This window comes from Mytilus californianus, unplaced genomic scaffold, assembly GCF_021869535.1.
Source record: "Mytilus californianus isolate M0D057914Y unplaced genomic scaffold, xbMytCali1.0.p SCAF_4, whole genome shotgun sequence".
NCBI lineage: Eukaryota > Metazoa > Mollusca > Bivalvia > Mytilida > Mytilidae > Mytilus > Mytilus californianus.
Genome location: NW_026262690.1, coordinates 67912227 through 68034882, shown reverse-complemented (window position 1 = coordinate 68034882; position 122656 = coordinate 67912227). Strand labels below are relative to the sequence as shown.

The window sequence follows — 122656 nt, the reverse complement described above, 5'->3', positions numbered from 1 at the left end:
TAATATGACAAATCATTATAAAAGGAGATAGTTTAAAGGAGCATTAGCTATGGGATATAAAAACAATTAAAGTATATTTTTTTCCTAATCCTAAATGAAAGTGAAATAGTGAAATAACATTTGGCTTTTAGCAGCCAGTTTAGTTCAATTTTGTCAAAATAAGCAAAAAGTGAATAATTCGATCTCATTGAATCTATATTCATGTAAACTTCAATATAACTCATTAACTAGAGATTGGGTACGCGTATATTAGTCGTGTTCAGCCATTAAAAGGAAAAGAATGTCAACATTAAAAGTGAAACTAAAGTGAACCATTTCGTTGAATGATTCAATCAATAAAAAAAAATCATTCTTTTACAGGTAAAAACGACGATTAACTTATTTTGTTTAACCTAAAACATGAAATCAAACAGACCTAGAAAAGTCCAAATGCACGAGGTTGCTATCCATTCATATTCATGTTTATGCTTATTTCGGATTATATGACCATCGACAGCCTTCTGAGGTCATCTCGATGGTTAATTAGTTGGCGTCTAGACTAAAAAACACACGAAATGCTGATACATTTTATCGAGTGCATACATTGTTAATTGTTTATTTCAGACTTATTGTAATTTGGATATAAGCTTTAGTATGTTATTAATCAAATATGAGAATTTGAGTCAATTCGGTGGACATGGATTTGACAGCAAATGCCCTTTTAACATTGGTATTACAAAATGCTTTACAATGAGATAATAACATTAAAGAAATTGAAAACAGTGAACATTTTTATGATATATGTTATTAAAAAGTGAGATATTTTAACTTGAATAATAACTCAAGTTAGTATAAAAGATGACCTAAATATAACACATCTTTGCTTTAAATCAAAACAATATAATTATACTATTTATAACAAAGTTAGAGAAAAATATACTCTAAAACTAGTCAAAAAACCAAAGAATTTGTCTTAGTATATAGGCAAAGATTAAGCTTTTGGTTACATTTCTGTTAGGACGTATTTAACATTAAAATGATAAATTGTTATAAAAGGGGGGATTTAACAATGGTATTGTAAATTGATTTACAATGAGATAGTTTAAAATTAAGGAAATGGAAAAACAGTTCTCATCTTTATGATATATTTTGGTACAAAGTGATGTTATTTAACTTTAACCATATCTCAAATCAGTATAAAAGATGACATAAAAAATCCATGCATTACATCAAAACAATATGCTTATAAACTTAACATTTCTTAACCTCAACAATATTTATACTTAAAAAAACATAAATCGATATGAAATGCTGATACATTTTATCGAGTCCATGCATTGCTAATTGTTTATTTCAGACTTATTGTAATTTGGATAAGGTTTTAGTATGTTATAAATCAAATATGAGAATTTGAGTCAATTCGGTGAACATGGATTTGACAGCAAATGCCCTTTTAACATTGGTATTATAAATTGATTTACAATGAGATAGTATAACATTAAAGAAATTGAAAACAGTGAACATTTTTATGATATATGTTGTGATAATGTGAGATATTTTAACTTTAATAATAACTCAAGTCAGTATAAAAGATGACCTTAAAATAAAAAATCCTTGCTTTAAATCAAAACAATATAATTATACTATTTATAACAAAGAAAGAAAAAAGTCTACTCTCAAATTAGTAAAAAATTCAAAGAATTTGTCCTATAATATAGGCAAAGGATAAGCTTTTGATTACATTTCTGTAAGGAAGAAATTTAACATTAAAATGATAAATTGCTATAAAAGGGGAAAGTTTAACATTGATATTATAAATTGCTTTACAATGAGATAGTTTAACATTAAGGAAATGGAAAAACAGTTATCATTTTTATGATATATGTTGGTACAAAGTGATTTTATTTAACTTTAACCATATCTCAAATCAGTATAAAAGATGACAAAAAAAATCCATGCATTACGTCAAAACAATATGCCTATAAACATAACATATCTAAAACTCAACAATATCTAAACTTTAAAAATAAACATATATCGATATGAAATGCTGATACATTTTATCGAGTCCATGCATTGTTAATTGTTTATTTCAGACTTATTGTAATTTGGATAAGGTTTTAGTATGTTATAAATCAAATATGAGAATTTGAGTCAATTCGGTGAACATGGATTTGACAGCAAATGCCCTTTTAACATTGATATTATAAATTGATTTACAATGAGATAGTATAACATTAGAGAAATTGTAAACAGTGAACATTTTTATGATATACGTTGGTAAAATGTGAGATATGTTAACTTTAATAATAACTCAAGTCAGTATAAAAGATGACCTTAAAATAAAAAATCCTTGCTTTAAATCAAAACAATATAATTATACTATTTATAACAAAGAAAGAAAAAAGTCTACTCTCAAATTAGGAAAAAATTCAAAGAATTTGTCCTTTAATATAGGCAAAGGATAAGCTTTTGATTACATTTCTGTAAGGAAGAAATTTAACATTAAAATGATAAATTGCTATAAAAGGGGAAAGTTTAACATTGATATTATAAATTGCTTTACAATGAGATAGTTTAACATTAAGGAAATGGAAAAACAGTTATCATTTTTATGATATATGTTGGTACAAAGTGATTTTATTTAACTTTAACCATATCTCAAATCAGTATAAAAGATGACAGAAAAAATCCATGCATTACATCAAAACAATATGCTTATAAACATAACATTTCTTAAACTTAACAATATCTAAACTAAAAAAAAAAATCTAACTAAAAAGCTACTAAAATTATTGTCATATTATATCATCAATGTATAAAATTATGTTTGGATTTCTGTATGATACTATTATGAATAAAATGTATTAGTTTAACCTATTGTTATAAAAACTGGAAGTTTAACATCGGTTTTATAAAATTGCATTGAAAAGAGGTAAAGTAACAGTCGAACTATGTACGGAGAGTGCTAAACATGTTTTTATTCTTTTAATAAGTTTAAAACAGTTAACATTAACAATATCATAATTAGGTACATAGTCTTTTAAAATAAAATTTTGTCAATAGATATTGATGGTTATGCTCCAGTAATCTAGGGATTGGTCAACTTTTTGTTTTGGTAATAGAAATGAATAGATTTCTAAGGTCTAGTAATTTAGAATACATTAATTGTGTAATAATGATGAAACCTTTTATGATAGAAGATTTAAACTTTGACAAGTAAAAATCATTTGGGGTTATTGGATGGTCATGTCACTCAGGGGTTTAAGGATTAATAAATGGAGGTGCCAATTTCAGTTTCATAGGGAACTTTAATTGATTAATGAAATAACACACTTAAATAACTTTTTGGGTAAATCAAAATGTACATAAAAAACATATGAAACTTGAAAAAATATATATAATTTTGGTCATGGTATAAGAAAAGGAATGGTTCTTAAATGTTTAACAAATACCATATAGTTTAGTGTTTTGCTTAATAAAGTTGTAAAAATTCTCGCTTATACTGAACGTCTGTGTTACCGTAGGGTAAGAAATGGATTAGGATCATAAAGGAACTATCTAAACTTTAAAGTGTATAAATTTTATTTTGTGACTTGAATGGTGATTTGTCTCATCTTTATATCATGTGTACTATAATATTATACAGAATAAACTAGGATATTTTAATTGGATCTTTTTTTTTAAATTAATAACATGTGTTTAATGAGAATAAAGTATATATCAATTTCATTACATATCCTTTTTATTTTTTGTTGTTGTTGATACTATTGTATTTTTCATTTGTTTTGTTGAGAGGTTAATCATTCTGTTATGCTAGTTGGTGATATTTTATACAATTGTCAGTTTAGATATTGTAACAAAAAACACCCACATCCATAGGTTCACATTTTTCTTTCGAAGCCCATCAGATAATGTATGGAAACTTTGTATGATAAATGTTTATAATGTTGATTGATAATTATAAGTTTTTTCAGTTCATGGTGTGTGGTTTCTTAAAGGTATTTAATAGATATATATTTAATTTATGTATGACCACCATCTTATGTAATTCAGGTGTTATAAAGATATAATAATATAATTTGGGGGTCATATTCAATTAAGTTTGTTATGACCCCCATCTTATGACATTAAGTTTTACATATTATGAGGTTTTAATTCATATAATTTATTTATGACCCCCATCTTCTCTTTATGACCCCTATATTATATCATTTTATGTCATATTATGTCATATTATGTCATATTATGTCATTTGAGATTATGTAAGATGATATAACTTGGGGGTCTTAAATTTTTTTTGGGGGTCCAAGAACCCCCTATAGTAGTGCTCTTTACATTAAATACTACTTAATTAACTAAATTTTGAATTTTGAAAGGAATTGCTTTTTATAGGAAATTCAAAAGTAAATTCAATTTCCTGTATGTAACGGTATTTTGGAAATGACTATTCTTACTAACTGCGAATACAGTTATCTGACTTTTGATAAGCGTAATACATGTAGCTAAAGATTTAGGTTATAATTGATTTTAAAAGTTTATTTCTTTTTCTTAATTCTTGATATTGCTTATTTTTTTTTGTAATTTGAAAGTTCTAAGTATTCACATAATAACACAAACGGTATCAAGTGTACTGCACAAGTAAACTTCAAACTTATTTTGATCATTTTTGTTTGTTTCAAAATTCAACTTTAAATCAATAATCCTAATAAATGTGCTTCAGGCAGTTGTAACTCATTTATACAAATTCTTTGTTTTGAACTGTAAATAGGCCTAAACAAAAGGATAATCCCTTACTAAGAACATGATTTACATTCATTCTTCACAATTAAGGAACACCAAATTCTACACTTTCATTGGTCAAGAGCACTTTGCTATATTCTAATAACTGGCACGCGTACTGTTTTTACACCTTCTTAATCACTCAAGGGAGAACAAAACTCACTGTAATTACATGAAATTGTAATTAACCAAATACCCAGCGATTTCACAGTAACGGCTTGGATCGATATGTGTATAACACTATAACTGGCGTTTTTATGTCCCTTTTAAATTAGATTATAATTCTTATGTAATTATAAGACAGTGCAGTGACATAAAGAAACCTCTGTTTTTTTTTCAAATTTTACTCCAAATCTTTTTTTTAGAAATATGTATAATTTATTTTTACAAATTGTGACTTGGATGGAGAGTTGTCTCATTGGCACTCATACCACATCTGCTTATATCTATTATAAAAACTTTGTATCTGTTTGATGTGACCATTTAATATAATTATTCTTTTAATTGGTGAATCCACTAAATATAGATTCCACCACTGCAACAAGTGTGTTACGATATTTCTCCACTCGAGACAGTTAGCTTTTAATATTTAAAGCGCGAGGCTTGCCGAGCTTTTTGAATAATTAAAATTTAACTGTTGAGAGTGGAGAAATATCGTAATACACGAGTTATAGTGGTGGAATCTGTTTCTCTAATGATTTTTATGATCGGCTTTTATCCTTCCTTTTCAAAGATTTTCAGAAAGTTGTGCTCTTTATATGTGACGCCATCAGGCATGGTCGCCTTTTTTCATGACGTCATAACAGGAAAATTCAGTGTAGTGATAAGTGAACACAACAGGGGTCCAGTTTAAGTTTGTGTTAGGTGTCAAGTAGCGGCTTTTACGTGTCTAGTGGGGGTTACACTAATGACTGGACCGAATGACAGGACCGAATGACAGGACCAAATGAAAAATGCTAATAACTTTTTCATTTCTCAAAGGATTTATCTCAAATTTGAAATATAATAAGATTTCATCATTTAATATATAGATTAAAGAAAAAAAAAATAGATTTGTTTTTAGAAGCTTTTGAAAACGTGACCTGACCAACGCTGATAATGACAGGACCACCATCGACAATGACAGGACCAAATAAAAATGCTAATAACTTTTTTATTTTTCAAAGGAATTATCTCAGATTTGAAATATAAGATAGGATGTCATCCTATAATATATATTTTTTTTTTAAATTATAGATTTTTTTTTCAAAAACTTGCGAAAACGTGACATGACCATCGCTGACTGACAGGACCAACCTCGACAATGACAGGACCAAATGAAATTGCTAATTACTTTTTTATTTCTTATAATATTTCTCTGAAATTTGAGATATAATAAGATTAGACCATTTTATACATAAATATAGGAATAATATAGAAAAAAATATTATAAACTTGAGGTAATTTGACCTGACCAACGCTGACAATGACAGGACAATTAAACCTCGACAATGACAGGACCAAATAAAAGTGCTATTAACTTTTTTTATTTTTCAATGGAATTATCTCAGATTTAATATATAATAAGATCTCATCTTTTAATACATAATTTAAAGAATAAATATAGATTTTTTTTTTAATTGCGAAAACGTGACATGACCATCGCTGACTGACAGGACCAACCTCGACAATGACAGGACCAAATGAAACTGCTAATTACTTTTTTATTTCTCAATAAGATTACACCATTTCATACATAATTAAAGAAAAATATAGAAAAAAGGTATAAAAAGCTTGCGGTAATGTGACCTGACCAACGCTGACAATGACAGGACCAACCTCGACAATGACAGGACCAAATAAAAGTGCTATTAACTTTTTTTATTTTTCAATGGAATTATCTGATTTAAAATATAATAAGATCTCATCTTTTAATACATAAATTAAAGAATAAATATAGATTTTTTTTTTAATTGCGAAAACCTAAAATGACCATCGCTGACTGACAGGACCAACCTCGACAATGACAGGACCAACCTCGACAATGACAGGACCAAATGAAACTGCTTATTACTTTTTTTATTTCTCAATAAGATTACACCATTTTATACATAATTAAAGAAAAATATAGAAAAAAGGTATAAAAAGCTTGCGGGAATGTGACCTGACCAACGCTGACAATGACAGGACCAACCTCGACAATGACAGGACCAAATGAAAATGCTAATAACTTTTTTATTTCTCTAAGGATTAATGTCAAATTTGAAATATAATAAGATTTCAATATTTAGTACATAAATATAGGAAAATATTAAAATAAAATATCAGAAAATTCTGTAAACGTGACCTGACCGAAGTTGGCAATGACTGACCGATGATAAGTCCTAATTTCTTTGTGATTTTACTTACAAAAGTTGATCTATGATTAATTAGATAATATAAAAAACATACGAAAAATATATTTATTAGGGTAAAAAACTTGACCTAACCAGCGTTGACTGTGTCCGGATCGTTGTACGTACTACTTTCAAATGTTATAGGATTTGCTTAAAATTAATAAAAAAAAATCATTAAGATTGAATGGTTAAGTTTTTATCAAATAAGAAAAAAAAACTTGGGGAAAAAACCGTTAGGTCTGCGGACGCCCACCGCGTTATTTGAACTTTTTATGGTATTGAGTAGTATATTGTATTTAACTGTGTTAATTGTAGATTATGTTTTGTATATTAATTACCGATCATTATTTGACACGTTTGATCACAATTATAAGGTGACAAACAAAAGGTGTGAAATAAGCCATAAATAAGTTGATAAATCCAATATAGTTTGTGATGACAGTAATTAAAATCACATATTGTTGTTTTTTTATTATTTTCAGAACAGTAAATAATTATTTCCACGTATTACTTGAGGAAAGCTCGAGCCTTGTGCAGGATATATCTTGATAGTTATATTTTTTTCATAAAAAACAAATAAACATTTCTTGAAGTATGCCCGACCCTTGCATGCATGATATCTTTGTAGTTTTAAATATTTTCATAAAATAATAGTTTTTTTATATTTGATAAAATGAATAATTAAATCCTTATGTTTCTTTAAATTTGAAGCAAATCCAATTACATATAAAAAGGTATATGATATTCATTTTCCTGGGTCACTGACAATATAGGACAGAAAGTCACAGACATAAGGATAAAATAAAACAAAATGTCAAAGTGGCTTGGTACTTAAACGACCTCATGGTGTCAAATGTCAAGAAATATAATGATTAAAATTCAATAAATCTTAATTTATCTAGTTTAATGAACTATTTCCTAAACTGTAAAATGAATATATGCAATATCAAGTAAATATTTCAAGTCTTAGATCGCTCAATTAAATATTCAAACAATTGTTTTTTACTCACCAAAACATTTATTTTTCATAAGTTATTTTAGTAATATCTTATTAGTTATGGATCAAAATTTAACAATTTAGGTAAAATAAGAAAGAAATTAGGACTTTTTATCGGCCAGGTCATTGCCGATGTTGGTCAGGTCACATATAACTGCAAGCTTTTAATACCTTTTTTCTATATTTTTCTTATATTTATGTACGAAATGGTCTAATCTTATAATAATTCAAATTTGAGAGGAATATTCTGAGAAATAAAAAGGTAATTAGCATTTTCATTTGGTCCTGTCATTGTCGAGGTTGGTCCTGTCATTGTCAGCGTTGGTCAGGTCACATTACCGCAAGCTTTTTATACTTTTTTTCTACATTTTTCTTTAATTATGTATAAAATGGTGTAATCTTATTGAGAAATAAAAAAGTAATTAGCAGTTTCATTTGGTCCTGTCATTGTCGAGGTTGGTCCTGTCAGTCAGCGATGGTCATGTCACGTTTTCGCAATTAAAAAAAAAATCTATATTTATTCTTTAATTTATGTATTAAAAGATGAGATCTTATTATATATTAAATCTGAGATAATTCCATTGAAAAAATAAAAAAAGTTAATAGCACTTTTATTTGGTCCTGTCATTGTCGAGGTTTGTCCTGTCATTGTCAGCGTTGGTCAGGTCAAATTACCGCAAGTTTATAATATTTTTTTCTATATTATTCCTATATTTATGTATAAAATGGTCTAATCTTATTATATCTCAAATTTCAGAGAAATATTATAAGAAATAAAAAAGTAATTAGCAATTTCATTTGGTCCTGTCATTGTCGAGGTTGGTCCTGTCAGTCAGCGATGGTCATGTCACGTTTTCGCAAGTTTTTGAAAAAAAAATCTATAATTTAAAAAAAATATATATATTATAGGATGACATCCTATCTTATATTTCAAATCTGAGATAATTCCTTTGAAAAATAAAAAAGTTATTAGCATTTTTATTTGGTCCTGTCATTGTCGATGGTGGTCCTGTCATTATCAGCGTTGGTCAGGTCACGTTTTCAAAAGCTTCTAAAAACAAATCTATTTTTTTTTTCTTTAATCTATATATAAAATGATGAAATCTTATTATATTTCAAATTTGAGATACATCCCTTGAGAAATGAAAAAGTTATTAGCATTTTTCATTTGGTCCTGTCATTCGGTCCTGTCATTCGGTCCAGTCATTAGTGTAACCCGTCTAGTGGTTGATTGTTTTGAGATCTTCCCCATATACAGATGAGCAGTAAATTTACTTCATTTTACAAATATACATTTTATCAATTAAATTCATTGCCATAGTACTAACGCTTATTGTTAGTATAACATATACGGGAAGACAACAGAATTGTTTATCAAAATAAATATTTTTGGCAAATGAAAATGACCCACATCATACCCGAACCTGTAATATGGCGCTGTCCATGAAGGTAACGTAAACGAAAAAATGTTTTATTGTTTGTCCACAGAAATCAATTAAAAAGAAAGATTTAAAAAAAATTAAACACCATTTTATTTCGGACATTATTGTCCATTGATTACAAATAGACAAAATAGATGACAATGACAAATGTGAAAGTATATCTCAGTAGATTTGCCGGTTTCCCCATCTTTTTGAGTTTCATTGTCAGTTTCATTGTCAGTATCATGAGTATAGCCATGATTTTGCAATATGTTAAATTTGTAAACCAACTCTTTAATAATTAAGAAATGTTCAGATGTTTATATTTAAACTAGTACAATTGTAATACGAGGCAGGTGCTAAATGGTGATCTCTCACATGTTATTGTTTTTTAAGGTTCATCCAGATCTATAGGCCCTTTGGATAAAATGTCTGTATTTACACTACAAAATTTACTCTTGAGTGCAAAGAAAATATTGCTAAGTTGACCACAGTGACCTGAATGACTTTTTTCTACAACCAAAGAGCTTCCCTTTATTGTATCATTTTATTCAATTTAATTTTTGCTCTCATGACACATTACTGACGTTAAGCAGTATGATTTCATAAAATGGGTATTTACTATAACATGGACTTGTTGAAATAGCTTGGATCTGGAATACAGGGCATATAATCTATATCTTGCTCACAAAGAACCAGAAGCCATTCAAGAACCAGTTACCATAGGCATACATGATCCATGCCATAGTTGTATAAGTATAATAACAAAAATACCGAACTCCAAGGAAAATTCAAAGCGGAAAGTCCCTTGTCAAATTGCAAAAAAAAAAAGCTCAAACACATCAAACGAATAGAAAACAACTGTCATATTCCTGACTTGGTACAGGCATTTCCTATGTAGAAATGGTGGATTATAGCTAGCTATAGCTAAACCTCTCACTTTTATGACAGTCACATAAAATTCCATATTGACAACAATGTGTGAACAAAACAAACAGAGGCTGCATTGAAGACCCATTGGTGGCCTTCGGCTGTTGTCTGCTCTATGGTCGGGTTGTTTCTCTTGGACACATTCCCCATTTCCATTCTCAATTTTATAATATGTAAAAATGTCAAAATAATCAAAACAATCCAAACCCAAACAATAATTTTAATGAAATTTTCCATGCCTTACAGATAGTTAAAGTAGATCTTTTTGCTTAAGGAAAATAAGGGAAAAAAGGTTTTATTTTTTAACCATGTTTACAAATGGAATGTGGCTGATATTCAACTTTCAATCGTGGGTAGATTACATGCCCTGCAGTCTGAACAAATAGCAGTGCCATTTTTCTTTTTCGTAATCAGATATATACACATTTGCCGGAAACTTATACATGTTTACTCCTTTACGAATGTGACTTACCGAATAAGACTATTTACCGGATTTGTAACACGACGGGAGCCACATGTGGAGCAGGATCTGGTTACCCTTCCAGAGCACCTGAGATCACCCCCAGTTTTTGGTGGGTTTCATGTTGCTTAGTCTTTAGTTTTCTATGTTGTGTCATCTGTACTATTTTTTGTCTGTTTTTTTATTTTTGGCCAGAGCGTTGTCAGTTTGTTTTCGATCTATGAGTTTGACTGTCCCTCTGGTATCTTTCGTCCCTCTTTTATGACAATGTATGATGTTCCCCAAAAACAAAAACAAGAAAGGATTATTATGCATATTCAAAAAGAGAAAATAGCAAGTTAATGATTTTGAATTCACTAGTATAATGATTTTCTACCTTTTAATTTTTTTTTTATTCACAAGTTTATTAACTACTACAATAGTTCAAAAAATATTATAAACAAGGAATTGTTTAAATCTGGAATAATTTTGAATTCTGGAAAATTGATAAGAAATGTATAATGAAAACTAACCTAAATAAAGAGGGTAAGCCATGCGTGCATGCGTGCATGGCTAAGGTTACTTTTACTTTCACTGATATTTCAGTATGAACTTACTAACCCCCCTTAGCCATGCATGCCTGGCTAACCCTCCTAAATTGGGTTAGTTTTCATCATACATTTCTTATCGATTTACATGAATACAAAATTATTCCAGATTTAAATAATTCCTTGTTTATAGGTAACTCAGTTATGTTGAGGATTAAATCTTTTCATTTCATTTTTTCAATTTGAGGCAATTTTTCACATGTCATGCACTTAGTATCTCAAGTATGCTTTGATAAATTTACTCCAACTTTATATTTGTCATGTATAAAGAACTTTAACAAAGCAATTCAAAATATTCTCTGGGAGAATATGAACAGTTGTATGCTTTAACAAGACCATATTCCAATGAAAATGAAATTAATTGTGTTAACTTAAAAAGACATTGTTTTGAGGTGTCTGCTTTAAGAGACAAATCTACAAAATGTATGTCTTGATATGAAATCTTTACACTAATTTGTTCAAAATATATTCAGATTATGTAACTTAGTTTAACAATCTGCCATTTTTTTTTACCTGTTCACCCATGATATATGACATACAATGCTCAGAAAACAAGACTTGGTTTTGGGTAACAAAAAATGGAACGGAAGTTGTATTGTGCATTACATGAAGTCTGTTCCTAAAACTGGAATACAATGAATGAAAAAATATGAAATATAAATGCTATATAATGGAATGACTTGTAAACAGGCACCTAAAAGAAATAGATATGAAATGGTACATAAACTTGTTTGAAAACGCCTTCCCTATGTGAAAAGGAAAGGTATAAGACTTGAGAGTGATAGTGATGATTTACTGGTTGTATGAAATTTGTGCATTTTGAATATTTTAATAAGTTTCATGCTGTAAAGTGCATGTAATGTAAGGATGCATAGTGTGTTTCACTGGAAAAAAATTATTAATCATTAGTTCAATATTAAAATAATATACTTTATTTATCATGTTTTTATAATCTTTTTTCAGGTTGTGAAGATGCTGGTTATAGGATTGTTATTATTTTGTATTATTTCAACAGTGCAGGGAAGACCTAAATCTGTATCTGTGACACTTGATGCTAAATGGGGTTCAACACCTTTATTGTTAGAAGCTAGGTACATTGTTTTTTTTAAACTATTTAATGGAAAGTACAAAAATATCTTTATTTATTAAAAAAATGGATTTAAAAATAAAAGTTACTTCAGTAAACAAAAGTGACACTGCATATTAGATAAATGAGATATGGGCATACATCAATGAGACAGTAACCCATCAACACAAAAACCAAATTATCTGAAGGTCAGCTTATGATCTTCCACAGAAGCAAGTGTCTATACAATATTTCAAGCTGTCAAAGCTCTAAATCACTCAAGAATAGAGAAAAGTAGTGAACAAATTTAACAAACTTGCAATGTATTACATTGTGAATCATAGAAATTGAAAATAAATGAGGGTAATTTGAGTAAACAATCTTAAAATATACAGAGAAATAACCAATGTATAAAAAACAAACAACAAAAAACACAAAACAAAAGGACATTGCTAATGAAAAAGGTTGGCAAAAATGTTTTCTAAATATAAAATATATTAAATATATCCTAAGCTTTGAAGCTTTGGAGCCTTTCAGATAACACACTTAATACAATTGTCAGAATATTAGGTAAACTGTTATAGGTGATTAATTTTCTATTACAGTGAATACCTTGCAAAAGAAAATATAGAATATTTTTGGAGATATATAAGTGATGTTTCACTACTTAAACCTGAGGAAATGGAAAGTGGTAAGAATGTACTGAAATCTGTTTCTATGAAAACATGAATTTTCATTGCTTTACAATAAAACAAGGGTAATTGAGTTGAAGCTAAAAAGTTATCCTTCGATGTTATTTTTTATAAACACAGTTTATAGTTATTTTGAAACCATTGCAGATTTTATTTCAATTCAAATTACCCCTATGTAATAAACATAAAAATCAGCGCTGATCAATTTTTATATGACCGCAAAAAATTTTCAATACGCAACAGCATAGTGTATTGCACAAAAGCAAAAACAAAGGGGGGGTAAAATTTTTTTTTTTTTTGTGGGGGAGGGGGGTCAATTCGCAACAGCAAAGTATATTGCTCAAAAGCAAAAAAATTGAATATAAATTCAAATCATATAACCAATTCTAAGTTCTTTGACCTCAGTTATTCTGTGTCAGAAACCTATTATGTGTCAAATATTTAATTACAATCCAAATTCAGACCTGTATCAAGCGCGAATATTGTGTCCATTTTTTTATTTAAAAAGAGTAATGCCCCTTGGAAATTTTAATTATATCTTATAATTGCATTGCATTTGCTCTCAATCCCTCATTTCTCTTTAAGACATTTATAAAAAAGTTTTTAGTTATTGCCCTTGGGCAGATAAAATATGTGCAACGTGGGGGGCATTGGAACTCTGCTCATTTGTTGATCAATGACTTTTTTTTATCAATTCTAAATTGAAAGTTAAACATATAGATAAATTGATTTATAATTATTTTACAGTGAAAGATCTACCCTACTATTCCATGATACTTACGTATGCAGAGAAGTCACTATCTAAATTACAGATGAGCTTACTGAAGTTGTCAATGTCTCTAAGAATTTATTCTCCTGCTATTGAAAATTTTAATCAGGTATGAACTATTTGCTAATGATGTGTGTCAGGATTTGATTGAAAAATCTGTTCTGTTAAGAAAATTTGAAGATTTCTAATGTTCTGAAAGTTTGCCTGTATAAACTTTTTTTAAATTTTATCTTCTAATAAAGATGTAATAGATAGTAATGAACCATAGATGTTCAAGGTGCCTGATGGTGAAATAACCCATTTATGAATGCACTTGAAGGTGTGTATTTTCATGTTTAAATATAACACATAGAAGCTGTCAGAGATATGTTGCAATTATTTTTACTAGTCAGAAATATCTATTTTAGATGGCGTTGCATGAACCACCACCTGAAAAGAAAAACTGTGATGTTTTTGTTAGCTTGAATGGACTTCAGGTCTGTAGTCCCAAAAAAATTGAAAAAAGCCTTGAAGAAGCCAAGAAAAGGTGATTTTTCTTTTAAATTGGTAACAAGTTTCCTCATTGTTTCTTGATTGTCGACAGCTGGGTGGCTTCAGATATTGAAGACAACTTCCTTACTTTGCATGCATTTTTCAATAACTATTACTAAGATAAAAAATGTATATGAACAATAGGAGATGTGGGGTAGATATAAACAAAACATCAACCCAACAATACCATGTAATAAAAGTAGACCTCTAGATAAAGCCATGAAGTGTTTTACTATTGTCATGAGCTTTGAGTCTTGAAAAGTTGGGAAGAACAACCAAATATCTGAAACTTAATACCAAATCATCAAAAGACAAATTACTGAAATTTAGAAATTTTTGTGTACTTTTGTTATTTCGATTGTTGAACGATTGACAAAAATTGTAAAGTGATTATTGTGATTTCAGGAAATGATGCTATCAAAATGTTTAATGTGAGCTTATATTTTTGCAAATTTTTCTCGGTACAATTTTCGCAATAATAAAATCATCTGCATTTACAGTAACTAAACGAATAGGGACAACCACGGAGATTTGGAAAAAGCATTTAAAACATATGGCATAGCAACTAATTATTGAAGTATCTAACACTCCTTCATTTTTTTCAGTGGAAGACCAAAAGATTCAATTCATTAAAATCAAACCAGAAAAAGCACTTGATTCATGTTATTAGCAACAGAATAATAACAATGCAAGCTCATATTACCAAATCTTTTTACTATAAAATCATTTATGTCTATTTAATAAAGTCTATTCATATGATCCTTTCTTGTTTTACATTCAATGATTTATAGTATTGCTGTTTTGTATTGAAAAGTAAGTGTAATTGATTTAAAGGCAATTATTTAACTTTTACACTTTATAATCTTCAGGAAAAAGTCTGCTATATACAAGTTTGACCATGTTTACCCAGGATCAGATGAATCTGATGTACCGGTAGTGGCTGTTTTGTATGGAGAACTTGGAAAGCCAAATTTCAGGGACTTCCATGTTGAACTTAGAAATTTGGCCATGAGTCATGAAGTTACTTATTTACTGCGGCACTTTGTTAAGGTAGAAAATGGCTAAAGGCATACACCTTATATTTATTGACAAGTCATTAATACTTATTTTATTAAAAAGATGAATAAAAGGAAGATGTGGGGTATACACCAATGAGACAGCAACCCAAAACACTATGTCCAGGATGCATATTTATTTTTTTCATTGTATATTGTGTTGTATTATTTTGAATAAATAATGTTCTCTTCTTTTGTTTTTAACTTTCCCCCAGATGAATTGTAACCCTCTGGTGTTTCCAGGGAATTTATGAAAGATTGAAAGTGGGAAAAAGATTTTTTTCAAGGAAAATTAAAAAAAAAAGAATTAAATTAAAATCCCAATATCTTATATAAGAAAAAATATTTGATCTTTCATACTATTTAAATTCAAATGTGAAACAACTTATTTTTTGTGGTGTTTTACTGGTCGCAAAATGATATTTAACAAAAAAATAAACTATATAGTAAGATAAATTTTTTATGAAATTGATTTCCTTCTTTACAGAATCCGTCTGAACAGAAGACCAGATTATCAGGTTATGGGGTAGAACTGGCAATTAAAAGTCAAGAATATAAAGCCAAAGATGATACAAAGATTGAAGGTATATTTTTTAACAGAGCAATGCTTATAAACAGATATTTAAAATTAAGAATGGAAATGGGGAATGCGTCAAAGAGACAACAACACCACCAAAGAGCAGAAAACAGCCCAAGGCCACCAATAGGTCAAACACTGAGAAAATCCTGCACCAGGAGGCGGGCTTCAGCTGGCCCCTAAACAATAATGTATACTAGTTCAGTGAAAATGAACATCACACTAATTTGTATGTTATTTAAGAAACTTGTTTTAATAGATATTCAAACATATTTGTTTTTATTATGTTAGCCCTTAGATAAAAGTTCATGCAAATTAAGGAATTTATGATTGTAAGACAGCATCGATTCTTTACTAGAACAAGTTGTATGATATATAGGTACATATGATATATGAAATATGTATTTTTTTTCCATTTTGCATTGTTTTTGATTTTTAAGAAAAAATCTGAATCTTTAATAACAGATTGTAAATATATGCTTATGGTTTAACTATTTCAAACTAGGTGATGGGACGAAAGAAGAAGATGAAGTGATAGAAGGAGAAGATGAAATTCAAGGATTTATTTTCTCAAAACTTAAGTAAGCTGATATCAAAAATAAAAGTAGCAAGATAACATTTCATTAAGTAATCAGTTGAAACATAGAAAATCTCTAGATTATGTAGATCTTCTCTTCTTAAGACACTTCTCACAGAATAATGTATAATTATATAGGGATTGTACTCGTGAAGCAAGTTATTTTTCTAAGTGATTAGCCATCTAGGTGTCTAGAATAATGTTAACATGGTTAATAAATTGCGCAGAGACTAAGATCTCCCATCAACACCAAATCCCATTGATGACAAAAAAAATATAAGATATAACTAAATCCACTTTTGATTTTGCTGTCTTGGTACAGGCACATGATCAGGCGACAGGGTCAAACTGGGTTTTTGAGATCTCACCTGGCTGTTTTTTTTGTATCTGACACTGAAATAACAGAAGGTACTTAAAAGAGCATAAATAATATTTAGTGTAAAATAACTTCTTATAACAGAGTACTACCATACCAATAATGAAATTACTGTATCATACAATGCTGACTTATTGACAGATTTGAGCATGTATTATATTTATACATTTTTAGAGATTTGTATCCAGAAAAACAGGATGATTTGAAACAATTTAGAAAGCATCTTAGAGAATCTTCTACAGAACTGACAGCATTGAAAGTATGGCAGTTACAAGGTATGAATAAAAGTGTCATATTACCTACATTATAATTTAAAAGTCAGAAATGTAATTTTGTAGCTCCTCAAAAGAAAATTCTCTTCAAATATTATGTTTTTTGGAGGGGGGGTCAATTTTTTTCCTCAAGATTTAAGAAAAAAATTGGGGGTCACTATTTATTTTGCTAATTCTTTATATATAGTCTGAAAACAGAGTTACTAAGTATTGCGCAACAGCACAGTGTATTGCACAACAGCAAGAAATCTTCAATTGAATATAAATTCAAATCATACAACCAATTTCAAGTTCTTTGAGTACATTTATTCTGTGTCAGAAACCTATAATGTGTCAAATATTTAATATCAATCCAAATTCAGACCAGTATCAAGCTTGAATATTGTGTCCATTTTTGCCCCAACTGTTCAGGGTTGGACCTCTGCGGTCGTATCCAGCTGCGCTCGGCAAAGCAGTTTATTATTTATTGTATTTCCCTGTACCTATTTCACCCTGCTCAGTTTCTCCATAATTCTTGTATCATGGCTTTGACACAAAAACAAAAACAAGCGTAAAAATGTCTAAGGGAGACTAGAAATTTTACGATGTCAATCTGCCGTAAACCCAATTATCTATATTTATACATACTTTGGATAAAGATCATTTTAATGCCCCGGCCGTAGCAGTGGGGGCATTAAGTTTTACCCTTGTCCGTCTGTACGTACGTACGTATGTCCCAAAATTGGTTTCCATTCTCTAACTTGTCTGTTTAAATAGTTTGAACTTGCAGTATTAAATGACACTGTTATAAATATAAATGATTCTGTGTGTGTTTATGTAATTTGTAACAAAGGTTAACAATTATGTATTCATTTTTTTTGACAGATTTGAGTTTGCAAGCTGCACAAACTGTATTGTTATCTGAAGGTCCAGAAGCTCTTAAAAAATTACAGGATATCAGTCAAAACTTTCCATCTGTTGCCAGGTATATGTTGATTTGGTATTTTTTAAATTAATTGTAATTACAATTTGTGTGGTATAAACCGGACCATGTGTCTTGAAAGTTGATGCTTTATTCAAAACTTTGTTATGTTACAATGATATCACAAGTAATGTTAGTTGTGTATTGAAATTTTCAGTCATTGATTTGATATCAAATTTTGTAGTAATAATGGTGGAATGTAATACTGTAATTTCAGAAATTTTTGCAATGTTTTTATTAATGCGAATAATGCGACTGGGTGAATATCACAATAATAAATAAGAACTCGCATTCTGATATCTGATTTTCCTGAAATCGAAATAATCTCGCATTTTTGTCCATTTTTAAAAAATCGCAATTATAAATGCACACAATAATTTCTGAATTACAGTAATAAGTAACAGATGAATTTTTAGATTCTATGTTTCAAATATATTTATAGAAGGTTTATTTTTTTATGCAGTGCTATCATTCTTCATGTAAAATGTATTATTAGTAATGTTTTCAAAAAACAGTTAAAGTACAGACAGATGCATTCATTTCTTAAGTAAAAATATAATGTATATTGATTGAGACTGAAATTTGCACAGTTTTGTATATACATAAGATAAATAGCAATAGCTCATCCTTGAAAAGATGCTTATATTTGTCTAATTTTTAAAAAATTGTGTAAATAATGCTATCTTTGAACTTAATACTAGCATGGATTGTTTTTCAGGACTTTGGTTAAAGTACCAGTGAAGAATGAAATGAAAAAAGAAATTGAGAAAAATCAGCAGGTATAAGTTATTACAAATTCCAATAGAATATGTTGTTCTCATGATGATTTCAGATAAATTATCATTCAAACAATTGAAATCATTGTTAAATGTACAGTATCAGTTGTCATGTTTTTTTTTTATATCCTACTTGAAAAAATCTTGAATAATTGCTTGAATTCAGGGACAGTTCAAGTGCACGTTAAGTTTGATTTTTGCAGATCTAATGTTTTTATTTGGAAAGCTATGCCCTTTTGTACTAGCAGAAATTCTGCTACTTCAGATAATACTTTATCATCAGCTATTGTTAGTGGAATCAGAATACCAGTGATCAATTTCACAAAAAATCTTACATAAAAAATACTTGTAAGCAGTCTGCGACATTAAGCGGTAGCCTGAAACTCTGCCTAGTAAAAATCTCATCGGACTTCTGCAGAAGCACTGGTGTTTGCCCGATCGGTCTAGTGAACATCTGAAATCGTTTGCGAAATTGTAGCCGGTATTTTGTTGAATGTATGAGAACAAGTTACAAATTTGTCGCCGACCTTGTTTTCATCCGTTTACTGGTATACCTATTTTTATTATATATGGGTTTTGTTACTTCTAATCAAAGGCAACCAGTTGTCAACGCGATATACCTAATTACCAACGAAATCAAGAACAAGGCTCGACCATGTGCTTGCAATAAATACAATTTATAAATTACACTCAATGTAAACCCTAATTTCCAACGAAATCGAGAACGAGGCTCGACCATGTGCTTGCAATGAACACAATCTATATATACCACTCAATGTAAACAAACAATCAAGGATTCAATCTCATTCGATGCTGAAATAGAAACAGGGGGCTATCCAAGGTAAAACATTGAAAAGTTGAAAAGGCCTACACTAATACCGGGAGAACTTTTGAGTTGAAAAAAGCTCTAGTCATTTTTAAATAACATAAATGACAGTTACAATGAAGGAGGGTGTGGATGGGGGGTTTACAGAATAGAGGATAATGGGCAAAAAACATAAAGAATATTTTTTAGAAAGAAATGAACCAATAAAATAAAGAATAGAGAAAAATGAGGTGTTTTAAAATATAAAGAATAGAGAAAAATGGCATAAAAAATTAAAGAATACAGAAATGAAGGACCCACATCCAGACCCTAATGAAGTGCCAGAGAATTAACTTTTAATATAATTTAAGACTAAAAAAAATATGAAAGAATATGAGGAATAAACAGGTTGGGGCCTACCACCAATTAGGGAATTTCTCCCCAAAAAAGTAACAATCCCTCAGTTGAGTAATAGTTTACTAGTGCTAAAAATGTGGATTTTTTAGTCGAGTCTTTTTACTTGAAATGGTACAAGTTTTTCATGTTTATAGAAAAAGGATTTTTTTTGCAAAAGAACTATATTAATTTTTTATTGGTGGAAAGGAGAATTTATCATCTGACCTGGAGAAAAAAACTACATTTTTTGATAAGTTATATTCACTTCCAGATACAAAATGTAACCTCAGAATGCAGGATTTTATGTCTAATTTTCTGAAATTTTCTTGGGGGGGGGGGGGGGACCCTCCTCGCATGTTCAGATCACTTAGTGATCCTCAACAGTCAGTGACACAAATTAGTTTAGGTCTAATACACATTGCTTTGGCTATTTTTTTTTTATTCCACTAGCCCTATGGGCAAGTGCTTCAAAAAGTTTTTAGCACAGACTGTATAAGTTATGAACATTCTGGTGTAACTTGTGATTAATTTTAGTTGTTAGTCTTTTTGTGAAAAGAGCTACAGATGACTTAACTCAGTTAAGAAGAAAGATAGAAAATTTATATTACACATTGATTTGTTAAAAACAAAAATCTACAGAATTTTTTTAGTATGATAAAATGAACTTATTTTAAAGACATATTATCTTTTCCCAGTTTTCCATGTTGTTTGGTAGCTTACTATAAATCAGATTTGCATTCAATGTGAATCAGTTGTTTATTACCTCTAATTAAATATAGCCTCAGTAGAAATATTATGTATTAGAAATTTATTTTTTTTGTTATGTTTTCAGTATTTTGAGAATTACCATGGTATATCTCCAGGAGACGCTGCCCTTTATGTTAATGGTCTACCAATAGATATAGATGTATATGATATGTTTACATTCTTAGATGTAATGAGATCAGAGGCCAAACTGATGCAAGGATTATTTTCTTTAGGTTTCAAGGTATTGAATTTCTCTAATGATTTATTACCTAAAAAACTGTTAGAAACAGATGTATTGTTTTTGTAGTAACTATTTACATACAATATATTACTAAGATGACTCTACTGATGATAGACAGACTATTAATTTGTTTAAATTTGTCATTCCGTAGTAGAAAAATTATAAATTTCATGTGATGTATTTATGAATCAGTTATGATTTTTACACAGTAGTTCAGAAATTTATCTGCTTTACTTGAAATCTAAATATGCGTACTTGTGTGATATCATTTGCATTGGAAAGTTAAGGTGTACATTTTATGCATGAAAATTGTATAAATAATCTGTTGTTGTATGAATTTAGGTATTTTTTGCTCTCTTCTCAGGGTAATGATTTATCCCAGTTGATGAAGTTAGATTTGTCAGGAGAAACAGAAAATTTTGCACTGGATATTAGACATACTGCCATTCAAGTAAGTCAAAAAGTGTCCTTTAATATACTAGGTAATGTTTTTTTAACAGAATTTGATTTATGTTTGAAGTGTTCCTTTTTGTTCTGTGGTTATGAATTCTTATGTTCATTTTTATATTAATTGTTGTAGTTTCATAATTAATCTTGAAAAATAACATTCAAACTGAAAAAAACCATTGATTTGTGACTCCTTGGAAGCTTGTGAATAAGTACATATTTGAACTGTAACTTAGAATTTGAATTGCTTCCCCTTTTCCAAAATGGTCTGATTTCAAAACATGAGTTTAGATTTGACCTGTGTTTGGCAAGTCCATAACATAGCGTAGTGAGGTGAACATTCTTTAGATCCTATCTTTGCCCATTGAATCAATTTATTCATAATGTACGTTTATACTCAGATATTCAATTTACAATATGATGTGTATGTGTATTACCATACATGTCAAGAAAAATCATTTTACTAAAATTTACAGTAGTAGCAGAAAGAAGTGCAGTTTGTAAGAATCTATCTGTATAAAATGGAATGTTTGAATTAATGATGAAATCACAATGCTAAACTCCCTTAGTGCTCACAAGCACTTTGATTTTTCATTGCATTGTCTGAGAACTTTATGATTTATTTCAAGTAAATGATATATCATTTATATTTTTTTTTCAGTACATAAATGATTTAGAAAAAGACAAGAAGTATAGTAACTGGCCAAGCAGTATACAAGATTTACTGAGACCTACTTTTCCAGGGATGTTACGACATGTTGCTAGAAATATATTTCATTTGGTAAGTAAAAGGCAGATACAATTTAGTTTACTGTTTCTCAGATATAAGAAACTTAGTTATTTTTTATGCCCTTAGCGGAGGGGGCATTAAGTTTTACCCTTGTCCGTCTGTACGTACTTACGTACATATGTACATCATCTGTGTCCCATGGACACATTCCCCATTTATTCATATATGTATTAGCAGGGACTTCACCATAGAAGGAAGCTTAGTCTTCATTTGTAGATTACAGTTCAGTTCAGTCTTTATTTTATTCCTATTGTATTTAGAGATTGAAACTATAACATCAAATATAGTTCTTATTTATAGTTTTATGAAAGTAGATTACATTTTCTGCTTTATAGGTTTTCATTGTTGATCCATTGGATAAAGAGAGTAGAGAGCTCGTTAAAATGGCTGAAGCATTCATTGTTCACAGTGCACCAATCAGAGTAGCCGTTGTATTTGTAACAAATGATGATATGAAGATAACTGGATATGATGATGCAGGTGTAGCCCTGTCTAGGGCATATGATATACTTAGTCAAGAAGAGAATCCTGGGAAGGCTTTGTCATTTGTCACTGATGTAAGTTAAGTCACAATTGTATGAATTTATGTAGTATGTGAAGATATCAGCATTAAGTTTCATTATAAATACCTGTATCAATGGAAGACAGTTTAAAGGCATTTTACAGCCGTCCAGTAACAATTGTACAGTTGGTTAACATGCAAAATATTTTATATGGTGGTTTAACTTATTTGAAGAGTTCAGCTTTAATGTTCAGTGAGATCAGTCTTCTATTAAATGTTGCCAATAAAAAGATGTTTTGAAGCTATGAACTTTTATCATGCCATGCTCATATTGAAATTACTCTTGAAAAAATTTAGATTGAAGAATTTATTCCATCACAGAATCAGATATAGAATTTGTTCTTTTATTGCACTTTTAAATCATTGATATTTTTGTAATAATGTATTTTTTTTTTTTTAAATGCAGGTGTATGAAAAAGTGAAGTCAGGACCCATTGCACCAGAACAAGTTGTTGAAATGTTTCAAAAGAAGTATAAAGATCATGACTTTGAAATGATATTTGGTTCTGATGATGAATATGATACAAGCAGAAAGGTCAGTTATTATAGATGTATTTATTGGAAAAGATAGAATTATGAGTTTATAACACTACTACCAGGGACCTTTTACCAATCTATTCATGTTAGTAAATTCTACAAAGACTGTTAGCCAATACACTTTAGACCATCAAGTCTGGTTTTTGGTCCTCAAAAATGTTTGATAGATGGATAAAATTCCAGAAATTTCCAGATCCTTGATATATCAATAAATATTACTGTTGAACTGAACGTGTCAAAAGAAACTGCATGCATGAAAGTCAATCTTGCAATTGATTGTATTTTTGAAATGAAAATTTTAATTTCTTTTATAGGCAGCTTTAGATTATGTAAAAAGAGCAGGATTAAAAGATTTCCCCCAGGTATTGTTGAATGGTGTTCCACTGAAAGATAAATATTTAACAGAGAATACATTTGAAGAGGGAGTTGTATCAGAGATTATGGCACAGACACCAGATATACAGAAAGCTGTTTATAATGTAAGATATCGTTTCAATATTATAAAACATGGCTATGTCAGTGTCCTGTGGAACTGCAAATTTTGTGTAGTTTATAAAGTTTTTTCAGTAGATTGCTAAGAATGTTCACAGTGCATTCTTAGATTTATTGCAGAGTAAAAAGGTTTATTTATATAAACATTAGGTTAGTTATATTGCATTATATTTTTTGATTGTGCTAGTTTTTAACTTCTCAGAAAGTTGTAGTTTCCTAAAATGAAGGGAAAAAATGAAAAAAAATTGAGTAGATAAAAACCCATTGATAAAAAGTATCATAAAGCTTAAACATCTGTTTGTTCCAAATGTTATTTTTTATAGTATAAAATCAGTTGTTTAATGGTCTTTTTGACATGGAGAATCAAGGAAAGAACAAGATGTTTTATAATCAGTAATTTAGTTGTTATTGACTATATTCTACAGGGGAACCTACACGATGGCAACAATATTCATGAATGGTTGATGGAGAAAAGTAATGTGTTGCCCAGATTAAACTCTCGAGTTCTGTCTCCACCAGTAAAAACACTAGACCTTACGGTTAATATTGGTAAGACGCTTATATTGGAGTATTTTTTAAAGAGACATTTACAAAACAAACTCTTTGCTCAATAATGTTTGAGACATCAAGAACTAATGAATTAAAATTAACAGGGCTATGTTTTGTCCAGAAGAAGAAATACAATCAGTGTGCTTAATAGATAGATAAGATTGATTGATTGATTGATTGTTGGTGTTACATGCTACTTTCAGGACATTTGGGCATTACCTTGGAAGATAGAGGTGAAGGAAACCAAAGTTCCCAGAGAGAACAGCAACCTTTGACAGGAAAACAGGCAATTCAAGTTGATTAAGATCAATGTCTACGGCTCCCTCTATAATTATACTTTTGCTTAGTTTATATGTATTAGTTTGTGTTTACCTCAGTTTAAGGGGAACCATTAGTGGTAGGTCAGTGATATTTGGTATACAGATGTATTAGCATTAGCACATTTCATTTCCATGATGATTATTTGGTCCAGCCCCCTTAGTCATGGTCTATTGATTTTGAATGATATGCATAGTTTACATGTTTAAATATTGCCTTTTTAATTTTAACATTTGCATTACCGGTATACTATCAAAATAACAAAATGCAAGACATATCTCTGTGTCAAATGTTTATTATACTTCTGCTTGCTGTGATATATATTTTATAATCAATGATAGTAAATAACAAAACTTGAAGTTTGTGGTTTACTTTTTAATATTGGAAGAGTCAAGCTATCAAAATTATGCCTGAATAAGTGATAAATAGTTTTGAGAAAAAGTTTTTTGTACATCAAATATTTCAGATGGTGGATCGTTTGATGATCTAGATACATTTGGACTACTGAATTCAGATGACATGACAGCCGTTATGGCAGAAAATATGAAATACATGCAGAGAAGAGGTAAAACATTATTTCTATGTACCCAGTAAAGCTTTGGATGTATATGGTCTTGATAGTACAATTTCTTTTACATGGCTGGATTGAATACTTTGAAATATACACAGTTGAAGTACAATGCATGATAATGTTCACAAGGAATATAATTTTGATAGTAAATCTTGAGATGGGTATGTTGTTGAGGTCTCTGAATTATCCTGCAATCATTGTTTTAAAATTTAAAAATCCTGGTAATCTGCTTTTAATGATATTAAACATTTATTATACCTTAATTCTAGGAGTGGAGGTATATTGCATTCACAATGTCCGTCCCTCTTTTCGTCCAATATATTTGTCACATTTTTCTCAGGTACTACCGAACATAATAACTTCATATTTAGATGGCAGCTTGACAATGAATAGTTGTAACATGTGAGCAATTTTCAGATCTGTTAGACTTTTACTTCCTGTTTGCATTTCAATATATTGAATGAACATTATATTTCCGTTACACATTTCTCAAGTACTACTGAACAGATTGATTTCATGTTTGCTCAGTAGCTTGACAGTGATAACTTTTCAGAGCCCTTTTCAGATCTGTTGGGCACCTACTTCCTGTTTTCCAATACTTTTAATGACAATTGGTGGTATGCTAAGCATGCCAATGTGTGCAACTTCTTGTTCTGTATGTCATGTATGTAGTCATGTAAACAAAATCCATACTAGGAATTGTAAAATCATGTGAACTTTTCTCAAAGGGAAGTAATTAAGAACTCTCAGTTAAGATTAATATTAAAAGTAATTTCTTATTTCAGATAACATTGTATTAAGAGCAGTGACTATGTGGGTGGTTTGTGATGTAGAAACAACAGAAGGGAGACAACTCCTTTATAATGCTATTAAGCAATTGGTAGGTTGCTCATCATTGCACATATTTCTAGTAGTCTGTCCTCTACTTTTTTAAACACATAAGTGATTTTGCCACTCTTATTGCCAGCTTTTGTTTAATATAAACATCCTGGTACAAAAATTTGCATAAAAATTTCCCTTGCAAGTTTCTGTTAGAAATGATCTATGTAACATTATCTCAGATATCAGGGCATTATTAAATAAAAACATATTATATCTTGTTAAAATTTATGGTCTCTTTTTATTTTTGCATGCAAAGTACCCAATACACACAAAAAACAATATACTTTGAATCTCGGCTTTGATATACAAGACTTAGATCGGATTTTGATTAAATTGGTTTATTTCAGAATTAAGGGCATTCTGTGAAGAAATTTACTTATTTATCTTTGTATAAAATTGGAGTCTTAATTTTGTATAAGCAAATATGATTATCTGCAGTTGTTCAAAATCAACAAGTTTAGAAGAGTAACACTTTGATTTACTTGATAAATGTTTATGAGTTAATACTTGCTTGTGGAAATAATACAAATGTATGTAAATTATTGTTGACATTTTATTGTTTATAGAAACATTCCCATGATTTGAGGGTTGGTGTGGTATTTAATACTGAAGTAGAGGAAGGCAAAGATTATATGATCAGTAAGGCTATTTACTTAGCTCTCAAAACATTAGACACTTCAGAAGCCAAGAATTTCATCACCAAGCTGGTAAAGGAAGAAAATGTCAAAGATTTGGTTGAAGCTAAGAAAACACTAAGAGATTTTGAAGTCAGTGTAAGTATGACAATCCGTTATATAGAAATGTATTTAAGAAATAATTTATGGGAGCATTTTGGAGATTTTACCACATCTAAGTGGTATTTATGAAAAAGGCTTACCCCTAACAAATTTTTTATATTTATAACTTTTTTTTTATTTAAATAAGACTTTATGATATCTTATGATCTTTGTGTTACCTTGTTTGTAATTAAAAATATAATCAAGTTATATTGTTGACTTGGGGAAACAAACTGAACTTCTTTGATATTATGTGCAAAGCAAATCTGAATATGGAGAAATTTATAATAAAAAAAACATATGATGTATTTATGCACTGCATGCATTTATATGTTAAATATGAGTAGCTTTTTTTATACCAGGGAATGGATATTGATAATTTCTTGTCTCAGCTTGACAAATTAACAACTAATTTTCTGAGAGTCCATAGATTGTTTGTAAGATCTGTCCTAGGATGGAGAACCGAGGCAAGAGGACTGGTGACAAATGGCAAGGTAATTACAGTATAAGGTACAATTAATGTGGCATACATTTTTCCAATATAAAAAATGCTTTTGATAAATTTTCATTTGCTATATAAATTAATGGGTATTACTTTTTAGCTCACCTGACCTGAAAGGTCAAGTGAGCTTTTCTCATCACTTTGCGTCCGTCGTCCGTCGTCCGTAAACTTTTACAAAAATCTTCTCCTCTGAAACTACTGGGCCAAATTTGACCAAACTTGGCCACAATCATCATTGGGGTATCTAGTTTAAAAAATGTGTCCGGTGACCCGGCCAACCAACCAAGATGGCCGCCATGGCTAAAAATAGAACATAGGGGTAAAATGTAGAATTTGGCTTATATCTCTGAAACCAAAGCATTTAGAGCAAATCTGACATGGGGTAAAATTGTTTATTAGGTCAAGATCTATCTGCCCTGAAATTTTCAGATGAATCTGACAACCCGTTGTTGGGTTGCTGCCCCTGAATTGGTAATTTTAAGGAAATTTTGCCTTTTTGGTTATTATCTTGAATATTATTATAGATAGAGATAAACTGTAAACAGCAATAATGTTCAGCAAAGTAAGATCTACAAATAAGTCAACTTGACCAAAATGGTCAGTTGACCTCTTAAGGAGTTATTGCCCTTTATAGTCAGTTTTTAACCATTTTTCGTAAATTTTTGTAATCCTTTACAAAAATCTTCTCCTCTGAAACTACTAAGACAAATTTAACCAAACTTGTCCCCAATCGTCATTAGGGTATCTAGTTTAAAAAATGTGTCCGATGACCCCGCCCGCGAACCAAGATGGCCGACATGGCTAAAAAATAATACATAGGGTAAAATGCAGTTTTTGGCTCATATCTCTGAAACCAAAGCATTTAGAGCAAATCTGATGAGGATAAAATTGTTCATTAGGTCAAGATCTATTTGCCCTGAAATTTTCAGACCAATTAGGCAACACGTTGTTGGGTTGCTGCCCCTGAATTGGTAATTTTAAGAAAATTTTGCCGTTTTTGGTTATTATCTTGAATATTATTATAGATAGAGATAAACTGTAAACAGCAATAATGTACAGCAAAGTTAGATCTACAAATAAGTCAACATGACCAAAATTGTCAATTGACCCCTTAAGGAGTTATTGCCCTTTATAGTCAATTTTTTACCTTTTTCATAAATTTTGTAAATTTTTGTAAATTTTTACAATATATTTTCCACTGTAACTACCGGGCCAAGTTCATTATAGATAGAGATAATAGTAAGGAGAAAGAATGTTCAGTAAAGTAAGATCTACAAACACATCACCATCACCAAAACACAATTTTGTCATGAATCCATCTGTGTCCTTTGTTTAATATGCACTTAGACCAAGGTGAGCGACACAGGCTCTTTAGAGCCTCTAGTTTTATGCCCCTGCGGTCACCTGAGGGGACATTAAGTGTTGCCCTTGTCTCTCTGTACGTTCCAAAATTCGGTTTCCGTTCTCTTACTTTAGTTTGCCTCATCCAAATGTGATGAAATTTATACACAATGCTTATTACCACAAAACACAGATCAAGATTGAATTTGGGTGGCATCACTTTTACCGTTCTAGAGTTATGTCCTTTTATAACGTTATATGCAAGCTGGGCATCATCTGTGTCCCATGGACACATACTCCATTTATTTAATTTTCAAATACAATTATTTAATAATAATAGTTTCTGTATTTTCTTATGAAAGTTATTGAGGACAAATTTCAGGTGATTATGGTCCTCATTCTTGATTAAAGTAAAGTTTAACACTTCATTTACCAAATTTCATATATATATGTAATTCTGGCAATAATGTTTGGTCTTTTTTCATGAAAGATATGCATCTCACAGCAACCTTATGGGCTTGAAAGTAAGTAAAAATGGCAAAATGCTTGCTTTTCGGGGGAACGGGGGTAACACTGATTTATGGAAAAAGTAGACAATTTAGGTATAGGATAAAATATGACTTCATCCTTTGAATGTGAACTTTTAAAGGCAAAATGTACAGAGATTTCTTGACCCTTTTCTATTCAATAATGTTACTGTATAAGATTACATCAATGATAGTTGCGGTCATTGCACTTCTTTCAATATAATTGCTTTGATTTCCATGATAGGTAATAGGAGCATTTGATGATGTTGAAGAATTTACAGAAGAAGATATTGCATTGCAAGAGAAATTTGTTTTTGAGAAAGGAGCAAAGAAAATAAAAGAAAGAGTAATGAAGATGGGTATTTTAGATGAAAGGTATAAATACATTATCCTTTTATATCCCCTCTCAAAAGGAGAGTGTATACTTATTAATTTTTGTCAGATTTACCTTAGGAACTACAAATCAGATCTTCATGAAATTTGGTATCAAGCTTCATGTTAGCATGTTATACCATGTGATGCATTTTCATGTTCATCGCTCGTCATGTCACCTTGACCTATTACTTATATGGTCAAGAATTAACTTTTCGTTGCATTTTTAATAGGAACTTTGAATTACAACTTTCTGAAATTTAGTATCAAGCTTTAAATGAACATGCTATACCATGTGATGCTTCAATTCAATCACTAAACAACTTCATATTTACAGAACATTTATAGGGAGGTATCACTGCTCACAGTTCAACTTGATTTTCTTGAAGTTTTATTAGGGTGAAAAAGTGTTGCCTCAAGTACTTTATTGTTGTTGTTTTCTTGTATGAAGCCTGGAAGAGGTTCATACTAAAAATATATGCATGGTTAAAGCTTTTACAATCCTGCAAACTACAAAAATAAGATTATTGAATTTGTATGAATAAATTTTAATGCTAAACTGGGAATCTAATACTTAAAATAAGCTTTTAAAACATCCCATTAAGACATGTCATGATTGTTAACTGCCAATCATTAAGAAGGAATCCATATAAAACATCTATGTTATTAGGGCCCCCGCCTAGTGGCGGGTCGCCCTATAGTGATCAGTCTGTCCGTCCGTCCGTAACAAATTGTGTCGGCTCTATATCTAGAGAACCGTTATAATTTCATACTTTATACTTGACATGTATATTAACCAACACCAGAGGGTGTGTCATAATGTTTGTACAACTTCCTAGGTCAAAGTTCAAGGTCAGCGGGGCCCACAGAGATGGCTCCCATCTCAAAGATGTCTAGTTATCGTTGAAAACATCATAAAAAATGTAGAATAACATAAAGAATAACAATACCTTTTATTTTCTGAAGCCATTTTAAGTATGAATTAATTTTTACAGGGGTAGTGACATGGTGATGAAAGTTTCTGCATTATTGTCATCTAAAACTTCCACTACTGAAAGAAAAGAAATCAGTTACCATGCAGATCAACACAGGTAAATGCTTCAATGAGGTTTGGTATAGACAAAATTTTAACTATATTTTAAATTTACAGAACTTGACAATGTTTTTCAAAGGTTGTTTTTCTTACAAGGACTATTTAGAATTTATGTGGATATTTTATTGTCTGTATGATATTGCTTTGTTTTTTAAATGTTGCAATTTAATTCTAATATATCAGACTAATTAATTGAACATAGAATTATAGAAATATGTTTTTTGGTTTTAGTGTTTTGAAGATTCTAGGTGACGCCAATGAACCTGCCTTCCAGATAGAGGCTATTGTAGATCCTGTTTCTAGTGAAGCCCAGAAATTAGCACCCATTCTTTTGGTTAGTAAATTTCATTTCCTAAAAATTCATAGTTCCATGCGATTATTTGAACTAAAAAAATGCTACAGAAGAATGTGTAAAAAAGCAACAGCCTGAAGGTTAATAATTACTTCAAAATTTATCTTAGTATCTATTGCTTTGCCTTTGGTTGTTCAAATTTATAAGGATTGTTACAATAGTATTTTGGGGTCCTTGGTGGTCAAGTGGTTTAAGTAGTGGAACTACTGTATCCCTAGCTTGTCAACACTGAGGTTTTGGGTTAGAATCTGGCACATGGCAGGTGCGTTTGACTCCAATTTTAATTGACTAGGATTGTGAGTTTTCCTACCGAAGGTTGGTGGTTCACTATGGGCATTATGGCTTCCTCTACCAATAAAAACTGACCGCCACGAAATAGTGCAATAGTGATGAAAGTGGTGTTAAACACCAATCAATCAATGCAATAGTATATTAAGATTTTTGTAACCATTTTTAAATCTGATTATTGAAGTGGAACCTAGTTAATATTACTAGTCTGACTATTCTTGCTGATCAATACACCTGATCATTATTTGACTGACGTTACAGGACTTCACAGACATTCCCGTTAAATTTGATGTGTTTTATTGTAGGTTCTGAAAAGAGCAGTGAATGTTGATATAAAAATCTTTATGAACAGCAGGGATAAATTATCAGAGATGCCATTAACTACGTAAGTTCAAACTTATCAGTATCAATTGAATGTTGAAAGGATATCTAAGTGATTACAGTAAAAAGGTTGCTAAAAACCATTATGTTCAATATGCATGGCAGGACAATTGAATTTTGTTAAAGTTGTTGAAATACATTAACATAAAACATGATCTAACAATTGAAATAAAGTGTTTCCCCCATGTTACTTCCACACTTAGTCCAACTATATAGTAGTTACCTCTTTGATGGCTTCATGTACACATTCCCAGATTTTTAAAAAGTACACTTTGACAGGATCAAAAATACTAGACTATACATGATTGCTTAAACTAAAAAGAAATCCAAGACAGGTGAACAAATGAACAGCACTGAATCTACAGATGAATAAAAGACATGTGGTGTATACATCAATGAGACAGCAATCCAACAAGACAAAAAACAAAGTGGTTGGCTATGTAAGTGCATGTTTTCCATTAAAATTCATTCTGGTCAAATCCTTTAAAAAGCAAGGATGAAAAACTATTCCTTCCACTGAAGTTTTGAAGGAAATCTTTATGGTTTTGAAATGATCATGTTGGTACTGTTTTAGAATTAAGATAGAATGACTATGTAGTAATAACTTGTTATGTATTTTTATTAACCAAGAAATTTCCATGTATTTTAAATCTTAATTTTCAGTTTGGAATAAACATAATTTGCACACACATTAGACTATTTTTTATCATATGATTATTATTCTTAATTATACAGATATTACCGCTATGTTTTGAGCCCAGATGTAGAATTTGAGCCAAATGCAATGTTTAAGTCTGGACAGAAGGCAGTATTTACAGGACTTCCACATAAATCTGTACTGACTTTAGGAATGAAGTGTCCAGAAAGTTGGATGGTGGAAAGTGTCAAGGCATTATATGATCTGGATAATATTCTGTTAGAGGAGGTATGTCTATCTTAATCATTTCGTAACTGTCAGTATGAATTATTTACAAAGTTGGATTCTAATATCTTAATCTGTATTTGTGCGAATACGAATACAAATTTTTTATTTTTATACGGTTTACATATAACAGTACAAACACAAGCTCTTGAGAGCTTTTTACTAAATATAAATAACATATACCTAACATAAAAACAGAGAGCATGTAGATAAGATATACAAGCAGCATATATTACTATGCACAAAAAACAGCACAGGCATATTGAAATACATGCAAAGCTATACTAAAACAATTTAAAAATATCTAAACATGCAAAAACTGAAGCATAATTAAAATTAAGGCTCAACTAATAATTAAGCAAAACTAATTTAAAGCACAACTAAAAATTAAAGCACACTATGAAAAATTTAAAGGCATACTGCAAAATTAAGCATATCAGTTTAAAATGAAAATCACTATAACTTAAAAAAAATAATACCATGAAAAGATTATCTACATGCAGAACAACGACATTCCGATCCATTCTAGGACTGTTTAAGAATCTAGAATTGTGAAAAACTAGGCGATATGTATGGAGTAATTACAAACTATTTGTGCAACTCTAAAACAGCTGTTATGCTTGATTTACAAGTACTGCCCTTTAGCATCTTAATCTATTTGTACTTTTAGTTAGAAACTTAGATCACTAAAAAACAAGATGAAAATTTAGTTGAGCAATCTTTAACAACAGTGATTACATCTGTCTCTAAGATCTTTTTGATATTGCTGTTCAGTCATACCAGAATATTTTTCATTTCAGACATTATTACACTAGAGTATCTTTGCTTTCTTCTTATAGGAGTTATAATACTTCCCATGTGAACTTTGTTATTAGTTAATGTGCATTTTGCTCTTATGTACATTAATTATATCTGTGGCAGTGATTTTAATAAATTGTATAACAAGAGTTTAATTTGAAGTATAATATTGTCTGTTATTTTATTATAGGTAGACAGTGTTGTACATGCAGAATTTGATTTGGAATATCTTTTATTGGAGGGTAAGACCTTATCAGATTAATGAATCTGCTTAGACAGTAGCAATATTTTGTCAGATTTTTTCTTTTCAAATGTAATTACCGCCACAACTTTTTTGGAAATCTGAAAATGACCAAATGCTACTAGTTTCACTGACAAAGTTAATTGTATTTATGCATCACGTAGAAATCATAGTTGTCTTGCAAATAAAAATAGATGCAGGGTATATGAGACAGCAATCCAACACCATAAAAAAAAAAGACCTCTAGAGATCAACATGCTTTCTTTAATTTCAGTATCCATGCTAACTGTCTAGCTTTAAATGTAGTTGCGAATCCACTCAATCCAGGTATAGAAGAAATACAGTAGTACCTACCCAAACACTGGTCGCCTTCATCTTATAGTCCATTTGAATTAGGCCAAAATATTTTCTCTCTATTTTTAACTTGTTTCATCAGTCTCCCTCTTCAACCACAAATAACTAAAATAGTTGCATCTGAAAAGTAGATAATAGGGGAGTACTATATTTTTATGCCCTGGCCGCTAGGAATCCGAGGCATTAAGTGTTACACATGTCCGTCGGTCCCGAACGTCCCCAAAAATTGGTTTCCGTTCTCTAACTTTAGTTTGCCTCAACCAAATGTTATGAAACTTATACACAATGCTTATTACCACAAAGCGCAGATCAAGTTCGAAATTGGGTAGCGTCATTTTTACCGTTCATGAGTTATGCCCCTTTATAATCATAAAAGTTGCTGAATTTTTCGTTTCTGTTCTTTAACTTTAGTTTGCCTCAACCAAATGTTATTAAACTTATACACAATGCTTATTACCACAAAAAAACAGATCAAGTTCGACATTGGGTGGCGTCACTTTTATTGTTCATGAGTTATGCCCCTTTATAAATGGAAAAATTGCTAAATCTGTCGTTTCCGTTCTCTAACTTTAGTTTGCCTCAACCAAATGTTATGAAACTTATACACAATGCTTATAAATCACAAAATAGTCTTAACTACATGAATCCTGCATCTGTATGTGGAAGTTGACTCATGCATATTTACAAGCATGGGCATCTGAGGCCCATAGCCACATTCTCCATTTATTTCTTTTCATTTATTTTAAATAATATTATATATTTTATTGACTACATCTGCAGATTCATTTGACCTTATCATAGTATTTCTTTTAAAGTTATTAATTCACCATTCCAAATATATTTCAAATATTTACCTTCTGTATCTTTTCTGATTTCTCAGGAGCTGCACTTGTAAACAGTGGTAAAACTAATGTTTTTATTATAAGTTTTTTTTCCCCAGATATAGGCAAATTATGATTTCCCCATAAATTATATAGTTTATGCATTTTCTCAATTTTACTTCCCAGTTTAATATATCACATTCTTCTCTGTTCTAGACATAGTAAATTCCCAATAATTTTACAATTTTTTTTGTCCAATTAATCCCAGCTATCTTATGTTTACTATTTACAGTTTCATTTATTTTCAAACTTAATCCAAAAAAGGATAAATATTTCAATGCAATAAATTTTTCATCTAATTTGAATCTCGACCCTCTAATTTCTATATCTTCAGTATCTTCAATTAGGTTAACTATGATTTTTTATGTGTCTCTTTATTTCTAAACCTTGAAAGTAGTGATTGTTTTGCCAATAACCCTCCCACTATTCTGTGCTCTTCTTGCTTTTTGTTTGTATATCTTGCCTATTTCTGCCTTTTATTTTCTCTTTTAATTTTTATCATCATAAGGTAAATTATCTCTTAACATAGTTCTCTCTTCCAGTTGCTTCTCCAATTCATGAACTATATAAAATAAGGAGATGTGGAATGCTTGTCAATGAGACAACTATCTTGTTCTTTGTTTGTTTTTGCATTATTTTTGTCTCGCCTTGACAGAGTCAAAAAGCGAGACATAGGTATGCTGTTTGCGGCAGCGGCGGCACCAACAATGTATTAGTTTGTGATTAGGTCAGTTTATGGGGAACCACTAGTGGTAGGTCAATGATATTTGGTATGCAGTTGTATAAGCATTGGCACATCTCATTTCCATGGAGATTATGTGGTCCCAACCCCTCAGTCATGGTCTATTGACTTTGAAACTTTTGCTTAGTTTACATGTATTAGTTTGTGATTAGGTCAGTTTATGGGGAACCACTAGTGGTAGGTCAATGATATTTAGTATGCAGTTTTCTATACTTACTTCCTTATTTCTACTTTTAAAACACTGTTTTTTAGCTAGTTTACTTATCAATAAGATGGCTGTCAGATTAAATTTTGGTAGTTTTCATCTTTTAGAATAGAGGAAAAAAAAAATTATCTTCCAATATTCTTTTCCTCTGTCAGACACACCTGTTCTAAATTAAATAATATGAAGACAAAGTCCTCAATAATAGTAAGAAAATCAATAAAAAGAAAATTCTATATATACTAATGAATTCGAAATTGATAACTTTTTTTACTAAATCTGCACTTGCTCATTACCAGCTGCCATGAAAGCATACAATTTCCTGCAAATTTGTATATCTGATTACCAAAAAGTATCTTGAAATAATAAGGGTTTCCTCTTTCACAGGCAACACCTTTCTCATATTATTCTTAATGTCACTTCACAAGAATGCACTTTGAATATTATTTATAATCTATAGGTCATGGATCAGATGGTTCATCAGGACAGCCACCGCGAGGTCTACAGTTCACTCTAGGGTCTAATTCTACACCTATGGTGGACACCATTGTTATGGCTAATCTAGTAAGCATCTTAGGACTTTGATTATTGATAGAAATCATCACGATTCAAGTCCAGTTTTGAGAAGGTATAAGTCAGTAAAACAGCAGTCAAACAATACCATGCAGGCAAAAACACAAACTTGTTCAATGTATCTGTAAATGTATCTATCTTTCCATCTGTCCACCTTGCATACATATGTTCAATGATCTAATTATAATCGATACTTTTAAAAATGATTCAAATAGTCATACCAGGTGTTGATAATTGAAGAATATATCAGTGACTTAAAAGCAGTTTACAAAGGTTAAAACTTCAACAGTCTTTCAGAATATACATTTATTCTTTTTTTTTTCCTTTTCAACCTATTTTGGGTAATTTTATGGTTGAGGGGGAGTAATGGTTTCTGGTTCTTGTGTTTGTGTTTGTCCATACCTTACAGTATTTAGGAGAATGGTAGATATTATATATTTTCATAAATCTCTGTATTCACCTAAAATTGAATTATTTTTTATGTTCTGATTACAGGGATATTTCCAGCTAAAGGCTACACCTGGACTTTGGTATCTTAGACTCAGAGAAGGAAGGTCCAGAGAAATATATGATATTACAAGGTATATTCTTCAGTGTTTCCTAAAAATAGAATTATTATGAAAAGGACACCTCCAGGTGCGGGAGTTTCTCGCTGCATTGAAGACCCATTGGTGGCCTTCGGCTGTTGTCTGCTCTATGGTCGGGTTGTTGTCTCTTTGACACATTCCCCATTTCCATTCTTAATTTTATTGTTTACATCGAATCATCAAGAAAATAGAATTGTAAATTGTATTGTTTTCAAACTATTTACAATGAAACCATATTTGTATTAACCAGTTTTTTGCAGCTGGTGTGTTCAATTTAAATTTTATCTAAAGCTATTTGATAATAAAGGTATTAAACATGATATTGTTCAGTTGAAACAGCTTTCTTATGGTGACTTTACATAAGACCCTTGGATCCATTAAAGCTGTTTTGGTTTCAATACCTGACACAGCTCTTCATAAAATTAAAATAGAATTGACCATTTATATATTTATATGTCTAGTTTTGGTTGTTATGATTGTTATAGTTGTTAAATTTAAAGGCCTTGATGATTGCAAAATAAAATGGAAATATGTTATTTTAGTAAGACAAAATGTTTAACCAAAAATTAATGTTTGAAAAAATATTTGCAATTTTTGTGTGATGTAAAGTAAACATTGTTAAATGTTAATTGTCTTCCTAATGATATGATAAGTAAAGATCCAAGATTGATTTTTCCTTCACAGATATTGATGTGCTATCTTGAAATATACAAAGGAAATTGCAATTTCATAACTAACTTTTTGGAGCTACTTTAGTTTGATCTTCACATGTTTAAATTTAAAAAAAAAACTGAAATCTTAAATCTGAAGGCTTATTTATACTTGAAGGTAGTGATTACCATTGAATTTTTACCTTACATTGCCAGTATTAGATATGCTTAAGATTCAGTAAAAATATTGGTTTATTGAAGTATATATATTTTACCTTAGTGACTTATCAAATGAGTTATGCTCTGCTCATAACTCATCCTGAATATGGATGAAATATTTTTCACTAGACATTTTACATTTAACAATATCTCAGTCATCTTTAACAGATGTTTATTTCTGGTTATTTTTTCTTTCAGCCATGAACATACAGACACACCTTCAGATTCAGATGATGTTGTCATTTCTATGAATAGTTTTAAGAGTAAAATTATAAGAGTCAAAGTAAGTTTACCTGAAATCAAGTAAAACACAATATAAGCTTACTACGGTATACTTTTTTTGGTGAATTCCAAATTTCATTTCTTTATACTTTCTTTCTTTTTTTAAGACCTTTCAAGTAGTAATGCAATGTACTTTTATTGTACATTGTTCATATGAAGATGGATAATGCTGTGAGATCTTTAATATTGTTAACTTTGAATAGCAATGATTAAGCAGCATAATAGTAGACTCCCATTTATATACTGGAAAGTCATTTATTCAGGCCCTAATTTTAACTAGTAATCATTTAATATTTAAGATAGCTGCTTCTCATCATAAGATTATGATTTGAGGAGTACTATCAAAAACTGATTTGTCTAAACTGGATTATATGCCTTCCTTTGAGTATTCCTAAGCACGTTACTTCAGTACAAACCAGAGATCATGACCAAATCTGATAAACTTGTATTGTCTGAAATATTGTTGATAAAAAACTGAGAAGTTTGTGGTATTCCTTTTATATATTTGTTAAAGGCTCTTTACAATCTTAATTGCCAGGAACATGACAATCAAATAGATCTTGTAAGTAACTTGTGTTGCTGCCTATATGTATTACCAGTGGAATTTGACTGGTTTTTGAAAGAACCATGAAGTTTTGAATATTTGTTAATCCGTAGTTTTATAGATTTCACATTTGTATGTAATACAAATAAGAGTAAGCCACTTTTAAAATCAGTTGCACAGAAAAAAGAAATGAGAATTCTGAACAAAAATTTGCATACAAGAAAGAAAGATGTCTGTATATAATACTGTGTTAAATGATAGGTTGAAAAGAAAGAAGATAAGAAAAATGAAGACTTATTAAAAGAACCACAGGATGAAGAAAAAGGTTTATGGGATTCAATTTCAAGGTAAGTTCCCTTAAGAGTTCATTCTTTGTATATACCAGTGATTCATTTTCTAGATGAATAAAATATTGGTCATATCCCCATCTCTGTTAAAAGTGGATGTCACATGCAAAAACATTAGTAATCTCTGACCAAGAAAACCCAGTTTGCTGTCTTTCAGACATCTTCCCCTTGTTTCCCCAAACTCAAATATATACATGTACTATTGTCATTTACTGATATTGGGTAGCTTGTTGTCGAACAAAATACCTGAAGCCATGTTTCTCAATTTTGTCTAGAAAACTTAAATCAAGATTCAGAAGCATACCTTCTCAGTAAGTTAAAGGAGGGGTAGTAAATGATGATATGACAGAAGAGTGTGCTATATTTTTTCTATGAATATTATAACTGAGGTTTTCTAATATTTGGCTGTTTATACCGGGACTTAAATACTTTAACTTACATTGATATACTAATACCGTTATATTTGATTATGGTAGTCTCTCTGTATATGTATTATAAGTTAGCAGTTCTTTTCATTACCAAAGCAAATTTGTTTAATGAACAAAGCTGCAAGTGCAGAGATGGACATTTGGAAAATTCTGATTGCTTTTAAATGCTCTGGTGGTGTAAAAGAATAATGTAAATTCCAATATTTTGGCTCTGATTTGAAATTTCTTAATTCAAATGCATCATCAATAGAGATTTAAATAACTTTTCCTGACTTTTTCTTCACACATTGGTTAAGTATGAGCTTGCTGTTCTCCCTAAAAGTATGCATTTTCTGCATGATCAGTCAGGTCAAGTTCCTAGATGTACAGTTTTGTTGATACTTTATTAGTTTGCATTTGGCTTGTATGACAGTAAGCACGAAAACTTTAATCTGAAAAACCTGGCATTTATTTAGCCATGCTGTTAACCTGGAAGAGTAGATGTGGATTATAAAATTTCCATTGATCTATTATTGTAAATATAAGTGAAGCCTTCTCCCCATGAAATAGTATTACAGAATTCCTCATTCAAAACTTAAGGATATATTAAAATAATTAGTCCATCTTTGTTTCATAAAAAAGAATAGCCAACAAAGATACAAATCTGTTCTTGTAGGAAGGGCTATTAAAATCATACTTAGTAATAAACCACTCTGATTGTTACAAAAAGTTGTTTGAAAAGGACAAATTGAAGATTGTTGAACTTTTATTGAAAACTTATTTGTTATGTTTGATGGAAATGTTGATCAACTGACAGTCTGTGTTTACTTTGGAATTACCTGTGCTCCTCTTGACATCAATTTGTTCTATTAATATGAGGCAGACATCATAAAGCATCCTTCAAAAAGAAACTAACAATACCCTTTAACTACACATTCTACTATATTGGTGATGTCGTTTCACTAATAATTCAGTTAGTTATTAGTTTTAAAATATTGTATTATTTAAATTGACGAATGGATCAGACACAAGTTTTACAATTTAGTAATGTCTTCACAGTTTGGTGACTTTGTTGATCATGTCTATCCTATTAACTTTATTTTTGGCCATGGCGTTGTCAGTTTGTTTTCGATCTATGAGTTTGACTGTCCCTCTGGTATCTTTCGTCCCTCTTTTATGACAAAGAATACCACAGATACAGTATGGTATGGAAAAATAATTACACTGGATAGTGTTTAGAAAGTGCTAAATTATTCTCAGTCCTCATATCTTATTTTTGTGTTCATACAGGCAGACTGTGCATACTATGTGAGTAGTATTGACGTATTACAGCATTTTTATTATTGGCTTTATTTTTTCGTTGTTATTTTATTTGTTTATTTTTTGTTGAAATATGATGATGGTTGATCCAAATATTTACATAAAATTCTAGAGATGGATAATTTTGTTAGAATTAAAATGTGCTGTCCCATTTGCATCATGTGAAAGGGATAAAGTAATGGTCTGTGTTCATATGTTCACATTATGAAAGCAACTGCTCTTCAGATATTTTTTTACATTTCATGTTTATAACATAAAGATTTTTTATTATAAAATGATTTCTGTAGGGGTAATTGCCTTTAAATGTTATTCCTTTAATATGCAGTTATTCGAGGCATTGGTATCCATTGCAATACATTTGGTATGGTTTGGTAATTAGTCAGTCAAGGTATTATTGATGATGTTTTAGGAGTTATGGCCCTTTAACATTGTGTTAAGTATGAAAGCAATACATACACAGTGAATGAAAATAGCCTAATATCTGTAAATTAGACTTGGATTTTGAACACTGGGTTATGTCATAATAACAGAAGTGGACCTCAGTGAAATAAGGGAACACCACATTGTAACAAGAAGCATTGTTATCAAATTTTAAATTTTGTCAGCATTGACTTGCTGTATAATTGTTTTTTTTTAAAGGTGGATGAGCATAGCAATAGCATAGCACTGTTTATGTGTTTTCTAAGCTAAATAACTTTCCTAAGAATTGTATCTAGTATGATAGCCATATATATTTTCCCTTTTGTAAACCAATCTCTGATACAAAACTAAAAAAAGGAGTACTACCCTGTGGGTTTATTTTAAGAAAAATACACTGTTTAGATTATCTGATAATTTATGGTTTATACATACAGAATGTTTGTCAGTGAAAAGATATTTAAACACACATGTCTATTTATGATTCTATGGATGACATGTATAGTTTAGACTTTGTTTAGTGAAAAGGTTAATTGTTAATGTTCAAAAAATGCATTACTTAGAATGGGGACCACTCTACATATCATATTTCTGAAGAAGCCATACATTTAAATGTGAGCTCATTGTTTTGTCATGTGAAAGATCAAAGAAAAATGTTTTGACCCCACCACATTTTGTACCTGTACCAAGTGAGGCTATCTGGCCAATGTGTTGTGGGATGTTATCAGACTTTATTTTCTTGGAGGAGGAGTGTTGTTGCTTGTTGGTGGTCTGTTGTTGATATTTGTTGTGGTTTGCTGTTGGTTGATGGTGTGGTATGTTGTTGATTGTTGGTGTGGTCTGTTGTTGATTTTTGGAGGAGACTGTTGTTGATTGTTGGTGTGGTCTGTTGTTGATTGTTGGTGTGGTCTGTTGTTGATTGTGTGAGGAGTCTGTTGTTGATTGTTGGTGTGGTCTGTTGTTGATTGTGTGAGGAGTCTGTTGTTGATTGTTAGTGTGGTCTGTTGTTGATTGTGTGAGGAGTCTGTTGTTGATTGTTGGTGTGGTTTGTTGTTGATTTTTGGTGTGGTCTGTTGTTGATTGTTGGTGTGGTTTGTTGTTGATTGTTAATGTGGTCTGTTGTTGATTGTTGGTATGGTCTTATTGATTGTTGGTGTGGTCTGTGATTGTTGGAGTGGTCTGTTGTTGATTGTTGATGTGGTCTGTTGTTGGTTGATAGTGTGGTCTTGTTGATTGTTGATGTGGTATGTTGTTGATTGTTGGTGTGGTCTGTTGTTGGTTGATGGTGTGGTCTGTTGTTGGTTGTTGGTGTGGTCTGTTGTTGATTGTTGGTATGGTCTTATTGATTATTGGTGTGGTCTGTGATTGTTGGTGTGGTCTATTGTTGATGTGGTCTGTTGTTGGTGTGGTGTGTTGTTGGTTGATGTTGTGGTCTGTTGTTAATTGTTGGTGTGTTCTGTGGTTGGTTGATGTTGTGGTCTGTTGTTAATTGTTGGTGTGCTCTGTTGTTGGTTGATGTTGTGCTCTGTTGTTAATTGTTGGTGTGGTCTGTTGTACTAGCCAGTATTTTGGATAATTCCTGTTATCCTTTTTATACGACCGCAAAAAAAATTTTGTGGTCGTATATTGGTATGACGTTGGCGTCGTCGTTGTTGTCGTTGTCGTCCGGCGTCGTCTGGCGTCGTCCTAAGACACATTGGTTTTCGCACTCTAACTTTAGTTTAAGTGAATGGATCTCTATGAAATTTTACCACAAGGTTCAATACCACAAAAGGAAGGTTGGGATTGATTTTGGGGGTTATGGTACCAACAGTAAAGGAATTAGGGGCCAAAAATAAGCATTTTTGTAACTTCCAGACATAACTTGTGTGTTAGTGTATGGATCTCTCTGACATTGTACCACATGGTTCCATATCACAAAAGGAATGCTGGGATTGATTTCGGGGGTAATTGCCACAAAATTTTAGGAATTAGGGGCCAAAAAAGGGGCAGAAAACAAGCATTTTTCTAGTTTCATGACAATAACTTGTGTGTAAGTGTATGGATCTTTCTGAAATTGTACTACAAGGTTCCATATCACAAAGGGAAAGCTGGAATTGAGTTTGGGGGTAATTGCCGAAATGTTTAGGAATTGGGGGCCAAAAAGGGGCCAAAAATAAGCATTTTTCTAGTTTCCAGACAATAACTTGTGTTCAAGTGTATGGATCTCTCTGAAAATGTACTGCAAGGTACCATACCACAAAGGGAAGGCTGGGATTGATGATGGGGGTAATTGCCTCAATATTTTAGGAATTAGGGGCCAAAAAGGGGCAAAAAACAAGCATTTTTCTAGTTTCAGGACAATAACTTGTGTGTAAGTGTATGGATCTTTCTGAAATTGTACTACAAGGTTCCATATCACAAAGGGAAAGCTGGGTTTGAGTTTGGGGGTAATTGCCCTAAACGTTTAGGAATTTGGGGCCAAAAAACACATTTTTCTAGTTTCCAGACAATAACTTGTGTTCAAGTGTATGGATCTCTCTGAAATTGTACTGCAAGTTACCATACCACAAAGGAAAGGATGGGATTGAGTTTGGTGGTGATGAATCATAAGGGGTTCAAAAAATTTGGGGGGGGGGGGGATTTTTTTTTTTTCCCTTTTTTTTCTTTTTTTCCTTTTTTTTTTCTTTTAAAATTTTCCGTTTTAAGTTGGTTATTTCTGATTTATATTTAAAAGCAAATAATAATGATATGGTAGGAGATACACACCAAACAGGATGTGTAAATTATTATATAATAAGTATGGTGCAATAGCAAGAAATTTTCAATTGCACAGTATTGCACAATAGCAAGAAATCTTCAATTGCACAGTATTGCGCAATAGCAAGAAATCTTCAATTGCACAGTATTGCGCAATAGCAAGAAATATCCAATAGCACAATATTGTGCAATAGCAAGAAATTGTCAATTGTACAGTATTGCGCAATAGCAAGAAATATTTAATTGCACAGTATTGTGCAAAAGAAGATACTTCGTATAAATTGCTTATTTCTTGACCAATTTCAATGGGGTTTTATTCTTGAATTCTTGGGGTTCTTTAATATGCTGAATCTAACCGTGTATTTAGTTTTTGGATTTTGGGCCCCGTTTTTAAATTGGTCCACATTTAGGTCCAAAGGGTCCAAAATTAAACTTTGTTTGATTTCATCAAAAATTGAATTATTGGGGTTCTTTGATATGCCGAATCTAACCGTGTATTTAGATTCTTAATTTTTGGTTCCGTTTTCAAATTGGTCTACATTAAGGTCCAAAGGGTCCAAAATTAAACTTAGTTTGATTTTAACAAAAATTGAATTCTTAGGGTTCTTTGATATGCTGAATTTAAACATGTATTTAGATTTTTGATTATGGGCCCAGTTTTCAAGTTGTTCCAAATCGGGGTCCAAAATTAAACTTTGTATGATTTCAACAAAAATTGAATGTATGGGGTTCTTTGATATGCTGAATCTAACCATGTATTTAGATTTTTCATTTATGGGCCCCGTTATCAACTTTGTCCACATTGAGGTCAAAAGGGTCCAAAATTAAACTTTGTTTGATTTCATCAAGAATTGAATTCTTGGGGTTCTTTGATATGCTGAATCTAACCATGTATTTAGATTTTGGATATTGGACCATAATAGGTGAATGTCCAATTTAAAATTTTTAAGTTCTTAGACCACATTCATTCTGTGTCAGAAACCTATGCTGTGTCAAATATTTAATCACAATCCAAATGCAAAGCTGTATCAAGCTTGAATGTTGTGTCCATACTTGCCCCAACTGTTCAGGGTTCGACCTCTGCGGTCGTACCAAGCTGCGCCCTGCAGAGCATTTTATTATGTATTATCTAGGTATAGCAAACAACCTACTAGATTATCCTGTCAATAAATGAAAAATGAGACTGACTTGGATCGGAAATTTTATGTGACAGAGAAGTTGGAGTACATGCCATGGATATATTTACATCTTGCATTTTCTTTTTCAGAAAACAGTAGAGTGACTCATATATGTTTTATTTTTCTCATGACAAAAAAAATAACATGAAAAATGGTTCTTTTACAGCACATTAACAGGAGACAAAGGGGGTACCAAAGATGTTGATCAGACATTAAATATCTTCTCCCTCGCATCAGGTCTTATGTATGAAAGATTAATGAGGTAAGAGTGGTCAAATGGTCATTATACCAAGTTGGTGTTAATTATAACACTGCTAGGGAATGTGAAAGAAATTATAGATTTAGTCGTCTTTCCAAAGAAAGAGCAGAAAATACCAGAGAGAGTATCAAAACTCATAAGTCTAAGAGACACTGGCAAATTGTGGAAAAAAGAAAAACAATGAAAAGACAACAGTCTACAAAACACCACAAGTACTTAAAAAACAAAAGACTGAGCAAGAAGAACCCCTTAAAAAAGAAATGTATATTTGATTTGCTATCTAAGATACAAGTAATTATGAAAATATATATATTTCATATATGCTTTATGTACTCACCATATCCATTCTTTTCTGATTAAGATTTAAGAAATGGACTCCTGGTTTTATAAGAATTACAAATGTCGAACATGCTTTCCTTTAATCAAGTTTTTCTGAAGAAAAAAAATAATATGTACAGGTAGTGAATACTAATGATACTAATTAATATGATTAATTTGATTTAAAAAATCTGGAAATGGAAATAGAGGAGACAATATAGTCCTATGGAATACAGATACTAGGGAATAACAAGTGAATGTTTACTGAATTGCATTTATTACATTGGTTACAATGAATTCCGTGATTTCCCAGTGAAATAAAAACCGAAAATTTCACATGTGAAATAAACTCGATTATTTCACTCCTCTGACGCCATACAACAATAGGTGTTGTCGATGACGTTGCATCAAAGCAAATTGTGAATACGTAGAAAAAAGATATAGTTCCTTATATTTCTACTTTAATTCCATTAAAAAGCTCATTGTCAATGTAATAAAAGAAAAATTAATCAAAGAATTCAAATATCGAAAAATATTTCAACTCGTGACCAAACATTACTGATAATTAACTCCTGTGCTACGCATTTTCAATGCTAATTAAAAACTCAAGTATGTATATTTAGTATCGGATACTATTCCCTCTCGTAGATAACATTGACATTTTACTTATTTCAGAATTATGATGATGAGTGTTTTGAAACATACAAAGTCAAAAGTAAAATTTTGGTTTTTGAAAAATTACTTATCTCCATCTTTTAAGGTAAGTATTTATGTGAGAATGACTACTTTATATAGAAATAAAAATGTTATAGTTAGTGACATTTGAAGAAATTGGTCTTCAGACTAATTTACAGCAATTTTTCATGTATAAGTGATATTTCACATTATGCTCCTTCTAAGTTCACATATATATACAAATTATTTAAAGGTAGATTGATAATAATACTTGCAGTAGTTACATTTTGCTTTAATCTTTATAAAGACATGATTTCAAAAACAAATTGGTTTACGGTGTTAGTTTAAAAGAAACAAAGCAGGGTACTTTGGAAATGTACCATAGTTGACAATATTATTTCTTTAAAGACCAGGACATATATTCTGGACAAATGTTCCTAAGCAAATTTCAACTAAATACAAAAAGACTGCAGAACTTATACTATTAGTTGATTGTAGTATGATGTCAAAATATATGAAAAGAATTCATTATATTATTTTGATATTTAACATACAGGATATTCTGCACAATGAGAATTAGACAACCCTTATATACATGGTAATAGCCCTGCCATGATAGCTATTGGATCTAATGTTTATTTTATTGGTGAAAGTATTATTAAATGTTAAAAGATGATAAAAATGTCATTTGTTACAGGATTTCATACCAAAAATGGCTGAAAATTATGGATTTGAATATGAATTAGTACAGTACAAGTGGCCGAGATGGTTGAATCAACAGAAAGAAAAACAGAGAATTATGTGGGGGTGAGTGTAGTAAACAATAGGTAAATCTAAACTTACATCCTTGACACATGAAATATATATTATTCTCATTTTGTAAATGATATTCTTGTGAAATTTCTTACCAGTTTTATTATTACCAGCAATACATTTTGTTAAAATTGTCATGTTAATTATATTCAATAATTTTACAAATTCATTCTACAATATTTTATATGATGTTACACATATATCCTGAATTTTTGCCATTCTGATTTTGTAGATATAAGATCCTATTCCTTGATGTATTGTTCCCATTGGACGTAAAGAAATTTATATTTGTTGATGCTGATCAGGTAAATATTGCAATCTTTATTCAGTGATAAATGTTTCTCCAATTTTTGAATGCATGTATACCACCTATTTCTTCAGTAATGTATGTTTGATTAGCGATGGCTTACTCATTTGTCGATGCAACTTCAGTTGTCTGATGTTAGGGTGCTTGCATTATTAAGAGTTCATTGGTTTGATGCTTAGTAGGTTCAAGGCATAGATTTTGAATTTGGTATCTTTTTAATTTTTTGCCTCCTTGCCAAGTAAGTGGTATTTTAAAAATGATATGAGCAAAGATTGGTTGGCTCAGAATTTAAATGTCAACAGTTGGGTTTTGAATTTTGAACCATGCTCCTGGAAAGGTGCAGTCGATTCCTGTCTTAACTGACTAGGATTGCTAGTTTCCATGTAAGGTCATTGTTTTTTCTGGGGACTCCGGCTACCTCCACCTATGAAAACTTGTCGCCATGAAATAGCCAAGAGTGCTAAAAGTGGTGTTAAACACCAGAAATCAAAATTGAAAGATGTGTCTTGGTTGGATGACTTCATGAAGACTGCAATTTAAACTCGCAAAAGCAAAACTCAAACACAACATATATATTATGTAACATTGAACAGATTATAACATTATCAATAAAAATTTCAGATTGTAAGGGCAGATTTGCAAGAGTTACATGATTTAGATTTGAATGGGGCTCCATATGGGTACACTCCTTTCTGTAGTGATAGGAAAGAAATGGATGGATTCAGGTTAGTTATACGTATTTATATATATTTATATTAAATCTACTTTTCGTTTTTTTTATTGGATGACACATATACCATATGGTGTTTTTGCACACTTTTATAATGTATGAAAAATTGATATTATGAAGCATGTGCCCCCATCGATAACATGGTAAACAACACATAAATTTGGTGAAATAATAGTCATTATATGTTATAATAATTACCCTGTATATTTTTATACCGCTGCTAGGCGAAGGGGGCATTAAGTGTTAACCTTGACTGTCCTTCTGTCCATCCCATTTTTTTCCCGCACTTTAACAAGTTTTACTCACCCAAATTTTATGAAATTCATTCACGATGCTAAGAACCAAAACTCGCAGACAGAGTCTGATATTGGGCAGTGAGTCACTTACCGTTCTAGAGTTATGCCCCTTTATAACTTGGAAATTATAAAGTTGAATGTCCCTTTTGTATTTTTCGTCTCTCTTTTGGAAAATTGCTAATTTTTAGCTCACCTGACCTGAAAGGTCAAGTGAGCTTTTCTCATCACTTTGCGTCCGTCGTCCGTCGACCTGCGTCCGTCGTCCGTCGTCCGTCGTCCGTAAACTTTTACAAAAATCTTCTCCTCTGAAACTACTGGGCCAAATTTAACCAAACTTGGCCACAATCATCATTGGGGTATCTAGTTTTAAAAATGTGTGGCGTGACCCGGTCAACCAACCAAGATGGCCGCCACGGTTAAAAATAGAACATAGGGGTAAAATGCAGTTTTTAGCTTATAACTCAAAAACCAAAGCATTAAGAGCAAATCTGACATGGGGTAAAATTGTTCATCAGGTCAAGATCTATCTGCCCTGAAATTTTCAGATGAATCGGACAACCTGTTATTGGGTTGCTGCCCCTGAATTGGTAATTTTAAGGAAATTTTGCTGTTTTTGGTTATTATCTTGAATATTATTATAGATAGAGATAAACTGTAAACAGCAATAATGTTCAGCAAAGTAAGATTTACAAATAAGTCAATATAACCGAAATGGTCAGTTGACCCCTTTAGGAGTAATTGCCCTTTATAGTCAATTTTTAACCATTTTTCGTAAATCTTAGTCATCTTTTACAAAAATCTTCTCCTCTGAAACAACTGGGCCACAATCATCATTGGGGTATCTAGTTTAAAAAATGTGTGGCGTGACCCGGCCAACCAACCAAGATGGCCGCCACAGCTAAAAATAAAACATAGGGGTAAAATGCAGTTTTTGGCTTGTAACTCAAAAACCAAAGCATTTAGAGCAAATCTGACATGAAGTAAAATTGTTTATCAGGTCAAGATCTATCTGCCCTGAAATTTTCAGATGAATCGGACAACCCGTTGTTGGGTTGCTGCCCCTGAATTGGTAATTTTAAGGTAATTTTGCTGTTTTTATACGACCGCAAAAAAATTTTGTGGTCGTATATTGGTATGACGTTGTCGTCGTCGTCGTCGTCGTCGTCGTCGTCGTCGTCGTCGTCGTCGTCCGAATACACAATGGTTTTCGCACTCTAACTTTAGTTTAAGTGAATGGATCTCTATGAAATTTTACCATAAGGTTCAATACCACAATAGGAAGGTGGGGATTGATTTTGGGGGTTATGGTACCAACAGTTAAATAATTAGGGGCCAAAAAGGGGCCGAAAATAAGCATTTTTGTAACTTCCAGACATAACTTGTGTGTTATTGTATGGATCTCTTTGACATTGTACTACAAGATTCCATATCACAAAGGGTCGATGATGGGATTGATTTTAGGGTTAATTTCCTCGAAATTTTAGGAATAAGGGGCCAAAAGGGGGCAAAAAACAAGCATTTTTCTAGTTTCATGACAATAACTTGTGTGTAAGTGTATGGATCATTCTGAAATTTTACTACAAGGTTCCATTTCGCAAGGGGAAAGCTGGAATTGAGTTTTGTGGTAATTGCCCAAACCGTTTAGTAATAAGGGGCCTAAAAAGGGGTGAAAAATAAGCATTTTTTAGTTTCTAGACAATAACTTGTGTTCAAGTGTATGGATCTCTCTAAAATTGTATTACAAGGTACCATACCACAAAGGCAAGGCTGTTATTGAGCTTGGTTTGGGGGGGAAGGGGGGGGGGGGTTGATGAATCATAGGGGGGTGGGGGGTCAAAAAAGGGGTAATTATTTTTTTTCGTTTAAGGAATAAGGGGAAAAAAGGTTAAAAAACTAGGGTTTCCATTTTAATAGACAAATAATTGAGTAAAGAACATTATTTAAAAGCAGTGTAAGGTTGGTAATTCAAACTCATTTAAATATCTCACCTGCACTATGTTTGAATTATGTAAATTGGAAATTTGCCAATTATTTTAGTATAATAAACTTCATTGGAAATTTGCCAATATAAAATTTTGCTGATGAAGGTTTTTTGTTTACCTTTAGTCTGACTATGATGTCATTTTCTATTTTAATAGCCTTATGATGTAGTTAAATTTTTTTTAATACTTTTATGATGTATTTTAATGCGCTTTTATGGTTGCAAATTTATTGTTTTAATATAATAAACTCCATTGGAAATTTACCAATAGTTTGTTTATTTTTAGCTATGACTATGATGTCATTTTCTATTTAATTTTAAGGTTACAAATTAATTTCAGTTTTAAATATTATTGTAAAATGTTTGCCCAAAACATTTATTAATAAGTGGCCAAAAAAGGGGGCAAAAATAAGCATTTTTTTAGTTTCCAGACATTAACTTGTGTTCAAGTGTATGGATTTCTCTGAAATTGTACTTAAAGGTACCATACCACAAAGGGAAGTGGGTCAAAAAATTTTTGGGGGGGGGGGGATTTTTTTTCCTTTTTTTTTTCTTTAAAATTTTCCATTTTAAGTTGGTTAATTCTGATCACAAAGAGAAAGTTGGAATTGAGTTTGGGGGATAATTGCTCAAATGTTTAGGAATAAGGGGCTAAAAAAGGGGTTAAAAATAAGCATTTTTTTTTAGTTTCCAACAATTAATTGTGTTTAAGTAATTGGATCTCTGTGATATTGTACTGCAAGGTACCATACCACAAACTGAAGGCTGGGATTGAGTTTGGGGGGGCGTGATGTGTGAAAATTTTCCACTTAAAGTTGGTTAATTATTTCTGATTTAGATATAAAAGCAAATAATAATGATGTGGTTTGATTTTATTAAAAACTTAAATTGAAGTTATGTATATTGTAAATTTAGGTTACATTGGAATTTAAGAATTGGCTTTGGGGTAGGGTTATGGCTCAAACCTTTAAATAATAAGGGAAAAAAAGGTGAAAAAACAAGGGTTTCCAGGTTAATAGACAAATAAGTACAAAACATTATTTAAAAGCAGTGTAAGGTTGGTAATTCAAACTCATTTAAATATCTCACTTACACTGCTTTTAAATTATGTAAATTGGAAATTTGCCAATAACTTTATTGTTAATAAATGCATTGGAAATTTGCCAACAATTTTAGTATAATAAACTTCATTGGAAATTTGCCAATATAAAATTTTGCTGATGAAGGTTTTTTGTTTACCTTTAGCCTTGACTATGAAGTCATTTTCTATTTTTATAGCCTTATGATGTAGTTGAATTATTTAATACTTTTATGATGTGTTTAAATGGGGTTTTATGGTTGCAAATTTATTGTTTTAGTTTAATAAACTCCATTTAAAATTTGGTAATAAAAAAAATTTTTGTTTATTTTTAGCTATGATTATGATGTCATTTTCTATTTTACTTTTATGGTTGCAAAGAAATTTTTATTTTTAGATATTACTGTTAAATGATGCTGATTAAGGTTTTTGCTATGTTTAGCCATGACTATGATGTCATTTTCTATTTTAATATCTGTCATGATGTATTTAAATGGGCTTTTATGGTTACAAAGGAATTTTATTTTTAGATATTACTGTAAAATGTTGCTGATTAAGGATTTTGTTTATTTTTAGCCATGACTATGATGTTATTTTCTATTTTAATACCTTTATTATGTAATTTCCATTTTTAGATATTACTGTTAAATGATGCTGATTGAGGGTTTGAATGCTGGGATTGATTTTGGGGGTAATTGCCTCCAAATTTTAGGAATTAGGGGGCAAAAAACAAGCATTTTTCTAGTTTCATGACAATAACTTGTGTGTAAGTGTATGGATATTTATGAAATTGTACTACAAGGTTCCATATCACAAAGGGAAAGCTGGAATTGAGTTTGGGGGTACTTGCCCAAAACGTTTAGGAATAAGGGGCCAAAAATAAGCATTTTTCTAGTTTCCAGACAATAACTTGTGTTCAAGTGTATGGATCTCTCTGAAATTGTACTGCAAGGTACCATACCACAAAGGGAAGGCTGGGATTGTTTTTGGGGGTAATTGTCTCAAAATGTTAGGAATAAGGGGCCATAAAGGGGCAAAAAAACAAGCATTTTTCTAGTTTCATGACAATAACTTGTGTGTAAGTGTATGGATCTTTATGACATTGTACTGCAAGGTTCCATATCACAAAGGGAAAGCTGGGTTTGAGTTTGGGGGTAATTGCCCTAAACTTTTAGGAATTTGGGGCCAAAAAGGTGCAAAAAACCCAAGCATTTTTCTAGTTTCCAGACAATAATTTGTGTTCAAGTGTATGGATCTCTCTGAAATTGTACTGCAAGGTACCATACCACAAAGGGAAGGCTGGGATTGAGTTTGGGGGTGATGAATCATAAGGGGGTTTCAAAAAATTTGGGGGGGGGATTTTTTTTTCCTTTTTTTTCTTTAAAATTTTCCATTTTAAATTGGTTATTTCTGATTTATATATAAAAGCAAATAATAATGATATGGTTTGAATAGGTAAATTAAAAAATTTTAAGTTCTTAGACTACTTTCATTCTGTGTGAGAAACCTATGCTGTGTCAAATATTTAATTACAATCCAAATTCAGTGCTGTATCAAGCTTGAATGTTGTGTCTATACTTGCCCCAACTGTTCAGGGTTCGACCTCTGCGGTCGTATCAAGCTGCGCCCCAGCAGAGCATTTTATTGGTTATTATCTTGAATATTATTATAGATAGAGATAAACTGTAAACAGCAATAATGTTCAGCAAAGTAAGATTAACAAATAAGTCAACATGACTGAAATGGTCAGTTGACCCCTTTAGGAGTAATTGCCCTTTATAGTCAATTTTTAACCATTTTTCGTAAATCTTAGTCATCTTTTACAAAAATCTTCTCCTCTGAAACAACTGGGCCAAATTAAACCAAACTTGGCCACAATCATCATTTGGTTATCTAGTTTTAAAAATGTGTGGCGTGACCTGGTCAACCAACCAAGATGGCTGCCACGGCTAAAAATAGAACATAGGGGTAAAATTCAGTTTTTGGCTTTTAATTCAAAAACCAAAGCATTTAAAGCAAATCTGACATGAAGTAAAATTGTTTATCAGGTCAAGATCTATCTGCCCTGAAATTTTCAGATGAATCGAACAACCTGTTGTTGGGTTGCTGCCCCTGAATTGGTACTTTTAAGGAAATTTTGCTGTTTTTGGTTATTATCTTGAATATTATTATAGATAGAGATAAACTGTAAACAGCAATAATGTTCAGCAAAGTAAGATTAACAAATAAGTCAACATGACTGAAATGGTCAGTTGACCCCTTTAGGAGTAATTGCCCTTTATAGTCAATTTTTAACCATTTTTCGTAAATCTTAGTCATCTTTTACAAAAATCTTCTCCTCTGAAACAACTGGGCCAAATTAAACCAAACTTGGCCACAATCATCATTTGGTTATCTAGTTTTAAAAATGTGTGGCGTGACCTGGTCAACCAACCAAGATGGCCGCCACGGCTAAAAATAGAACATAGGGGTAAAATTCAGTTTTTGGCTTTTAATTCAAAAACCAAAGCATTTAAAGCAAATCTGACATGAAGTAAAATTGTTTATCAGGTCAAGATCTATCTGCCCTGAAATTTTCAGATGAATCGGACAACCCGTTGTTGGGTTGCTGCCCCTGAATTGGTAATTTTAAGGTAATTTTGCTGTTTTTGGTTATTATCTTGAATATTATTATAGATAGAGATAAACTGTAAAAAACAATAAATGTCGGCAAAGTAAGATCTACAAATAAGTCAACATGACCGAAATTGTCAGTTGACCCCTTTAGGAGTTATTGCCCTTTATAGTCAATTTTTAACCATTTTTTCGTAAATCTTAGTAATCTTTTACAAAAATCTTCTCCTCTGAAACTACTGGGCCAAGTTAATTATAGATAGAGATAATTGTAAGCAGGAAAAATGTTCAGTAAATTAAGATGTACAAACACATCACCATCACCAAAACACAATTTTGTCATGAATCCATCTGCGTCCTTTGTTTAATATTCACATAGACCAAGGTGAGCGACACAGGCTCTTAAGAGCCTCTAGTTTTGTTTACACACTCTAACTTAAGTCTGCATATGCAAATTTTATGAAACTAACACACAATGCTAAGAACCAAAACTTGCAGACAGAGTTCGAATTTGGGCTAGTGAGTCACTGTTCTAGATTTATGTCCCTTTATGACTTGGAAAATTGCAATTTTTTTCATTTCTGCTCTCTAACTTAAGTTTCCCTCATTTAAAGTTTAAAACAGAGAAAGTATGAAAATAACACTCAGAAAAAAAATACTCAAGATTAGAACAATAGAACTCTTTAAAAAGTAGCAGTGTCATCAAATGCTCTCAGGAATTTTTCCATGTATTATAAGAAAGCTTGAGAGGGGCACTCATGTCTTCAGACACATTTTTCCCACATATAATGTAACTATAAAAAATCATTGTCAATATTGGAAAGATTTAAGCAATAAGAAAGGATGTTATGTAGTTCATATTTAAGCAAAAATCATATATTTATACAATTCAGCAAAATAAAAGTAAAATGAAAAATATGGCAATGCACTTGCTTAAGGAAATGAATTCATCCATGTAATTTATTCATACAAAGTAAATTGCTATTATTCCTGCAGTTCAATTGCTAAGTTATTTTAAATTGGTTTATATTGATAATAACTCTGGAAATAATATTTTTTTCATTGTAGATTTTGGAAATCAGGTTATTGGGCCAGTCATTTAGCTGGAAGAAAATATCATATCAGGTAGTTTGTTGGAATTTTTGAATATTAAAATGAAAATAATCAAATCAGAATTTTATCAGATGCCATTTTGTACGGTTTTTACTTTTATATGTCATTTAAACATTTCTGAAATTTGATATTATTTTAACATATCTGATAAGCAGTAACAAATTGTTGCGGCAAATTTGTCTGCAATGAGATAATAAAATATTAGTTTTCATTTTTCAGTGCTTTATATGTAGTAGACTTGAAAAAATTCCGAAAGATAGCAGCTGGTGACAGATTACGTGGACAATATCAAGGATTGAGTCAGGATCCTAACAGTTTATCTAATTTAGATCAAGATTTACCTAACAATATGATACACCAAGTTAGCATTAAATCATTGCCACAGGAGTGGCTGTGGTGTGCCACTTGGTGTAGTGATGAATCTAAAGCTAAGGCTAAAACTATAGATCTGGTAAGTGATATTATATAACTAGTGACATATGAATTATTACCACAGAATGGCTGTTGTAAAGTGATGAAAATAATGTTTAAACATACAACCATTGGTAGAGCTAATAAGACAGATGGTTAAGCTTGTGGTTTGAATCATGAAATGATGTCCTCTACTTATTTTATTATCAATTAAGCTTTAAATTAGATTACATTTTGGTCTGAGACCAATGCATTCAAAGAAACGTCAACATAACAGCACAACAAATTGAAAAAAAAAACAGGAGGTCAATATACAGTTGTAAACAATAGTAAGCTGTCTATGCAATATGTCAAGCTATAAATCATAAAAAGGTATAGAAAAGTAGTAAATAAATTTATCTGAGACTATCAAAAATCTGCTTAAACCCTTAATTTCCTAAAATGACAAAATGTTAAAGTCTTGTCTAACTCAGGAATTTTGAATGCCTTAAAGGATGTTAATGATACTTAATATTATTGTTGACCATCACCAGAGGATGCTTAGGAATGAGGTTGTAATGTCTGTCTGCAAAGTCAAGGTCAATTCTTTGTATATTAAGATAAATACAAGGGAGGGGTAATCATTTTGTGAATTTTGATCTCAATACCACTTGTTTTATTTTTAGCTCACCTGACCTGAAAGGTCAAGTGAGCTTTTCTCATCACTTTGCGTCCGTCGTCCGTCGTCCTGCGTCCGTCGTCCTGCGTCTGTCGTCCGTCGTCCGTCGTCCGTAAACTTTTACAAAAATCTTCTCCTCTGAAACTACTGGGCCAAATTTAACCAAACTTGGCCACAATCATCATTGGGGTATCTAGTTTTAAAAATGTGTGGCGTGACCCGGTCAACCAACCAAGATGGCCGCCACGGCTAAAAATAGAACATAGGGGTAAAATGCAGTTTTTAGCTTATAACTCAAAAACCAAAGCATTAAGAGCAAATCTGACATGGGGTAAAATTGTTCATCAGGTCAAGATCTATCTGCCCTGAAATTTTCAGATGAATCGGACAACCTGTTATTGGGTTGCTGCCCCTGAATTGGTAATTTTAAGGAAATTTTGCTGTTTTTGGTTATTATCTTGAATATTATTATAGATAGAGATAAACTGTAAACAGCAATAATGTTCAGCAAAGTAAGATTTACAAATAAGTCAATATAACCGAAATGGTCAGTTGACCCCTTTAGGAGTAATTGCCCTTTATAGTCAATTTTTAACCATTTTTCGTAAATCTTAGTCATCTTTTACAAAAATCTTCTCCTCTGAAACAACTGGGCCAAATTAAACCAAACTTGGCCACAATCATCATTGGGGTATCTAGTTTAAAAAATGTGTGGCGTGACCCGGCCAACCAACCAAGATGGCCGCCACAGCTAAAAATAAAACATAGGGGTAAAATGCAGTTTTTGGCTTGTAACTCAAAAACCAAAGCATTTAGAGCAAATCTGACACGAAGTAAAATTGTTTATCAGGTCAAGATCTATCTGCCCTGAAATTTTCAGATGAATCGAACAACCTGTTGTTGGGTTGCTGCCCCTGAATTGGTAATTTTAAGGAAATTTTGCTGTTTTTGGTTATTATCTTGAATATTATTATAGATAGAGATAAACTGTAAACAGCAATAATGTTCAGCAAAGTAAGATTAACAAATAAGTCAACATGACTGAAATGGTCAGTTGACCCCTTTAGGTGTAATTGCCCTTTATAGTCAATTTTTAACCATTTTTCGTAAATCTTAGTCATCTTTTACAAAAATCTTCTCCTCTGAAACAACTGGGCCAAATTAAACCAAACTTGGCCACAATCATCATTTGGTTATCTAGTTTTAAAAATGTGTGGCGTGACCTGGTCAACCAACCAAGATGGCCGCCACGGCTAAAAATAGAACATAGGGGTAAAATTCAGTTTTTGGCTTTTAATTCAAAAACCAAAGCATTTAAAGCAAATCTGACAAAAAGTTAAATTGTTTATCAGGTCAAGATCTATCTGCCCTGAAATTTTCAGATGAATCGGACAACCCGTTGTTGGGTTGCTGCCCCTGAATTGGTAATTTTAAGGTAATTTTGCTGTTTTTGGTTATTATCTTGAATATTATTATAGATAGAGATAAACTGTAAAAAACAATAAATGTCGGCAAAGTAAGATCTACAAATAAGTCAACATGACCGAAATTGTCAGTTGACCCCTTTAGGAGTTATTGCCCTTTATAGTCAATTTTTAACCATTTTTTCGTAAATCTTAGTAATCTTTTACAAAAATCTTCTCCTCTGAAACTACTGGGCCAAGTTAATTATAGATAGAGATAATTGTAAGCAGGAAAAATGTTCAGTAAATTAAGATGTACAAACACATCACCATCACCAAAACACAATTTTGTCATGAATCCATCTGCGTCCTTTGTTTAATATTCACATAGACCAAGGTGAGCGACACAGGCTCTTTAGAGCCTCTAGTTATTTCAGTGCAATAATCCATTAACAAAAGAGCCAAAATTAAAAGCAGCATTACGAATAGCACCTGAATGGAAAGAATATGATTATGAAATAAAAGTTTTATGGGATAAAATATATGGTACAAATACAAGGAGTCAACTAGAGTATGAAGCACCAAAAATAGATACTAAAGAAATAGGTAAGAGCAATACAAGTTTAACTGGAGAGGGGGAAAAAGGCTGATATAAACTAAGAAATATTTATTGTCTTTGAAATTTTATTGATTTAGAATTGTAAAGAACATATAAAGATAACACTTCAAGTTATCATTTGGTTTAGGGTGTTTTATGTTGACCAGTTTCACTTCAAAGAGTGATGTCTTCTCACATGACATGACATCATATCAAAAATGCATCAAGTATACAAAAATGCAGTTGTATTGTTCAAATACTAAAGTTGAATTTCATTTTATTTTTGTTTTGACCTTTACTCTCACTTAAAAAACTTTCTGATAAACGCTGTGTAATACTACAGCCATATTTTTATGCCCCTGGCCATAGGCAATGGGGTGTTAAGTGTTACCCTTGACTGTCCTTCCGTCTGTCAAATTTTCATTTCCGCACTTTAACTTACGTTTTCATCCAAATTTTATGAAACTCATACACAATGCTAAGAACTAAAACTTGCAGACACAGTTTGAATTTGGGCAGTGAGTCACTTGCTGTTCTAGAGTTATACCCCTTTATAACTTTGAAAATTGCAAATGTTTCAGTTTATGCACTCTAATCTAAGTTTGTCTCATCCACATTTTATGAAACTCGTACACAAGGCTAAGAATTGCAATATGCAGACAGAGTTTGAATTTGGGCAGTAAGTCTTGTACCGTTCTAGAGTTATGCCCCTTTTTAACTTGGAAAATTGCAAAGCTGGAGCGGGTCATTTGTGTCCTCACACACATTCTTTTATTTGTAGACTGTGGTATATTTTTATTATCTATTGAAATGCAACCATACCAAACTATATATGTATTCACTCTAGGTCACCTTACCTTATTGTTCCAAAGAAAGTGTTGGTTCATCAAACCTTTATATATGTCACCAAAACATTCAATTGTAAATGCTTTGAGTAAATTAATCTTCAGAAAAGTGGGGAGGGGTGTTGCCTATACCAGACCCTTTTACTTTGCCTTCAGTATGAAAGTGAATAATGTATTTTTTTATATTTACAGGTATGGATATCATAAATAAGTATTTGTTTAAACTTGGGCAGAATATTGACATTATTGTCAAACATTTTGGTAAAATTTGTTATCCATTTATTGGTTTATTTAACTTTTGTCCTTTTTTCTTTTTCAGGTGCAAAATTAGGTTACCATGACGAGTTATAACGACTACTTAATAACTAGTTTTAAATTTGACAGTTGAATCTTCAGATTTTAGTTATACATATATGTAAATCTATACTAATTTATCATTCTTGAATTTTTATTGTTAACATTTACTCTTTGTTCTAAACAGTAAAAATGATTTATAAAACATTTTTTTAGGTCAACAAGGGACCATATGACCAATATTTAAGATTAATCATGTGCTTAAGTTGTTATTTGAGTTGTATAACTTTGTTAGTATTTTTTTTTGAATGAGCTGGACTTGCATAAATTTAATGGTATATTTTACACAATAGTAGTGTAAAAATGGATGCTTTCTTATGATATTATACCCTGTTAACAGAATTAGTATTTTGCAAATCATGATGTTCCTCAACAAAATATGCATCAATATCTTTAACAATTACTTAATTTAGTATCAGATTAAAATTCTGGGTTTAGTTCGTTGGATATCAAAAGTAAGAACCTAAACCTGTGGAAACTTAAGATTCTTGTATATCTACTGATAATAACAAATGAATTTCCTGTTTGAAAATTAAATCATGGAAAAATCCTGTCAAATTTTTTGATTAAAAGTGCATGATTATTTGTGCTGAATCATTTATCTATAAGAAACACAAAATCTTTGTTTGTTTTCCAAATGAGAAATAAAACCTCTTAAATTCTTTTTGTGTAAATATTTGTTTATCGTTATGATAACACTATTAAAGTACAAAAATTGATTGTAAGTTGTACTGAAATGTTTTGAACTTTTTCCTGTTTGTTCTTGAAGGATTTGAAGAAAACATCACATGTCTAGTTAACTGAAATTCACTCAGTTTTTATCACTTATAAAGTATTTACAAGACTTTTATTTGGTTGCTAAATAATGCAAGTGTTTTAGAGACTTTTAGTATTTACGATTCTTATCATTTCAATTCTACATTAAGACAACAATATGCAGAACCAGAAATTTGAACTGATTTATTAGACAATCGTAATGTTAATGATATTAATAAAATTTATCAATGACATATTTTTTCAATACCTTTCATTACCGAACAATACTTTCAAGACTCAGGTTTACGATTCATATGCAACCAAGAAAAAGAATAAGTGTAAGATATTGTGACAAGTCAAGATTAAAACCTAGATATACATAGAATACCGGTACTTTCAGATCTCAGAATTGCTGTTCATAATTAGAACATTGTGGAAATGTGGATAGGTAATGGGTAGTCCTTTTTTTTCTCATATATATAATGTAAACTAAGTATAAATGATTTAGATGAAAGATGTAATGTGAAGTGAATCATTGTTTATATGTGTCTATTGTCTGACTTTCAAAGTATTCATATATGATTGTTTTAGCTACTTAATTTCTGTCACATTAACCTTTCAGGTATTGAAACATGTTTTTTTTTTGTTTGCTTACTTAGATTAAAAAAAAGACATATAATTATACTTTTGTTATAGTGATAATTTTGCAGCACATGGGAATTTTTTATGTATGTTTTCAGTAAGTATTGTCTTCCAGTAGGTTACTTTAATTAACTCTAACTTATTTTATTATTGCATTTATTTTACTTGTTCAAGTGAATTAAAATTAGTACTGCCAGGAAAGAAGCAGAATGCCAGAATTTTTGGGGAAAATTATAAACATGAAAATGTCAGCTCTGGTAAAAATAAAACACTATTCAGAGGGACCCATGTTTGATTTTTCAAGATAACTGAATCTTACATGCAAGTCAATAATGGACAATTTCAATGCTGTACACTTCAAAGTATAAACATGATGTGGTATTCACAGAGCAATTTGTTTTTTCTGTAAAATTTGACATTATTTTTTGTTAAATGAAATTCTATTTTAATTGTTTACAATATTTATTTTGTATTGTAATCAGAAAGATAAAGTTAAGTTATTTGTACACTCTGAATGATAAGAAAACAGTGATAGGGAATATATTTAGTATCCACTATCTTTTATATCACTTCAAATTTACATATGAAACTGCATTAAACTTCTTTTTTTAAATTTGACTGACCTCCAGCTACTTTAATGATGGAATTTAGAAAAGATATAAAGTGCAATATCGGTAGTCATTGGAATTCCATTTATTTTATTGTATAGGATAAGAATAAAAACATCAGTGTGATAAAAAAAATAAACATTCTCAAGTCTTTTTTGGGAGGGTTTGAGGGGTAAAAAATAACATGTCACTTTTAATTTTACCTGTTTACATTGGTTGTAAAACCTAAGATTTGTTTATCTTCAAGTTGCGTACTGTCATTTTCATAATTTAGTAAAGTAATGTATCTGAGGTTTCTGTTAATTTGTATGAGAGAGTGAAATGATTGCCACTTATTCTGTATGGATGACCAATGAGTCAGTGTTATTGTATGATATTTCAGAAATCATGATAGTTGTTGTATTGTTATAATTGATCTCCATTCCAAAGTTTCATACATATATCCATACAGTTTGTTTCTACATAAAATTTACTTATTAGCCAGTAAATTTGTCATTTGCAAAACTAGAGTTTCTTTTCTATAAATCACAAAAAGAGATACTCAACAAATTTTTATATGTTCCCAAACCATGAAAATGAGTTAACAAATATTTGGTTTATGCTTAAATATATCTTGCAAGGAAGTCAAAATTTTCTGTTAACCATTAAAGAGATATGTGTAAGTATATGTATGAACTAACATTAGTATGGTCAGGAACATATGAAAAAAGAAAAATAGCATGAGAGTTTGTTTTCAACTTTGAAAGTACATGTAGTATAATTATATATACATGTATTGAAATATGACTGAGTCATTGTTAGATCATTTTCAATTAAAAAATTAAAATATCAATATATGTTGTGTTTTGTTATATGGTATTGTCTCACCTTGACAAGAGTCAAAAGGCAAGACTTAGGTATGTTGTTTCCGACAGTGTCGTCGGCGGCAGTGGCAGCGTCAACAACGTATTAGTTAGTGATTAGGTCAGTTTATTGGGAACCACTAGTGGTAGGTCAATGATATATGGTATGCAGTGTATTATCATTGGCTCATCTCATTTCCATGGAGATCATTAGGCCCTGCCCCCTCAGTCATTATCTATTGACTTTGAAACTTTTGCTTAGTTTATATATATTAGTTTGTGATTAGGTCAGTTTATAGGGAACCACTGGTAGGTCAATGATATTTGGTATACAGCTATGTTAGCATTAGCTCATTTCATTTACATGGATATTATTTGGCCCAACCCCCTCAGTTATGGTTGACTTTGAAACTTTTGCATAGTTTACATACATTGGTTTATGATTAGGTCAGTTTAAGGGAAACCCCTTATGATATTTGGAATGCAGTTGTATAAGCATTGGCACATCTCATTTCCAAGGAGATTGTTTGGCCCTGTACCTTGAGTCGTGGTTCATTGACTAAATATTAATATTTTGCATAACTTACATGTTAAGGTATTGCTATTTTATATCAACATTAGCATTTTACTATTAAAATAACAAAAAGGCGAGACATATCTCTGTGTTAACAGTTTATATTATTTATGAATAATTTACTGTGGGTTATTTTTAATCATTAGACCTAACCCACTGAGGCAGGTCATATAGTGTCTCTTCATCTATTCATATGACTGTGTGCAGTTTTTCTACACTCTCAGAAAATCTGTAGTCAGAAATTGCATTGTGGTCCTATTTTTGCACATAGCACATGGCACATCTTATTTTCATAGAGATTTTTTATACCCATTCCCCATAAAACATATTTTTTAGATTGGGTTATTTTAAGGGTATTAAAGTCAATGATATTTGATGTGCAAGTGCATTGGCATTAGCAAATCTCAATTCAATGAAGATTATTATGGCCACTTTACTTTTAAACTTTTGCATAATTTACATGTACAAGTTTGTGACTAGGTCAATTTATATACTTTTATTTCTTAAAAGTTATCTTCATACCTATAAAAAGGGGGGGGATACCAAAGGGAGAATCATAACTCAAAAGTCAGAGACACGAAAAAATTTATGGCAAAAACAAAATACAATAAAAAAGACAGTCAACAGTCTACAAAACACTACACAATAAAATGCTTGGCTGAGCGCAGCTGGATACGACTGCAGAGGCCCAACCCTGAACAGTTTTCGCTTTTGTGCAATACACAATGCTGTTGCGAATTCACACACCCCCCCTCCCCCCCCCCAAACAAAAAAAAAAATGTTACCCCCCTTTTTTTTTGCTTTTGTGAAATACACTATGCTGTTGCATATTGACCCCCCCCCCCCCCCCCCCCCCAAAAAAAAAAAAAAAATTCTTTTTAATTTCTGAAATCTGAAATGAAATAAAAATGTTCCCCCCCACAATTTCTTTTTTACCCAACCCCCATTTTCCACCAAAAAAAATTCCTTCTGTCAAAATATGGTCATAATCTCAATTCAAATTTCCCATGGAGTTTGCAACCATAATTACGAATTTAAATACATCATAAAAGTCTTAAATAGATAATTTAAAAGCAGTGTAAGGGAGGTAATCCAACATTGTACAACATTGTACAATTTTGTTTTTGGATTACCTCCCTTACACTGCTTTTAAATTGTCCATTAACCAGGAAACCCTTGTTTTTTTCCCTTTTTTTGCCCCTAATTCCTAAACGGTTTGAGCCATAACCCCCCCAAAGCCAATCCTAACCATCCCTTTGTGGTATGGAAACTTGTGGTATAATATCAGAGAGATCCATACACTTAAACACATGTTATTGTCTGGAAGTTACAAAAATGCTTATTTTTGGCCCCTAATTCCTTAACTGTTGGTACCATAACCCCCAAAATCAATCCCAACCTTCCTTTTGTGGTATTGAACCTTATGGTAAAATTTCATAGAGATCCATTCACTTAAACTAAAGTTATTGTGCGAAAACCAATGTGTCTTCGGACGACGACGATGATGACGACGCCAACGTCATACCAATATACGACCACAAAAACTTTTTGCGGTCGCATAAAAACTAATGACTGAGTAATACAAGCTCCACCGAAAATCATATCATGTGCCTCAGAAGCAATCTCTGCTTTAGATGTGGCACCTATGGTGTTGATCATGGTACATTCAAACTCAGTAATAAGTCATTTGGTGATGTAACAATCGAGAAGAAAAGGACAGGAAAATTACTACAACATATAGAACATATCTCAGGTCAATGTGTGATTTAAGATATTCCATAACAGTCAACCAACTCATGATGGCGTCTGTAGATCTTGTCATGCCGATCATTTTCACATTTTACACTTTTAACCTAGCTCCTAAAGTTTTAAAACTAACAGAAAAACAGTGAAAATAGTAATAAATAAAGAGCAGATTAACTTGATCAAAGAAAAAGACTTTGTTTGAGCCACTATCTAAATAAAAATAAGCAGATGTGGTATGATTGCCAATGAGTCAAAACCTCCAAAGTTCAAATGAAGTGGATGTGAGGAATTAAAGGCAACCATACAGCCTTCAACAATAAGAATAAATTGCTTCGCCAAGCACAGCCTGATACGACCACAGAGATCAAACCCTGAACAGTTGGGGCAAGTTTAGACACAATATTCAAGCTTGATACTGTCTGAAATTGGATTGTGGTCGAATTTTTGACATAGTATAGGTTTCTGACACAAAATAAATGTGGTCAAAGATCATAAAAATTTGAAGTATCGTCTGATATAATCAATGTAAAAATTAAAAAATTAAAAAAAAAAAAAATCCTCCCCCCCCCAACTTTTTGACCCCCCCCCCCCCTTGGAGTAAAGACCCCCGAACTCAATCCCAGCCTTCCCTTTGTTGTATGGTCCCTTGTACAAATTCAGATAGATCCATACACTTAAACACAAGCTATTGTCTGGAAATTAGAAAATTGCTTGTTTTTGGCCCCTTTTTTGCCCCTAATTCCTGAACGTTTGGTGCAAATACCCCCAAACTCAATCCAAGCCTTCCTTTTGAGATATGAAACCTTGTGGTACAATTTCAGAGAGATCCATACACTTACACACAAGTTATTGTCGGGAAACAACAAAAATGCTTATTTTTGCCCCTTTTTGGCCCCTAATTCCTAAACTGTTTGTACCATAACCCCCAAAATCAATCCCAACCTTCCTTTTGTGGCATTGAACCTTCTGATAAAATTTCCTAGAGATCCATTCACTTAAACTAAAGTTATTGTCTGGAAACAAAATGTGTCTTCAGACAACGACGATGACGCAGACGACAACGACGATGACATGATACCATTATACGAACCCCAAAAAATTTTTTGCTGTCGTATAAAAACCAATACCATATAATTGACTAATTATGGTACCGGCGGTATATTATTTAAAAATAGAGCTCTTGAAATCTTTTTTCCCTGGTGGTCCTTGAAGAAAATCTGCTGGTCCTCACTATTGTTTTTATTGCAAAATACCAAAATTGTGTCAGTCCTGTGCAAAATCGTTGGCCAGGACATTTCGACCACCCCTTTTCAAGAACTCTGTCTACGCAGTCAATGTTAGTAAAAATCAATAACTCAACAATGTCATATCAGAAATTTAAAAAAAAACAAAAGTGAACTTATTTCAATAGATAGAAACAAGTCACCAAAGTTTTAGGAAAACTGCTCAAAGAATTTTGGAGTTATTGTACAAAAACTGGAAAATCTCCCCTTTTAATGAATAGTCCCTATACTCCAAAACAAAAAATCAGTAAATTTTTAAAAATAGAAAAGGAACTTATTTCAATATATATAACCAATTCACCAAAGTCTCATGAAAATTGGTGAAAGCATTTTTGAGTTACTGTCCGAAGTGTTGACGACAGATGGACAAATAACGGTATACCATAATACGTCCTGTTTTTAAAGACATGTGTATAAAACTGTATACTTTAGGGGCATTAACTTACACAGGTTGACATATTTTCCTGAAATATTCAGAGTAAAAAGATTTTGAGCTGATCATTTTTTGCAATTTACACTTTTAATCTAACTCCTATCTGTTTACAAAAATATTTGAAAACAATAGATATTTCAGGGGAAATAACTCCAAAACAGGTATGATAATTTGATTTTTCTCCAATTTTCTGGGTAGGCAGATCTTGTGATCATTTTTGCAATTTACACCTTTGACCTTGCTCCTATAATTTATAAGTTAATAAAATGCTTTGCAGTGCACATCTTGATACGATCACAGAGATTGAACCCTGAACAGTTAGGGCAAGTATGGACACAACATTCAATATAAATAAGAAGATAGCTTGATACGGCTCTGAATTTGGATGGTGATTAATTATTTGACATAGCATGGGTTTCTGACACAATAAATGTGGTCTAAGAACTTAAAAAATTGTGAAATTGGACTTTAACCTATTATGGTCCAATATCCAAAATCTAAATCCATGGTTAGATTCAGCATAGTAAAGAACCCCAAGAATTCAATTTTTGATGAAATCAAACAAAATTTGGATCTCAATGTGTACCAATTTGACAACAGGGCCCAAAATCCAACCTCAATAAGAAGATATGCTATGAGTGCCAATGAGACAACTCTCCATCCAAGTCACAATGTGTGAAAAGTAAACAATTATAGGTCAAGGTACAGCCTTCAACACAGAGCCTTGGCTCACACCGAACAGCAAGCTATAAAGGGCCCCAAAATGGCTAGTGTAAAACAATTCAAACAAGAACACCAACGGTCTAATCTATATAAATAAAATGCTTCACTGAGCACAGCCTGATACGATCGCAGAGGTCGAACCCTGAACAGTTGGTACAAATTTGGACACAATATTCAAGCTTGATACTGTCTGAATTTGGATTGTGATCAAATTTTGACATAATATAGATTTCTGACACAAAATAAATGTGGTCAAAGATCTTACAAATCTATTGCGCAATGCTGTGCAATTGAAGATTTCTTCTTGAAACTTTTCAAAAATTCAAAATTTGAAAATTAAAAAAAAAAATATGAATCCTCTTAAAAAATTGGAAAAAAAAAATCCCCCCCGTTTTGAAACTTTTAATTCCTAAACTGTTGGCCCCATAACCCCTAAAATAAATCCCAACCTTCTACTTGTGGTATTAAACATTGTCGTACAAATTCAGAGCAATCGAAATACTTATACACAAGTTATTATCCTGAAACTAGAAAAATGCTTCTTTTGGGCCCCTAATTCCTAAACGGTTGGGACCATCATCCCCAAAATCAATCCCAACCTTCCTTTTGTGGTATTGAACCTTCTTTAAAAATTTCATAGAGATCCATTCATTAAACTAAAGTTATTGTCCGGAAACCAATGTGTCTTCAGACGACGACGACATCATACCATTATTCGATCCAAAAACATTTTTTGCGGTCGTATAAAAACGAGAAACGAGAAACACTTATGAACCACTTCAAGACAACCACTGAACAACAGGCTCCTGACTTGGGACAGGTGCAAACAAATGCAGCAGGTTTAAACGTTTTCTAAAACAGGTACCAACCTTCACCCTAAACCTGAAACAGAAGTGTAACATTACAACAGAAAGACACACTATAAAATATTAATTAAAATGGCTTAACTTGATCAAAAGGACATATTAACAAAAACAAGTAAACATGTTTAAATTCAGCATATCAAAGAACCCCATATAATCAATTTTTGTTGAAATCAAACAAAAGATTACTTTTGAACCCCAATTTGGACTAATTTGAAAACCTAGCCCAAAATTAAAAATCTAAATATACGGTTAGATTGAGCATATCAAAGAACATCAATAATTCTATTTTTGGTGAAATCAAACAAAGTTGAATTTTAGACCTCAATGTGGACCAATTTAAAAGAGGGGCCCAAAATCCAAAATCTAAATACACAGTTAGATTCAGCATATTACAGAACCCCACAAATTCAAGACTTTGAATTAAACCCCATTGAAATTGGTCAAGAAACAAGCAATTTATACAAAGTTTTAGAAAAGTATTGTTTTTGGTCCCTTTTGGTCCTTAATTCCTCAACGGCTAGGGCCAGAATCCCCAATATCAATCCCAACCGTCCTTTTTTGGTATGGAACTTTATTGGTACAATATCATAGAGATCCATACACTTATACACAATTGTCCTGAAACGAGAAAAATGCTTGTTTTTAGACCTAGATTCCTAAACAGTGTGGACAATAACCCCCAAAATCAATCCCAACGTTTCTTTCATGGTATGGAACCTTGTGGTACAATTTCAGAGATCCATAAACTTATACTCGTTATTGTCTGGAAACCAAATGTCTTTGGACGATGACAACATTGCCATAAAAATACAGCCGCAAATTTTTGCAGTCATTTAAAAACTGTGAAAATTGCTTCAAACTTACATTTCAAGGCCAATAGGTACATATCAGGTTTTCAGATTTTTCTGAAATTATTCAGGTAGAAAGAACTTGCCATGTTGATCATATTTGCAGTTTACACTTTGAACCTAGCTCCAATAATTTTCATAACAATAGCTAAGAACTGCTAAACTAGATGCTCTCACGAGCCTGTATCGGTCACATGCATCTTCAACAATGGCTACTTTTTTGTAAAAATCGTCATGAAAAAAAAAGGGCAATTACTTCAATAAGGAGTCGACTGGCGATTTCAATCATGTTGATTTATTTTAGTTCTTGTCCTACTGATCATTTTTCCTTTTAAATGTTTCTATCTATCTATTAGTTTTTTATGATATTTGGCAAAAACGCAAAAAATTGTTAAAAATTGTCATTAAAGAGCAATTCATCCAATAAGGAGTCGTCTGATGATTTCACCCATTGTTAACTTATTTGTAAATCTTGTATTGCTTATCTTTTCCTAATAAAAGTTTCTTTGTAACTATCATAATTTTCAAAATATTAGACAAAAATAAAAAAAAATGATAAAATTTGACATTTTTAAACGGCAATGAGTCTTCAAAAAAGTCATCCGACAGTTTTGGCATAAACGAACAGCAGGTAGATCTCATTATTATCAACATTTCTGACCCTGTTAGATTTTCTCTATTCAAAGCAGCTTCAAGATAATAGACAACACTTGCAGTTTACCCCAATCTTCTATTTTGCCATGTCTGCCATCTTGGTTGGTAGGCAGGGTCATAGGACACATTTTTAAAACTAGATACCCCAATAATGATTGTGATCAAATTTGGCCCGCTAGTTTCAGAGAAAATTGTTGTAAAAGTTAATGACGACAGATGCCAAGTGATGGTGAGCTAAAAAAGTTACGTCAACATGTCAAAGGCATTAACTCCAAAACAACAAGATTTTTCTGAATTTTTCTGGAAAGAGCTAGTTGTGCTGACCATTTTTACTGTGCCAGTTCTTCTTTAATTGCTATAGTTTTCAAAATATTTGCCAAGAAAATGCATTGCTGGGCGCAGCTTGATACGACCACAGAGTCGAACTCTGAACAGTTGGGGCAAGTATGGACACAACATTCAAGCTTGATACAGCACTGAATTTGTGATTAAATATTTGACACAGCATAGGTTTCTGACACAGAATGAATGTGGTCTAAGAACTTAAAAAATTTTAATTTACCTATTCAAACCATATCATTATTATTTGCTTTTATACATAAATCAGAAATAACCAATTTAAAAAGAAAAAGAAAAAAAGGAAAAAAAAATCCCTCCCCCAAATTTTTGAACCCCCTTATGATTCATCACCCCCAAACTCAATCCCAACCTTCCTTTTGTGGTATGGTACCTTGCAGTACAGTTTCAGAGAGATCCATACACTTAAACACAAGTTATTGTCTGGAAACTAGAAAAAAAGCTTATTTTTGGTCCCTTTTTGGCCCCTTATTCCTAAACGTTTTGGGCAATTACCCCCAAACTCAATTCCAGCTTTCCCTTTGTGATATTGAACCTTGTAGTACAATTTCAGAAAGATCCATACACTTACACACAAGTTATTGTCATGAAACTAGAAAAATGCTTGTTTTTTTTGCCCCTAATTCCTAAAATTTGGAGGCAATTACCCCCAACATCAATCCCAGCATTCCCCTTGTGATATGGAACCTTGTGGTACAATGTTAGAGAGATCCATACACTAACACACAAGTAATGTCTTGAAGTTACAAAAATGCTTATTTTTGGCCCCTAATTCCTTAACTGTTGGTACCATAACCCCCAAAATCAATCCCAACCTTCCTTTTGTGGTATTGAACCTTATGGTAAAATTTCATAGAGATCCATTCACTTAAACTAAAGTTAGAGTGCGAAAACCAATGTGTCTTAGGACGACGGCGTCAACGTCATACCAATATAAGACTGCAAAATTTTTTTGTGGTCGTATAAAAACTGTAGCTCGACCTCTATGTTCTATTTTAAACCACAGTGGCCATGTTGTTTGATCAGTCTGGACAAAATACATAAAGTCCATCACAGACATCGTTGAGATTAAGCAGATTAACTTTGGTTTTCATTCATTGAACAGTTTTAGAGAAGATTTTTAAAGAAAAGTTACAGTTGATGGGTGTTGAGTAATGAAACCATGTTGTATGTAATTAACCTGCTGATAAGATATCATGCAGTCCTACACTTATAATTGGTTGCTGTAGTTCTTAGATTTCATACAGCAACATCATAGACTTCACAAGTAACAGTTTTTCCTCAGCAATCAAAGATTAAAATGTATCTAGCTGTAATTATTAGCTTGATTTGTGGAGAACATTTCATGCAATTACAATTGATGTCTTGATGAACCTTTCTAACTTGTTTTGTTCAGAACACTATTGAAATTCAAAATTACACACATGAGACACAAGAATCTGAAGACCTGACTAAATGAAGTTGCTCCTTCCAATGAAATGGTGACATTTTTGTAAGGAGGAGGATAATTAAACAGACTGAAATTTACTGATTACCTATATTTCATTAAAACTTGGGTACCTCCAACCCTTTTGTATTCTGAAAAGGTCTAGGCCAATAGAATACATGGTGCCTTTGTTCAGTCTCATCGCAGGAATAAAAACAAATAACGTTCAAGTTTATTTACTATTTTTATTTGATTTTTTTGATTTTTTATTTACAATATAAGTACCCAGGCTTAAGGTACATATATAACAATTTTCTCACTTTTTTTTACAAATTTAAAATCTCCATGCCTTTTCTTTATTGAGATCATATGTACAATGTTGAACTTGCTATGCATAAGTTGAAGTATCGAAAAATGTTCATGGTATTTAATGCATGAGGAAGTGAATATAAAAATGTCTATAAACTTACAAAAATAACTGAACATTACAAAACGGTTTGTATTGATCAACTCTAAAACAGGATGAGATAAATAAATAAATAATGAATGCTATGTCTAGGTATTGGTGTGTTGTTTCTGGTTGTGTCCAGTTTCAGTTTAATCCCTATATAATTGTGGTATTTTTCTTTTCTTATACTGTATGCAATAAAAGAGTTATTTTCTATTTGATATTAATAGGGTCTGTTTTACTTATCTTTTATTTTACTTATCATGTCCAAATCAACAGTGAGCACTATGCTTGAATTCAAAACTTCTTTTCTTCAGTGAAAACATCCCCTTTACAGCCCTTTTTCATACTTATAAGTAAGACATTTTTTGTGAAAGTGTGGATACTTTCTAAAATTAAGAGAGAATAAAAGTCCTTTTCATACAATCAGTCCAACATTAAATGTGAAGGTGTAAAGATGATTTTCTGAATTTTAAGAAATGATAAAGCCCTTTTCATACCTGTAAATCAAACATTTAGTGTGAAGGTGTAGATATGATTTTTTGAGATGATAAAAAAGAAAGCTAAAACTTTATCATGTCTTTTCCTCAAGTTTTAGTCCTGTAAAAATAAGATGTGGTATGATTGTCAATGAGACAATACTCTAGATCTACCTTTATGTTTTTTTTTATACCAAAGTTATTTTTGTCACATATAAAAACTTGAAGATTTAGATTTTCATGTCTCAGTTCTAAAATAACTATTTTAGAGTTGATCCTAGGATTTGAAATAAAAACTGAACTAAATGATTCTTATACAAATGAAACAAATTATAAAATTATACTACACAAATATCAAATGAAAATCAATACTAACTGTACACATAGAAATCTAAAAATAAATCTAGCACTTGTCTAAGGTTGAGTTAACACAAAAAAAACTGTGCATCTTCTTTATATTTATCAAGTTTTGTGGCGTTAAAATTTAAGAAAACACCCGACCAAATTATACATAGTTAGCTCTATAAATGAGCAACTAAAAGTTTGAAAATACTATTAACATACAAAATTTTAGCACCACAAAAATGCACATTAGTTGAGGGGAAAAATAAATCTTATCTAATAAAAAATAAAATATCTATTGAAACACATCCTCAATGCAAGTATTAATAATATATGCAAGTTATTTACTTACTGCCTTATGGCAGATTTAAATATTGTCATGACAACCACAAGTCAACAAACAGCAACCAGTTGTTTGTGTATGACAGTTGTTTCAACCTTGTGAGAAAAATTGTGTCAAGGGTCTCAGTGGGGTATTTATAAACAATTTCCCTGATTCTCTTCAAAACTGTATATTGAATTATCATATGAATGCCACAGTAAACCTTTCTAAAGGTTTTTTTCTTCCCACAGAGAGCCTTTTAACTTGGACATTGGAATGTAAATTTTGCTCATATCATAACTGCCTTTAATCAAATATAAAAAAATATCAATTCCAAATTAAGAATATTTTTATCAAAATGGTGATTGTATCAAAATAAATTTTGTCACACAAATTCAACAAATTTGGAATCACACAATACAACAAAAGTTTAAATGAGTTCTCCTGTGAACAACAGTGAGCTGCTATTTGAAAACTGACCGTTGAACTCAATATGTTACATAAGCTGCATTAAAAAAATCTTGTATTCAGCCTCTTGCCAGCAAGCATTAAAATACATGAGGTAAAAATTGCAAAGATCTCTGACAAAAATCACAGGTTTAATACGAATATCACACATGAGTTGCTAAGGCAACTATTAAAAGCAACAACTTTGAAAATTAAAAATATAGACTCTGAAATAATTCTTTTTAGTATTTTGTAACTGAAAATTGCATAAAATTTTGGGCCATTTTCAATTTCTTTATTAATCTTAATAAAACATACAAGAGGTTTCCAGATGTTTTAAAAATTAAATGACCCAAACTGTTAGTAAACACATTACAATAACATTGGAAACGCTATATTCAATCCAGTATTAAAACCTTCTAAATATAGTATATTTTACAACCTTCAAATATAATTTTTTCTTACATTTTCATACTAGATATTAATATCTAAATTTTCTATCTATTTAAAACTTGTGATTATAAATGATAGAAATATAAAGTGTTCTGTAATACATATTTTTAATAACATACCTATTCAATTTTGCGGACCAACAAAATTTAATCTTAAGATTTTTTTTTAAATGAAAGAGTTAAAAACAGAAATCATTTTTTCCATATCTGCAGACTTTTCTAATCAAATATATTTTTGAAATCAAATTTCTTAAATGCTTCTCTTTTAATTTTGAGGTTCCAACATTTCTGTAAAAACACTATTTAAAACTTCACTATAGCTACTCAGAATATTAAAAATTAAGCAAAACAAATTAAAATTAAGTTCAATTGGTCCAATTTCTATATAATTTTTGTCCATTCTACTTTTTGAACATATAAATAAATACAACTGGAGTATATTGCATAGTTTGGAGAAATAATAATATATACTTTGTATTTATATTTTAATATGCATGTACACAATGACATTTTACTGACGTCAGTTAAGAGATAAGCTTTCACAAAGGGGTTAAACAATAACCAGCCTGATTAAAATCAAACTTTCACAGACTTCCTATTTACTGCAGCATGAACATTGAAGGTAACCAAATAAGTCTAAATTCTACAAGCAAATCAGCCTACTTTTTTTTATTGTGAAATAGATTTTTTATTTCATGGACAAAATCGCTGAATGCAAAATATTGTTCCAGACAAAAACTAATTCTTTAGCTTTTCCACTATCAAAGGCAAGCAATTTATCCTTGAGTAAGATCTTGTTCTTGAACATTGATAACTTTTAGTTCATGACGTATAAATATGCCTTTCTGGTATCGACATTAATAATGTAACCTGATAATTGGTGTCATTTGACCTTGACGTTCAAGTTGACCTTTGACTGGATTTCCTTCAACATTCATGCCATATTCGAGTAAATGGAGAAAATGAAAAAACCTGTTTTAATCAGACAAAAACAACTATCAGCACTCTTTTTTCCACAACAAATAAAAAGAGATTTCTCAAATCAATAAGATTTACTAAAAAGAAAAAGAAAAAAGATAGATAAAAGCTTGAAACTGTAATAATATAACTAAAAACTTCATTATCTTTCACACAAAGTAAAAGAAGTCATAAACTACAATTACCAAAGTACTAATTGATACACAATAGTCAAGAAAAGTCTACAAGATACTTAGAACTGAATGTGTAGTACAACAAATAACTTGTTTCTGCTGCTTATCAACAAAACATGAACAAGAAAGAAAACAAAATGGAGGTAAAGCCGCTGTTTGACGGAAGATATCATTGCACAACTTATTATATCAAAAGCGACTCTACCTTTCACTGAATACTCAAATTTTGATTGACTATGAAATAATGATACAACGTAAATGACTTTTTTTGTGTATGTATATATGTATAACTCCATGATGGATGTTGTGTATGTATATTTCATGATATATGTCAATACAAAATTTTTTTGTAATTTTTCCCTGATATTCTATAAAAAAAATCCTACTGGAAAAATAATTATTTATTAAATATTTATAAACAAACAAAATCTCCCCATATGGGAAAATATGACAACAACATTTACCATTGCAACATGGAATATATCAAGTATTTTGTCAACAATGACCTGGATCATCAAAGCATTTTGAAAAGATGACTTTTACCTCACGTTTTACAAGCTCTCATCTGAAAATGATAATGAAAATTTGATTCTAATTGATAAGAGCTTTAGAAACTGTTTTCCATAATCCCATGAAATGAGGAACTATGAAAAAAAGTGATATGTTTTTCTTTTTATATTTTCCCTGCATATTCTTTGGCGTTCCATCACATATATACTTTAAATCATCTTTTCTGTGTCCACTCCCAGTATGTTTCCTTTTTTTACTCAGTTCTAACTGAAATTCTTCTTTTGAAAACATTTTGATGATCGAAATAAAACTACATTTGTAAAATAAGAAGAACACTTTACACATGATGGCTGAAATGTGGTCAATGAACTTTGATCTTTGGCATTTGACCTCATAACCATGTTAACAGGCCATTGTCATCTTTATTTAATACGTCCATTTCATTTAAATTTAAGTCCCCTGATAAGTCCTCCTGGAATAAAAACAAATCAAACATTACTTTTCAGAAAATAACTTTCAACAGTATAAAATCATGTTCATTATATTTCATCAAAACTCAAACAAGTGTCTGTCATCTAACTAATTCAGCAGTACTATGTAATTATCAGCTTCACTTTATGTTTCAACACCTCAATGGATTATAAAAGTCTTTAAATTCTCAGAAGTATTATTCAAATCAAGTTCTAACAACACTTGTACTTAAAATATATTTATCTAAGAAAGCGTTTTTAGTGGATAAATGCTAGATTAAGCACATACACAATGAAACATGAAATAAGTGTGAAAATTTCAATGTTGTGTCCATGACCTTATTCAACATTATCATCAGCACTAGTTGCTGTCTCCTCTGTGTTAATTCAAAATGTAGCATTACTGTCAATTATATGGTTTTCTCTGTGGAATTATCTTGCCTCAACTCTTTTTTTTTAAAGTCTTTTTTCATCAATGAGACAATATTACAATGACCTTGTCTGGTTGTCTCATTGACCTTTACCATAATCTCCTTTTATGCATATTTACTGTATCTGTTAAAATTTTTCTACATATACATGTACTTTTATTTATCATTTTCTATTTAACAGTTTTTCAATATCTATTTCTTTCATGCTGATATACAGAAGCTGAAATGAGCAGGTTTTTTTATTGCAACACATAAAACTGGTTTAACTCCACCACATTTTGTGCCTGTACCAAGTCTGACTATCTGGACCAGTGTTCTCCCCAGGCCCTTAAAGGACCGCGGGCCCGCGATGTATAATTTCTGAGCGTGGTGCTATCGGTCTTACCGCGATGTATAATTTTTGTCCGTGGTGCTAAAATTTTCAGTAAAAAAATCGTAAATAGGTAAAGTTTTAAACGACTTGTTAAATCTTTTCCGTGCGGTATAAAATTCCAGGTGAAATTTGACCAGTTCAAACCAGTTCAACACAGATTGTTTACACCACGTGATCGATTTACCTTATGAGGTTAACCTTGTTGATTGGATTTAATCGATGTAATTAACACTTGTTACATAATTCTTTTGTGTTTTAATTAAGAGATCATAACTTTATGGTCACAGATAACTATTTTATGGCTCCACTCACCACCCAAGCGCTGACCTGTGACAAGTCGGCATATACTTTGTACACAAACAGTATTGACCCGATAGTTGTAAACAAGCCGGTACATTTTTTGTACATAATAAAGTTGGCTGATTAAGGATACATTTCTCAATTCTTATATTATAGTATTATATGTCTCTGATTAAACCATGGCCAAATTAATTTTAATTAGGACATAGTTATTGCATGATAGTCGGGTTTCAAACTATAGTATCTGTCAACAAGTAAATCATCTGTACATATCACATGACCCAGTTAGTTCACGTAGCATATTCAAGTATATTTACAATTAATTGCAATCTATTCTATTTTATAAATAAAATGCATGACTGTACCTTCTAACTGGATATCTATATCCATAATTAATGAATAACAGAAGTAATCTTGCAAATTTTATCCATAAGCACATGTTAAATCTATTTATATCTACTTCCTGTCATTAAGGCGGGAAAAATTGGGAGACTTTGTTGTTGTCATTGAATATGGTTACTTATTAAGATAAATTTATAGATTTAGGAATTCTGTATAAATGGATCATGACGAATAAATATTTAGATTTGAGTGCAGTATTAAGTCTGTATCTTTGTTTGATTATCACCAAAGACAAGAAAGGTTAATATTAACATGAAATCTATGGCAAAATGTTTAAAAATTTATGAAAAATTTCTTTTTATTTAAATTTAAGATTGATACTGGTTCAAATAATAAAACAATATTTGTTCTTGTTAATTTTATATCTCCTTATGACAGGAATCCTTAAACATACAACAACTTTCTTTCTAGTAACTAGAAAGTTTTTTAAATTGAACATTTTTGTTCTCTTTTGAATGATATTTTATTTTTATTGATCATGGATTTTAAAAAAGATTTAATTACTTTAAATTTAGATGAATATTTTGTAATGAATAATGTTTTATTTATTTAAAAAAGATATTAAAGTAAACAAACTGTTTTTTGATTTACTTCTTTTTTACCAATAATTTTCTGACTCAATGTCTGCATAATACAGTACCACAGTATTAAAACAAAACAAGACACATAAAAACTACAGTGACTAGAAATATAGCTAAGCAACGCAACGCGACGCAACTGATAGTATGAATCATTTCACCAAGCTGTCCACACGCGTTACCCTGGTGCTATCCTAAAATCCTGGGAAGAACACTGTGGACCATGTGTTACCTGTTGTTTTTGTTTGTACATGTATTTTTTGAAGAATCTGAGGATTGGTAGCAATACACAGTTAGGAAAAAAACTTAAAATTAACTCATAATTTATAACCACCCTCTTTCCCTTGCTTTCTAACAAATCAGGCTTAATGTTTGTATTATGAATGTGCATATGTATGGAAACAGCATCTTCCATAGATTTGATTTCCAATAGTTAAAATGGTGAAAAATAATCTCTTTTTGGTGAAACCATGGCAACAATCTGCATTTATTTGATACAAAATATAGCAAAAAGGGGGGTAAAAATGTAAAAAAAATGCTCCGCTGGGGCACAGCTTGATACGACCGCAGAGGTGGAACCCTGAACAGTTGGGGCAAGTATGGACACAACATTCAAGCTTGATACAGCACTGAATTTGGATTGTAATTAAATATTTGACACAGCATAGGTTTCTCACACAGAATGAAAGTGGTCTAAGAACTTAAAAATTTTTAATTTGCCTATTCAAACCATATCATTATTATTTGCTTTTATATATAAATCAGAAATAATCAATTTAAAATGGAAAATTTTAAAGAAAAAAAAGGAAAAAAAATCCCCCCCAATTTTTTGAACCCCCTTATGATTCATCACCCCCAAACTCAATCCCAGCTTTCCCTTTGTGGTATGGTACCTTGCAGTACAATTTCAGAGAGATCCATACACTTGAACACAAGTTATTGTCTGGAAACTAGAAAAATGCTTGTTTTTTGGCCCCTTTTTGGCCCCAAATTCCTAAACGTTTAGGGCAATTACCCCCAAACTCAAACCCAGCTTTCCCTTTGTGATATGGAACCTTGTAGTACAATTTCAGAAAGATCCATACACTTACACACAAGTTATTGTCATGAAACTAGAAAAATGCTTGTTTTTTGCCCCTTTTTTGGGCCCTAATCCCTAAAATTTGGAGGCAATTACCCCCAAAATCAATCCCAGCATTCCCTTTGTGATATGGAACCTTGTGATACAATGTCAGAGAGATCCATACACTTACACACAAGTTATTGTCATGAAACTAGAAAAATGGTTGTTTTTTGCCCCTTTTTGGCCCCTAATTCCTCAAATTTGGAGGCAATTACCCCCAAAATCAATCCCAGCATTCCCTTTGTGATATGGAACCTTGTGGTACAATGTCAGAGAGATCCATACACTTACATACAAGTTATGTCTGGAAGTTACAAAAATGCTTATTTTTGGCCCCTTTTTGGCCCTTAATTCCTTAACTGTGGGTACCATAACCCCCAAAATCAATCCCCACCTTCCTTTTGTGGTATTGAACCTTATGGTAAAATTTCATTGAGATCCATTCGCTTAAACTAAAGTTAGTGTGCGAAAACTAATGTGTCTTCGGACGACGACGACAACGTCATACCAATATACGACCACAAAATTTTTTTTGCGGTTGTATAAAAAAGAGTCCCCAACATTTGGTCCAAAGTAGATTTTCAATCCATTAGAATGATACCTTTTCTGAAACAATTGACATTTATCTCTTAAAAGGTCCAAAAAAAAAACCATCATATGAATTTCACCTTATTTTTCCATAAAATTGAATTTAAAAGTTCAAGCGTCAAATATTTGTTGAAAAACACTACAATAATTTCTTGATCTATGGGCGGTACAGATGTGAAAATATGGACTGTCAAACAGAAAATGGCCTACAAAACATGCAAAAAATAATCATCATGTTCATATAAATCCACTTTGAAGGCTATATTATTCTTCAGCTAACTAAAAATCAATTCAATTTCACAATAACTTTTATATTTAAAAAATTCACCATGGCTAAAATGTGAAACCAAACTCCTAAACTATATATTGCTACCATTGGTGGTTGATGTGGTCTGTTGAACTGTCTAATATTTTTGGTGATTCTCGTTATCCTTGATATGAATTATATAAAATATACCTGTAAACTTGGCACTAAATTATCACTATCCATGTTGCTGGTATCATCTGTACTTAGGCTTCCAATGTCCATTCCTCCAAAATCATTAAATCTGTGGCCTGTTCAAAAGTTTAAAATGAATTCATTATATCAAAACACCAAGTTTGAATTGTCTAACATTCTAATGTGAATCCACTATTGTTTTTTAAAGTTAATTATGATTTTCCTCTATATTCGTAATCAGTCGACTGGTATTTGCATCAGTGATATCATGGATACCATTTAAAGTTTGAATAAAAGTTGTCAAAAGGACCTATACACTGCGATTTTAATGAATCTCAAAACTTGTTGTTTCTGTGTAGGAAGGACACAAGGACAGGCATGCAGGATCGTACTGATTTAAACATTAATATATCCATGTGTTTCTGTGTAGGAAGGACACAAGGACAGGCATGCAGGATCGTACTGATTTAAACATTAAAATATCCATGTGTTTCTGTGTAGGAAGGACACAAGGACAGGCATGCAGGAACGTACTGATTTAAACATTAAAATATCCATGTGTTTCTGTGTAGGAAGGACACAAGGACAGACATGCAGGATCGTACTGATTTAAACATTAAAATATCCATGTCTTTATGTAATCAGTAGATATTTGATAACACCATACAAGCAACAATTGAAACTTCTGATAAAACTACAATGCTCATACTTGAGTCTGATGAGTCCATTTCATCAACGTTACTCAGGAAATCTTCAGGAGTTCTGGGTAAGCTATAGCTGTTCCCTGTGCCCATTCCACCTTCAATATAAAAATATACCACTTTTATTTGTTTTTTTCTTTGACATTTTCAAGTCTTGCATGTATCCTTTTGATTCAATGGGCAAAAAAAACTGCAAATTTTGTCTAAATTATATGTGACAGCATGGTAACGTCCATATGTCTGTTGTTAGGTTGCTGTCTCCTTGTTATTTACTCCATATCTCCTTTTATTCATTTTCAAATATGATGTGTTGTCTTATTTATATAGGCATTCAATCTAGATATGAATTAGTATAATACAAGCTGTATAACTACATCTCTACAGTTCATTCCTACAAACCACATGGTTTTGTTTGGTCAGTGAGTCAATCCAATGTAGATTTACTACACATTAAATGAACACATTTTCCCGTATATACAAGTGTTACTTTTAGTTCCAAGTAAAAGATGAGCAGCCAATACAATGTCGCTATCCTTTAAAAACAGTTAAATTGCTATATTAAGCTACTTCAAATATAGTATCAATTTTTATTTATGTGCATGGCATTTCATGTTATTTTGATAGTAATTTTATGATATATGTAAAATCAGCGAAGATTTTTTGATGATATCATTTCTCAAGGTTTCATACCTTCATATTTGTGCCATTCAAACAAATGAAAATAAGAAAAATTACCACTAATTGTGTATTCAAGGAATTTGAAATAAATTCAATAATTTTTTTTAGTTTGAGAACATAATAAATTAACCATTTAAAAATACAAAATTTTCTGTCCTTTATCAAATCTTTATTTTCTACATTAAAAAAATTAACAAATAATCCTGTGACCCTACCAACACCGCTGTCTGTGCTAGCTTGTCGTGAGTGGTCAGACGAGGGGTTTTGACCTAAGAATGGGTCGGACTGTAATGGATCTTGCTTCAGATTACTGTCCCCACTTTGTTGTAATTGCTGCATTCGTGCCCTAAGGAGCATCTCCTATAGTAAGAAAGACATACATGTTAGTGTAATGAAAGTTGCTAAGCTATGTTTAAAATCAATTTTTTATCAGTTTAAATCAAATAAAGCCTTCAAAATCTCTAGTTTCTTGTCATCATTCCTTGTTTCTCCATTTGTTGTGTTTGTGATCTTGTCTTTTTTATTACAATACAAATGATGCAACATAGAAATGGAAAAAAAACAGATGCACATAACAAATCACCAGAAATGTTATAATCTTATCTGTTTGTTTTGATAAAAGAAATGTTGAAATATTGACTTGATAGTTTGTAAATTTATTTTTCTTTAAATGAGTAAAGTCAACAAATTATTTAAAATATTTGGAGAGTAACAGAGTAGTTAATTGACAGATATAAATCTTGTGTCTACAAATCTGCAATGTGAGTAGAAAATGACAGCTATATAGACACTGCTTTCTTTCTCACAACAAGTAACGCATTTAAACTGTGAAGTAAAAGCATTTAAACTGCTATTAATCCAGCAACACTGACATCTTAAAACAATCAATGATTATAACTGAATCATCTAAAAATATAAATAAAATTTCTGACTCAGAAATATGTCAAACTAATTTCAATAATGGTATTTCATACTAAGTGAATACTAATAGTAATTCACTTTTGAGTTTTAAACAATGGATCACAAACTGCTTTGACTAATGTAAATACAGTTAATGCCTACATTTGTGAATCGTCTAAAGATGACTTAAATATGAATTTAAATAATGTGACTTTTATAAATTTTTGCATGAGAATAGAACTAAAGGAGTAGGTTCCCTATGGGTCCAGTCTGTATTGGTCCTAAAATTCTAGGAAATTTAACTTTAGTAATAAATAAAAATTTGATAACAAAATATGTAAAATAAATAACAAATACAAATTCAACAAGCTCTGATGCATTAGAACAATTGTGATGCCATTATGACCTCACAATTGTGCATTCTGATGAAAACTTTTGAAGCTGTCAACATTGTTAAAACAAACAGCCGACAACAAAAGTGTGTAGAGTATTTAAATTTACATATTTGAGATCGTAAATATGGATTTTTACATATGGTATTACATAGTTTGATTAAGGGTGAATTTAAGGCCATCGTGGCCATACTCATTTGAATCAATGCAATATGAATTCAGTTGCTTTTTATCTAAACTATTATATTATGTTTGAAATGACTATCACTTGTTTGATAAAAATAATCATAAAGTATATTGGTGTAAATTATATACACATTGTAAACCAATTATAAGTTGATTGTACCTGGCGATCTATTTCTTCCTGCCTTTTTCGCAGCTTTTCTTTTTCAGCTTGTAACTGTGTCATTTGTATTGTGGGACTGTATTTTGGTTGTGCTGATATTTGTGGTGGTGGTTGTAATCTAACATCTTGCATTCTCTGAGCTGTTGTAAGAACTAAAAAGAAAAGTTATCTTTCAATGACATAATCCAGGGGAGACAAAAACATAATGACTGATGAAGCATTTAGCACTTAACAATCAAACAAGTTGTGACAAAATTGAACATTTATTTTTAAACCTTTAGTTTTGTTTTCTTTCTTTAATATATTAAATGCTGAATGTATTGTTATCTGTAGTGCTTTTAGAGTGTAAATTTTTCTACACTGTTAGACATGTAGGAATTATAATAATATTGTAACAATACATGAAAACTAAGAAAACTGATATTTTAACAAATATTTGCATCAGATTAGAATTCCAAATGACTAATTTTAATATATTTTTTTTTTATTAATTTGAAGCATCAGATTCCATTCCAGGGTTTTAGAAATCTTAGTTTACACTTTTATCTTGACAAATCACTGAGAAATATGAATTTCAGATTGTTTTTGATTATATAAGAATTCAATAAAAATAACTACTGCCTGAAAGAAGAATATCCAAATTTACTTAATCATTTCAATGTGAAACTTTACTACACCCATCTTAATAACAACCATGCATAATTCTATTATCAATTAAAATGTAGTTACTTAATCTAGGATCCATCCAACTTGTATTCCGTTCCATGTGGTTGATGTAATACATTTCCCCTTCAGGTGTAAAAGCTTGTTCCCAGCCTGGTGGAAGGGGCCCTATATTCTGTAGTGAGACGTTTGGGGAGTGTTGTGGTGGGGGAGGTGGGGCACTCTGAAGGCCATTCAGGTTTGGCTGCTGATTAATTGTTTTTCTTGGGTCTATCCATGTTGTTGTCTGTAAAATATGACTGAAAGAGAAAACAAAAAGTTAATGATTTGGTCGGAATTTTTTCACCAAAGCTGAAATACTAACAGAGTACTGACATTTGAGGTTTGCTTATTCCATAGATGTATGTGTGCAGCCAATACATTTAATGCCGGTACACAAAAAATCAATGAAAATAAGTAGCTAAAGAATATCAATGAATCTTAAGTACTAGTATATACATTATATTTGCATGACTGCTTGTAACACAGATGGAGAACTTTTACCTGCCAACCTTGCAACTAATTCATTATGAGGCTGAAGAAGTATAGCATAATATATTATTATGAACATGTAAAACAGGTGCTATAAAGATACTAAACGATTAGAAAACAGGTGTTACAAAGGAAATTGTGTAACGTTCCATTAATCATTACCTTGAACTAACATATTACTTATTGGGTCGATATAAATATAGAGTAAAAACTAGTTGTACAATTACATGTATAAATATCTATAAAATGACGAAACCTTCAAACAAACTTTGATTTATCATTTCACGTATCTTATAATGCATCGATCAACAGTGAAATTGTACCAATGGGTCAAATTTATTCTTGTACGTTTAAACATCATTGTTATTACATTGAAATCACTACACTTCTACACAAAAATAAACAGTTCAGGTCAAAACTTCACTTTATTCTACCGGTATATCAAATGTCTGATTTAATAATTCGCATTGAATTTGCTTGGACAGAATTTTGAACCCCTTTCCAAATTATGATATTGTTTTGATAAGTAGAATAAAAGTTTCAGTAAAAAGCTGTATTACCTTTGAAATATGGGGAAAAGAAAGTCTATTTTAGGTAAAAAAAAAAAAAAAAAAGAAAAGAATCTAATAAAATACAAATTCCTCTGGGTTTCATAAGTTTCTATTCAGTTCTGTGTTGAATTTTGTGTACATTTTTTATGTCATTTACTGTGGGAACTGCTTTCTCCTCAATATCAACCTCATATCTCCTATTATAATATTTTGTAACTCAATTATAGCAACACATGAAAAGCCCAAATATTTACACAATTTATCTATTTAGTATTTGGTTAACCCATTGTAAACTGACATGTTAGAAACTGTTCATTTTCATCTCTTGCCAGATTCTTCCCAGTTTGATACAGAAAAAGCTTCTTTTATCAACACAAACACAGTGATTCGAAAATATGAACAGGCCTTAATGTATTTATAGAAAAAGGTCGAAACAATCTCCTTTACATCTCATTTCAAGTATATTTTATCGCAGGATTAGGTTTTGATGTAATATTTTCTTAAGTTTCACAATCAACTACATCAGGTGTTTGGAGACTTTCCAGTAGACAAAAATAAAGCCACCTTATTCTGATTAACTTCAGTTTAAAAAGATCAAATCCACTGTAGGAAACAAAAACAAACACTTTAATCATCGTTAAATATAAGTTATCAAAATCTGAAGCAGAAGAGGAGTTACATTATAATGCAAGCAGAAGTACAAATATAAAGTTCACCTAGCAGCCTTAACTCGTACTTGAAAAACACCCTACTGGTTGTCCAAAGAAGTGGTTTTTCAAAGAAACTGCAACAAAAAGAAGTACAAATATTCACTGCAACATTATAATTCTCAAATTCATACATACTTTCTATCTGTTTCCAATAATTTGAAAACATGTTTTTTCCATTTTAGCATGATAATTTTGATTTTGTGAAAACCAAAGACCCCAATACAATCACTTATGACATCACGACACAAACACAAGCTTTGTGCCTCTTTTGACTTATTTTAGAATTTCTTACATAAATGTAGCAGCCCAATTACATACAAAAGTTAGTTTTCATAAAAAGATCATAAAAAAATACAGTTAGATCTTGGCCTTGACTGTTACATTAAACAGAATATAAACTGAATACTTTGTAAGTTTTAAACTGATTGGGCAAACTAGAGATGGTGCTGATGTTTCTCATTCTTTGTGGCTGCTTTTGCCTATTTTTGTTTCATTGATTATTTTTTGGGATTTATTCTTCATCTTAATTCTGTGTTTGTATGCCCTGCATGATTATGAATTGTTCTCATCATGGCCTTATAGCAACATGCAGCACCTTACTGTTATCAAGGTTAATTTTGTGACTGTATTTTCGGGACACAGTGATATTTCAAATCCCATGTTGCTTTTTCAAATACTGGGAAGAACACAAATATGTATGTATATTATGTAATGGTTGGTTCAAAGTTCCAATGTTTGTGCTTGGTTCATTATTAATTCATGCATACTGTCAGAACAGTTTACAGAAGTGCTAAGATACATCTTGTATATTCATAGGATCTTTTTAAAGGAACAAAAATCATAAACCACACCATCTTAAAACCTCATAAAAATAACAACGTTTAAGCAATAATTAAAACTCGAACTGAATACATGTACATGAATAAATACATAAATAATTAATAAAATATCTAATATACAAAGCATAATTTGACACATTGCAAAATATTCAGTTATTATGACCCAAGTAATTCAATGCACTATTTCATATGGTACAATTACACATTAATTTGGCAAAATCATCCATCTCATTATGATATAAAATTCAATTTGTTGTACCACCTGCAAAATATAATTTGCAACACAAAAAAAAAACTATAAAAACTGACAGTAAATATAGCATATGTACCCATTAAGATGTTTACAAAAATATGAAATTTAAGATTTGATAACATTTATCATTTATGACACCCATATGCGGTTAACACGATAATAACCTATAACCATTAAAGTGCATCTGCGTTGATGAACTGCACTTGATTAAGGGTGTGTATAAAAACAGACAGTGTAGGTGTATTTAAAGTATGGGTGGATCTCTATTACTTCATTTATATTTTGTTCATCAAATTTACAGAACAACAGACACATAAATTTAGATGCTGACAGATCAAACACTCAATTTCTATGGCAATATTGTGATTTACTGAACATGTATGCATATAAATATCATTTTCCAATTTGCTTAACTCAGTTCACTGCAAGCATAAATGTGCCAAAAACTAATCTAGGGATTCATACTGCAAATCCTGTTCATTTGTTAAATTACAAAATGTACTAACAGGGAACCAGACTGAAGATCCTGTTTATACAATGTACATTGGATTATTTTTTTTAAATTAAAAATTACTTTATAATTTTTCACCAATTATATGCAAATGACAACCTTGACTTGCATTTTCTAAAAATCTATTCAACATTTTATAATGTGTTGTGCATGATCATATATAAATAAAGAACAATGTTTTCCCTTCCTACCTACAGAGCATATCAGGAATGTCAAGTTTTTATACATAACAATGCTAAATATGTCAACTGTCCAGGAATCAGATTATTTTGTGGTCAATCCTGTACATTTTTGCATACTAAACACTTATTCATACCAAAAACAATTAATCAGCCATAGACCATATCATTAACATAATACATTGTATCGCAAAAAGTAATTATATTTTTAGTATTTAAAATAAAAACCTGAACTTATATTTCTAAGAATCTAAAAAGTAACTTCCTGTAAATGATTTTTCTGTATAAGAAGAAATAAAGGACCAATTTATTATAAGAAACATTCTAAAAGTTTTGATAATAGCTAATTTAATACCTTTATAAACTGAAACCAAAATTGAATTTCCAAATTGCAGTTACTAACATCTAACTATAATCTTTTATTAGTTAAGATGTTATTAACATGATTAACATCAACCCATTTTAAACCTAAGTGTTTTTATACTACCAGTATATGAAAATGTACCAGCATAAGTTTGAAAATAAAAATTACAAAATTTATAAAGCATTTCTGTCAAAACAAAGGTGTTTTCTAACAAGACATTAATCAATTAATATAATTACTTGTACATGTACTTTAACAAGAAATAAACAAACAACAACAATATCAAATTAAACATCTAATCTAAAAACAATAGAATGACGTCAATAATTGTATATCACATGCACCCTTTGAGCATCGAATAACTGTTTAAGGTTAGGTTTTAAACTGGATCTGTATTTAAGAACACATTTGATCAGATTTGATTCATTGCTCATTGGAGGGTCACTGGGTATAACAAGATTACTGAAAAGCATCTGAATAGATAACCAAAATGAATATAGACAGACAAGTACAATAAAGTTTAGAATGCAAGGGTAAAAACCGTAATTACAACCCCTTTTGTTGACCCGAGCAGGCTTTTAAAAATCAGCCCTCCTTGACTGTGAAACTTGACGCTGACTTTACAAATTGATCCCGTCTTAAATGAATTGTTCATTGTTAGCAACTACTATTTTATCTTAAGTTCGGTTTGGTGGTCTGAAATTTGTAGGTCATTGACGTACAGTTAACTGTGTCATAACAAAAACTCTTGTCTGAGTATCTAGTAGTGTTTTTAGTTCTCAAAAGAAAAGGTGTTTATAATTTTGTATAAATAAGTTTTTTCATAAATCAAATGATTGTTATATCAAATAAAAGACACCATTCCAGATAAAAAGTCTGTTTATAACATACTGTAACTTCAGAAATTATTGAGTTCATTTATTAATGCGAATTTTCAAGAATGGACTAAAAGTGAGATTAATTATTGCGATTTCAGGAAAATCTGCATTCAGTTACATGTATCAGATATCAGAATGGAGTTTTTATTAATGCGATACTCATTCAGTCGCATTATTGCATTAATAAAAACCTCGCAATAATTTCTGAATTTACAGTAGTCTAATATAGAATAATTTTATGTGTATTGTGCCTAATTACATCCATATGTATATATACATTTGTGTAACTTTATATTCTTATGTTGCCACCCTTTTCCGATATGAAACAATTCTTCTTTTATCTCTCCTTGTGAGCAATAAGTTACTCATTTATATGAGTAGTTTCCAATCTTAGGTTATCTCAAGATATAACCAACCTAAAATGACTCAACAACAAAAAATAGTAATATATGTATATTCTGTATACATGTAGTTCAGTTTTACACTGTTCAGAATGAATTTTGTGTATGATAGCTTTTTTTGTTTTCAAATTCACATATCAATCTTTCCCCCCTAATGTGACCTCTTTCAGAAACTGTTTGTAAAGTATGGTTTATCAATAAAATCAGTGCAAGTTAAGATCCCCAATACACCACCATGTTATTAAGCTCAGGTGAAATAGTTCTACAGCTGTTTGCTTTGGCATTATGCCAACCAGACATTCTAGTTTGTTGTAAAGAGATGGATGTATCATTTCTCTTTTGTCCTGAAATTAATAATTCTATGTGGCAGTTTTCTGTTTGCATATTCCTCATATGCATATATCCATTACAATTCTCTTAATCAACATTTTCAACTTAATCAACTGGTTTAAATAAGGACCAGAAAGTTAAAATGTTCACAAAGCAAAAGTCATTACCTTTATTGAACTTTAATCATCTCGTACATTGATCCATACTATTTCACTTTTAAAATGTACAATAGACAAATATCAGTCAATAATTGATTAAAAAAATAATAATACTTATTCATTTTTTTGTATATTTATGCATATAAAGACATTTCATCTATAATTTTTAAGGGAAATAAATACATGACTCATAAAGTTTTTATACATTTAATATTGTATGCACACTACAAAATTTTCACATCACAAATCTGTACTATCATGACTATTGTGATCTTTCCAAATATAGGTTATTATTTATAAATTGCCAGAAATAAATGTGGTGACATTTTGATAACATATATGTCATTGATCACCAAACCTGTACCTACTGATGACTAAAATAATAATAAACATTTTTATTTGCATAATTACTTATTGTCCTTTTTGGCCAGATAGCTCTTCAACTGTTTTGGTTATTATAATCCTTTGCTTTCAGATATTCAGCTTTGAGCGTATATGCTGAAGGTTAAATCAAAAAAGCTCTTCAGACGCTTCCAATTTATAAAGTGATGTGAAAGTGATGTTTTTATTTTTTCACTAAATATCCCATTCAACTTTTTACAGTACCATTTTGAATATATATATTTTGAGGTGGCAATTGGAAATTATCGTAATTGTAAGCCAAAACTGGACAGCACAAGGTTTTTTTCCAATCCATTTTCTTGTTAGTTAAAGGTACTGTAAATTCAGACATTTTATGCATTTATTAATGTGATTGCTGAACATTGGACACAAATGCGAGATTAATTGTTGTGATTTCAGGAAATGCTACATAGAAATAATGCTATTAAAATAAGAGTTTTGATCTTTGCAAAACCTATCCCACTGCAAATTTCACAATTACTAAACCATCTCAGAAATTTCTAAATGTACAGCAATCTTTTCCATTACATGTCATCCTTAATCAAGATAATATTAAATGATTTTTATTATGTTGATTTAAAATATTAATTGTCCCTTTAATGACCAGTATTTAAGTATTACTACATGCATAGTTAATACTTATATATGCCATTTATGACAACCTTGTCAGGGATACAATTCCAAATTGAATCAATATGCAATTATTCACAAATATATAAAAGCCATTAATCTATGATAACAAGTTTTGTCTCACTCCCTTAAATAGTCATTCATTAAACCAGTTATCAGGTAACAACATATTCCCTTGTACATATAATGTATTTATTTCAACACTGGGATCATTTTCAAAAAGACTGAACATTTCAAAGTTACAGCTCCATGTGCTTACTTTGAGGGTCTAACATATATTATATTTGATTCTTTTGGGATTTTGGTGTGAAATGAGACAAACTGTTAGAAAAATGATAGTTACAACCTTTGCCTTTCTGAATCATTGTTGACCTCTTTAAGATTTGAGTCTGAGAATTGAAATTTGGAACTATAAACTACAAATTACAAATTTTGCAGTAATTATATAAAGTGTTTACCACAAAAAAAGTGAAAATTAGACACATGCAAACATTTCCTGACATTCAGAAGATCTTCCTATAAGAATGACAGCTTATATTTTAAGAGTAAATTTTTATCAGATAATGACTTTTAATAAGGTGTTTCTAAATGTTGTTCTGTATTTATCTCATAAGGGAACTCAAACCTAAAACTTCACCTAAGGTAATGAAGCATGATTTATAGGTCATGGTGCCTCTCTTTCTACAGGTAGCTCACAGATTCTGCTAGTGTATTGTTACGCCCCGGTGATTTGAAAGCTGATAATTTTACTGTGGTTTAACTTGTGTAAATAAGATAGATGTGTTTATATTATCACTGTGGTCTCCGTTCCACACTTGATACATGCAGATGTCCGTTGTTGTGTTCTGATTCGTATTTTACAGAAGAAATAGCTTACCCGGACCTTACATTATATACTGACTTCTTTAAATCTATATATCTACTTTATTTATGTGTGTTATTGTTCATTTTGTATTTGTATATAATTAGTTTCAGTATAACGCGCCAAATGTAACGTTACGTGTTCCTGTTCTTGTTTGTGAATAACTGGTGTATTACGTCACACGTAACGAAGATTTTGTATAAAATACGGGACGCATGTTCCTACTGGGAGCTTCTCTCCAAGAACCTCCATGCAGTTAGCAGTATCTCTCAAATTATAATTTGCTGCACCAAGTAAAAGTGCTTGGTGATATTATTTAATAGACTTGATAATTAACCAAGTCTTCATATAAAAATGCTGACGTACTGTTTGTTCGGGTAAATCGCTAACCATGCACCGAGTATGCTGAGTACTAGAATGCAGTGTCCCAAGTAGATTTTCCTGCACCAAGTATGCAGAGTATTAGAATGCCGTGTCCCAAGTAGATTTTCTTGCATCGAGCGCTAGAAGAATTATTTTATTAACTTGGTGCAAGTAATGCACCTTGCTGTATTACTTATTGTATATATCATTAACGTATTTGGTTTTATGAACTACTGTGTTTGTTGTATTGCTAAACAGAAATAATAGAATTAATACAATTTATGAACTCCTATATGATGTTTATTATTATTTCCTTCACCAGAGGCCCACAAAAGTAACGAAGGGTATATCCTGACAAGAAAACCCCGGAACGTTACAGTATGTTTCAATTCACACACTTAGTTATGCAGCTGTTGCAAAACATTCAAAAAATTTAGTCTGAAGGACAGCTCATAAATTAATTAACTTTTAGTCTTATAAATAGTCAGTAAATAGAAAAATACGATTGCATACAGATAATTACCTCCTTACATGCACTAGTATTGCTTAGAAAAATATATCTTAGAAGAATGAATATTACAATCAACATTGCATATTTGTTTTTTTAACAATGCAAGTTTTAAATGCAATGTTTGACCAAATATAGATCAACATATAGTTCATGTAGTGCCATCAAATGAGAAAAAAAACATAAATCTGAGAGTTTTTAAATAAAATAAATGGGGAATGTGTCCATGGGACACAGATGATGCCCCTGCTTGCATATCATATAAAGTTATAAAGGGACATAACTAAAGAATGGTAAAAGTGACGCTACCAAAATTTATTATAGATCTGAGTTTTGTAGTAATAAGTATTGTGTATAAGTTTCATCACATTTGGTTGAGGCAAACTTATGTTTGAGAACAGAAACGAAAAATTCAGCAATGTTTCCTTTTGTAAAGGGGCATAACTCTAGAACAGTAAAAGTGACACCACCAAAAATTAAACTCGATCTGTATTTTGTGGTAATAAGCATTGTGTATCAGTTTCATAACATTTGGTTGAGGCAAACTAAAGTTAGGGAACGGAAACAAAAAAATCAGCATTTTTTTTCATTTGGAAAGGGGCATAACTCTACAACGGTTTAAGTGATCCCACACAATTCAAACTTGATCTGTGTTTTGTGGTAATAAGCATTGTGTATAAGTTTTAAAACATTTGGTTGAGGCAAACTAAAGTTAAAGAACAGAAAAGAATAAACTGCTTCGCTGAGCGCAGCTGGATACGCCCGCAGAGGTCTAACCCTGAACAGTTGGGGCAAAAATGGACACACTATTCAAGCTTGATACAGGTCTGAATTTGGATTGTAATTAAATATTTGACATACATCTATTATAGGTTTCTGAATAAATGTAGTCAAAGAACTTGAAGTTGGTTATATGAATTGAATTTATATTCAATTAAAGATTTCTTGCTGTTGTGCAATACACTGTGCTGTTGCGCAATACTTAGTAAATCTGTTGTCAGACTATAAACAAATAAAATTTATAAAATTCTAAAGGGAGCTTACACCAATAGATATAAACAGTTTACCAAAGTTTCATACAAATTGCTGAAAGCATTTTTGAGTTTTTGTCTGAAAACTGGAAAATCCCCCCTTTTTTAATGAATAAACCCCATAATTTGGAAATGTAAAATCTAAAATTTATAAAATTCTAAAGGAAGCTTACATCAATAGATATCAACAATTCATCAAAGTTTCATGAGAACTGCTGAAAGCATTTTTGAGTTATTGTCCGAAAACTGGAAAATCCCCCTTTTTTTTATGAATAAAACCCAATAACTCGGAAACGTAAAATCTAAAATGTATAAAAATCCAAAGGGAGCTCATGTCAATAGATATAAACAATTAACCAAAATTTCTTGCAAGTTGGTGAAAGCATTCTTGAGTTATTGTCTGAAAACTGGAAAATCCCCCTTTTTTTAATGAATAAAACCCCATAACTCGGAAACAAAAAAATCTAAAATTTATAAAAAACGAAAGGGAGCTCACGTCAATAGATATAAACAATTCACCAAAGTTTTAAGCAAATTGGTTAAAGCGTTTTTGAGTTAATGTCCGACATGTTGACGACGGACGGACGGACAGACAGACGGACGGACAGACAGACGGACGTACAACGGTATACCATAATACGTCCCATAAATGGGCGTATAAAAAATTCAACAATTTTTCCATTTGTAAAGGGCATAACTCTACAACGGTTTAAGTGACACCACCAAAATTGAAACTTGATCTGTGTTTTGTGGTAATTAGCATTGTGTATAAGTTTCATAACATTTGGTTGAGGCAAACTAAAGTTAGAGAACGGAAACCAACTTTGGGACGTACGGACGGACTGACATACGTACGGACAGAGAAGGGTGAAACTTAATGCTCCCTCCGCTATGGCGGGGGCATAAAAATTCATAACTTGCAGTGAAAACAATAAAACACTTAATATATAAAAGATCAAACCATTAACTTTCAATTAACTCCTTTAAATATTAACAACTCAAATTGTTTCTTTACTGAACCCAAGTTTTTGAAGTTTTCTTTTAACTTTTGTTGTTTTGTTTTTAAAAGTCCCACTGAGAATATTATTTGCTTTGTTTCTCACATGTATTATTGACTAGGTAAGTTTATAGCCAGGAATGGGTCAGTGATCAGATAATTCACAAGCTATTCACATGAGTTACCTTTTTAAACTGGCAATCAATTTCAAGGTAGGGATCAAAATTAACCTTTATTTACTGGTGTCTAACATGCGAAAAAGCAGTCCAACATGCTTTGTAACCTGTTTTGTTTATTGTTTAACTGCAGACAGAAATTAGCAATTAGGAACAATATGCACTAAACTAATGAGTACCTTGTAACAAGATCATTTATAATAAACTACATGTGTGGTTCACAGAACAAATCAAAATTCATTCAATGATTTTGCAACAAAACTGTCATTCACAAGCAGTCTGTAGTGTGAATTCAATTCAAAAAAATTACAGAACTTATGTATGTATTTCAATACGGGAAATAAGTTTTAAACAACAAACAAAACAATAACTTAAAAAAGACCACAGTTCATCTTCAAAAAATATTTTAAAACCTGACTTTTCACCCTTTTACCAGCTATGAGTACAGCATATTGGAAGCACAGATCGAAATCTGGTGTACACAATCACAAAATCAATCGTTTTAAGGGCAATCTGGAACACAGGCCCAAATGTATCTGCTGTAGCAAAAATAAAACCAGTTACAGGGTGTGGACTGAAATCTTGTTAAATTTGATTATCTGATTGGTAAGATAAGGAATTGGTGAAGTAAATAAGGAAATCCTTATAATTACTTCAACACGTTCTATTATGAAAACCAGTGTAGATCGCTTTTTCTTAAATAAGTGTGAATGCTTTCAAAATATTAGGAGAAACCCATATTGGTATATTCTGTGATGCAAACTTCAGTGTCTAAATTGGCAAAAGTAAAGTTCTACATATCATTCAAAATAACATAACAAGAGATTAAAAAATTTGAAAAAGTGAAACTTCTTCGTTGTTCTTCCAGATCCATTAAATGTTATCAGGAATACAAAAATTAACCATTCAATTCTGTACAAGTCTATAAACACAGACAGACAGACAGATAGACAAACAAAGATACAACATTTGTTGCCGGGCATAAACATAATAGACAGAACATAAAATAGTTAACAAATTACAAGATTGGTACATGTACTTATTGTGTAGTTGACTTAAATGTTAGTCTATATTTTTTTCATAAAATTGTTTGATGTTTTTTTAACATGGCCATATATGTATATCACAGTTACTGTGCCATGTACTATTCACATGCACTCTATATACACTAAATTATTCAAAGCACAAACACCTGATTCAGGTCATTAACAAATCTAAAGGTAAAAGACCTATAAATGAGACAAGCCATCGAAAAACTAATTTATAATGGCTATAAAGATATAAAATAATATTAACTTTAGACAGTAAAAATCATAGAAAACAGTCTGATCCTCAGTCATAAATCAAATGCTTCATCTTTTTAATTTTCTTTGTGATAACAATCTAACTAATTATAGACACTGTTTAATTGTTTTCCACTCATCTTCCACTTCAAACCAGAGATACTATAAAATGATCATCTTTAATTGACATGTGCTCAATAGGATTTTTATTCTCAGGAGGAAAAATAGGGGAGTTGACTGAGTTTTCTTAATGTAATATTTTTGTTAAATTGCACAAATCTTTGTTCAATTCTATCTTTGCATTTTTTGTGTATGTCCATAAATATTGTAAAAGCTTTGACTGTTCATAGTACTCCTTGTTTCCCCTGAGGTATGTTCTCTAGATGCCCTGGTCACTTCTCTCATCTACGTCATTAGCACTTAAGGTGCAAATCATTTTTGGTTATCTTTCAAAATTTGCGGAAATTACTGCTCCCAGTTCAAGTGATGTGAGAAAGTGATAGAAGAGTGATTTACACTTTAACCTGCTTACTGAGCAGTTTTTTTTTCTTCTTCAAAATCACTTCAATCTTAGTTTCTGAATGTAGCCCAAACATGGAACAGGCACAGTGATTAAAGTTAAAGTAAGACCTGCAACCTAGTGGGTGACCTTGTGACATGAAGTCTCATTGAAAATGACCTGTGACCTTTAAAAATTTACATGACCAAGAATTAGATCAGTTAAGAACTGTAAAGTTTGCATAAAAGTGACCTGGTGACCTGAGGCAATTTTCAAAAGTGACCTATGACCTAAAGGGGGTACCCTACTGTAGCCCTATATGCATAACTTTTATATGAAAAAGGGAATATATTATTATGAGACTGTAACATACTCAGAAAACCTTTTTAAAGTAAACCTTATTGTTGTTATATACATATGCATGTAAAACAAATCTGCAGATAGTCAAAAGTATATGAAAATATTTTATTTTTAAACTTATTTTCATATAAGTCAAACATTCGTCAACTGGTATTGTAATTAACAACTAGGTAAAAACTTTATAGATTATTCTGCCTTGTTATAAAAACTTTAAGATACATGTACATGTTTTTGTTTCTTTTTAATCATGTTAATGCTGCTTTTCTGTGGAAAGAAAAGGCAAAAAACTGAAAAAGAAAGAAACTAATTGATGGAAGCTAAAGACCTTGATGTTTAATTTGTAGTGACATATTAAATTGGTCAATATACATATAAGAAAGTATATTGTGTAAAATCCCTAAAAACACTTGACAGAACCCAAAAGCAAAATAATAGAGCTGGTGCTCTCCCCAGAATTTTCAAATAGAACTGTTTCCACAAAATTATAGCACCAATTTTATAATAGATATAAGAAGATGTGGTATGAGTGCCAATGAGACAACTCTCCATCCAAGTCAAAATTTATAAAAGTAAACCATTATAGGTCACAGTACGGTCTTCAACACGGAGCATTGGCTCACACTGAACAGTAAGCTATAAAGGGCCCCAAAAAATAACTAGTGTAAAACCATTCAAACGGGAAAACCAACGGTCTAATCTATATAAAAAACGAGAAACGAGAAACACTTATGAACCACATCAACAAACGACAACTACTGAACATCAGATTCCTGACTTAGGACCAAGGCTTCCAAAACGGTCATATATGCCGGACATTTGTATAATGTCCGGTAAAAGTCCGGCTGGGCAAAGCATGAAACGGTCATCTACTTTTTAGTTTTCAAGGCTTCAAGAGACAGTCATTTTAACATAATTCGCGATCTTTTTGACCCAACGTTTTGCCTTTAACAGACACACATTTCCGGTCATAAAAGTGACATGATCATTAAGTACTATCAAAACAACCCCTACTTTAATACCTTCTCATTTTAATCAAGGCTAATTAGTTGTCAAACAGCAGAAATTTACCTGTTCAGGTGACAGGTAAACTATTTTGAACCGGACATTGATCGGTCTATTCAAAGTTATTTTCTTACATTTCAGCGGTTTGCATCTAATTAATTTAGCCAAAAAGATTTAAATTATCAGAAATACGTTTACAAATATGATTTGATGAAAAAATTCAAAAGGTGAAAATGAAAAATCGTCATAACCACGTTGTTTGAACCTAGAGACATGTCTCTGTTTGAACTAGTACACGTGTGCGCATGTGCGCAGGTGTGAAATTTAATTATGCATCCTAATTTCTTCAAAAAATGCTTAAATTGTCATTGATACCTTTATCTCACGTTTATTTCGAATATTTTCTTGAAGAAATAACGTAGAAAGAGCTACTTCCACTCATTCACGCTTTGCAAACGTACACGGAATTTACGTATCCGTCTCTGGTCCATGTTTTACCATTGGCAAGATAACATCCGGTATAAAAACGAAAGTAAAGTTTTTGACAACGTTATTTTGCACAAATAAAAAGTCTAAGGCAGATATAAGTACGCTGATGTTGCACACTTCGAATGATGCACTGTCAATTTAACAGTCTACGTCAGAAAATCGAATTTGAATCAAAGAAAGTTTAATATCGTTTTTTTTAAATGTCAATCAATGAATCATTGGGATGGCCAACTCTGCAACTGATTACCATAATTGCCTTTTGTTTATTTAGTCTTAAGGGATTAAAACCGGGATAATATATAAAATGTCCGGCTGGCTAAAAATAATTTTGGAAGCCCTGCTTAGGACAGGTGCAAACAAATGCAGCGGGTTTAAACGTTTTAATGGTACCAAACCTTCACCCTTTTTCTGAAACAATAGTGTAACATCACAACATAGAAAGACATACTATAAAATATCAACTGAAATAGCTTAACTCAATCAAAGGACATATTAACACCATTGAACATACACTGAACAAATAAATTTGACCTATGACACAATGTAAATACAAAATAATGCATTTTATTACAAAATGTATTCAGATACATGTAGCATGTAACGATAAAAGTAAAGCAATGTGGCGCCATGGCTATAAGGCTCTTGGGAGAACACTGAAATTTGCCATTCTTCATCTTAAGACGCAGTGAAGTATTATATTGATCGTCAGGACACATCCAGTGAAAAATAAAATATTTAATGGTCTGAACAAAATTTTACTAGCCATGGGCAGGCAATATTTTATAATTCAAAAGATTTTAAGGGGACATTCAATCTAGTGAAACACTTGCATTTTTCTGAAAAAGCATTTGAATGATTTAAACCATCAGACTGGTGTCCTTGATATACTTTGAGACTGCTGATATGAGCATTAAATGGTTGATCATCTGTCTATCCCAAAAATAAGAACCTTAATAGGCCTTAGTATAATACAAGAGGCTGTCGAGTGACAGCAAACCGGATTTTCCTGCAGAGGTCGAACCATGAACAGTTGAGCAAGTATGGACACAACATTTAAGCTTAAAACAGCTCTGAATTTGGATTGTGATTGAATATTTATAATAGATTATTATCTAATTAATAATGAAAATGATGTTTGCAAATCTGAACCCCAAACAGGATCATGTAAAAATTAAACATTAACACACACAACAAAAATAAAATACCACATAACAACTGTGACATCTACCTTCATAACACACATGACTTAAACAAATAGTTATAAAGAAATTTTGATGTTATCATTACTGGTTCATGGAATAAGTTTGAGTTATTTCCCTTTGAACAGAAATATGGTTTAACATAGTATTCTAACATTATAAAAATAGTTCTCTAAAATTAGATATGATGTAACACAATGTATATCTATTTTCAAATTATAATCAAATATAATTAATAGTTCCAAATATTTTTTCTTTCATTTGTCACAAACTAATATAGATCTGCAACTTATCTATCAACTTTATCTACACAATGTAATGTACTGAAATATATCCTTGAATAAAAATAGATAATTATCTAATTAAAGGAGTTCACTTCATTAAAAAAATTTATATATATAACATTCAGAAATTAGTTTATACAGAATAACAAACAAACCTACCACAAAATTCTTCAAACAATTTACCAAAGAAAAGGAAAAAAAATCCAAATTGTCATTTATCATGAATACAATGTCTATTAAAAATCTTTAAAAAAATTAGTTATTTCCCTTTGTACAGAAATGGATTAATTCATCAAAAATTGAATTCTTGGGAAAGGGCTATTACTCAAAAACGAGAAAAGCTAAAATCCTGAAAATTGAACTTGACCTTCATTTAGTCACAGGAAACAACATATCTAAATTTGAAAAAAATTCTTCAAAGCGTCTTCATGTAAATGAACGGACACTGTTTGGCAGCCGCCCGCCCGCAATACATCCCCAAATTAAATCAATAACTTGTTCTATTTTATGTAAAGTGTATACAAAAATATCTTAAACAATGAATATTCATCCATGATATGACTTTTTCTTTATTTCATTCTGTGTTTAACACACCAAACCAGTAAAATGTTTTCACAAAAAAGTACAAAGTGTTTACTACATTACACATCACCATAGCTTTAATCTAAATCAGACACAATGCTTAGGTAAACATCAGAACCTAATTATAATATTAACAGCAAACTTGAGTGACAGTTACAATCGAACAATTATTAATATGTGTGACCAACTTGTAATATTATGTGTATAATAACAATATAATATACAAAGATGATTGAGCCCCTCACAGCAACGCCAAGACAAAAATAAACAACAGACATCTAATGTAAACACTGACCTCTAAATATAACTATGTTAACACAATGACCTGTTTAACCTCTAAACATTATTTTTTTAGGGTAAGAGTTTATTTTAAAACAAATGTGAACTGTTAAGATATAGATTTAAAAATTCTCAGATATTACTCTCTGTATTGGAAAAGAAATACAATATAACTCTACAAATTCTTAATTGAATACACCCACAACTTAACCCACCAACATATAAACAATATCAAAATGTCATCATTTAAGTCTTTACTGGCAAAATAGGTATAATTAAGAGATTAATTGGTCATTTAATACTCATGACAATAAAGTCAACTCTACACTCCCTTTAGGGTGTATTCATTAGGGTTTAAGAGGATCACAATATGTTTATATTTAATATTATAATTACAAGACATGATATTGCATGTACTATTGACTCACTGCTGTCAAAAAATACATGTTATACATTACATATTAATGGGATGAGGTAAACCAAACTGTTATGGAGACTTCTATACATTATTTATAAATTTACCATGAAAATTAGGCAACTGCATAAAATTGCAGGTCATTTTTAATTTGCACCTTTCAATAACAAAAGAATTTTGCTCCTTCATTACTGTAAAAAAGTCAAAATTGTAATAAGATTGGACCAACATCAGTTGAAAACAGAGAGGCGAAAGATACCAAAGGGACATTCGAACTCATAAGTCAAAAATAAACTGACAACGCCATGGCTAGAAAAGAAACAGACAAACATACAAACAATAGTACACAAAACACAACACAGGAAACTAAAGACTGAGCAACACAAACCCCACCAAAAACTGGGGGTGATCTCAGGTGCTCAATAACATTGGAAATTGCAAAAGTTACATCAAGCATGTGCAAATTGTCTTATATACATGCCCAAAAAATGTATAGTGTAACTTGGGATGGACTTTTTTCCAGATTTAGTCAATAAGAATTTTTTTTTACTTAGAAAAAAAAGCATATTATACAAACACAATGAACATAATATTTGTCTCAAGTGTTATATTACATGTAACGTATAATATATAACAAGAGTGCACACCCTGAAATGTCTCGCCTTCTTTACTAATCATTGATATTATGTTGATAGTCCTAAATATAAAGCTTTATTACAACTGTCACATAAACTTCACATTAACCAAGTAAACTAAACATTGACCAATGAACCATGAAAATGAGGTCAAGGTCAGATGAACCATGCTAGGCAGGCATGTACAGCTAACAATTCTTCCATACAACAAATATAGTTGACCTATTGCTTATAGTTTAAGAAAAACAGACGAAAACACAAAAACTTAACACTGAGCAATGAACCTTGAAAATGAGGTCAAGGTCAAATAAAACCTGCGTGACTGACATAAAGATCATAAAATATTTCCATACACCAAATATAGTTGAACTATTGCATATAGTATTAGAAAAAAAGACCAAAACTCAAAAACTTAACTTTGACCACTGAACCATGAAAATGAGGTCAAGGTAAGATGACACCTGCCAGCTAGACATGTACACCTTACAATCATTCCATACACCAAATATAGCTGACCTATTGCATGCAGTATTAGAAAAAAAGACCAAAACTCAAAAACTTAACTTTGACCACTGAACCATGAAAATGAGGTCAAGGTCAGATGACACCTGCCAGCTAGACATGTACACCTTACAATCATTCCATACACCTAATATAGTAGACCTATTGCATACAGTATAAGAAAAACAGACCAAAACACAAAAACTTAACTATAACCACTGAACCATGAAAATGAGGTCAAGGTCAGATGACACCTGCCAGTTGGACATGTACATCTTACAGTCCTTCTATACACCGAATATACTAGACCTATTGCTTATAGTATCTGAGATATGGACTTGACCACCAAAACTTAACCTTCTTCACTGATCCATGAAATGAGGTCGAGGTCAAGTGAAAACTGTCTGACGGGCATGAGGACCTTGCAAGGTACGCACATACCAAATATAGTTATCCTATTACTTATAATAAGAGAGAATTTAACATTACAAAAAATCTGAACTTTTTTTTCAAGTAGTCACTGAACCATGAAAATGAGGTCAAGGACATTGGACATGTGACTGACGGAAACTTCGTAGCATGAGGCATCCATATACAAAGTATGAAGCATCCAGGTCTTCCATCTTCTAAAATATAAAGCTTTTAAGAAGTTAGCTAACGCCGCCGCCGCCGCCTCGCTATCCCTATGTCGAGCTTTCTGCGACAAAAGTCGCAGGCTCGACAAAAACCTTTAACGAAGCAATTTCTTACAATAAGTTATTGTCAATTTCTAATCAAGGATCCCCTGGCCTGGACTTCATATGGACATGGATACTATGATGTATATCTCACTTTACTAAAAGATATCCTCATTGTAAACTACCCCATGTTGAACACATTTATTGTTCAATGACAAGACTTCCTTTTCTTCACAACAGTACATAAGGTCAGTAGATGGCATAGATCAAAGATAAAATTGTACTACTTAATCCCCCCATAAATCACATAAGGATTAAAGATCAATGGGGGAGATCACAACAAATATCACCCAGGCCTCCAGGACAGACAAAACAAATGCACCTAGACAACACCTGACATCAAAGAAAACATCATTTTAACACAATGATGGTCTCCATATCTATTTTTATTGCAAAAATATATTTCAATAGGAAATCGGTGAACTTGCCATGATTGAAATTAGAAGATTATAAAAACAGTTTGTGCAGTATTGTATTTCAGTCAAGTAATTTTCCAAACTTCCTCCCAAAATAACCTTACATGTGCTAGTAACCTAATTAAACAATGTAGACGACCTCAATACCAAAATAAATGCCATCACTGCCCAAAATTAAAATAAACAAACATTGCCTCCCTTATGATTAGGTCTGAGGTTAACTACATTGTATCAATTTAAAAGTTTTCTTTGACATTAACCCCACCTTTGTTTACACTGCACTTATAGGATTGTATTAAAGTAAATATACAACTAAATGTAAACATTAAATGTGTATCAACTCATATCAAAATTATGATAAAACATTTAACATCTAAACATGTCTTTGTTTTGTTTCTTCCCACATGTTTATCTAAAGAAGAAATGTACACATCATAACATTTCACCATTGCACTACAAGAACATATGTACAGTACATATGTTCTTGTAGTGCAATGGTGAAATGTTATGATGTCTGTACAGTCAAATACATTTCTAAAAAAAATGGTACATGTGTATTGTTTACACTTAGCATTGAACACCATCAAATTCAACAGTTTTAAACTTTATTCCAAATGCAAGATTTATTTTAAACGTTTACATGTTATAAAAATATTTTCTCCTTAAATAAAACTATGTTAATGTTACCAAGTTTCAACAATATTATTATTTAATATGGTACTATCATCATTGTAAAGGCAGAACAGTGACCTATAGTTGGTTACATTTGTACATACATGCATACATGTATGCACATCATTTGGACTCTCATGGATAAGCTAACAAGTATCAGAGTTATGAGTGTGACCAAAATCACTTTAATTCCCTTCTGATTTTGTTTTATCTTAAAAGTATACAGACTTAGGATATATCATGTACTATCCTAGTAATGTCCATAATGTATTATTGCAAATGTACAGTGTAAAATTTTAATTCCTAAATCATATTAACTGCTTCAATCTTAGTCCTTATTATTTTTCTTATTATCAGTTCATTGACACACCTTATAACGGATTGCGAAATGAAAATAAAAAAGACATTCTATTCAAAACCAAAAATTAAAAGTATAAAACATGGGTAAATGTCTTTTATTACTTATTATGTTGTGTTATTTTGATAATATTCATTTAACTGAACCAATACAATTAACGGTCCTTTACATTCAAAAACTGAAAATATAAAAATTAAAGTGAAACAGTCCTTCCTTTTGCTATATGACAACAGGGGCACATGATCGAATCCATTTGGTCTTAATCAAAATCATTAACATAGGTGTGATGCATTGATTTACTGTTCAGTTGCAGATCCAGTAATTAAATCAATCAATTTCATCATTTAATGGGCACAAACTTTTATTAAAAGTTTTAAAACTGATATTAAAATACTGATCAAAACATGACTACAATGACTTTCATTTCTCTTTTGAAAGGTTCATTTCTCCATTGACATGATTGAAATGTTCAATCAATGTTATTCTTGTTACAATAGAAGCTGTAATGAATTTTATTGGAAAAGTTACTGTAATGTTTTTTAATTTTAGAGTTGTTCCTTAAATTTTGAGAATGGTGGGTAAAATCTAACTGACAAGGGTGATGCAAATGACAGAGAAAATATTGTTCATTGGTAAAGTACAACAAAACTACTTTTCTGACACTTCCTAAGAGCTTCTTAAAGTACAAAAAAAATGTACATGTACAAGGCACTACATGTCAATTGAATAATGTATCATTGTCTGTAGATTTATATTCATGTGCATGTGTACATCATGACCTAGATCAATATTGATTGACTGCTCTCAGCACAAAAGGTTATTTCATGGCGGTCAGTTTTTATTGGTGGAGGAAGCCTGAGTGCCAGGAGAGAACCTCTGACCTTCAGCAGGAAAACTGACCATCCTAGTCAATAAAGATTGGAGTCAAGCACACCTACATGTACCATGAGCGGGATTCGAACTCACAACCTCAGTGTTGACAGGCTAGTGATACAGTTACATTGAGTAGTTGGGACTACTTAGACCAATCGGCCACCAAGGGCCCTATCTGGATCAATAGCAATTCTTCTTACTGTGGAAGCATGGAATTTGTGACCTAGCACTTTTAATTTAGTTTAAAAGTGAATTCATATGTTTTTGCTTTTGAGAACATGTTATATACATGTATGAGCTTTGAATGATTATGCATGATTGAAAATTAATAAGGACAACATGGTTTTCTATTTATTCCAAAAAAAATATACATCAGAAAAAGAGTAGAAACAGAAAAAAGTAGGACTTGAAGGTGGAGAGATTTGCCCAACCTAGTGGAAAGCTTTGCCCAGCCCAACACTCACAAGCCTGACAATCCACAATCCATATCTTAGGGCCTGGTGGCACAACTTTTCTCTAAATTGCAAGTATTCTGTGATTCTTTTTTTTTTCACTGTAAATATATTTGTAAGTCTTCTCTGTGCTTATATGGACATGCTTGGTACATGTAAGCTCAAAGAGGCACTGGAGAATTAAATTTTCAGTTTGGTCTACATGTATGAAGTTTGCACTACATGTACATGTGTATCTGCAAGTTTGATCTTCAATATTTTTTTCAATGTTTTTGTCATCAAGTCTGGTTAGCAGAGGTGATTTATTTACATTTCTTATCCAGAGTATTCCAGACCCCTTTAATTTCTGCAATAGTCCCCTTGTTTCACTGCCTTTGTCTTCATCATATTTAATCCAAAGCATTAATCATATTGATTTTATACTAGATCTTATTATTAACCAAAGGCAGACTTCTAATTGGCCTATAAGATACAATGTACATGATATGTATGTACAATGTACCATTATTCTTTTCCTCATCTCTATATGACTGAAGCATATATATTTTGAATCTGCATACTAATGGACCAGACTTCCTCTGAACTTCCCTTTCATATATTCATTACCGTGAAAGACTTCTTGTACCGTTCATAGCCATATTGTGATACCATGAGCTGCAATGTTCTTCTAATATCAAATACTGGTTATAATAACAACAATATGTACATGTAATTACACTTCGTTACACTTGCATGAGATGAGGTGAAAAAATAAATAAAGGATCTTCAAATTTTTTCACACAATTTTGGTCATTTTGAGATGACTTGAAAGTTAGGTTGTTTTTTTCAAACTGTCGGATTCATACTAGATTCAGGGCATTAAAGTAGATGTACATGTATATACAATTTCTCTGCATACTGTTTTTAGAAAACATGCAAGAACAACTTATGGAACACAAGGGTTTAAAATTGAAATAATTTTAATGACTTAAAACTGTAAATACCATGCTACATTTGATTTAATTTTGAGAAACAAAAAACCAGAAGTTTCAAGTTAATCATATAAATTACAAGTGATTCCAGATTCATTTAACAGTATGATCTGTTTATCAAAAGGCAGACAATTTTCGTGTTCTCTAACTTTATTACCTGTATACATTTTTTTGTTGCAAGTGTTTGAATATAACTGAATATGGTTAACATTGAATAGTTTAATTTGGCATGAAATAATTTTGCATCTTACAATTAAGTGTCTGATTGGATGAAGACAGTTGCACGCATACATATTGAAAATTAAGCACATTTTTGGCTAGTGAAAAATTACTTATGAAGCAGCTCATAATGGAATAGAATTTCTTTACTATAATGTCAGTTCCGAGTTTGATCACTATGGTCAGGTATGAGAACACAGGTAAAAAGTGATTAGCGATCATTAGCCAATATCTCCCAGGGAGCATTCATATGGTAATTAGGAATTCGAAGGCCCTGCTGATTATCATACTACATTGTATACCAGTGCACCAGTTTTAGGGACCCCAGTTTTATCAGATGAAAAGCATTGTAAAACAAAATTGCTGATTAAAAAAACTGATTTTGATGAAATGACCAACATTATTTCTGTAAAATTAAAATTTTGTGACCTTTATCCCATTTTGGTCACTGATGACCTTTCAGATTTTGTCATGTCTGTTTCCAGACCCTTACTTTAAATGTATTATCAAGGCATTTCATATAAAAAAAAATAAGCAAACATGAATCAATGTGAAAATGAATAATAAAAATTATTTTTTGTAATTTGACAGACACTCTTGGTGATTAAATTTACAAGACATGAACAAGTTTGTTTACATCTGAAAAAATGAAATTAATAATAAAAAAACAAAAAACAACAACAAATTTGTTAGGGCATAAGAAAACACAATAAAAGGTAAATAAATATTCTCTGTAATTTTCTTTTGCCCTCCTGTTTTGAGCCTCAACTCTTTTAATCTGGTTACACCTGAAAAAGTAATCTTCTTACCCATTTTTTAACTTTGCAAACAAAACAGAAATTGGTATAAACTGATTCACTGATTATGAACACACACTTTTATAAATGATGCATATACACATGTAGTTTTATTTACTCACTTTATATAGTAAAGTTGTCCGTCTGGAGTTCTTGCCTTTTCCCAACCTTGAGGCAGAGGGGGTTCGTTGTCTAACATTGAGTCACATGAATGTTGCCTTGCATGTTGATGCTGTGGAGGATTTTGTGGAATAGTGGATAATGGCTGCAAACTTGCAGGTGATGAATGCGCCCTTGTATGCACTGGAGGTGCAATTATGTTAGGTCCAAAACCTGTTGAATCGTTACTACCTTGTTTTGAGTGACCTGACTGTTGAGAGTTTGGTGGTGTAAAAAAAGAAGCTGGGAAATTACGCATTTTCATAGGCACTTGTCCTGTTTGTCCCGAGCGGGACGGGTTCATAGCAACATTAAATAATTCTTCGAGTTCGTTCCCACTGTTGTCCCGGACGTGTATCACCTGATTACCTTTACGCTGCGTTAAATCCGACTGTTGGGACATTTTGGCGAAATTTATGAAAATCACAACACTAAAAACCGAAAAATATCCTACTCAGCTAAGACAAAAACATTTCTAGAGTAAGCGAAACTAGTTACATATCCTTGAAGATTTCCTGAGAACTTTTCTTCTTGTCGGACACCATTGAAGTTTTACGAAAATTAACCCTGTGACGAATCACAACCAGGTTTAACAGGTTCCCCTCATCCGCGGGACAAAATAGTGCACTATAAACTATTGGTTTTCTGAATCAATCTTATGTAGATGATGTATATTCAATATTGGTTTTGTTTAAATGCAAAGAAGCTACCGTTTTCTTATTTGTTTTTCTTTATTGACATTTTATATCTTAAGTTGTACGACAACACTACCAATGTGAATTGCGTATGTTTTAGCACCTTGTGACGTCACAGGAAATTATGTCAATGGTGACAAACTACATAGTATATTTTGTAAACAATTTTTGACATAGTGATATAAATGTATTACATGTAAAGATGGAACATTATTTTGTATTTTTATATGAATAATTTGATGCAAGTTTTTTTTTTACAATTGGATATCCATGCTTAGATTCCCCTTGAAAGGCCCATTAATCCTTATAAGGGCCTTGTTTTATTGTGAATATGTCAATCAATCAATGGCCGAGTTTTGATAAGTAGTTCAGTTGAATTTTACTGCGTGGGTGGGGACTTCAAATGGTGAATCATTCTTTAAAATTACTACTTTTACAACTTTTTTACAATAACTTTCACACAGAAAGGCGTTAGACATATATTATTCATTGCTGACAGAAAATCTGACATATTTTTTTTTTAAATTCTTATCAGCATCTTTATCCAAATTTGTTATATCTGAGTCATAACAAAATTAAGAAAAACGCATAACGATACCAAAAGTCGACCCTCTTTCGTTAGATAAACACCTGGCAGAGGATTGAAAAAAAAAGAACAACAATACAAAAGTCCCTCAATTTCAATATTTTCAGAATTGAAAATTAGTTTAACCAATATATACCGTATATAGTCTTCAAAGATATTAAACGTCTCAGCTTTGACAAAGCGAAAGATAACTATTTGGTATTTTGACCGCAAACTGACAAATATGTTCAAAGGTGTTTAACTTAAGTTCCCTTAGCAAAAAAATTCAATGTTCCGATGTCAAAAATTAAAACTGAGAGCTCACAAGTTATTTTGCCTACGGTGAAAATGTTTGGACAGTCTTATATGCATTACTAATTTATAGAAAGACTTTGTTAAGTTAAAAGGGAGAAATATATCATCAATATGACAGGGTAATTTGTATTTTTGTGTTTAATTTCAATTTCTTGAATCCTAGCAGAGAAATGTGGGGTGGGGGTGGAAGGGGGGGGGGGGGGGGGGGGGGGGGTGCGGATTGCATATCCAGCACTTTCATCTGTTGTTATGTTTAATTTTTTTCCGCGCAAAAATTTGTTTCCAATTTTGTACACATCAGTGGTTTCCTTATTTTGGGTTGCAGGATATTCTTATACATCCTCGGCTTTCAAATATCCGCTTTTGAGCGTTCCCGATGAAGGTAAATCCAGAAAAGCGCTTCGGACGCATGAAATTAATAACTTGTTGTTTTCATTTTTTTTATTCATTCCATCCTGTTTTCGGTTCTTACCAGGCTAGGATATTCATTTTCAAAATCCTCCTGTCCATTACTCTAGAAGGACAAACAAAAACAATGTAAAAAATCGAAAGGGAGCTTTCTTTTATTACTTCCAACAATATTTCAGGAAATCCGGCATTGCAGGCACACTGGCGTTTGTATGCGACAAGAGAGACAGGGTTTAAGCAGAGACATATATATACATGTGTATATATATCTCTGATTCAAGTGGTAAAAGTCCCGTAACTTTGGAACCACAAACCAGGTAATTAAAATAATCGAAAAACAGCTTCCTTTTATCAATCCAAACAATAATGTAAAGTTTTTTTGAAGAAATCAATCCAGACATACTGGAGTAAGTGGGTGATATGTGAAAATTTGTCTTAATTCAAATGGTTAAAGTCCCATAACTCCGGATCAACAAAACCAAAAATTTTCAAAATTGAAAGGAAGCTTTCTTCCATCATATGAAATCCTAGTGTTGTGTTAATGTGTTAAAATTACATGAGAATTAGTTCAAGCAAATCATGTTTGACTGGTTATCGTTTGAAGTGTCGATGGACCGTGACGGATGGACATTGGTATACCATATAAATGTATCCATATCCTTTCTTTTGAATAATAAAAATTAAAATGTGTAAAAAACTGTTAATGTTAGAAATTTCATGTACATTTTTCTCTCGTGTACTGTACTGGTGGTCATCAATTATATTGCCCAGACTATGCAGAAGTTGCGTGCATACACAATTTTGCAATAGATATATATGTTGTGTACAAGTTGTCATTTTGTACAAGTTATAATTTGTACAAATTATAATTTGTATGTTAATTTGTACAGTAATTTGTATGTTAATTTTGTACAAATTGTAATTTGTTAAAAAAAATGCCTGTACAAATTACCATTTGTACAAAATTTGACTAAAATTCACTTTTAATTTGTTAAAAGGATATATGATGATTTAATATGGTTTAACATGAACATGATTTAACATGATATGAATGGTGGCCTTTTATTTATTTTATATATGACGATCAAGATGAGCAGGGAGCGTGTGCTGCATGTCTGGCCAACAGACCCAAGTCGAATTATTTATATCTTACCAAGAAAACGAAACGGAAATTATCAGAACTTACTGTGGGGATTATGCCGTCACTATACCCATTCCTCAGAATGATCATGCCTCAACTCATCCTCGAAATATCTTAGGCATAATTGTTGAATCTGGAGAGTTTGGGATCAGCTGTAGGAATTTTATCATGATATTTGTCTAGTAATCAAATCGAAGCTGTTAAAAACACATGTTTATTCGTAGCAACTGTTCCCGAGGTTCAACTTTCGCTACGTGAAGCAGTTAGTAAAAACATATAGAAACTAGTGGTAAGGGGGTTTCTTTCATGTAAATAAAAAATTGGGGTGCTGCACTTCTAAATATAATGTGAAAAACAAAAGATGTGTTGCAATTCCCGTTGTCATAATTCACTCAAATAAATGATACAGAACTATTTTTTGTATTTTGTAAATAAAGTTTATTGTGTGGTCATTAAAATAAAAATTAAATAGTGTATCAATGTTTTTTTTAACCAATCCATATTATTAATTATTGTACAAATCATAAGTGAATTTTTTCAAATTTTGTACAAATTATAATTTGTACATGCACTTTTTGGACAATTTACAATTTGTACAAAGTCAAATTACAAATTATAATTTGTACATTTTTCGTGTACAAAATGATAACTCGTACTCAACATATATATATGTATTACATTTACTCGTTTTTTTGTTTTCTATAGAATCTGATGTGTATATATTACACTTTGGTATATGAATATGCCTTTGCAAGATTTTGTAACTAAACTTTAACTGGATGCAGCTTCGCAATCCTATATGTATGAATATGCCTTTGCAAGATTTTGTAACTAAACTTTAACTGGATGCAGCTTCGCAATCCTATATGGTTGAATCGTGCATCTGTTGGTAAAATCAGTTATCTAAGATGTGTTCAATTTTTTATGGAAATATTCTTTATAAAGCACAAAAATGTCAGTATTCACCTCTGAAACTAACAAAACCTTTAAATAGACTTATTAAGAAGGGATATAGTTACGATACTGTTGTCAGGTCATTAAAGATTGCATATTTTGGCGTTGATATTGATTCACTTATAGGGTCTTTGCATCTGCACTAAACACATTTATTTAAAAACCAGTTGTTGGCATGACACGGGTTATGTTCTTCTCATATATGTTATGATGGTATGATACTAAACCCCTAACGGGAAGGATTGTGCCTGATATTCATATGATGAAGACATAATCTTTCAATCAGTTTAATTGAAGTCTGGAGCTGGCATGTCAGTTAACTGCTAGTAGTCTGTTGTTATTTATGTATTATTGTCATTTTGTTTATTTTCTTTGGTTACATCTTCTGACATCAGACTCGGACTTCTCTTGAACTGAATTTTAATGTGCGTATTGTTATGCGTTTACTTTTCTACATTGGCTAGAGGTATAGGGGGAGGGTTGAGATCTCATAAACATGTTTAACCCCGCCGCATTTTTGCGCCTGTCCCAAGTCAGGAGCCTCTAGCCTTTGTTAGTCTTGTATTATTTTTAATTTTAGTTTCTTGTGTACAATTTGGAGTTTAGTATGGCGTTCATTATCACTGAACTAGTATATATATTTGTTTAGGGGCCAGCTGAAGGACGCCTCCGGGTGCGGGAATTTCTCGCTGCATTGAAGACCTGTTGGTGGCCTTCTGCTGTTGTCTGTTCTGTGGTCGGGTTGTTGTCTCTTTGACACATTCCCCATTTCCATTCTCAATTTTATCTTGCAATTTTTTTACGGGGTTGTAAAATTGTACTTAGCCATTAACAATTTGCAGGGGAAATTATCCACCTTTGACTTGATAAAACAACACAGGAGATCAGGTTTACAAGGTCTTTCAAATTCAATCACTGAATTGCCGGATAGTTCACTTGAATAATCTCACAACCACCAATTCCGGAAACTCTTTAAAAGTGGGCACTTAACCGAAAGTGCTACTTGAAGTACTTTAAGTGTTTACAAACAATAGTTTTATTCATTTTACGTCTCGCACGTACCTTTTTGTATTGCTCTTATTTACAAAGCCTCCTATAGAATAAAATAAATTCGTGACAATAGAAATTGTCCGATTTTTCAATTAACTCATCCATCAGGAATTTACCAGCATAAATGACAACCTACAGACAGCAACCAACAGCACAAACTAACACAGACATGTAACGGTATGATATAGACTCCTACAAATATACAGCCACCCATGACGTTTTTGACCCATTTGTGAATAAATTGAAAAGGGGCGACGGAAAATCTAAATCATTATAACTATAATACATTTATGATACTTTTCCTAGACACTAATTAGAAAGTTATTTGGTAGCGATCGGATCAGGAGTGTATGTAATCAAACAAACAAAAAATATTTTGAATACAGAATACTGGATTGAATATCGGGTTGATGCATGGTGTACGTTCCGAACGGAGCACATCGCGGAGCGTAGAAACTTTTCTTACGGTGCATGCGTATCAAGGTTCTAGCTAAATGTTGTCGAAGTTGTCACATTTGTTGTTTCCGCTCATAGTAAAAAGGTAAGCATCAAATAACGCCTGCAAATTCTATTTGTGCTGACCTTACTGAGTATATCCTAAATTGAATAATTGATTGATTATTTGGTGTTTAACGCCACTTTCAGCACTAATGGCTATTTCGTAACTGCCAGTTTTTATTGGTAGGAGAAGACGGAAAATTTGCCAGGAGAGAACTACCGACCTTCACCATGCAGGAAACCTGTCCTGCAGTCATATTCATTTTATATTGGAATCGAACGCACCTGCCACGTACGTGGTTCGAACTCACAACCTCAGTGTTGACAGGCTAGTGATATACAGTATATGAACTACTTATAGCACTCGTATTTATGCATCTCTGCCTCTAGCATTCGTTCGGTGGATTCTAGCATATCGGAACGATTGCTTTCCAGAGTCTTAATTAATTCATTTATTTACAGCCTAGAGTAGCATACCTAACAGAGGAACGTTCTGGACTGTTGGGACATAGAATCAACCCCGACCATCGAAGATTGCCTGCCATGTTTCAAGTACAGACCGTCCCCATAGGTAGGAGGCAATCTACCGGGGTGAGAGTTACCGCGAGCCATCACATGCACAACACACAGTCTCAACACCATACCCGATAGCTTTGTTGACGACAGCGCTTTCCTATCCGGTCAATAAGCCAACTCCCGAAGTAGGTAGTACATGGTTCGTTAACTTTGAAAGCGCTTTCAGAGCCAAACCTGCCATAATGATTAAGATTGCATCTTCCTTTTGAGTATTTTGTTACAGTTGTTTTATACTGAGCTCTTAGAATATACCTCCTATCCCATTCCTCAACAGCTTGCCAATCTTTTGTATCTGTCGCTGGGTGAGTAACATATTTTGTCCCCCCGACAGATTGGCATGTAACAAACGGGTGTTGGTCGGACAACCGTATTTGGCCGCTTGTTGTAACTTGTTGACCTGACCTTACATCAACTCATTTATTTATACCTTGTGAAGATGAAACCGGATGATTAAATGCTCACCTTTGAGAAGGATTGAATTACCGTCTTGGTAGGTGAGATGCGTGTTCATGCGATTGGTCGTACTTAGTGAACGTGTCTGGTAAACATACCAAGTTCCTGGAATTTTGAATGACCTTCTTGTCTGGTGCGATGTTTGCAATGTATGCAATGTATACAGATGGTGGAATATTGTGATCCGTTTACATAGCTACCACTTACGATATCGCTGTTGATCAGTTTCCCACACTCTGTATAACTGCTGGTTGCCCTGTCATGCATGTAGATTTTGTGTTCGAACCCCAGTACTGTGTTGTTGCTGTTGTCCACGTTGAAGTGTACTTGATAGTTCTTGCCTAAAATTAGTGTCGCCCTTAGTGTACTACTGCATCAATTGTGATCTTGGTCGTGTGTTTGTTGAGTTGTAGTTGTCTCTAAAACTCGTCGTCGATTACTCCGATACTGCAAAAACCAGTGTACAATGTAATTACAAACCATATACTAGTATATTATTCCCCCAATCAGTGAAACTTTTTCATGTGCAAATTGCCACTTAGAAAGCTACCCTTGAATCAAATACGTCTTCGACTCTTATAGTATAATTATTCATTATTTTATTATCGGGCAGGATCGACTTGGAACCAGAATGGCTTTGACCGATTCGAAATGGGCCGAATCGACTTTCAGGTGAAGGGGTGGATTGAACCTTATGCCGATCCTGGTGTAGTTCCTTGACACGACGAAAGAGAATCCATTCTTTGGAGCTGTATTGTCGGCGATGCTTTGTAACAACTTGGTATCAATTCATTCACTTTTGAACCTGACGTTCATCTTTTAAACATGAGACACAAACTGTAGGATTCTGCCCTAGTCGGAATGTCAACCCGTGACAGACTCGTTCAGCTTCTCATACTGGTGTCTCACATTGATGACGAACAAGGGATACACATCTGAAAAGTCGGTCGAGTTTATATTATTGTTGTTGATGAGATGATAGACTTTTTGCAGATCTGAAGTCGACTTATTCCTTGTACAACCTTGATACTTTTCACTTAGTGAACGCAGCGTTGCAGTCTACGGCTGGATAGAGTTTTGCATTGAGAGTGATGTCGATGTTTCTAACTCGACATTGATCGAACACGGTTGCGTTTTTGATTTAATCGATAGTCTTGCCGGTTTGAAAAGGAGGTATGATCCATCTAGTGTTTTCTCATCCTCTTTTGGCAGATATTCTCGACAACTGAATTGTGTACTTATAAGAACGGCTATGGAATCTCATTGTCGTATGCGGAAACCACAATTGAGTTTAGTCTTATTTGGATTGTTTTGTACAGTTTCAACATGTTGTTATCATCGAAGGGGTCAACATGAGGAACAAACCAGAATAGTTCACTCAAGACGATCTTTGCTATATTGTTGACTGCTGCTGCTCTGAACACTGCATTTGTACCAGAGTCACACAGGAGTATCAGTTCGTACTTAAATACATACACGATCTTGTCGTTGTCCTCTGCGAGACAAACGATGTGCTTCAATGGTATGGTGAATGAATATATTACTCTGCAGGTTATATGACGGTGTAACAATGACTAGCTAGTGTTTTCGGCTTCAGTCACAGTTTTGAAAGCTTTATATCACGATTGGTTGCAACCTTGTGATTTGCTAAAGTTGTCAGGGTAGGTAAATAGTCCCAACATGGTAGTAGACACACCTGGATCGTTTACATGTTCGACTTGTTGTTCTCAAAGTATGTAACTGATGGCTTTGAAGAGATACTAGTACATGATACGATTGTTCACTAGTGTCACCAGATCTGCATCTGTATAAGCTGTCCATCAATTTTCAAAAGTCGTCCTTCAACCATGAGATGGGTAAATTTAGGTCTAAATAATTTATTCGTGTCTCTACGCCGAAACTGATTAAGGGTGTTCCGGTTTGTGACTCGTATTCTCGTACTTCGTATTTATGAAGCCTTTTATTGAAAGACTTTTTGTGATGGTTGTCTGTTTATTTAAAGGCATTGACGAAGTCTTGAATGGTTGCAATACCCCCGCCGAAGATGATGTTGTTCAAGTTTGGCCTGGCGATGAGATGATGTCGTTAAATGTAAAATGCCATTTGGGAGTCATACCCGCGGATGAGTTGGACAAGGTCATTTTGTTGACTGCTTGGCGCGATTGACAGCTTCGGTGGCTTCCTTCTCAACAAATTTCTTAGCAACATCGGAGGCTTTGCTTCCTAACGTTTTAACGACTGTAGAAATGAACACTCGTTCGGGTAATTTACCGACAGTGTCAAAATTACCTCTTTCGCCGTACACGTACTCACGACGATATTCATTGTTATATGTAACATGTTTTATTTATAGGATCTTACGATGTGCTCTCTTGTAGTCTTTGTTATCGATGGATAGATCCGATCTCATTTCTCACCCGTTGTTCCCTGCCCTGTAGAATATGGTACAAAGATCAAATCGACAGCTGGTTAAAGTCGGAGGTTATGAAGACACTAATACTACTACCATACTTATCTTTCATGTACATGTGCGACAAGATACACCTCAGTTTGGTAGTTCTGTTTGACTTAGTTATGGACTTTGGATCATAATTTTTATTTGTTTCATTTGAAGTTTCTTGAATGTCTTCATAGGCATCTGAGTCCTCTTGTTCGAACGTTTCAGGACTTTTCTTGACCAAGAATCCCAACAATCTAAGTGTTCCTTAATATCGTTCCCCATCCACGAAGATGTCATCTCCTTTAAGGGTAAAGTGTGCATTTCCGATAAAAATACCACTAGTTTCAGATCTCAGTCCAAAGGCGTTGTCAGCATCATTCGTCATACTGATTTGAAGACTTTTGTGCTCGAGTTCCAAAAGTAGCACTTTGGGTTGATTCGATGGCTAATGGATTTTCAAACTCTGGAGGTGAAGATGGTAGCACAAGCAGTGCAGATGGTGACATAATCGCCGGGAGGTCTTCAATCTTTTAAGTGATCGATGAAGCATTTTTTTGTGCTTTGTGCTTCCCTGTCTGGTTTGAAAAGCTTGGCGAGATCACGACTCAATCCTTGTTTGTTGAGTCGCTGTTGTAAGTTGCTAGCTTTGATGCCGTGCGTCATACCCTGAAACTCCTTAGCTAGGGCCTAACGCTGCTTGGAATCTGTATCTTTTACAAATGTCATTTTATTAAGGACGTTTAAGAAAACACATAGCGTTTGACAGCGTTTGAGAAAACATCTTAGCGTTTGATAAGTTATCCCAAGCGTTTTATAGCGTTTTCGACTCCCCTAACATTTGCACAGCGTTTCATAAAACACCCCATGCGTTTTGATAGCGTTTTTGCATGAAAAGTTCAAGTGACTGCGACAAAGGTCTTCATTCGGCTGACGCTGAAGCATACATTGAAATCATCTGTCCGTCTTTTTGATACATTGTAAATGTGGTTGAGTTCTACGGACTGTGTTTAAGTACATGCTGCATTTGTCTTGGTTATATTGACGGATGCACTGGTTTCCTTTGATCGTCTTTGCACTACATTGCGGTTGTTTTGGGGTCTCCTCTGACCCCATGTCTAACAGAGAAATCATCATCATCAATGAAGGCAATGTAGTCGACCTTTTCAGCTACGGAAGGGAAGCATCTATCTGGGCACAACTCACTGGCCCTAGTACCAAATGCATAATCAATTGAACGCTGATGGAACATCTCCAAAACTTAAAGGTTTTGAGGGTATTTGCGATATTTAAACAGGATGTTTAATTTCTCATCTTGTACACAAAGGAGTATCAGCCTTTTGTCACATATTCATTTGTCACCTTTCCTTCCGGATGATTACGAATCGAATGGTTTTGAATATCTATGTCATCGTTCATCTCATGGAGACATATTGAGAATTGCCCACTTTGTCGATCAATTTTTCTCAAGTTTTCGAATATTTGCGATATTTAACCATGATGTTCAATTCTGTCATCTTGATGAAAAGTATTGATCTTACTTTCTATTTCTTTCATAGCTATTCTAGTTGATTCTACCACATCTTCGGCTGTGAGTGCTCGCTTAGGTTTCTTCGTAGTAAGTTTAAATTTAACAAACACCCTAAGATTGTCCAAGTTTTGCTCGATGTCCTCCAATTTCTTATTTACGCGTCTCACAAGTCCATCGGATTTCTCTTGCATGTTTACAATCAGTTCTTGCCAAATATTTGCGTACCAGCCTTTAGACACCGGTTCTGCGGTTCATCTGTCACCTTTCATTTGGGAAAATTGATCCTTTTACATATCTATGTCATTATTCGTCTTACTTTCGTTGGTGGAGACACATTGAGACTTGCTTACTTTGTCCATCACTTTTTCTTGAGTTCTCTGACCACTAAATCATAATCTTTCTTCATCCTTTCATGTCCGTCTTGATCTGTTTACACTCGGATTGTAATGCTTCGGTTTCATCTATACTGTCTTTCACTTGTTGAATGACTCCCGGCCCTTGCAGCTTTCATGTTAGTGATGCTTTAGTTGTTTATGTAGAGATCTTCGAAAAAAATCTATCATGTCCACACATTCAGCACTATTGGATATTTCATTGCGGTCAGATTTTATTGGTGGAAGAAGCCGGAGTGCCTGGAGAGAACCACCGACATGCAGTAGGAAAACTAACAATTCTTATCAATTAAGATTGGAGTCGAATGCATATGCACGTGCGGGATTCGAACTCACAACCTCAGTGTCGACAGGCTAGTGATACAGTAGTTTATAATTAACTACTTAGACAATGAATTCGACTCTCTCTTCATAAAATCCGAGCTTGTCTACCATGATTTTTAGCAGCAACGAGAACACCACTTCGTCAAACGGTCGCCCTTCGTGTAGCTGTTTCAGCACACACAAACAGATGTGTACGTACGTACGTACAACACCGTTCATCGCATCTGCAGTTCATCGTGTTGTATTAGATCTTGTCGTAGGTACTCAAACATCTCCTCGCGGGGTTGAAGTCCCTAAGAGTCAAAGTACACCATTGTCGACTTGTTCATGAACCAACACGTCTAATGTGCTTTTGGACCAGTCGAAGTGGCATTGTTCAAGATACCACACTAATTCAGTCGTCTCGCATGAACAATCTTCCGAACTTAGGAATCCTTAAACATCGAAAAGCCTCCTTGAGTCCTATGTTTCACAGATCTTACCATTCACTCTTATAATTTATTTGAATAATGCCCATGAGCCAGGGTAGGCAAGATGTGTCGATTGTCATCCTTGGCTGAGAGTGCTACAGTGTTGAACTTCTTTGTGGAGATGTTGTTGCATCTCTCGTATTCATCGAAGGTTATGTCGCGCTTGATCACGTTCTTCTTGACTTCCGTGGCCCTCTAGGTAAATTCCTTGTCTATCTTGTGGGCGTATATATTCGCTCGAAGTCCTACGAATTCTGTCATTATTTTACCTCCGCTCTCATCCTTGAACATCCCGATAACCTTCTTGTTCACACCGGTCGTGATCTACGATGGATGATCGGCTGGGAAGTTGGAGGTATCGAACTTACCCTGGACCTGTAGAGCCATGTCCTTGTGAAAATCCTCCGTCTGGATCTCATAAGCAAAGATGTCGGTATCTGTGAGCAAGAACTTGGCGTTGTTACCATACATCTTACGCATGAAGTTATAGTGGAAGACATACATTTGGCTGCGGTATCCCAATTATTGTCACATTAACTTTTGTCTCTGTTTGGATTATCCACTCAATTTTGTCAATACAACAGATATATAAACTACTGTCATACAAGTGGGAGGTTAGGCTAGCTATACAACCAGGTTAAACCACCAGTTTCTTCGAAAAAGTCTGTATCAAGTCAGGAGTATGGCAGTTGTTTTTCACTTGATCCGTTGATTGATAGTGTTTGGTTTTGTAAGTTTTTATTGACTGCCATTTTTTAATTTGCATTGGAGATCGGTATTTTTGTTATACATTTTTAAGGTCCACTTCAGATCCAAGATACAACTTCCCAAGTAGATTGGTTTTTCGAACTTAAGCTTGGTCTTTTTAGTGTGAATAGCAGCCATATTTACGTTTAAGACATTGGCTTATCAAAGTTTGACTGGGACCAGGGTCACGATTTTCATCATCTGTTTCTCTGTTGTCACCATAATGTCTGTCAACAGCATCACATCGGAAAAAAAATGTAGAGGTTGTGATAATCACACTTGTTCTTACACTCGGACTTGACAAACACCTTTTGTGCATGATCGTAGTCCTATTGAGTGTATTGTAAATGTCTTCTTTGTATGGCAGTTCAGTCTCCCTCAACCACCTCTTCTAACCATCAACGTAATCATAGGGTAACATTCCATTTCGTAGCAACAAATCGTTATGTACAACACAAGTCGTCTTCACCATCTTAGACTGATCCTTCCTCAAGATCTTTGCCAAGATGCACAGCGTGTTCCGCGTGGAGAGGAATGAATCTATGAACCTCATTCCATGTCCGCTGTCTTCTTTGAAAAGCTATTGCACATCGATGTTTGGTATGCAGTTGAGCTTAACTTCACCGAAACCCAACTCCTTCACTGAGAGATGTGTATCGTACCCAATCCAGTTGTGGAACAAAACCGTGGTAGTTTGTACTCCGCATTACAGCTGTCGTGTGCAGCGCCTCGATATTTCCCCGTGAGATGACAGACCATGCTAGATTCAAAACATACCATGTCTTCCTCAGTCATCACCATCTCTTTCTTGTCACGGTAAATCTTAATGATGACATCTACCTCATTCTTCATACGCTTAAAGAATTCCTTATAGTCACAACGGTTCTTGGTAGAAAACTGGTGCTTTATAGACCGTGGCCCATGTGCGTACTTCACGTAATAGCAGAACCCGATTGTGTGTGATATTGATATTTCTTCGTGTACTCTTCGGGTACTTTGGATATTTTTATAACTCAAAATACTTTATCAATGATCAGGACATTGAACTTGAAATAAACCAAAATTAAAGAGCAGATTTGTTCTTACATAACGTTTCAATTATAGAAGCATCCTTTGATATTGACAAAGAAGATATGATTTTATATCCAGGTCGACCGAAGAGCAAATACACAGAAAAACTTCGGCAATCCAATATTTATAAATATTACAATTAGTGACAATTTAAAAGCATATGATTTTATAGATTTGCATAGAAAAATTATTTAAAACTTATTCGTTAATAAGCATTATAGTGTTATCGTGTGTTCAAAATGAGTACTAATCACTTCATTAGTGTATGGATCTAACGCACTAGTATTACAGTAATTAATCCCGGTATAAAATAACTAGTGCAATCATTCCGGTACACAATCACTAGTGTAATCATTCCTGGTTCAAAAACACTAGTGTGAACATTCCTTGGATGACAAACTCTCCACTTTTTATATAAATCAGCTATACAAGATTCAAATACACTAAAAAATATTAAGCCACATGTTATATATATTTCCCCTTCAAAAAAACCTTTTTAGAACCTTAAAATGACTGGTGGATGTTTTACACTGGACCCGGATAGAAAAACCTAGTGAATTTTTGTTGGTGGATAAAAATCACTGGGGATTTTCTTCCTCCGGATAAAGTACACTGGTGGAATCAAACCACTGTTACACCTGCACCAGCATGTGATAGACGATATGCACGAAAGAAGTAGAATATAGCATGGACGTATGCAAAATTCAAAGAGGTTGCTGAATTGATCTACCTTATAAGAGTTGCTTTCTTCGCTATGAAAGTCAAAAGTCACATCTGCTTTATCTAATGAAAGTCCAAAGTTTGAAATTTGAAAAAAAGTTTATATTCCCACCTCCCTTTACTTTAGTATGATATATTCTAAATTCAAATTCG

At 32.0% G+C, this 122656-nt stretch overlaps 2 protein-coding genes across 2 annotated transcripts; one reads left to right on the top strand and one right to left on the bottom strand.

The window, feature by feature from the left end:
* Positions 1-9563: 9563 nt before the first annotated feature.
* Positions 9564-62845, top strand: LOC127738391 (UDP-glucose:glycoprotein glucosyltransferase 1-like). The gene is made up of 41 exons (XM_052249624.1): positions 9564-9582; positions 12495-12622; positions 13203-13288; positions 14037-14167; positions 14466-14584; positions 15459-15639; positions 16132-16228; positions 16727-16802; positions 17349-17449; positions 18311-18410; positions 19126-19186; positions 21217-21372; positions 21737-21823; positions 22481-22600; positions 22945-23166; positions 23578-23706; positions 24023-24187; positions 24626-24749; positions 25534-25632; positions 26424-26518; positions 27087-27293; positions 27659-27790; positions 29911-30041; positions 31034-31129; positions 31363-31465; positions 32077-32156; positions 32888-33077; positions 34063-34114; positions 36753-36856; positions 37361-37446; positions 38520-38604; positions 39409-39494; positions 45722-45817; positions 46808-46892; positions 47505-47614; positions 47853-47925; positions 48549-48652; positions 55694-55750; positions 55958-56189; positions 58648-58816; positions 59973-62845. Exons 1-41 carry the CDS (start codon positions 9565-9567, stop codon positions 60002-60004), a joined length of 4605 nt encoding a protein of 1534 aa, XP_052105584.1. The 5' UTR covers position 9564; the 3' UTR covers positions 60005-62845.
* A 9151-nt stretch (positions 62846-71996) lies between these two features.
* LOC127738410 (transcriptional coactivator YAP1-A-like) lies at positions 71997-108739 on the bottom strand. Its single transcript, XM_052249652.1, has 7 exons — positions 108120-108739; positions 84367-84599; positions 83638-83789; positions 82215-82359; positions 81330-81419; positions 80639-80736; positions 71997-76388 (listed from the first exon to the last, which is right to left on the bottom strand). Exons 1-7 carry the CDS (start codon positions 108557-108559, stop codon positions 76308-76310), a joined length of 1239 nt encoding a protein of 412 aa, XP_052105612.1. The 5' UTR covers positions 108560-108739; the 3' UTR covers positions 71997-76307.
* Between the last annotated feature and the right edge of the window lie 13917 nt (positions 108740-122656).

Bases quoted from the DNA above. Each gene is read 5' to 3' on its own strand.
- LOC127738410 (XM_052249652.1), bottom strand. From the start codon at position 108,559: ATGTCCCAACAGTCGGATTTAACGCAGCGTAAAGGTAATCAGGTGATA. The intron at 83,790-84,366 runs GTAACTACATTT...TTTTCTTTTTAG, and splicing joins TTGGATGGATCCTAGATTAA to TTCTTACAACAGCTCAGAGA. The intron at 76,389-80,638 runs GTATATTTTATA...TTTTTATTCCAG, and splicing joins ATTTAGTGCCAAGTTTACAG to GAGGACTTATCAGGGGACTT.
- LOC127738391 (XM_052249624.1), top strand. The intron at 55,751-55,957 runs GTAGTTTGTTGG...TTCATTTTTCAG, and splicing joins GGAAGAAAATATCATATCAG to TGCTTTATATGTAGTAGACT. The intron at 58,817-59,972 runs GTAAGAGCAATA...TTTCTTTTTCAG, and splicing joins AATAGATACTAAAGAAATAG to GTGCAAAATTAGGTTACCAT.